This window comes from Hippopotamus amphibius, chromosome 9 (assembly GCF_030028045.1).
Source record: "Hippopotamus amphibius kiboko isolate mHipAmp2 chromosome 9, mHipAmp2.hap2, whole genome shotgun sequence".
NCBI classification, from domain to species: domain Eukaryota; kingdom Metazoa; phylum Chordata; class Mammalia; order Artiodactyla; family Hippopotamidae; genus Hippopotamus; species Hippopotamus amphibius.
The window spans coordinates 103746892-103853253 of NC_080194.1; the positions used below are offsets into that span (position 1 = coordinate 103746892).

The following is a 106362-nucleotide window of genomic DNA, read 5'->3' on the forward strand; positions in this document are numbered from 1 at the left end:
ACTCAATATCAACAAAACAAGCAAACTAGGCAGAAGATTGTTTGTTAAATAATGGGCAGAAGACCTGAATAGACATATTTCCAAAGAAGACATACATTGGCCAATAGGCACATGAAAAGATGCTCAACATAGCTAATCAGAGAAATGCAGAAAATGAGATATCACCTCATACCTGTCAGAATGGCTATCATCAAAAAGTCTAACAAATGTTGGTGAGGATGTGGAGAAAAAGGAACCCTCCTACACTGCTAGTGGGAATGTAAATTGGTGCAGCCACTATGGAAAACAGCATGGAGGTTCCTCAGAAAACAAAAATAGAACTACCATATGATCCAGCAATCCCACCCCGGGCATATACCTGAAGAAAATGAAAACACTTGTTTGAAGATACATGCATCCCAATGTTCATAGCAGCATTATTTACAATAGCCAAGATATGGAAGCAACCTAAGTGTTCATCAACCAATTAATGAATAAAGACGTGATATATATATAGAGAGAGAGCACGCATGCGTGCTGAGTAATATTCTGTGGTTTATAGGTATATATCTATATAGATACCAGATCTACATATATACCATATATAGCTAGATAGATACTACAGAATATTACTCAGCTATAAAAAAGAATGAAATTTTGCCATTTGCAACAACGTGGGTGGAAATAGAGGGTAATATGCTTAGTGAAATAAGTCAGAGAAAGACAAATACTATATGTTAGCACTTATATGAGGAATCTAAAAAAAAATAAGTAAAACGAATGAATATAACAAAACAGAAACAAATTCACATATATAGAGAACAAACTAGTGGTTACCAGTGGGGAGAGGGAAAGGGGGTGCAAGATAGGGGTAAAGAATTGAAAGATCCAAACTATTATGTATAAAATAAATGAGCAAAAAGGATATTATACACCACAGGGAAGTATAGCCATTATTTTGTAATAAACTTAAATGGAGTATAATCTATAAAAATATTGAATCACTACTGTACAAATAAAACTAATAACTTTATAAATCAACTTCAATTTAAAAAGTTTAATAAAAATATAAACAAACATAAAGGGAGAAATTGACAGTAATGTAATAATAGTAGGGGACTTTAACACTACACTTACATCAATGGACTGATTATCCAGGCAGAAAATCAAGAAGGAAACACTGGCCTTAAAGGACACATTAGACCAAATGGAATGAATACATAAGAACATTTCATCCAAAGCAGCAGAATACACATTTTTTTCAAATGCATATGGAACATTCTCCAGGATATATAGACCACAAAAGAAGTCTCGACACATTTAAGAAGATTGAAATCATATCAAGCATCTTTTATGAACACAAGGGTATGAAACTAGAAATCGACTACAAGAAAATACCACAAAAAACAAACACATGGAGGCTAAATAATAGGCTATAAAACAATAGGTCACTGATGATATCAAAGAGCAAAAAAAAAAAAATACCTGGAGACAAATAAAAATGGAAACACAGCAATCCAAAATACACAGGATATGGGACTTCCTAGGTGGCGCAGTGGTTAAGAATCTGCCCGCCAATGCAGGGGACACAGGTTCAATCCCTGGTCCAAGAAGATCCCACATGCCATGGAGCAACTAAGCCCGTGAGCCACAACTATTGAGTCTATGTGCCACAACTACTGAAGCTTGTGTGCCTAGAGCCTGTGCTCCGCAACAAGACAAGCCACTGCAATGAGGAGCCCATGCACCACAATGAAGAGCAGCCCCCACTCACTGCAACTAGAGAAAGCCCGTGTGCAGCAATGAAGACCCAATGCAGCCCATAAATAAATAAATAAATAAATAAATAAATAAATAAATAAATAAATAATACACAGGACACAGCAAAAGCACTCCTAAGAGGGAAGTTTATAGCAATACAACCCTACCTCAGAAAACAAGAAAAAGCTCAAATAAACAATTTAACCTTACACCTGAAGGAATTAGAAAAAGAAAAATATCAAAACTCAAAGTTAGTAGAATAAAAGAAATAAGATCAGAGCAGAAGTAAATGAAATTGAGACTAAAAAAATTTAAAAAGGGGATTTCCCTGGTGACACATCCGTTAAGAATCCGCCTGCCAATGCAAGGAACACAGTTTCAATCCCTGGTCTGGGAAGATTCCCCGTGCTGCAGGGCAACTAAGCCCATGCACCACAACTTCTGAACTCACGTGCTGCAACTACTGAAGCCCATGTGCCTAGAGCCCGTACTGCGCAACAAGAGAAGCCACCACAATGAGAAGCCCATGCACCGCAATGAAGAGTAGCCCCGGCTCTCCACAACTAGAGCGAGCTCGTGCACAGCAATGAAGATCCAACACATTAAAAAAAATTTTTTTAAATAAGAAAAAGAATTTTAAAGATCAATGAAACCAAGAGCTGGTTCTCTGAAAAGATAAAAAATCGATAAGCCATTAGCCAGACTCATAAGGGAAAAAGAGGGTTCAAATAAATAAAATTGTAAATAAAAGAGAAGTTACAACTAACACCACAGAAATACAAAGGATAATAAAAAGAGATTATTATGAACAATTTATGTCAATAAAATGGACTACCTAGAGGAAATGGATAAATTCATAGAAAGTATAGTCTCCCAAGACTGAATCAGGAAGAAATAGAAAACATGAACAGATTACCAGTAATGAAAGTGAATAAGTAATAAAAGCAAAAAAACCCTCCCAACAAACACAAGTCCAGGACAGACAGCTTCACAGGTGGATTCTACCAAACATTTAGGAAGAGTTAAAACCTATCTTTCTCAAACTATTCCAAAAAATTGAAGAAGAAATGCTTCTGAACTCATTCTAGAAGCCCAGCATTACCCTGATACCAAAACCAGACAAATGAACCACAAAAAAGAAAATTCCAGGACAATGTCCCTGATGAACATAGATGCAAGGTCTTCAAAATATTAGCAAACTAAATACAACAATACAGTAAAAGGATCATACACAAAAATCAAGTCGGATTTATTCCAGGGATGTAAGGATGATTCAATATCAGCAAATCAGTGTGTTACACCACAATTAACAAATTGAAAATAAAAATCATATGATCACCTCAATAGATGCAGGGAAATCTTTTGACAAAATTCAACATTCATTTATGATAAAAAGTCTCCACAGAGTGAGTACAGAGGGAATATACCTCAACATAATAAAGGCCATATATGACAAACCCACAGCCAGCTTTATGCTCAACGGTGAAAAGCTAAAAGCATTTCCTCTAAGATCAGAAACAAGACGACTATGCCCACTCTTACCAATTTTTTCCAACATGGTATATTGGAAATCCTGGCCATGGTAGTCAGTGAAAAAACCCCCAAAAATTCAAATTGGAAAGGAAATAGTAAAACTGTCACTCTTTTCAGATAATATGATACTATATACAGAAAACCCTAAAGATGATAGCAAAAAAAAAAAAACCCACTAGAATTAAAAAATGAATTCAGCAAAGTGCAGTATACAAAATTAATATAAAGAAATATGTAGCATTTCTATATACTAAAAATGAACTATCAGAAAAATACATGAAAACAGTCCTATTTACAACTGCATTGAAAAGAATAAAGTAGCTAGGGATAAATCTAACCAAAGAGGTAAAAAACTTGTACTCTTAAAACTATAAGACACTGATGAAAGATGACACAAAATGTAAAGATATACTGTGCTCACAGAATGGAAGAATTAATAGTTAAAATGACCATACTACCCAAGGCAAATCCACACATCAAAATACCCAGGACACCTTTCACAGAACTAGAACAAATAAGTCTAATATTTGTATGGAAACACAAAAGACCCCGAATAGCCAAAGCAATCTTGAGTAAGAACAAAGCTGGAGGCATCACACTCCCTGATTTCAAACTGTACTACAAAGCTACAGTAACCAGTATGGTACTGGCACAAAAACAGATATCTAGATCAATGGAACAGAATAGAGACCACAAAATGAACCCACACTTATATGGGCAATAAATCTATAACAAGGGAGGCAAGGCTATACAATGGGGAAAAGACAGCCTCTTCAATAAATGGTATTGGGAACACTGGACAGCAACATGCTAAAGAATCAAACTGGACTTCTTTCTCACACCACATACAAAAATAAACACAAAGTGGATTAGAGGCTTAAATCTAAGACCTGAAACCATAAAACTTCTAGAAGAAAACATAGGCAGTAGACTCTTTGACATCAGTCTTAGCAATATTTTTTTTGATCTGTCTCCTCAGGCAAAGGAAGCAAAAGTAAAAAATAAACAAATGGGACTACATTGAACTAAAAAATTTTTCACAGTGGGTGAAGGAAAAATCAACAAAACAAAAAGATCTACTGAATGGGGAGAGGATAATTGCAAATGACACATCTGATAAGGGGTTAATAACCAAAAAACAAAGAACTCATGCAACTCAACATCAAATCAAACAACCCAATTAAAAAAATTTTTTGATGGGCAGGAGACCTGAAGAGACACTTTTGCAAAGAAGGCCTCCAGACACATGGGAAAATGTTCAATATCACTAATGCTCAGGGAAATGCAAATCAAAACCACAATGAAATAACATCTAACATCTGCCAGAATGGCTGTCAGCAAGAAGACAAAAAACAAAAAGTGTTGGCAAAGATGTGGAGAAAAGGGAACTCTCACACTGTTGGTGAGAATGTAATATAGTGCAGCCACTATGAAAAACAGTGCAGAGGTTCCTCAAAATATTAAAACTAAAACTGGATATGACACAGCAATTTCACTTCTGGGTATTTATCTGAGGAAAAGAAAAACACTAATTGGAAACGATGTCTGCACCCCTATATTCACTGCAGCATTATTTACAGTAGCCAAGATACAGAAGCAACCTAAGTGCCCATCAATAGATGAATGGATAAAGAGGATGTGGTATATTTAAACAATGGGATATTAAGCCATAACAAAATGAAATCTTGCCATCTGTGGCAACATGGCTGCATGGAGAGGATATAAAGCTAAGTGAAATAAGTCAGAGAAAGACTAATACTACATGAACTCAACTATATGTGGAATCTAAAAAACACAACAAAATGAAAGACTCATCGATACAAACAACAAATTGGTGGTTACCAGAGAAGAGAAGGTTGGGGTTGGGGCAAAATAGGTGAAGGGGATTAAGAGGTACAAACCTCCAGTTATAAAACAAGTCATGGGCATGTAATATACAGCAGCAGTCCCCAACCTTTTTGGCACCAGGAACCAGTTTCATGCAAGACAATTTTTCCTCGGCCGGGAGGTGGCGGGGGGGGGGGGGGGGGGCGGGGGGGGGGTGGAGGGGAGATGGTTCAGGCGGTAATGCCAGCAATGTGGAACAGCATATGAAGCTTCCCCCGCCCCCCACCTGCCACTCACCTCCCGCTGCGTGGCCAGGGTTCCTAACAGGCCAAGGACCATTACTGGTCCGCAGCCCTGGGGGTTGGGGACCCCTGCTATACAGCAAAAAGAATATGTCAGTAACATTGTAATAATTTTGTATGGAGATAGATGGTTACTAGTCTTATGGTGATCATTTCATAATGTATGCAAATGTCAAATAGTTATGTAGTATACCTGAAACTAATGTCAGTTATATTTCAATAAAAAATAATTAAAAATTAAAGTGTATGAGAAGGTTGTGTAGGTTATATGCAAATACTATGCCATTTTATATAAGGGACTTGAGCATCATGGGATTTTTGTATTCACAGGGGGTCCTGGAACCAACCCCCTCCACAGATACTAAGGGACCGTATATTCAATTGATTTTCAACAAAGGTGCCAAGGTAATTAAATAAGTTAAGAATAGTCTTTTTAACAAGTGGTGCTGAAACAACTGTGCAACAATAAAAATGAAATTTGACCCACACTTTCCATTATATATTTTAAAAACTTAAGGTAGATTATAGACAGTATGAACACTTGGACTATTAAACTTTAAGAGGGAAAAATAGAAAATCTTTGTGACCTTGAATTAAGCAAAGATTTCTTAGATTCTACACCAAAACCATGATCCATAAAAGAAAAACATTGATAAACTGGACTTTATCAAAATTAACAACTTGTACTTTTCAAAGGACACCATTAAGAAAATAAAAAGATCACCTACAGACTGGAGAAAATACTTGTAAAACACAATCTGATAGTGAACTTGTAACACAGCATGTAAAGACATCTCAATGCTCAATAATAAAAATCCCAAGTTTTAAAAATTGGAAAAAGATTTGAACCGGTTTCATTAAAGAAGAGATACAGATGACAAATAATCACATCAAACGAAGTTCAAAATTATGAGTCATTAGGAAAATGCAGAATAAAACCACAATGAGATACGACTACAGTACCAAGAATTGGTGAGGATGCAGAGCAACTAAAACTCACACTTTGCTGATGGGGATGAAAAATGGCACAACCAGTTTGAAAAACATTTTGACAATTTCTCACAAACGTGAAAATATATGACCCAATAATCCCAGTGCTAGATATCTACCCCAGGAACTGAAAACATGTTCTCATGCAAATCTGTACACCAATGTCCACAGCAACTTCATTTATAATCACCCAAAATAGAGGGAAGAAATTGTCCCTCAACTGATCAACTGGTGAGCGGGTCAACACATCATGGTATGTCCCTACGGTGAATACGACTCAGCAGTAAAAAGGAATCAACTACCAACACACGTGATGATGTGGACACACCTCAAAAGTACTTTGCTAAGTGAAAGAAGCCAAACTCAAAAGGCTACAAACTGTGTAATTCCATTCATATGACATTCTGGAAAAGGCAAAAGTATAGGGACAGAATTCAGAGGTCCTTGCCAAAGGCTAGAAACAGGAGGAGAGGACTGACTACAAAGGGGCATGCAAGAACTCGGGGTAGTGGAATAGTCTTTGTCTTGACTGTGATGGTGTCTACAGAATACTTTTTAAAAGCTCATTCAGGGACTTCCCTGGTGGTGCAGTGGTTAAGAATCCACCTGCCAATGCAGGGGACACAGGTTCGATCCCTGCTCCAGGAAGATACCACATGCCACGGAGCAACTAAGCCCGTGCGCCACAACTATTGAGCCTGTGCTTTAGAGCCCGTGAGCCACAACTATTGAGCCCATGTGCTGCAACTACTGAAGCCCACGTGACTAGAGCTTGTGCTCCACAACAAGAGAAGCCACGGCAATGAGGAGCCCGCGCACTACAACGAAGAGTAGCCCCCACTCACCGCAACTAAAAAGAAAGTCCATGCACAGCAAAAAAGACCCAACACAGCCAATAAAATAAATTAATTAATTAAAAGAAAAACCCCAACAGGTTTTGTCAAGGAAATTGGCAAGCAGATTCTAAAAAGGAAATGGAAGAACAAAACAGCTAGACTAAGTGAGATTTTGAAGAACCAAAATTAGATGAGGGTCTCACATACCAGGCCTCACATATTGATACTTATTAAAAAGTTATTGAAATTAAGACAATGTGGCTTTGGCACAAATAGAGCAATGAGAAAGAGAGCCTAGAAATGGAAACTCTGTATATTAGAGAGATGGCATTACAATTCTATGGGGAAGGATGGCCAAGACAATTGGCTATCCATCTGGAAAAAAAATTCCAACTTCACACTTTACACAAAAATCAATTCTAACTGGATGAAACAAAATATGAAAAGCAAACTTTTAGTCTTTAACAGAAAATACAGGAAGCTGTCTTTATGACCTTAAAAAGTAGGTCAAGATTTCTTAAAAAGACACACAGAGATTGATGAATCTGAGATTAGGTTTAAATTTCTATATTTCAAAAGTACAAGTGAAATAACAGCCACTGACAGAGGACATTTGTAACATATGATTGACAAAGAATTAGAATTCCAAATATCTCATGAACGGCAAACCAATTTAGAATAGGAAAATATGTTACTGTACCAGGTTTGTTCGCTGCACAGGCAACAGGCCAAACAATGAGATGCCGAGGTTTACAGCAGAGAAAAAGGGGATTCACAAGGCAGCCAAGCCAGGAGAGGAGAGAATGGATCTCAACTCTGCCTCCCAGAAGGGGAGGGGCTCAGAATATGGATGGGATAAAGTTGAGGCATGGGGAGCACAGGGAAAGGTGATTGGAGAGAAGAAAAGGGTGAGGTGATTGTCCTTCTGCACAGGTGCAACTAAGCTAGGGCTTCTTCACGGGACACGTGTTCAGAAAATGATGGTGTTACCATGCTCTGAGGGTGGAATTTTGGGCCCTTTGGCATCTAAAGGCCCCTGGGTGGATACTCGCTTATGCCTAGTTGGAGGGTCAGTGGTCTTAACAGTCTTAACTGGCTCAAGCTTGAACTGGACACAGCTGACTCCAAGGTACTAAAATATACCAACTTGGGCAAACATCTTCATCGTTTAGGCTAACGTGAAGCTTGGAGGACATGCAAACCTTCGGTACTCACAGTTAAAGTGTGCTTGATCAGTGAGGACAGGTTACAGGTGTAAATGATCTAACTAATGATTATCTTCAGTTTCCAATATACTCAAGATAAATACCAAGAGGCATTCACAGAAGAGAAAACCAAAATTGGCGAAAACATGAGACATGCTCTTCTCCAGCAATCAAGGACATGCCAATGAAAACAGCCATTTTCACACACATCAGATTGGTAAAAATTTAAATGTCTGACTCATCAAATGTTGGAGGCAATGTGAACAGTGGTGGGAGCATGTCTTGGTACCGCTTGGAGAACAATTAAACATAATTTCCAAAAGTTCAAGTGCACATACTCTGTGATCCAGAAATTCCACTTTTAGGTATATACACTAGAGAAACTCTTGCACACGTACCCAAAGACACACGTGAAAAATGTTTACTGCAGAATTATTTACAATAGTCAAAGACTGAGAATAACCTAAATGTCCATCAACAGGAGAATGAATAAGTGAGTCATGGTAAACATTCACACTGAAATATTTAGCGGCATTTAAAATGAAACTCTGGCTCATCTATCAACATTGGATAAACCTCTCAAAATCATAAAGTTAAAAAGGGTTCTGACTCCAGTTCCAATGAGTGTGGTGTGGGGGTTTTCGCCACCCACCGAGCGAGGCTCAGACACCAGCTGGATGTCCTACGATATCACTCAATTCTGACACTATCTACCTGGAGGCAGGATCAGATTCCACAGGGTAAGGGCTCAGTCCTACAAGACTACTCCTCCCACCTCACCTGGATGTTAGATGCCAATCACAAGTTCAGGTTGTCCCCTGGGCTCCCCACCCATCAGCTATAGTTCAGAGGTTCTAATATCCTCAGGTTTGATTAACTTGCTAGATTGGCTCACAGAACTCAGAGAAACATTTTACTTCCCAGGTCACCAGTTTATTCCAAAAGGATATGTAACTCAGGAACAGCCAGATGGAGAAGATGCTAGGGCAAAGTATGGGAAAGGGCACGTATCTTCCCTGCTCTCCTGGAGCACTCCTCCAGCCACCTGTTCACTAACCCAGAAGCCCTACAAACCCCACCCTTCTGGGGTTTAATGGCGCATTCATTACATAGGTATGATTCATTAAATTATTGGTTATAGCTGATTAATTTGACCTCCAGTCCCTCTGCCTGCCACAGAAATCAGGGGGTGCAATTATGGTTGGTTCCCCTGGCAACCAGCTCCCATCCTCAGGTGCTTTCTAAAAGTCACCGCATTAATATAAACCCAGCTGTGGTGAATAATTGGATGCCCATTTCACCTTTATGGCTCTGAAACAATTTCAGGACAATTTTTTATAATATTCGGTCAGGATGAGACCAAATATTATAAAAAAAGATGCTCCTATTGCTCTTATGGCCCAGGAAATTCCAAGGGTTTTGGGAGCTGTGAGTCAGGAACTATGGATGAAGACCAAATATATATAGAAATATGTTTTGGTCATCTGCATGACCAAATATATATTTCTTATCAATCACAATATTGCAAGAGTAAAGGACAAGTTGCAAATGAATGTATCCTGGAAGATACCTTGCATCAATCATCCAATCTCTGGGGGCCCAAAGGTAAAGCCTGGGCTTTAACCAGCCTCCAAATCCCTGGTGACAAGAGACAAAGCCAGGCCAGAGCAGGATGAAGATCAGACAAGACCTCTGCATAAAGCCAGGACCCCAGAATCACTGACCCTCAGACAGTGAGGCAAAAGAAAAGAAGTGCCATGAAGGGGGAGGTAGTGGAGATTGATTGTTCAGCCATAGCTTTAGAGAAAAGAATGAAAAATATCTTTCAGAGCATCCCTAACCCTCACCCACACTCTCGAGGGTTTAGGCAAGAATTCACAATGCCTGTGAGGCTTGAAAAACACAAAGCTGCAATTTTCATTTAAAGTGACCCTTGATGGGTAGTATAACAGCACCCAGCAGATGTAAACACAGAAGAAGGCACTTACACCAAGGTCTCAAAGAATTCCCACAGATTAAGTTCCAAGTGAGATAAAATATCAATTTAAAAACCATCAAACACAACAAAACAACTGATCATGAGCAAAAGAACTACAGAAACAACAGCGGAGTTAGACCTTCAGAGACTGCTGATATTAGTATTATCTGACACTGTTCATAAATCAATAGGTGTAAGAAAATAAAAGAAGATATTCGAAGTATGATGAAACAAGAGAATGTAAAACTGACCAGGCAGATTTAGGGGAAAAAAACATAAATAGAAACTCTACAAATATAAAATATAAAAATTGAAATAAAAGAGTAAATGGATAAGTTAATGTCAATTATATCTCAATAAAAGTCCTAAAAAAAAACAACTACAATGAGGTACCAGCTCACACTGGTCAGAATGGCCCTCATTAAAAATTCTACAAATAAGTCCCCAGCGGTTCAGTGGTTAGGACTCTGTGCTTTCACTGCCGAGGGCATGGGTTCGATCTCTGGTGGAGGAACTAAGATCCTGCAAGCCGCACAGTGTGGTGGGGGCGGAAAATGGCTACAAATAGCAAATGCTAGAGAGGGAGTGGAGAAAACGGAAGGCTCCTACACTGTTGGAGGGAATATAAGTTGGTGCAGCCATTATGGAGAACAGTATGGAGGTACCTCAAAAAACTAAAAATAGAACTACCATATGATCCAGCAATCCCACTCTTGGGCATATATCCGGAGAAAACTCTAATTCAAAGATACATGCAGGAACTTCCCTGGTGGCGCAGTGGTTAAGAATCCGCCTGCTAATGCAGGGGACATGAGTTTGAGCTCTGGTCTGGGAGGATCCCACATGCCATGGAGCAACTAAGCCCGTGCACCACAACTATGAAGCCTGTGCCCTAGAGCCCACGAGCCACAACTACTGAGCCCACATGCCACAACTACTGAGCCCATGCACCACAACTACTGAAGCCTATGTGCCTAGAGCCTGTGCTCTGCAACAAGAGAAGCCACTGCACTGAAAAGCCTGTGCACCACAATGAAGAGTAGCCCCCGCTCACCACAGCTAGAGAAAGCCTGGGCGCAGCAATGAAGACCCAACGCAGACAAAAAAAACCCATACATGCTCACCTATGTTCATAGCAGCACTGTTTACAATAGCCAAGACATGGAATCAACCTAAATGTCCATCAACAGATGAATGGATAAAGAAGATATGGTACATATATACAACAGAATAATACTCAGCTATAAAAAAGAATGAAAGGTTCCCATTTGCAGCAACATGGATGGGCCTAGAGATGATCATACTAAGTGAAGTAAGTCAGACAGAGAAAGACAAATACCATATGATATCACTTACATATGGACTCTAAAATATGACACAAATGAACTTATCTGTGAAACAGAAACAGACTCACAGACACAGAGAACAGACTTGTGGTTGCAAAGGTGGAGGGGGATGGGGGAGGGATGGATTGGGAGTTTGGGATTAGCAGATGCAAACTGGTACATATAGGATGGATAAAAAACGTCCTACTGTACAGCACAGGGAACTATATTCCATATCCTGTGATGAACCATGATGGAAAAGAATATAAAAAGAAGAACAATGTATATATACGTATAACTGAAGCACTTTGCTGTACAGCAGTAATTAACATTGTAAATGAACTATACTTCAATAAAATTTTAAAAAATAAAAAATAAAAAGCTGAGATTGGCCTTGAAAACTCCCTGAGCAGACAAAAGCGTTTAGTCACACAAGCAAGGCTTAATTTAGCTTATTTTGAGAGACTAACCTGACCTGGGTCATTTCTTGCTTATGCTTCTGGAAAGCATAAGCTAAAGTTAAACTTTAGGCTGATATGAGGTAACCACTGACCAATTCCCTACCATTTAAGAAAATTCTAATATTATAACCAATCGCTGTGAAGAATAAACAGTCACTGCCCTCATGCTGTGTAAGCTGCTTTATAACAGCACACCCCTTGGTCTCATTCCATGTGTTGGTTTGAGTGCTCTGTGTTCACAAACTGTCTTTTTGGTTCATGCACAATAAACCTTCACTAATTACTATTGAAAAAAAAGAGTAAATGGATAAGTTAAACAGCACATTAAATACAGCTGGAGATAAAATTAGTGGGTTAAGATAGGTCCAAAAACACTGTCAGAATGCAGCATGGATACACAGAGAGGGAAAATACGAAGGAAAAAAAAGTCAAATGTAAAAGAGTAAAAAAGTCTGATGTGTCTAACTATCGTATAGCACAGAGAACTCTACTCAATACTCTGCAATGGCCTATGCGGGAAAAGAATCTAAAAAAAGAGTGGATATATGTATATGTATGACTGATTCACTTAGCTCTACACCTGAAACTAATACAACATTGTAAATCAACTATACTCCAATAAAATGTTTTTAAAACTCTGATGTGTCTAATAATACGACTTCAGAAAGAGAGATTAGAGAAAGTAGGAAATAAGCAGTATTTGACGAGACAGTGAATTTTCAGGAAGCCCAATAAATCCCAAGCATAATCAATAAAAAGAAGTCTACAACCAGAAACATTCTAGTCTAACTGTAAAATACCAAAGACAAAGAGAAGCTTTTAAAGCAGGCAAAATGAAAAACCAATATCTACAGAATGAACCAGCTACCTCCTCACTGGAACCTAAAAGACAGGGCAATGTTATCTCTGAAGTGTTAAGAAAAAAAACAATGTCAACCTAGAATCATGTACCCAGATAAATTATTTTCAAGAACACTAGCAAAATAAAGACATTTCCAGACAAAATAAAAGTAACAGTAAGAAGTAAGGTCTGGGGACTTCCCTGGTGGTCCAGTGGCTAAGACTGAGCTCCCACTGCAGGGGACCCAGGTTCAGTCCCTAATCAGGGAGCTAGATCCCACATGCCACAACTAAAAGATCCCACATGAGGCAACAAAGATCCCGCATGCTGCAACTAAGGCCCGCCGCAGCCAAATAAAAAAATAAATATTAAAAAAAAAAAGTAAGGTCTGAAAGAATGGTGAAAAAAAAAGAAGCAAGCATGCAGGTAAATCAAAAGTAATACTAGTATTATAAAAGAGTAACAACGATGCCTAATTCGTGGGATTGAAAATATCAAGGTAGGAGTCCCAGGTCTGGTAAAGATGAATAAACACTCTCCACCCAATCTCTCCCCCACTGATTACAACTAGCACCCTGGACAGAATACATGAACCTACTACTGGAGGACCCTGAAAAGTAAGGAATGGCAGACAGATTGGAGACAGAAATTAAAACTCATGGAGAGGTAATGGCAGCGCGTTTATGGCTAGGTTTTGTTTTGTTTTGTTTTGCTTAGCTTTGCTTTGTTTTGTTTTTTCTCCCATGTCTCTCAGCCCATCTCAGATCATCCTGAATCCCAGAACTGCACTGCAGGCACAGGAAGAAAACGCTCCAATAAAATCCCTCCTTTTCTGATCAGAGGACTACTATAGAGAGAGTAGGAGGAAAACTCTGGTTTTATTTGTAATACAACCCAACCCTGCCCTGAGGTAAGACCCAAAGAGGCACTCTCACTGCAGTAGTGACAACCCAGCTGCAGCAGCAGCCATGCCTACCCTGACAGAAACTAGGAGAGAGAGAAAAAGTCCTTCTCCCTGACCACAGAAACTAGGAAAGGGAGCCCTTGTGGTTGAAAGAGCCTGGGAGGCACCCCCCTTGATTTTCTTTCTCTCCTTCCTCTCACTGATTCCCCGAAAGGCAGATGCAGTCACAGGAAGTGCGTGCAGGAAGCCACAAGGAAACTAATCTGAGTTTTCTATTTTTAAGAGGAGGAAGCTTGAAAGAGGGGTTCCATCAGCTGCATACAGAGCCCACATCCAAGATACACATACATGGAACTGATCCTAAAAACATACTAAAGGCTTTGAGAACTAAACTGAGATGTACATACCCACTCCATCCCAAGGTGGCCCATGGGCACTGGAGGGCAGTGGGAGAAGTAGAGGAAGGAGGTGGGATGCACACACAGGACAGATCCAAACTCCGCAGCCGAGTTTTTGAAAATGGAAATGGCTTTGGAACCACAGCCCACAGAAGGCATGTTGGGACTTGTGCTCTGAAGTTAGCTCCACTCACTACCAAAACAGAGAAATCAACACTCTCCAAAAGATTTTAACAGGACCCAGCACCTCATAGAATAATAGTTAAAATGTCCAGGATGTAATTCAAAATAGCTTGACATAGAAAGAAAGAGGAAAATCTCAACAACCCACAAGGCAAAAGAAACCAACCTCTGGGGCTTCCCTGGTGGTCCAGTGGATAAGACTCCGTGCTCCCAATGCAGGGGGCCCTGGTTAGGTAACTAGATCCCACATGCATGCCGCAACTAAGAGTTTACATGCCACAACTAAGAAGCCTGCATGCCACAACTAAAAGTCTGTATGCTGCAGCTAAAAGATCCCACATGCCACAACTGAGACCCAGTGCAGCTAGGTCTCAGTTTTTGTTTTTTTAAACTGCTGAACGAAAAGCACTATCAACCCAGATTCTACATCCAGCAAAAACATCCTTTATTAATGAAGACAAAATAGATACTCTCAAATGAATGGACTCACAGCCAGCAAACTTGCTCGAAAAGAGATGCTAAAGGAAGTTCTTCCCAGGGAAGAGAAATGGTACCACAGAGAAACTTGGAACTTCAGGGATGCAGGATGAGCAACAGAAATGGTAATTATTCAGGTGAAGAGAAGAGGTTACTTTCTCCTCTTATTTCTTTCAAATATATATGACTATGGAAAGCAAAAATTATAACATTATTGGTGGGATTTTAGGTGATTATAGATTTAATACATATGATAATTACAGCATAAAATGAAGGGTAAAGAGAACTCTATAGTTGAAAGGTTTCTTCATGTCACTTGAAGTGGTAAAATACTAATTTCAACTTGATTGAAAAATTAAGTATGTATATTAAAATTCCCAGAGAAACCACTAAAAAGCCGCACAAGTTTTCTTCAATAAATGGTGCTGGGAGAACTGGATATCTACATGCAAAAGAAAGACGTTTTTGTCTAGGGTAATGGAAAAGTTTTGTCAATAGATAGTGGTGATGGTTGTACAACATTGTTAAGTGTAAGTAATGCCACTAAAAAAGAAAAAAGCTAAAATGGAAAATTTCACATTGTGTATATTTTACCACAAGTTTTAAAAATTAAAAATGTAGTATACCAAAACCATAGAATTATACACTCACACTACTATATATAAAATAGATAACTAATAAGAACCTACTGCACAGGGAACTCTACTCAATACTCTGTAATGACCTATATGGGAATAGAATCCAAAAAAGAGTGGATATATGTACATGTATAACTGATTCACTTTGCGGTACACCTGAAACTAACACAACATTGTAAATCAACTACACTCTAATAAAAATTAAGAAAAAATAAAGACAGCAGGCATACTTGAATGACAAAAATTATTTTTTTACATAAGTAAAAAATAAATGAGTGAACTGCATGGTATGTGACTCATAGCTCAATAAGGCTGATTTTTTTAATGGGGCCAAAAAATCTTAGCTACACATACTGGGAAATGAAGAGACACACTCTTTAACTCTTGGATCAAAAGGAAATTAAAAGGGAAATAACATACCTCTTAGGAAGCAGTAAGAAGGAAAACACATCACCAAAACCTTGGACACAGCAAGAGTTCATGCAGAGGAAATTGTCCTGTCTTAAAGGCATTTGTGATTAAAGAAGAAAGATGAAAAATGACATAAGTAAAGGAGAAGAATAAAATGTGAGGATGTGGCAGAGACTCAAGGTCTAGATCCCTTTCCTACCAGACACACAGAAGTGTTGGCCCCTATGTACATGCTTTCATGTATTTTTAATGGATAATTTTTAACAGAATGCTAAAGAGTTGAAAAAAATATTGACAAATTGAAAAAGTTCTATTAAAACATGCAACACTATTTTAAGTTTAAAGATTTTATTTACACCAAAACCAGAATTTATTATAATTTTACCTTCCTGGTTTTAATGGAAGCAAACATCAACAAGACACTCAAACCCACTGAGTTTTTTTGGTTTTTTTCTAATATTATTATTTATTTATTTATTGGCTGTGTTGGGTCTTCGTTGCTGCACATGGGCCCTCTGTAGCTGCCGCGAGGCAAGGGTGGTTGCTACTTTTCATTGCGGTCTGCAGGCTCCTCATTGCGGTGGCTTCTCTTGCTGCAGCGTGCGGGCTTCAGTAGTTGTGGCACACAGGCTCAATAGTTGCGGTGCCTGGGCTTAGTTGCTCCGTAGCATTTGGGATCCTCCTGGGGCAGAGATCGAACCCATGTCCTCTGCATTGGCAGGCAGATTCTTAACCACTGTGTGACCTAGGAAGTCCCCACAATGAGATTTTTGGCATCCCCTGAAACCTTCAATCCGAGGTGAGTGCCTCACTTGCCTCACCCGAATCCTGTTCCACATCGAGACACGTGTCCTAGCCTCTCATACAGACAGGTGGGGGTCAGCCAACTGATTTCTGGCCAATACAGTGTGGAAGGAAGTGAAGTATGTAATCTCCACAGGAAGTGCTGTAAAACCTCTTGTGCAATCCTCCAAGCTCCGTCTCTAAGCAACCAGAGGAGGTGAAGCTGTGAGACAGAAGGAGCCTGGGTCCCTGAATCACCCATTGGAGGCGAGATGCCAAGGGAGCCTCTGACCAGGAACATCTGCACTGGGATGTTACAGGATCCAGGGCGGAACTTTCATTGGGCTCAACCACCAGCATCTTGGGCTGTTTGTTGCACAGTCGTACAAATTTACTTTACCCCCTGCACTTCAGGTCCAAGAATAAAGAATACAGTTGCCATTTCTTTGGTTGGCTGTAGAACCCTTTCCTTCCAGTCCACATTTTCCAATCTACATTGTGGGTCTGCTCTCGCACAGCGGGGGGTTTCAGCAAAAAATAGGACAAAAATCTGCTGATCACATCTCCCTTTCTAACTAGCACACATTTGCCAACAGTGAATTCAGACTCGGGCATGAAGTGGGGTGGGTCCTGGCTGGAAATAGGTGGCTCTCTCCGATAAAGGCAGTTGGAAGAGAGCTGAAGAAAGGGATGTTTAGAGAGGAAGGGATGGGCAGGGTGTAGGAACACACTAATAGACAGGATGATAGCCCAGGGCCAGTTCAGCAAGTCAGCCCTTATACCTGCAGTCCTGGGGGGCGCCGCAGGGGCAGGGGAAGAGAATGTGTGAATGTGCGTGCCGTGTGTGAGGGCTGCTTCATTCCAGCAAGAGGGATCCTACCCTGGCCCCAGGCTCTAGAACGTCTTGAACATAAACACACAAGTGAAGGACTTCCCTGGTGGTCCAGTGCTCCCAAAGCAGGGGGCCCAGGTTCGATCCCTGCTCAGGGAACTAGGTTCTGCGTACCGCAACTAAGGTTCCATGTGCCACGACTAAAGATCCCATGGGCCACAACTAAGACTCCACATGGCCAAATAAATAATTTTTTAAAAAAATAAACAAACACACGAGTGAATTCATAGAAGACACGTGAACATCTGGGTCGCCCAGAATCCAGCCCCCACTGCTGGCCCAGGCCAACCTGTGAGCTGTGAAGAGGGAACTCATGACTAACACTCTTCTCCCCACAGCTTGCCCATGTCCTGCCGCGAAGGGGACAGGTAACTAGAAGGAAATTGATTTTTGCATAACAAGTAATTGGCCTCCCAGTTGTGCTAAACACCCACTTCCCACCTTCTTCTTTTCATGCTCCAATTCATGCTTCCAGAGATGCTCACAGACTAGCATAACAGTTGTACATGGCACTGAAGAACTTAAAACAATTGCTATTATACATCTGTATACATGCCTGGGTGTGAATATAGATACAGTATGAATATATATATATACAGTATATGCGTATATTATAGGGGTTTGACACATCATGCATGAAACAAGCTACCAAAGTTGCTTTTAAAAGTGACTAAAATCATGGCATAATTGATAACAATTTAGATCATGAAATAAAAACATTTTGTAATATTTTCTGTAACAGAAAAAGTAATAACTTCTGATATGTGACTGTACCGCACCACATGAACATGTTGTGTAAAATGCGTGACATTTCCAAATCTAAGTGTTCCTTTAAGAAAAGTATTGATGGGCTTCCCTGGTGGCACAGTGGTTAAGAATTCGCCTGCCAATGCAGGGGACACGGGTTCGATCCCTGAGCTGGGAAGATCCCACATACCTCAGAGCAACTAGGCCTGTGCGCCACAACAACTGAGCCTGCGCTCTAGAGCCTGCGAGCCACAACTACTGAGCCCACGTGCCACAACTACGGAAGCCTGAATGCCTAGAGCCCGTCTCCTCAACAAAAGAAGCCACTGCAATGAGAAACCCACACACCGCAACGAAGAGTAGCCCCTGCGTGACACAACTACAGAAAGCCTGTGTGCAGCAACAAAGACCCAACACAGCCAAAAAAATAAAATAAATAAATAACAAAATAAATCTTAAAAAACAAAAAAGAAATAGAAAAGTATTGATGATCCTAGTTGGGGCTGCCTCAACAGAGAGAAGTTTCTCTAAACAGAAATGAATAAAACAAAACTACCTTCAAACTACAATGGTTCAAGAAAGGTTGTCTAATTTGGCATTATTGTCAATAGAAAACAAAGTATGTGAAAATATCGATTGTTACAACATACTTAGTGATTTTACTGGGAAAAGGAAAAATACAAATTTCACAAAGTAAATAACGTAATAATTTAAGAATTCCGTATGTCTTTAAAAGTCTTGCAAATATCACCAGCCCACTAATAGAACCTCCAGGCTTGTGCAATAATAATTAAATACAGTTGTGTCTGTTTTGCTAACTTTCATTGGTATAAAGACATATTTCTCAGTTTTGTATTAAGAAGGTCTCCTTCTTGAAGCGAGAGAGTAGCACAGACATATATATACTACCAACTGTAAAATAGATAGTCAGTGGGAAGTTGTTGTATAACAAAGGGAATCCAACTCGAGGATGGAAGATGCCTTAGAGGACTGGGGCGGGGAGGGTGGGGGGGACTTGAGGCGGGGGGAGTCAAGGAATATGGGGATATGTGTATAAAGACAGATGATTGATCTTGCTGTACCCCCAAAAAAATAATAAATTAATTAATTAAAAAAAAAAAAAAAAGAAGGTCTACTTCTCAGGGCAGAGATAGAACGCATCTCTCACTAAGCAGCTTATGAGCAGATTCTTAAATATGTTGACATAAGGCATGTGAGCCTCCAACTGTGCTTGGCCCAGGGACCCAAAACTGGTAGGAACAAGCCTACAGTCCACAAGATGATCAGCCCACAGTGAACCTGACCACACCCTGGGGGCCACGCCCACAAAGGGCCAGGAGACACCCGCTCCACAAACTCACTGTCCTCCCTCCCTCTGATCAGGATCCTGTGATTGTTCCCATTGTCTGAGAACAACGGGGCAACAGTCCATCAACCCCTGAGTAAGGGCAAGGGTGGCAAGTACGCCGGGTGGGTGCAAGAGGGAAAAGGGGAGACATCTGGTACATCGCTGCAGCCCTATCATCCGAGGCCCAACAGGGAGACTTTACCCTATTTGGCTACAGAAAGCACAGCTGAGTAATGCCTCGAGATTTGGTAACTTCTCCACCTTTAGAAACAAAATTCACCAATTTGTACTGAAGAACATTGCTTTCTGTTTGTACCTAATTAATTTTCTACAGAGATCACAGTTTAATAATGTCCTGTGACAGACTGGTCTGGGGACAAGCAATGCGGGTGTAGTCGGATATCATCCCCGGACTTCAGAGAAGCCTTTCTCTCCTCTGATCCTTGGTGTTGCCACCCTCACTCACTAGAGCCACTGATCCAGTTTTGTGAACCAGGAATGTAATGAAGCCTAATCGTAACACCAAAAAATAGACGTGGGAGGTAGAGATTGAAGCCAAGCATCTACAAGCCAAGGAATGCTGAGGGCTGCAGGGAGCACCAGCAGCTGAAAGAGGCAGGGAAGCATCCTCCCCGGAGCCTCCAGAGGGCATATGACCCTGCTGATATCGTGATTGTGGATTCTGGCCTCCAGAATTGTGACAGAATAAATTTCTGTTGTCTTAAACCAAGAACAGATAAGTACCAGGGGCCAGTGACATGCAATGACATGAAGTTTTGTGGGCTGAGATGAACTGCATCCAGTGTTCAGAATCTTGTCAGAGATCCATTTGCCAATTCAGGCCTTGTAAGCAAATGCTCAGCTTTTCAGAGTGAGAGTTTACTGAAAATATATCATAAAGAAACGGGGGCGGGGGGGGAGAGAAAGAAAAAGGAGGATTTATATATCAATCATAATTCATCATAAATTTGAATTCTGTGAAATGCACATAAATAAAATCATTCCGTGGCTTTTTATCCTAAATTTGCTGAGAAACCTGAGGATCGCTGGGGGGACCCCCATAGAAAGGCATGTGTTGGAGCTGATTGTTAAATTTGGGGGAATGTTGCAAGCCAGTTGTTAAACACAGCCATTATTAAACAATTAAATAATAGGTGTATAACAGTGTGCATGTACTTAATGCCAGTGAACTGTACACTTAAATGGTTAAAATGCTAAATTTTATGTTATGTATATTTTACCACAATAAAAACATCTTAATCAGGAAAAATTAAATAATATAAACTTGCAATTAAATTATATTAAAAATGAGGGAAGCTCATCACTTCCTACTTACTTCACCACGTTTCACTACTATCTATGCTCTCAAGGTTATTGCATATTCGCAAGGGAAGATAGAGTAGGAAGACTCTACAATGACACACACTGCACATTTCCTCCTGATTCACAATCAGTGATTTCACATCGGTAGTCATACTATCTCCTCAGGCTGCCAGCGCAAAATACCACAGACAGGGTGGCTGAAAAACAGAAATGTATCTCTCACAGTTCTGGAGGGTGCAAAGCCCAAGATCCAGGTGCTGACATGGTAGGTTTCACTCTGAGGCCTCTTCCCCTTGGTTTCTAGGCGGCCGCCTTCTTGCCATGTGCTCACATGGCCTTTGAGCTCAGACACGTGGAGGAGGCAGAGGGGGGTGCTCTGGGGTCACTTTTTTTTTTTTTAATTTTTTTTTCTGGCCCTGCTGCATGGCATGTGGGATCTTAGTTCCCCAAACAGGGATCAAACCCTTGCCTCCTGCAGGGGTAGCACAGAGCCCTAACCACTGGGATGCCAGGAAGACCTCTGACGAGGACATTAATCCTATTGGGCCAGGGCCCCCTCCTCATGGCCTCATTCAACCTTAGGTATTTCCTTAGGGGACCCATCTCCAAATACAGCCACATTGTGGGGGGGGAGGGGTTGGCGTGGGGGGAGGGGTTAGGGCTTCAAAGTATGAATTTGGGGTGAGGGGGGAACATAAACATTCAGTGCATACAACAGTTAACTTGACGTTGTGGGAGTATTTACACAAGGAAACTGGAAAAGCCTACAAACCAGGACTCCTTTCCTGGAGACTGTTGGGTGAACAATCACCAGCACACTGCTCTGAGGGGAAGTGCAGACAACCATCTCCTGGCCCCATTCTTCTGAGCATCTTTTACTTCTCCTAGCCTGGGAGCTCAGCAAGGTCAGGGGTCAGCCTTTGCTCCCCAGCTCTCAGCCCTCTGCTCTCATCTCCTGGAAGCCAAATCAGCATTTGTAGGATTGATCAGGAGCTGAAATGCAACCTCATGGCATGAAAAGGAGGCTGACAAGTGAGAAAGTCTCAGTCCCAAAGATGAAGCTTGTGAATATGACAGAGGCAGGAACTACAGATGCAGGCTCTGGAGTCACCTGTGGGGTGGATGACTTCCTTTCCCTGAGCCTTGGGTTTCTCATCTGTACAGTGTGGGTAGTAACAGTACCTCCCTTGGAAGGTCCCAGTGAGGACAGGATGAGGCCACGCAGAGGACCCTGCACATGGCCTGGAAAACTGCAGGCATCATCACACTGATACCCAGACTTTAAAGATCTCTCCTTCTTCCATAAACATTCGGTCAGCACTGACTGCCCTGTTCATTATGCCAGGTGACAAGGACCCAAAGCTCCCTGAGCCAGTGTCCCAGTCAGTCCTCAAGCATCTCCCTGTGTAGCAGGAAGACAACACAGAAAAGGGAAGTGTTGGTTGTTAATGTGACCAGAGGGCTGGTGACCTTTGTCACTGCATGAAGAAGTGGTTGGGACCATGGGCTCTGGGCTCAGACCCAAGGCCACAGCAGACATTTACATGCACTGTGACTTCAGTTGAATCTCATAATCTCACTTGGGACCTGAGTTTCTTCCTGCATAAAAATGAGGATCAAAATAGACCCTGCCTAGCCCCTGGAGTTGTTGGGACAGTTAAGAGCTATTTTAAAATATCACCCGGATTTGTTATAATCAGGTATGGTAAGACACATACACAAATGACTGTTATGAAGGAAGCAGTTTCTACTCACAGACCCATAAAAACAAGACTCCCAGCACTCCATGCAGGGTCATGCAGGGAGGCACCAGGGTCAGACAGGAGGCAAAGGGAGCGAGAGGGAAACGTGGGCAGGAGCCTTTCTTGCAGGTTCTGTGAGAAAGACAAGGCAAGGGAGAGCAGGCTGGTTTAGGATCGGCTGCAGGCCCTGGGGATTAGGAGCTCTCCCTAGTCACCTGGTACCTGGCCTTGGAGTGAATACGGCAGAAGAACATGGGCCTCCTGGAGCATAAAAGTCAGATGGAGGCGGTGGTGGGGAGTGTGGGCTCTGGACTGGTTGGTTTGCATGTAACAGGCAAGCTCCTGGACATGTCCATTCTCTTCTAAGGACTGGCTGCCCTGGGAGGGGCCATCTCTCCCTGGTCAGTGAGGCCCCAGATGTCAGAGCATCAAATATATGGCAAATAAGAAAACATAGTCAACACGAGTACAAAGCACCCGGCACACAGGAAGTGGGAGATGTCATCCCCACCTGTTTCAACATCAGCTTTGTGGGGCCTGGTTCTCCCTCTACTTGCTTGACATGGTGAGTCTTCCCTTCCCAGCAGGACTCTAGTTCTGGAGGGCTCACTGCACACCTGCACCCAACCAGGGCAGGACAAGCCTTCTCTGGGCCCCTCCCCATCTGGAAAACAAGAGGAAGTAAACAGAGTGCTGATGTCAGCAGAGCCCCGCGGACAGTCCATGGGAGAGAGCGGAGACCAAGACCTTGCCCCTCGTCTCTCCTCCTTCCCTGTCCTTCAGAGAACCCCCTGTCATCTTTCTGTGCCTTGTGTGTCCTGCCTCGCCTGGGGGGCCACGCTCACATCCCTCCTGCCTTTGTTTCCCCAGACGCTGAGAAGTGGCCAGCTGAATGTAGCACAATGAATGACCCCCTCGAGGAGGGGCTGTGGGAGGAAGGGGAAGTGAGGGAGGTTAAAGGGTGTGGTTGGTGGGGGAGGGGCAATCTTGGGTAAGCTCCAAGCTTAAAAGGCAGGCAGACCTGAGTGTGGTCCAAATCCAGACCTGGAGGGAACTAGAGTAAGTGAGGTGACCTCTCTGAGCCTCAGTGTCGTCCTCTGTCAGGTGGGAATCAAATTCCTTTATCTCACAGGATTGCTGTGAAAAGAAAAGGTAACACACAAGGCAGGTTCCCACAGTCATTGTCCTTGCCCCAGGGCAGTGGTTCTCAAACTTCAGCAGGTCGGGCTGGGGCCTGAGAATTGGCATTTCCCGCAAGTCCCAGGTTGATGCTGCTGGTCAACTCTGTGATACCTGTGAGTGGTATGACTAGGTCACATGGTAGGGCTATGTTCAACTTTCTAAGGAACGGCCAGAGTAGTTGTACCGTTTCACATTCCCACCAGCTGAGTATGAGAGCTCTGGTTGCTCCGTGCCCTTGCCAAAGGTTAGCAGGGTCGGTCTATTAATTTTAGCCATTTAACAGATGTATGATGGTATCTCATTGCAGTTTTCATTTGCATTTCCCTAATGACTGATGATGTCACACATCTTTTCATGTGCTTATTTGTTACCTATATATCTTCCTTGATGAAGTATCTCTTCACATCTTCAGCTCATGTTTTTAATTGGAATTCTGTTCTCTTATTAAACTTTGAGAGTTCATTGTATATTCTGGATACAGTCCGTTGTCAGTTACATGATTTGCAAATATTTTCTCCCTGTCTATATCTTGTCTTTCATTTCCTTGGTAGTGTTTTTTGAAGAAGAGAAGTTGTTAATTTTGATGAACTCCAATTTTTCAATATTTTCTTTTATGGGTCATGCTTTTGGTGCTGAATCTAAGAAATCTTTGCCTAACCCAAGGTCACAAAGGCTTTTTCCTATGATTTTTTCTTGAGTTATATAATTTGAGGACTTATTTTTAGGCCTACGATTCATTTTGAGTTCATTTTTTAATATAGCACAAGTTCTGGGGGGGGTTTTGTATATAAATGTCAAATTGTTCTAGTACCATTTGTTTACAAGACTATCATTTCTTCACTGAATTGCCTTTGCATCTTTGTTGGAAATTAATTGATCATAAATGTGTGGGTCTATTTACGTACCCTCTGTTCTGTTCCATTGACCTATTTGTCTTCCTTGATGCCAATATATCTTGATTATAGTAGCTTTGTAATAATAAGTCTAGAAGTCAGGTAGTATAAATCCTCCCAATTTGTTCTTCAATTGCAAAGTTTTTTTGGCTGTTCTAGGTACTTAATTTTCTATAGAAATTTTAGAATTGGCTTGTCAATTTCTACAAAAAAAAAAAAAACCCAAAACCTACTGAGATTTTGACTGAGATTGTGTTAAATCTACATGGTATCTGGGGAGAACTGATATATAACAGTATTGAGCCTTCTCATGTGTGATATCTTCATTTATTTGTCTTCTTTAATTTCTCTCAGCAATACTTTGTAGTTTTCACTGTCCAGATTTTACACATTTTCTGTCGTATTTATTCCTAAATATTTTATATTGTTGATAATATTGTGTATAGCATCGTTTTCATTTCAATTTCCTATTCTTTGTTGTTAGTATATAGAAATAAAATTGATTTCTGTCTATTGATCTTGTACCCTGCAACCTTGCTTAACTCACTAATGGTTCTGGTAGCTTTTTTGTAGATTCCATTGGATCTTCTACATAAACAACCAAGTCATCTGTGAATAAAGACAGTTTTTACTTCTTCCTTTTCAATCTGGATGCCTTTTGTCTCAGTTATTATACCTTGCAGGATTTTAATTTATAGAGGTGACTGACTGACGACTCTGAGAGATTAATGCCATGGAAAGAAGATTTTTATTACTTATATTTCCCAAGGGGAGGAGGTACACCACTCCTTATAGGTGGGAAAGCACCAGAGTCATTCACCAGGCAGAAACAAGAATGAGGATAAAGACAACACAGTCTTTATTATGTTTTCTGCAGGAAAAACAATGCAGGACAAGGAAACAGTTTAGGATTGGCTAGTTTGAATAATTTTGGCAGGTGTTGGGCTATAGGTGCTGTCCTTAGTTGTCTGGCACCTGGCCCTTGGTTGATTTAGGGCAGGGGAAATATTGGGTTGCTGTGTGAGAGTTAGATAAAGGAGGTGGTTTAGAGTATGGGGCCGGGAGTGGATAGTTTGTATATAAAAGGCATGCTCCCAAGAAAGGCCTTTGCTATCTATCTCTAAGAATTAGCTAGACTTGGAAGGAGCAGTAACTCCCTGGTCCATGAGGCCCCAGATGTCAGAGCATCAAGAATACAGAAAATAAGAAAACAGAATTAGAACAATTGGCCCTGTGGTGAATGCATGCCAAACAGATCAATACAGAATCTAAGAAAATACAGCTAGAGGGACTTCCTAGGTGGCGCAGTGGGTAAGAATCCGCCTGCCAATGCAAGGGACATGGGTTCGACCCCTGCCCCAGGAAGATACCACATGCTGTAGAGCAACTAAGCCTGTGCGCCACAACTATTGAGCCTGCACTCTAGAGCCCATGAGCCACAACTATTGAGCCCATGTGCCGCAACTAGTGAAGCCCACGCGCCTATAGCCTGTGCTCTGCAACAAGAGGCCACTGCAATGAGAAGCCTGCACACCACAACAAAGAGTAGCCCCCGCACAACTAGAGAAAGCCCGTGTGCAGCAACGAAGACCCAACACAGTCAATAAAGTAAATAAATAAATAATAATAATAATAACAATAATAATAAAAGAAAATACAGCTAGAAAAATTTTACTTCTGCTTCTTGTCTTCATGTATGGGCTAGAAACTTCCAGCCCAACGAATGGAGGTAGTGAGAACGCACATCTCTGCCTTATCCCTAATCCTGGGGGGGAAGCAGGAGCAGGGTGAGCTGCCATGGAAGGGGAAAAGGCTGGGGCAGTGATGGACATGGCCAATGCGGGAGAGGATGGATGCTTGGGAGGAAGTGGGGAAGGTCTAAGGCAGTGGTTCTCACCATGTGGTCCATGGCTCACAGCCCTCATCTGTCCCTGCTGCTGGTCACACAGCTTCTGACCTCTCCCGCATGGCCTCCCGCTGGGCTAAAGGGCTGCATTTAGGCTCTGCCCATCTTTGAATCACAGAACTCCAGGCCCCCCTCCTCCCACAAGCCTCCTCTGTGAGTAGAGCCACAGCACCAGGCTGATTCCCAGGCCCTCTCAGGCCTGTTGGGGGAAGGGAGGATGAACAACCCAGGAGATCACATGCCATCCCTGAGCAGGAATCACACCTCACAGATCCTAGCCTCACGGGGACCAAGCTGGGTCCAAGGACCTGAACTTGACGTGAAATGTGCAACACGCATCTAAGGAGACCTTATGTGGAAGCAGTGGGGCCGAAGGGCACCTGGACAACAGGTGCTCTGTGAAAGTTCCCCAGAGGCTGTTTTGTAAAAGTTCTGTGCTGCCCGAAAGAATGGGCAGTGGTGCCCCTGGTGGGGTCCAGCCCCCTCCTCTGGAGGCCAGGTAAGGAAGAGAGATTCTAGGTTCCAAGCTAGTGGGCTGAGGCAGAAATGGAACCCAAGTGTCTCCCCAAACACAGGGAAGGTACCCTCTGAAGGCACTGCCAAGAAGCCAGTGGATCCTTTTTCCTCTCATCTGCCCTCCTTTCCAGCTGTTACCAATTCAGCCCAAGCAGCTTGCACAGCCCAGAGGACTCCATGATACTAAGACTCTGTGCCTCAGTTTCCCCCTGGTAAAATGGAGATAGGAATATATCCACCACAGAATGCTGTAAAACTGAAAAAGAGAAAATGTATGTTCAAGGTCTGACTCAGAAAGAGGGTTCCATGAAAATGCAGAAACACTCTTCTCGGGCCTGGGAGGAGGGGTAAGAAAAATAGATACAGAGAGAGGGTGGAGGCTGCTTGGCTGGCCGTGGGAAAATAACGGAAAAAACTATTAGAATTGGGGAAAAACTGAGAAAAGGAGAAAGGAAATTGGTCTGCTCCTTTCCACTTCCAGAGAACCAAGGCCACTTCCTAATGAAATCATGTCTTGCCCCACCCTCTGTTTACCCAGTACCAATGCCAGCCTCAGCCTAGGGAGGGGGTGAGCAGAGCCGCCTGCCCAGGCAGCCCTGCGGGTCACCCCTGGGAGTCCCAGCCCCCAATCTCTCACCCCATCCACCACCAGTCACAGGCGGGCAGCGCCTCCAACAGAGACGGTCCCAGGGACTGTCACCAGGATGGCTCCTGACTGCTCTGACCTTCACCCCCTCTGTCCAGGGAAGGCTCTGGTTGAGCCGGGGCCTCACAGCTGTGGCTGGAACCCCCTGAGCAGTGTTATTAAATACAGCCTCCTGGGGGTCACCCCCCCCCCCCCAGCCCAGAGCTCTGCATCCAGAGGGCGAGGCCCAGAGACTCTGAGGTGCAGCCAGGAGGAAGCTTCCAGAGGAGCAGCAGGCTCTGTGGGCTCAGCAGGACTGGAGCTCAAGTCCTGGACCCACCACCTCAGAGTCCTGGACGTGCGGCAGGGCGTGTCTGAGACCCCGGTGTCCTCCCTGGAGAGTGTGAGGACAGAGGGCCCTGCAGATCCAGGCTTGCATCTGCGGGTGGGGGCGTGACCTCCTGAAGGCCCACCCTCTGGGTAGGTGGGAACCTGAGCCCACCCTCACCTCCTCACCTCAGGGAGGGTGTGAGACTGCACACCCAGAGCAGAGCAGGGCGGGAGGGGCCTGGTGGGCCTCAGTTCTGCCTGGGGACTGTGGGGGGCAGAGGGGGTGGGGGACTGCAGGGGAGCCCCTGCCTGGAGGGAGAGGGACCAAGAGCAGGCTGGGTGGCCCTGGTGCCCGGGCTGGGGGCTGAGGCTTGACCACCAGTGGCTCCCTCCTCCTCCTCTCTAAGGGGCTGTGGCTGGGCAGGGACTCAGGGCCGCCAACCTCTCCCCAAAAGAGCCTGAGCTGGTCCTGCTGCCGCCCCTTCCCCTGGGAGGAGAGAGACACTCAGAGAAACAGAGAAAAAGAGAGACACAGACACTGACTCCCAAGGAGACGCCGAAGGGGTGGCAGAGGCAGGGAGCTGAGAGAGAGAAGAGGGGCCCCAGCTGGCCCAGGTCAGGACCAGCCCCTCCGCATGCAGATGGGGGTGGGGAGCCCCGATCACAGCTCCCTGTACACTGACCACAGGGAGGGCCTTTTGCAATATGGGAAGCGAAGAAGCCAGACTGATAAAGGAAGTGCCTGTCACTGCAGGGTGGATGGGTCTGGGGAAGGCCCCCGCCCTCCTCAGTCCTCTGAAGGAGCCTGGTCCTCGCTCTCCTGCTGCTGAGACTCCCCCAGCAGCCCCTCCACGGGCCTCCCCTCCGGCCTTGAGGGCTCTGCTTGTCTTCTCCTCCCGGGACGAGGGCAAGGCCATGGGTCTGCCCCTGCTGCTGCCCCTGCTGCCCCTGCTGCTGCCGCCGGCGTCTCCGCAGCCTGGTGAGTGGCTGGGTCTGTCCTGCTCTGCCCCGGGCCCCAGGGAGCCCCTGGGGAGGGGCTGTGGCGGGTGTCTGTAGGAGGGTCCCCTGGGGTGGCTGGCCAGGCCTCCTACCCCCAAAAGACAAAGAGCCGGTCCCACAGCGCTGGGTCCCCCGACCCCTCACCCTCCGCCCTGCCCCAAGCCCGGAGAGGGGCTCTCCCAGGCCAGAGGGCCAGTCCTACCACCTATCACACATCCCCCCGTAGGTGAGGGTGCCCAATGGTTTGGGGTCACCTTCAAAGTCTCTCCCTCTCCCTCCCTTCCTCCTCTAGGTTACTGGGCAGAACCCAGTCCAAAGTATGGCTATGGGATGAAACAGCCAAGCAACCTCTCAGCCCCCGAGGGTGGCTCCATCCACATCCCCTTCTCCTTCTATCATCCCTGGAAATTAGCCAAGAATCCCAATGTGAGAATATCCTGGAGATGGAAACAGTTCCATGGGGAGTTCATCTACAAAACAGCCCCGCGCTTCATCCATAAGGATTTCAAGGACCGGCTCTTCCTGAACTGGTCAGAGGGTAGGAAGAATGGTTACCTCCAGATCTCAAACCTGCGGAGGGAGGATGAGTCCACATACTTCTGCCGGGTGGAGCTGCGCACAGAGAGAGGCAAAGAGGAAATGTGGCAGTCCATTGAGGGGACCAAACTCACCATCACCCACAGTAAGTCCAGCTGTCCTGCCTGCCTGAGGCTCTCGAAGGCCACTGGTGCCTTGTCCCCCAGGCCTGGCTCAGGCCCCTTCTTCCGGACTCTTCTCTCAAACTCCCCTCCTTGATCCCCTCCACTCCTCCCCAGGGCTCTGGCAACCCCTTTTCACCTTTATCTTCCCCAAACCTGGGCTGCCTCCCTTGCCCATCCCCCTCTCTGCCCTTCAGACCCAGCCCCTCCCCCATCCCCAGGCAGCCTGTTCCAGGCTCCCAGCTGTGCTCCCTTCCTGCTCCAAGCTGAGGCTCCACCCTGCCCCTCCCCCTGCCCTCGCCCATGTCCTCCAGGTGACCTGACATCTTTAGGATGTGGCTGCCTTCCCTTTGTCATGTGGCTATGTGTGGAAGCTCAGCTACCCCATATCTCTCTCCCCACAGCCATGAGCTCAGCCCGCACACACCGTAGGTACCAAGGGTGGCCCGAGGGGCCCTGTGTCCCCATCACCTGTTTTCCCATCTCCCCCTCCCTTCTCCTGCTCTGCTCCCCAGAACATGGCCCTCAACGCTCCCACCCCCATCCCATCTCTTTCCTCTCTTTCCCATCTCCTCTTCCCCCGCCTCCATCCTCTTTGCCTCCTTGCCTCCCCACCCCCAACCTCTCTCTGTGTGGTTCTAGTCACCCTGTCCCCGTTGTCCACCCTGATCTTGCTCCTCTGTCCTGCTCCTGACGAGGCAGCAGCAGCAGCAGTAACAGCAGCTCCCGCTGACTGGGCCCTGCATCCCTGCTGGACACCTTGGCAGCATCATCCCAGCTAACCTTCCCCACGACCCCAGTAACAGTCGGTCCTGCTGTCACCCTCCTGTTACAGGAAGGGAAACCGAGGCTCACACGGCAAACACCTGCCCAAAGTCACTCCTGGTACAGGTGGGGTTTGACCCCAGTTTAACCCCAGAGCCTCCCTTCTTAACCATGAACTCCTTGGCCTCAGCTACTGACCTGATCATCTTGTTGTTCTATTTTTCACCTAATAATGGATGTGCAGCAACAACAGATCTCCCTCTGTCACTCAGTGGAGCGTTGAACTTGAAGCGCAGTGTACCTGTCTCCAGGGCAGAGGGGAGGGGTTCTCTCACAGGCACAGGCAATAACAGGGGGTGTTGTTTGTAGGTTATTTTTTTGAAAACTGAAAATCATCTAAGTTCATTTGCTTTTTATAATCACTTGTGCTGTCAGTTCTAAGCAGCGTCAGTGATGAATTTCTGCTCCTGGCTGGGATGGACACTCCCCATGTTTTCCCCCTGGAAAACCACTGCCCGTCTTGACCACTCTGCTGGTTTTAAAGCAAACAGTGAATCACAACCTGAGTTAAGCAAGACAGCCTTGGGTTGATATTTCCTGACCCTCCTCCATATTCCCTTTCTTAAGGGACTTTAGCTCTCCTTAAATCCCTCTTCTCTCTTTCCTAATTCTTCCTTCTTTTTCCCATTTCTCTGTTTCAGTCACATTTACTATGAGTTTTTTCATCAATAAATTAATTTTTTCAATTAATTCAATTAATTGGATGGTCATGCTCATTACTTTTTAAAAGACACAGGAAAGTAATAAAAAGAAATGTTTTTAATCCAAGTGACGTACCACCATGCAAACACATCACGCCAAAGGAATATCTGTAGCAAACATAACTCATAAGTTTGAGAATGGCTTATCAATTTTTTTTACAAAGTTGTTTTATTTTTTGTAGCCAGATCTAACTCTATGCTCATTTGTAGTTTTTCACTTTTATTTCTAATCCCCAAACTGCACATCTCACTAGGGGTGAAAATGTTTCTTTCCTAATTTTTATAAGACTTGCATTTTCACAACAAAACTCTTCAACATAGAATTTATTTTCATATATGGTATCAGATAAAGAACTAAGTTGATCTTTATACCAAGAAACAAATCAACTGTCCTTACTTCATTTACTGAATATTTCTTCTTTTGTCCATTGATTCATAGGCCTAGCTTTTAAGTTCTTCAGTAGAATAGCATCCATTTCTGGTCTGTCTATTCTGTTTCACTAGCCTGCATTTTCTTATATCAATACCACACTGTTATAGTTAATATAACTTTATCATGTTTCAATGACTGTTAAGACTTTTTCCATCACAACCACACGACTTCTTCCTCAAAAACTTTATTATTATTGCCTGCCTATTCTTCAACATAAATGTTAGAATGCTTGCCAAGTTCCTAAAAAAACACTTGTTGATTTTTTATATCAGAATTGCATTAAACCTATAAAGCAATTGACAGAAACTGAAATCAGTATAATGCACAATCTTCTCACTGAAGGACGGGTCCTATTTTATATCCCTCAGGAAACCTTTGTAGTGTTCTTCCAAAGATCATGTAAGTGTCTCACAAGACTTTTTCATATTCTTTATTTTTATAATTAATGTGCAATATTTTAAAGAATGTGTACTTGCTATAATTTTCATTCTAAAAGTAATGCGTAAATTCTAGCCAAGATGCTGGGTTATATGCACACATTTACCTCCACTCCCTCCCAAAACCTACTAAAATGGCAGCAAAGGGAATTTTTTAAGACAGAAACCCACAAGGAAGAAATATCTGCAAGCTAGGTGAACAAAAACAAAACGTGGGATGGTGGAAACAGAAAGACTAATGTAACTGGCTCAGGAGACCAGAAGAGTTAAACCTTAAACCAGCAGTGGGGACACGCAGAAGGAAGGCGATTTACACTGCAAACCCCCTTAAAGGGTCAGGAATGGCAACTCCTAGTACATTACCCATGAAACTGGGCATGGAAGGTGGTCTGAAAACTAGAGGACTAGCTGAAATGTATTTAAGAAGCAGAAAAATCCCCGTCCCCCCAACGCCCCCCCCCCCCCCACCTCCAGCAAAAGAGTGGAGATTTGCTTTCTAGAAACGATAATCCACAAGGAGTCTGGAGGGAGAACCCCAGAGCATAGCTGGGGACAAGGGTTCAGTTCTTAAAGCTGGAGACTTGGTGAACTGATGAGACCTTAAATACCTTGACCCCTGTAGAGGCCTCCTAGGATGCAGGCAGCCAGGCTGGTAACTCACCCATCCACCAAGGACAGAAAAATATCAAGAGACTCTTCTCCAGGATATCTATCTGATGTGCCTGAAAAGATCTAGAAAGCTAACAGATCACTCTACAGCCCACTAACTGGCACACATTTTCTACTATAACACACAAACAGCTTCCTGCATGCTGGCAGCCAAGGGCTCAATGTGACTGGGGTCTCAGCCTTGCACCAGATCCCCTGCACTGAGGGCCCTACCCTCACCTCAGCTGTGCCCAGGATGCCTGAGGCTAGAGATGATGTTTTAAAAATGATTGAACTGGCAGTTAGAGCCAGGGGTCCCGCACATTGGACATCTACCCAAAGGCAGCATCCAGCTTGAGCTCTAGAGTCAGGAAAATGTCCCCAAGATGCTGGCAGTGGTTGTCATTCTGTTTGCCCTTTTATGGATGCCCTACAGTACTCTTGTGGTTGTCAACTCATTTCTCTCCAGCCCTTTCCAAGAAAATTGGTTCCTGCTCTTTTGCAGAATTTGCATTTATCTCAACAGCGCCATCAACCCAGTGATTTACAATCTCATGTCCCAGAAATTCCGTGCAGCCTTCAGAAAGCTCTGTAACTGTAAGCAGAAACCAGCGGAGAAACCGGCTAACTACAGCGTGGCCCTAAATTACAGTGTTATCAAGGAGTCAGATCATTTCAGCACAGAGCTTGATGATATCACTGTCACTGACACTTGTCCGCCACGAAAGTGTCTTTTGATGACACCTGCTTGGCTTCTGAAATAACCATTAGCCAAAGTTGATTCATGGAGTAGAACAAAATGGATGATAAAGAAAATGAGAATCTGTGCAGTTATCAATCCAAGAGAGGAAACGGCCAATACTCGTATATGACGACAGAGCAGATAAATTCTTCACCGACGCTCTAACAAATCCTGGCCCAAGATACTTTAACCCATAAGAATGATTCACAGTTTCTTTCCCTTGTTAAAAATACATATTATAAAAAAAATGAGCAGATCTGTGAAAGATCCAAAAGGTGGAAACTTTCCGTTTAATTTGAGATTGTTTTTTCTGGGGCTGTGAAGTTTAGATAAAATCTAGACATCAGTTTACCTTATTCAAAATAACTTTATCAAATGTATTTTTCTCATCCCCCACCAGATTATTTATACACTTGGTAATTTGGCAATATCAAAAATTTTAATGTTTTCATTTAGCATTTCATTTTAATGAAGTACAGTGCTATTTTCATGAATATTTGAAACTGCTGGGAAAATTAAAAAAAAATTTTGTTGAGTAAAAATGTGATTTCAGACAAATATATTCAGTATATGAAAAAAAAGTCATCATGTTTATAAAATCTGAGTTGATTTTTATATCTTACAAAGTATAGATGGTAACCATTCAACTTTAATGTATATAGCCAAACCTCAAAATAGCCAAAATTACTAATTGAGAAGACATGTAGATTTGATATTTAGAAAAATCCAGCTCTGTACTCTTCAAACCTTAGAAATGATGGGTGAGACAGGAGAAATATCAAGATTAAATAACTGTGAAGATACATACTAACATATAACTAATATTGAAAAGTATAGCCAAGACAAGACCAAGTATTCAAAATAAGGTTTTATTTTTTCCTCTGAAACTTTTAAGGAAGAAAATCCTATTTGAGCATTCTGTGTATAAACTACTGAGCCATGTCAAGCAAATCCTTCTAGCTGAATCTAGCTAAACGTCTGAACACTCTCAGAAGCTTAGATGCTATTCTAAGTCAGCCAAAGGCTGACTATCACACTTCAGGATGAAGACTCCCCACTGAGCATTGTAGTCTGTGGATTTTAACTTGTCTGCAGTTGTCTTTCCTTCCTGCCTGCTTGTCATTTGTAGGTGTTTTTTTTTTTCTTCAAATGCTTGTGATATTTTGTTTACAGATTCTATATCAAAGCAATGCAAAAAAAAAATGATTGAACTAAACATTTAAGGGATGCTTCTCCCATGGAATGCAGAGAGCAGAACAATTCGGGGGAGAAGGGAACCTGGAAGAATCCAAAACAATGGAAGGAGATTAAAATTTTCAAATAACTATCATCCTCTGAAAGTTAAGGAATTTCATGTATATAACATAAAAGTGTGCTTTACAAAAGAGCTTTCGAAACAAAGAGGTCCTAGAAATTAGAGGTATACTAGCAAAGATGGGAAACTCAATAAATGATGGAAAGATGAAGTTTGTGGAAATATCTCAGAAGGTAGGATAAAATTCAAAGATTTGGATATTGTAGTGGATTGAACAGCGGCCCCCGTAAAGAGTCATGTCTGCATCCTAATCCCCAGAACCTGTGAATAATACCTTATATGTTTGCAGCTGTGATTTGGTTGAGGAATTTGAGATGAGGAGGTTATCTGGGATTATCTGGGTGGGCTCTCAATACTAATAAAAGCGTCCTTATAAGAGAGGGGCAGTGGGGATTTGACACAGACGGAAGAGAAGGCAGTGTGACCACAGAGGCAGAGACTGCAGTGAAGCAGCCACCAGAAGCTGGAAGAAGGAAGGAACAGATTCTCCCCCAGAGCCTCCTAAGTGAGTGCAGCCCGGCTGACACCTTGATTTCTGACTTCTGGCCTCCAGAACTGTGAGAGAGTAAACTCCTGCTGTTTAGAGTCACCCAGTTTGTGGCAATGTCATAGCAGCCATAGAAATATAATATGGAAATTATAAGGAAGGATAAGAAATATTGAAAATTGGTCCAAGAGTTCTAACCCCTGAATAATAGGAGTTTTAAAGACACAGAAAAAAAAGGCCATGAGGAAGAAAATATCAACACAATCACTCTAGAAATTTTCCAGAATGAAAGAACCCAGCAAACTGGGTTAAAAGACCAACCCTGCGGCACTACAAAATGAAATTTCAAAACACCGGGGATAAAGGAAGATCCAACACATTTCCAAGGAGGAAAGAAACTGGCCATGCAAAGAGATTCAGGAATCAGAGTGGCTTGACTATCTCAACAGCAACAGAAGAAGCTGGAAGACAATGGTTGAATGTCGTGAAATTCCAAGGGAAAATTATTTTGTTTATTTATTTAACAAATGAAATAACAAATACTGTTTGAGTGCCTATTTGTCAGGTCCTAATCTGGGCACTGGGATAAAGCAGTTAAGACAAAACAAAACAAAAACGTGTTTAACATTGGAACTTACACTTGAGTGTGGAAAGAATACCACAAAAAAAGCAAGCAAATTAATTCTGTCTGTGTGTCACGTGGTGGTGAAAAGAGAAAAGGGGGAAAAGGAAGCAGAATCTGTGGACAGAGGTGCTGGGGTGCTGCTTTATGCAGATGGGACCGGGAAGGCCGCTGGGACATTAGTCAGAGTCCCAGCAGGAGGCAGCTGCTCAAACAAGGTAACTGAGGAGAGTTTTGAGGAGGGTACAGGGTAGGGAAACCAGCCAGGGACAGTGAGACACCTGAGACCAGCCACAGGCCTAAGGAGCAGGGGAGGAAGTGGGTGCTGGGACCCAGAGAGGAGCTGTGGCCTCTGGCGAGAGAGTCCACATGCCCATGATGGTTAGATTTGTTCCTACTGGACTGGGCTAAGGGACACCGGATAGCTGCTAAGACATTATTTCTGAGTGTGTCTGTGAAAGTGTGTCTGGAAGAGATTAGCAGTGGGTGGGCACCACCCAATCCCTTGATGGCCTGAGTGGAACAAAAAAGTAGAGGAAGGACAAACTTGCTCCCCACTTGAGCTGGGACATCCATGTCCTCCTGTCCCCAGACATCAGAACTCTTGGTTCTCAGGCTTTTGGAATCAGACTGGGTCTTATAACACTGACCCCGTAGTTCTCAGGCCTTTGGGTTTGGACTGGAATGACACCACCAGCTTTCTGCATCTTGCCCCTTGCAGATGGCACATCATGGGATTTCTCAGCCATCATAATTAAGAGCCAATCCCTCATATGAAAACTCTCTCTCTATATATATCCTATTGGTTCTTGTTTCTCTGGGGAATCCTGACTGAGGCAATGCCCATCAGGGAGGGATCCAAGGGCTATGCCCTGACTCACTCCCCTCTCTCCCTGCACCTCCTGCTGGTGACTCCCACTGGCCACTGAATAGGAACCAGCGGGCAAGAGAGCCCACAGCTGGAGTCCACCAAGACCAGCCTCCAAAGACACCAAGTAGGGTAGAGAAGAGCTGGGGAGGGATCTGGAGGAGCCAGCATAAAAATCCAGCCTAGGCACAGATGTGCAGGAAGTGAGGGAGAGGTCTGGAGAAGAAGGTTCCGGTCAAGGGGGAGCAGCAAGGGCACAGGCCGTGAGGTGGGACAAGTGTGCCTGCAGCAGAGGAACAGGCTGAGGGTGGCAGGAGGGGAGGGCAGAGCGGGCAGGTCCTGTGTGGCTTTGAAAGTCAAGGAGAGAGCTCTGCCTCCAAGAGCGAAGGGAGCAAGTGAGGGCTTCCTGCAGAGGAGCCCCGTGACCAGATTTACATTGTAAATGTGTCCCTCTAGCTGTCGTGTGGAGAATAAGACTACACAGCTGACCAAGGTCAAAGCGGGGAGACCAGAGACATAAGGTGCGGCTTGATTAGGGTGACGGCCATGGTGGGTGAGAAGTTGCCAGATGCTGGTTATATTCTGAAGACAGAGCAGACAGGATTTGCACATGATGGGAGAAAAGAAAGAAAGAAGCAAGGATGACTCTAAGGCCTTTGGCCTGAGCATCCTGAAAGATGAGGTTTCATTTACTGAGCGGGGAAATTGGGAGAGGGACAGGTTTGGGAAGAAATAAAGAGCTCTGTTTTGAACATCCTAAACTTGAGATGTTACCAGACAAACAAGAGGAGGTGTGACGAGGCAGTGAGATATGTGAGTCCGTGTGCAGGGGCAGGGTTAGCTGGATGTGTAAGTAGAGGAGTTTTCTGCGCATGGCTTTTGGTTAATCCCATAGGGCGGGATGAGATTATCTGGGAAGTGAGGGTAGAGAGAGGAGGTCCCAGGACTGAACCCTGATGGTTACAGGTAGGAAGACAAGGAGAAATCAACAAAGAAGACTGAGACGGAGCTGCTGGTGAGGCAGGAGAAGAACCAAGAGAGACGGTGTCCCAGCTGCCACGTGAAGAAACCCTTTCATGAATGTCAAACGCTGAGACGTTGAGTAAGATGAAGAAAAGGGGGTGTTAGAGATCTAAATCCTCAGTTTCACTAGTAGGAAGGACTAGACACTACCTAAAACAACAAGATCAAACAACAGCAGTAAAATCCTGTGGTTTAGAAATATGAGGTTAATACCAAAAATAGCTAAAGGTGTTGAAAATAGTTCCATCTGGGGAGTGGGAAAGAAGTGAGGAGGCTTATGCAGGGGTTGTTGTTTTTATAACCTGTCGGGAATTTGTTGATTCTTTAATTTATGTGCCTAGACAACTTATATAAAAATGTTACGTTTTAAAAATAATAAAAGTACTGGTAATACATACTTGCATAGTTTAAAAAAACGGTCAAACACAGAGGAAATGAAATGAAAAACGCATTCCTCTCTCCACTTTATCTCTCAGCCACTACCTCTTTCTGCAGAAATGTTCTCGCTACAGATATAGATACAGATACAGATACACAGAGATGGAACACAATCGAATCCAACTGCATACTTTTCCACTCTTCAACTTGCTATTTTTACTTCATGGACCTCATGTATCTTTCCACTTCAGCACATATACATCTACACCTTTCTTTTTTTCGGTGGGATCTTCCCAGAGCAGGACTCGAACCCATGTCCCCTGCGTTGGCAGGCGGATTCTTAACCACTGCGCCACCTAGGAAGTCCCTTACACCTTTCTTTTTAAATGGCTGCATGGTCTCCCACTGCAGCAATGGATTATCAACTTAATCAGTCTCATATTTAAAGACATTGAGGTTGTTGTCATAACACAAACAAAGGCACAGAGAGTACCATTAAACACAGGCCTTTGAATACTTGTACCAGCATTTTCATAGGATAATTTCCTAGTACAGATATCACTGGGTCTAAGGGCATGCACAGATATTTTACATTTTGATAGATATTCCCAAATCATTCCCAAAGGTTGTGCCAACTTGTACTCCCGTTGTGTTAATACTGGGTATTTGCCCCCACTCAGGTCAGTTAAAAACAAAAAGAGCCTTTTATTCTTTTAATCTACATTTCTAAAAGTTATAAATGTATATTAGCATCAGGGTTATGCTATCACTTTATGAAATGAATTACAATTGCATAGTTTTCCATATTTTTCTGTCCTAGAATCTTGTATCTGGGCATTATCTATTCCTTAAATTTTCTCAAGAATTTTTTCCATTAAACCTCCTGAGCTTGAAATCTTTATGAAAGTTTCTGTAATAGTGTTCTCAATTTCTTCTTTGTCTACCCATTAAAGTTTATTTCTTAAATCTATTTTTTAAAATTATTATTTGACTCAGAAAATCATCTATTTCACAGAGGTTTTTAGAATTATCAACCTATAATTAGCACACACTCAACTCATGATTTCAAGACTCTTTGCTGTTGTTAGATTTGCAAGAGTCTTGCCTGTTTTATTGTTTGTTTTTTCTCTAACCACTTCCTGCATTTATTATTCCTTCTGCTGTTCTGTTTCTTAAAAACATTTATTCCTGCATAGGTTTTCATTACTTTCAAACTATGACTGTCCTTAGAGCCAGCCCCTCTCTGTTCAGTAATTTTTTTCTTTGGAAATGGACTATTTCACTCATTTTTTAAGTTTCTTCCCATTTTAAATAATTATAGCATTTAATACTATGAATTTAGCTTAGAGTGTGGTTTTAGTCATATTCCAGGAGTTTTTTTTTAATATATATTGCTCATTTTTATTTTCTAAATAGCATGTCATTATATATATTTCTTTGACTCAGAATTTAAAATTTTTTATCTCAATAATTTCTACTAAGTGAACAGAGAATTCAGTCCACACTAATCTGAAGATTTTATTGGAGTTGGATTTTCTGTATGTGGCTTAGTATTATGTCAATTTTTTAATGGTGCCTTAAACATCTACAAAGATACAATCTGTTGGTAGGAACTAAGGTTCAACACATATTAATTTAAACTTAATAATATATTTCCAATATACACTAGGTGTTTTACAGATGTCTTCTCACTTATTAAGACAATCATGTAAAATCACAAATACTGTTTGAATCCACTTCTATGAGGTACATAGAGCCGTCAAATGCTTAGGGTCAGAAAGTAGAATGGTGAGTTCCAGGGGCTGGGGGAAGGGGGAATGGAGAGTTAGTATTTAACGGGGACAGAGTTCCAGTTTGGAAAGATGAAAAAGTTCGGAAGATGGATGGTGGTGATGGTTGCACGATAATGTGAATGCACTTGACGTCACTGAACTATACACTTAAATATGGTTAAAATGGTAAATTTGTGTTACATATATTTTACAATAAAAAAAAATTTTTAATCCTGTGATTTAGTTATCCCTATCTATAGGTAATGAAATGAGATTCTGAGATCACAGCACTGATCAGTAGTAGAGTCAGGATTTAAACAGTGTGATGAGGATTCAGAGCTTCTAGCATCTCCCCTTGTTACTCCCCTCCCCGTGGGAGAGCTTCAGAGATTTGCTCCCCACTCCCCACATTCCTCAAACTAGGGAACAAGATTTGACAGCTTCACCCAGATACATCCAGTCCTTTAGTGAAGGTATTTCTTATGTCTTCCTAGCCACCAAGACAACAACCTGGCCCCCCACCCCCCCCCCCCCCCCACCACCACCACCACCACCACCACCACCACCACAGCTGAGGTCTCAAAGGACAAAAAGAGTTCATGGTCTTGGCCTCTGAGTACAGAAGCTGCAGTCGGCTTGGGACTGGCTATCGCTGTGCTCGTAACTGCAATTTTGGGACTGATTGTGTACCTCAGGTGGAAGAGAAGCAAAGGTAAGTGGTCCAGGACCCCCAACCTCTCCCCAAGATTCCCAGTTGGGTGTTTCTCAGAACCCTCCTGCATGAGAATGACCATAGGTTCCCATTAAAAACACAGATCCCTACTGGGCCTGAGGTCTGGGCTTGGGAATCTGCATTTTTAATGATCTCAGGTGGTATTTGTGTGTCATCAAGTTTGGGAACCACCTCTCAAGACCAATCTCTCTCCACAAATCTGATCATTTCCAGTTCTTTTCGTTTGGCTTCACCATTTCTCATTAGTCCTAACCTTTTGGTTCATGGTGAGGGAGGGTCTGCCCTGGGAAATGTAAGGAGAAAGCAGAAGGGACAGGAAGGTGGCTCCACTCAGCAAACACTGGTTGGACACCCGTTTTCCAGGGTCTGGCTTATAACCGGAGATGCAAAAGTAAATAAAGCACAGGCCCTGCTTTCAAGGAACTGGGGGATAGGAGGATATGGGAAGGACTGTTGCCTCAAGGCCTAATGGCCTTATTTGGAAAGAGCTATGGTAGGTTGGGAGGAAGGAGGGGTAATCGAGGAGGACTTCCCAGAGGAAGTGACACCTGCAAAAAGGTCTCTAAGAATGAAAAAGAATTAGCCAGGTGATGAGGGTGGTATAGAGATCACTGTGCTTCCAGGGGAAGGAAACCACTCTGAGAACTGTAAGAAGCTCAGGCTGTGGAGGAGGCGGGAGATGAGAGAAGACGACCTTGGAAATCATACCCTACAGCCTCTGATCCCAGAGGCAATGTGAAGCAGCGAAGTGGCAACCTCAGCTTGGCCCTGCAGATACACAGTCTATGGTGGAGGGGACAGAGGTGGGCCAGGCTGGGGTCAGTCTAAAATTGTTATTTTAGTTCTGCAGAGCAAAAACCACAGTGGTTGTGTCCTGAGGGTGAGGATGAGGGTCAGAGATGAAAAGAAAATGTGACGTAGTCACTGAGGAAATGCAAGATGGTATTTGAGGATCAACTCAGATGAGAAGCCATAAATCTGTACAAGCATCACTGCACAGGACTGTGGGGTTTTTTCAGCAGCATTCAACAATGCATGTTTAGAAATCTTTAGGAATTGCTGATTAAAAGTTGTGTTCAGGGAATTCCCTGGTGGTCCAGTTAGGACTCTGTGCTTTCACTGCCAAGGACCTGGGTTCAATCCCTAATTAGGGAACTAAGATCCCGCAAGCCGCACGTGGTTAAAAAAAAAAAAAAAAAAAAGTTGTGTTCAGCTGCTAGCATCACAGAAGTAACAGTGGGTTAAATAACACAGAGAGTTTTTTTTTCCCACCTCATCTGAAAGGATCTGGAGTCAGAAGCTGAGGACATAGTCCTTAGACACTCAGGCTCGAATCTTTCTGCTAACTCTCCTGGATACTGGCTTCTACCCAAAAGGCTGCCTCATGGTCCAAGACAGCTGCTAGGACTCCAGGCATTATTTGTGAATCTAAACAAGAAACAGGATGTAGGAGGAAAGGACAAAAAGACTATGACCCAGCTCTCTATCCTCCTTTTAAAGAGACTTCCTGAGAGTCCCACCCACAACTCCTCCTTATACCTCATTGGCTATATTTAGTCAAAGGCCCCACATCTAGCTGTAGGGGGGGCACACTGCCACTCCAAATAAAATCAAGGTTCTGTAACTGAATAAGAAAAGGCAAATGGATATGGGGTAAGCAAATAGCATTCCATACCACAGGACACATCCAGGATTGGAGATGTGTCAGCAAGTGTGGCAGAGGGACAGGGGAACCCAGGAGATCAAGGAGCCAGTGAGAGGGCACAGATGGAGAGTAGAGGGCTCAGCAGGGAGCTTGGATAACCTGAAAGAAAGTGGATCGTCAAGGGACGAGAGTTCAGTGAGGTCACGCACAGGTACAGGGGGGTGATGACAAAAGAGAGCTGGAAGGAAAGACAGCTGAAGCATAAAAATGATACTAGATTTGCTGTGTCAGAGTTCTCAGTCCCAGTGATTAAAACAACAGCAAAAGCAAGCCCAGAGTGTGGAGTGGATCGAAGGTCACCAGAGTTGAGGGGGGCAATCAAGTCCAGTGTGTTCAGAGGGTTGTCCCTGTGGGGGATGAGACCTTCCAGGGTGGCGTTGGCTGGTGGAGAGGTTGTGTGTGAACCAAGGGGCAAATCCTTGGGAAATGCAGCAGAGAGACTTGAGGAAGCTATGGAGGGGGAGGGCTGCGGGGAGACAGCACAGGTTTCAGTGGAAGAGGGTGGAAGGGAATGGGCTATGAAGGCAACATGGACTTCAGCCACGAGGGTCATGAAGTGGGAGAGAAAGAGCCGCCACTCAGAAGGGCAGCCCAAGAAGCTGGCTTGTCTGGGCACGAGGGAGCAGTGGTACCTGTGACAAGGGGTGGAAAGAGCACGTTGTGGAGGGGAGAGGAAGTGGTACCTGTGACTCAGCAGTGGAAAGAGCACGTTGAGGAGGGGAGAGGAAGAAGAGGGAAAGGTTGGGAGAGAGCGAAGGGGCACAGGGTGCAGGGAAGAGCTGCTCTCCTGATAGGTGTTGAGGACAAAGCAGGACGGGTGTGGGCAGCCTCAGGCTGCCAGCTGGGGCCCGGCTCTGCGTCCCAGGTCCCTCCCAGGCAGGTTTCAGCCAAGCTGTGTCGCTGCTCTAGTCTCTTCAAGGATGATCTCAGAGTGGGACAGAGCAGAGAAGGCAGGGAGGAGACAGGCCTCCATGGACGTGGACGGCACACTAACGCACTGTTGGTCCCCCTACAGGTCTGCAGACTAAAGCCAGAACCCCAGCCAGGTGAGCGCTTCTCCTCAAAGGGGGATGTGGGGGCTACTGGTTTTGGAAACAGGAAGTTTCCTTCTGAGAACAGCCGCTCCCCTCCTGGACTCTCTGTCCACATTCTCCCAAGTCCCCTAAGAGGCCAGGCTCTTCACGTCCAGGCTCCAGCTCCTTAAAAAATTGACAACAGTGCACCAGCACTTTCTCTGATTCTTTCCCAGAACATCTCCCTTTGTGTTTCTCTGGCTCCCCCTTTCCTCCTTCATCCCCGTTTCTAAGCTTTTCCTCTGTTCATCCTGGTTTCTCTCCACCTTGAACATCATCCATCCTGAACACACCGACCTCCTCCACGTTCGGTCCCCTTTCTTGCTCCTCATCCAATCTGTCCTTTTGTCCTGTGACACGGGGCCTCCCGCTGCTCTGCCCTCTCTCTTTTCTCAGAGCAACTTCCCTCCAGGCTCCCAGCCCTGCTCCCTCTCCTCTGGCCCAGCCTCTCTTCCTTTCCTGAGCTCTCCCCCTCCTCACTGCCCACCTCTTTCCTTTCTCCATCCTTTCCTTCCACTTCCAGGCTTTTCCTTCTCACAGCCCCTCCTTCATCTCTCCCTCTCCTGATTCTTGACAGATGCCCTCCTTGGACCCCTCCCTGGATGGTGCCTCCTCGGGGACCAAGGCCTGAGCACCACCCAGAGGACCTGAGATTACCTTCTTGGTTCTCGTGCTCCAGTTTTAACCCAGGTGCTGCAGCAGAGAGGACACGAGCTCCCCCTCCTGCTTCTCCTCCCTGTGCCCCTGCAGTAAAGCTGCTTCTCTAGAACAATCCACCTCAGTCAGCACTCAGGGACGGGGCTACACTGCAAGTGACCCCTCAACCCCGTCCAGGTAGCCTCCTTCTGAGAGCCTCAAACCTCTGCCTTCATCTTCCAAGTGTGGCCAAGCAGGTCACAGAGCCTCCATCAAGAGAACCAGCCCCATGCAGGTGTAACTCTTTTCTGCCCAGCCTCTGACACATCGCTCCCCTCCTGTTCCCACACAGGGGATCCTTCCAAAACCCAGAGGAGAAATACGAGAACTCTGGGAATAAAGGTAAGTCCTGCCGCCATCATCCCTGCTCTCCACCTGGGCCTTCCTTCTTCCCCACGTACACCCACCCCACACATGTGCCCTCAGCATCCTCCTCTCTCACCTGCCTCACCCACCCTCCCCCGAGACCCTGGTCCTGACCTAGAGATGACCTTGCTACTGGGGCCCCTGCACACTTCTCTACCCTGGCTGCAAGACCACCTGACCCCAGAACATCTTGATTTTTTTCTAGGACAACCTACAGAATCCCAGCTGGACGCCAAGGTAAGCAGCTCAGATTAGGGCCTGAAAGGATTAAAGGGAAGTTTGGAGAAGATGGGGTGGAAGAACAGAGGGACTGTGGTGTCAGTGGGGCATCAGCATGGGATCACGGCTCTGAGATGGGACAGCTCCCCTCTGCTGTCTAAGCCCCTCCCCTTTCCATTCTCCCCCAGGATGATGGCATCTTCTATGCCTCCCTCGCCCTCTCCAGCTTGACCTCACCAGCAGCGCCTCCCCACCCCGCTCCACATGGGGGCCCCCAGGAAGAGACCTTATACTCTGTCTTAAAGACCTAAAGGGTGGGACTGAGTGAGGACCTCCTTAGAGTTGGCTGCGCACAAGGATCTCAGTTTCCCACAATCACTCCGGCCAGACACAGACGACTCAGAAGCCAGCAGGTGTTGAGGGCACCAAGGACCTGAGAGACACAGCCACCTGATCCAGTTCCCTCTTCAACTTCCTAGCCCTTGACCACGAAAATAGAAGTACCTGTACAATTTGCCTGAATGCATCAGAGGAGAAAGCTGATGTCACCTTCAACTTCTGTCCTTTTGTCCAAAAGTTAACCATAATACACAGCTCACACCAAGATCCCTCCCCTAGTACTTTGTTCAGTAACTGCCTCAGGCCAGGGACCAATAAATCCCCAAAGGCTGGTAGCCAGTCCAAAACCGAAGGTCTGTCTCCTAATGTAACCGTTCTCCTCTCCTTAGGATAATAACTGGCACGTATTGTATTAGTGCTTCACATGCATGACCTCATTTCAGCATCATCAACCACCCTATATGGCACTGGAGGTACCACTTGAGGCAGGATAACAAGACCCAGAATGGTCACAGTGCTTTTCCCAAGACCGTGTTGCTAGTAAGTGGCTGAGGCAGGATTTGAGCCCAGACCTGCCCTTCTCGACGTCCTTCTCCCAGGACTCAGGTGTCATCACCTTCCCAGATCCCTATACCGACAGGCCTCCCACCAGAAAGCACGATGTGCCGCAGTGACACGGAGGAGGAGAAAAAAAAAAGCCAAAAGAAAGTACGTGGTTGAGAATAAACCAGGTTACTGGTTTATTAACATAAACTGCACAACTCTGACTTTAGCCAACTAACCAGTGAACAACCCCAAACTTATCAGCTTCTCAGGGATCCTCTGAGAGGCTCTCCCTCCTGCTCCCAGAGAAGGGGTGAGAGAGCAGGAAGGAGGTGCCAGCCCACAGCTATTCCTCACAGAAGGCCACGGCGAGCTCCCCTGCGTCGTATCTGTGCTGCGGCTCCTCCCTCTGCTCCAGCTCTTCTCCAACATCCTCCATGAGTTGGTCCAGGTCCAGGTCACTGGCGTCTCCATCGTCAGAAGGGACACTTCCAGCCTCCTGAGGCCGTAGCTCTTGGGGTCCAGGCCCTTCTTTCCCTCCCACAGGACAGACTCTGCGAGGAGCTGGTGGGGTCAGGACCTCCGGCACTATTCTAGCTTCCTTTTCCTCAGACAAGTTGTTTACTGGGGTCTTGCTTTGGGGAGCTTTAAATTTTTTCTTAAGGCCTAAATGAAAAAGTGACAAAACTGAGAGTCTTACTGGGTGATCTATCCTCGCCTTTTACAAGTCAAACTCCTAAATTTCTATTTCCAAAACCATGTCTGGAAAAGATGAGCTTTCTCGATAGGAAGAAAATGGGGTTTGGAGTCAGAAAGACTTGGATCCATAGGCTAGACGTGGATCTTGAGCAAACTTTAAACCCTTTGAACCTCAGTCTCCTTATCTTTAAAATGGCAAATATCCAGTCATAGAGATACTGAAAGAATTAAAGGGAACAAGTATGGAAGTATCCATCTAGCCAGCCCAGGGAAATATCAGTAAGTGTTAGTTCCCACCTCCTTAGCATTCTCCTATCCCTGAATCAAATCAAATAATAACCATCAAATGTTTCTACAGTGTGTGTTGTTTCTACAATTTGGATGACACCTTTTTGGCCAAATTTTGAGGGTTTTTTTTTTTTTTTTAAGTAATGAAAAGATGTGAAATTGTTAAGAAATGACTGAAGGAGGGAAAATGTAGACATGAACCTCATTTCCTCACAGTTTTTCCCAAGTCTTGGGCCTTACCTGGCTGCTCAGGTTCTGAATTCCCATGCCCTTTTTTCCTTCCTGTTATGGGTACAGGTGGAGTTGCAGATTCATTTCCCAGAGATCTCTTCATTGTCTTCCTTTGAGGGGTCCCCTCTCGTCCATCTGCTCCACCTGCATCAGCCCCAACCATGAAGGACACTGTTTTACTTCTCACTGAGTGACAGTGTGGCTAGGGTCCATAGACTCCCCACATTCAGTCTCCGCCCTGCATCTTCTGCTCATTTTCAATCTAGTGAGTCCTCTTAGTTCCTTTCTTTTCCCCAAATATTTCCTTTATTCCCCTCTAGGATTTCTTCTCTTTATAGTTCACCTCAGCGCCTGCCTTTTCCAAGAAGTCATCCTTCTTAGCTAAGAATTTAAAACATTCATTCTACCTTTAACCTAAGATTTTATAATTCAAGTCACAGAAGTGAGAAGGCAATAGCTTCCCTGATGACATTAGCATGAGCCTTGCCTGTTTTCTCAGGTTCAGGAGCTGAAACATCAGTAAGACCCAGCCACCTGGAGACCCTCCCACTCTCTGCTTCTGCCCTGCCTTAACTGTAGTACATGTCTCATTTCCAACTGTCTTGCTTACCTCTTGCCTTGGGTTTTTTTGTCTGAATTTTGGCTGGCTTAGGACTAGGCAAAGTTGGATCCTGAGAAAAATAAGGAGAGCAAAATAAGAAAATATAAATGAAGTCACATAATTGTGATTTAATAGAGTAGGATGCTACAGAAATGATGGGTGCACTTAAGGGAATTCAAATTAGGTTCTATGAGTCTGATACAATTTAAATCAATGACAACAAAGATAAAAATGTCCACCCTTCCCATTCTATTTGTTATTAGTCAACACAAGGCTGTATGCACAAGAGGAGGAAATAAAGTTAGGCCACAAACAAGATAAAAACTGGTAAATTAAAAATTAAAAGAGAAAGTGAAAAATCTACATTTCAGAATTTCTGGTTTCCAGTTCTACACCTAAAAAGCTTGGAAGTCGTAACTGTGTTCTAACAACAACTAAAAAGCTGAACAGACAGAAATACCAACAACTCTGCTTAGATCCATAATAACAGTGAGGACACACAGAAAACCTCTGCCCTTAAAAATGAAGATACACAGGCAAATACAGGGAGTCATGGCTTATCAGAACATACACTCACAAGCAGAAACCACCAAAAGAACTAGTGCCAGCACAGGAAAACCTCAACAGGAATAAATGAATTGCTGTGTGGACAAGTCTGAGAGTTAAAAACTCCAGGGATACCCAGTCATGGGGGCTTCTCATGACTTTTGTGAGTTTTACCTCCAGGAGCCCAACCAAATTCTCATAGAAAAATGTCAGAGAAAAATTCCTTCATTCTTCCAGCAGGGAGAGAGGAAAAAGAACCATTTTGAAATATACCAGGACATTCTGTTCTTAACAAGACCTGCCTTCAGGAGAAACCAGTTAACCAGAGCCTAACCTACTGGGTTGTTAACAGAGCCTAACTGTCCTGGGGGTAGGAAAACACCCAACTCCAGCCCACTCTAACCACCCTGTCCCACCTAAGGGGGTGGGAAAAAACTAAGAAATACTGTGAAGTTTACAGTGCAGAGGCATAAGGTCATTAATAGATTTAGACTAATCACAGGATATGGAACACTTCCCCTCCCTTTACACCTTACCACCACATTACTAAAGGTAAATTTACACATTACTAAAGGTATACTTTTTACCTGGTAAATCATGTCTAGCAATCAAGAAAAAAGCTACATGGCATATTAAAAGGCAAGAAACACAACCTGAAGAGACAGAGCAAGTATCAAAACCAAACATGGTATAGAATTATCAGATTGGAGGGCTTCCTAGGTGGCGCAGTGGTTAAGAATCTGCCTGCCAGTGCAGGGGACACGGGTTCGATCCCTGCTCCAGGAAGATCCCACATGCCGCAGAGCAACTAAGCCTGTGCGCCACAACTATTGAGTCTGTGCTCTAGAGCCCATGAGCCACAACTATTAAGCCCATGTGCTGCAACTACTGAAGCCCATGTGCCTAGAGCCTGTGCTCCACAACAAGAGAAGCCACGGCAATGAGGAGCCCGCACACCCAAACGAAGATTAGCCCCCACTCACCACAACTAAAAGAAAGCCCGTGCACAGCAAAAAAAAGACCCAACACAGCCAATTAAATAAATTAATTAATTAAAAAAAAAGGAATTATCAGATTGGAAATTTAAAGCAAATATGATTAATATACAAAGGGCTGTAAAGGATAAAGTAGACAGCATGCAAGAACAGATGAGCAGATAGGATTAAGATGGAGGAGTAGGAGGACGTGCACTCACTCCCTCTTGCAAAAGCACCGGAATTACAACTAAATGCTGAACAATCATCGACAGAAAGACACTGGAACTCACCAAAAAAGACATCCCACATCAAGAGACTAAGGAGAAGCTGCAATGAGACGATAGGAGGGGCGCAATCGCATTAAAATCAAATCCCATAAATGCTAGGTAGGTGACTCACAAACTGGAGAACAGTTATACTGCAGAAGTCCACCCACTAAAGTGAGGGTTCTGAGCCCCACGTCTGGCTTCCCAACCTGGGAGTCCAGCAACAGGAGGAGGAATCCCCAGATAATCAGACTTTGAAAGCCAGCCAGATTTGATTGCAGGACCTCCACAGGACTGGGGGAAACAGAGACTCCACTCTTGGAGGGCACACAAAGAAGTGTGCTCACCAGGACCCGGGGGAAGGAGCAGTGACCCCATAGGAGACTGAACCAGACCTACCTGCTGGTGTTGGAGGGTTGCCTGCAGAGGTGGGGGGCAGCTGTGGCTCAATGAGGAGACAGGCACTGGCAGCAGGGGTTCTGGGAAGTGTTCATTGGCGTGAACCCTCCCAGAGTCCACCATTAGCCCCACCAAAGAGCCTGTAAGCTCCAGTGCTAAGTAGCCTCAGGCCAAACAACCAACAAGGTGTGAACACAGCCCCACCCATTAGCAGACAAGCAGATTAAAGTTTTATTGAGCTCTGCCCACCAAATTGGATTAAAGTCTTACTCTGCTCCACCCACCCAGCCCTACCCACCATCAGTCCCTCCCATCAGGAAGCACGCATGAGCCTCCTAGATAGCTTCCTCCACAAGAGAGCAGACAGCAGTATCAAGCAGTATCAGCAGTATTTCGTCTTGTGGAACTGAAAACCACAGCCACAGAAAGATAGAGAAAATGAAAAAGCAGAGGACTTTGTACCACATGAAGGGACAGGATAAAACACCAGAAAAACAACTAAATGAAGAGGAGATAGGCACCCTTACAGAAAAAGAATTCAGAATAATGATGGTGAAGTTGATCCAGGACTTTGAAAAAAGACTGGATGCAAAGATCAAAAAGTTTACCAAAGACCTAGAAGAATTAAAGACCAAACAAACAGAGATATGTAACACAATAACTGAAATGAAAAATACACTAGAAGGAACCAATAGCAGATTAACTGAGGCAGAAGGGCGAATAAGTGAGCTGGAAGACAGAATGGTGATAATCACTGATGTGGAAAAGAATAAGGAAAAAAGAGTGAAAAGAACTGAAGACAGCCTAAGAGACCTCTGGGACAATGTTAAACGCACCAACATTCGCATTATAGGGGTCCCAGAAGGAGAAGAGAGAGAGAAAGGACCTGAGAAAATATTGGAAGAGATTATAGTTGAAAACTTCCCTAACATGAGAAAGGAAATAGCTTCCCAAGTCCAGGAAGTGCAGAGAGTCCCAGGCAGGATAAACCCAAGGAGAAACACACCAAGACATATAGTAGTCAAATGGACAAAAATTAAAGACAGAGAAAAGTTATTAAAAACAACAAGGGAAAAACGACAAATAACATACAAGGGAACTCCCATAAGGGTAACAGGTGATTTCTCAGCAGAAACTCTGCAAGCCAGAAGGGAGTGGCATGATATATTTCAAGTGATGAAAGGGAAGAATCTACAGCCAAGAATACTCTACCCAGCAAGGATCTCATTCAGATTCGACAGAGAAATCAAAAGCTTTACAGACAAGCAACAGCTAAGAGAATTCAGCACCACCAAACCAGCCCTACAACAAATGCTAAAGGAACTTCTCTAAGTGGGAAACATAAGAGAAGAAGAGGACCTACAAAAACAAAAACAAAACAATTAAGAAAATGGTAATAGGAACATACATATCAATAATTACCTTGAATGTAAATGGACTAAATGCCCCAATCAAAAGACACAGACTGGCTGAATGGATACAAAAACAAGACCCATATATATGCTGTCTACAAGAGACCCACTTCAGACCTAGGGACACATACAGACGGAAAGTGAGGGGATGGAAAAAGATATTCCATGCAAATGAAAATCAAGAGAAAGCTGGAGTAGCAATAGTCATATCAGATAAAATAGACTTTACAATAAAAAATGTTACAAGAGACAAGAAGGGACATTACATAAAGATCGAGGGATCCATCCAAGAAGAGGAGATAACAATTATAAATACATATGCACCCAATACAGGAGCACCTCAATATGTAAGGCAAATGCTAACAACTATGAAAGAGGAAATGCAAGGCAGAAATAGAGACACAGATGTAGAGAACAAACACATGGACACCAAGTGGGGAAAGCGGGGAGGGTTGGGGGGGGATGAACTGGGAGATTGGGATACCAAATTGTACACTCTAAATACAAGCTGTTTATTGTCTGTTAACTGTATCTCAATAAAAGTTCTTAAAAAAAAATAAAAAACAGATGAGCAGGACTTCCCTGGTTGCACAGTGGTTAAGAATCCGCCTGCTATTGCAGGGGACAAAGGTTCAAGCCCTGCTTGTGGAAGATCCCACATGCCTCAGAGCAACTAAGCCCGTGTGCCACAACTACTGAGCCTGTGCTCCAGAGCCCGCAAGCCATAACTATTGAGCCGGTGTGCTGCAGCTACTGAAGCCCATGCACCTAGAGCCCATGCACCGCAACAAGAGAAGCCACCACACTGAGAAGCCCGTGCACCACAATGAAGAGTAGCCCCACTTACCACAACTAGAGAAAGCCCATGAGCAGCAACGAAGACCCCCAAAAAGATAATAACAAAATAAAATAAATTAAATTTAAAAAAAAAACAGATGAGCAGTGTAAGCAAAGAGAAGGAAATCCTAAGAACAAATCAAAAGGAAATGCTAGGGATCAAAAACACTGTAACTAAAACGAAGAATGCCTTTGATGGGCTTATTAGTAGGCTGGTCACAGTTGGGGAAAGAATCTCTGAACTTTAGAATATCTCAAAAGAAACCTTCAAAACTGAAAATCAAAGAGAACAAAGACTGGGAAAAAAAAAAAACACAATATCCAGGGGTTGCAGGACAACAACAGAATGTATAAATATGTGTAACAGGAATATCAGAGGAGAAGAAAAAGGGAAATATTGAAAACAATAATGACTGAGAATTTCCCAAATTAATCTCAGACACCAAACCAGAGATCCAGGAAGCTCAGAGAACACTAAGAAGGTTAAATGCCAAACAACCACACCAAGGCATATTATTTTCAAACTGCAGAAAATTGAAGATAAAGTCCTGAAAGAAGCCAAAGGAAAAAAAACTTACCTGATATCCTAAGGAAGGGGAGAAAATGGAATCATATAAAATGCTCAAGCAAAACTACAAAAGGCAGAAAAAGAATGGAAGACAAAAATAGGAAGAAAGAACAAGGGCAACGAGTAGAAAATAGTAACTAATATTGTAAATAATCTAACTGTATTAATAATTACATTGCAAATCAACAGTCTAAATGACTGTCTAAAATGACCAATTAAAAGACTGTCTGAATGGATCACACTGTAAAACTCCTAGAGGAAAACGTAGGAAGAACACTCTTCGACGTAAATAACAGCAAGATCTTTTTTGATCCACCCCCTAGAGTAATGGAAATAAAAACAAAAATAAATAAGCGGGACCTAATGAAACGTCAAAGCTTCTGCACAGTGAAGGAAACTATAAGCAAGATGAAAAGACAACCCTCAGAATGGGAGAAAATATTTGCAAATGAATCAACAGACAAAGGATTAATCCCCAAAATATATAAACAGTTCATCCAGCTCAATATCAAAAAAACAAACAACCCAATCAAAAAATGGGCAGAAGACCTAAATAGGCATTTCTCCAAAGAAGACATACGGATGGCCAAGGGGAACATGAAAAGCTGCTAAACACCACTAATTATTAGAGAAATGCAAATCAAAACTACAATGAGGTATCACCTCACACTGGTGAGAATGGGCATCATCAGAAAATCTACTAACAGTAAATGCTGGAGAGGGTGTGGAGAAAAGGGAACGCTCTTGCACTGTTGGTGGGAATGTAGATTGATACAGCCACTATGGAGAACAGTATGGATGTTCCTTGCAAAACTAAAAATAGAACTACCATATGACCCAGCAATCCCACTGCTGGGCATATACCCAGAGAACACCACAATTCAAAAAGACACATGCACTCCAATGTTCATTGCAGCACTATTTACAACAGCCAGGACATGGAAGCAACCTAAATGTCCATCAACAGATGAATGGATAAAAAAGATGTGGTATATATATACAATGGAATATTACTCAGCTGTAAAAAGCAATGAAACTGGGACATTTTTAGAGACATGGATGGACCTAGAGACTGTCATACAGAGTGAAGTGTGTCAGAAAGAGAAAAACAAATATTGTATATTAACACATATATGTGGCCTATATAAAAATGGTACAAATCAACCAGTTTGCAAGGCAGAAATAGAGACACAGATGTAGAGAACAAACATATGGACACCAAATGGGGAAAGTGGGGAGGGTTGGGGGGGAATGAATTGGGAGACTGGGATACCAAATAGTACACTCTAAATATATGCAGTTTATTGTATGTTAACTGTATCTCAATAAAAGTTCTTAAAGAATAAAAAAAAAAAAAGATTGTCTGAATGGATCAAAAAACAAGACCCAACTATACATTGCCTACAAGAAACCCACTTTAAATATAAAGACACATAGAGATTATAAAAGTAAATGGATGGAGAAAAATATACCATGTTAACACTAATCAAAAGAAAGCAGGAGTAGCTATATATTAATTTCAGACAGGGCAAACTTCAAAGCAAGTAAAGTTATCAGGGATAAAGAAGGGGCATTACATAATGATAAATGGGTTAATTCTCCAATAACACATAACAATCCTTAAAGTGTATGCACCTAACAAGAGAACACCAAACTACAAGAGGCAAAAACTGACAGAAATGCAAAGAGAAATAACTGATTCCACTATCACAGTTGGAGATTTCAACAACCCTCTATCAGAGATGGACAGGTTCAGCAGCCAGAAAATCAGTGAGGACATAGTTGAACTCAATAATACCATCAATCAACTGGATATAACTGACATCTATAGACTACTTCATCCAACAACAGTAGAATACACATTCTTCTCAAACTCACATGGAGCACTCACCAAGACTGACCACATTCTGGGCCATAAAATACAACTTTAAAAGAATAGAAATCATACTATGTTCTCATACCACAACGGAATTAACAGAAAGGTAACTGGAAAAATCCCAAAATATGTGGATATTAAACAACACACTTCTAAATAACACAGGTCAAAGAAAAAAATCTCAAGAGAAATTTTTTAACATACTGAACTAAATGAAATGAAAACACAACTTATCAAAATTTGTGGGATGCAGTGAAAGCAGTGCTTAGTGGGAAATTTATAGCATTGAATGATATGTTAAAAAAGAAGAAAGAGCTAAAATCAATAATCTAGGTTTCAACCTTAGGAAACTAGAAAAACTAGAAAAAACTAGAAAAACTAGAAAAAGAGCAAGTTAAATCCAAAGTAAGCAGAAGAAAAAAATATAATTAGACCATAAATCAATGAAATTGAAAACAGGAAATCCACAGAGAAAAATCAACAAAAACTAAAAGTTGGTTCTTTGAAAAGATCAATAAAATTGATAAGCCTCTAGCTAGGCTAAGAGAAAAGAGAGAGGAAACGAATTAACATCAAAAATTAAAGAGGCAACATCACTATAGACCCCATGGACATTAAAGGACTAATAAAAGAATACTACAAAGAATGCTATGCCCACAGATTTGATAACCAAGATGAAATGGACCACTTCCTTAAAAGACACAATCTGCCAAAACTTACACAAGAAGAAATAGACAACTTGAATAGGCCTGTATCTAATAAAGAAATTGAATCAATAATTAATATCCTTCCAAAACAGAAAGCACCAGGCCTGGATGGGTTCACTGTGAATTTTACCAAACATTTAGGAAACAAACTATACCAATTTATAATCTCTTTCAGAGGATAGAAGCAGAAAGAATATTTCCTGACTGATTCTATGAGGCCAGCATTAACCTAATACTGAAACCAGACAAAGACATTACAAGAAAACTATAGACCAATATCTCTTATGAAGAGATATAAAAATCCTCAACAACACATTTGCAAATCAAATCCAACAACGTATAAAAAAAATTATACACCATGAACAAGTGGGCTTTATCCAAGGCATGCAAAGCTGGTTCAACATTTCAAAACTAATTCATATAATCCATCACATCAACAGGCTAAAAAAGAAAAATCATGTGATCACATCAATAGATACGGGAAAAGTATTTGACAAAATCCAACACCCATTCATGATAAAAATTCTCAGTAAATAAGGAATAGAGAGTAACTTCAACTTGATAAAGAATATATACACAAAACCTATAACTAACATCATACTTAATGGTGAGAAACTAGAAGCTTTCCCACTAAGATCAAGAACAAGGCAAGGAATTGGGAGATTGGGATGCCAAATTGTACACCGTAAATATATGCAGTTTACTGTATGTTAACTGTATCTCAATAAAAGTTCTTAAAAAAAAAAAAAAGAACAAGGCAAGGATGTCCCCTCTCACCACTTCTTTTCAACATCATACTGGAAGTTCTAGCTCATGCAATAAGACAAAGGAGATAAAAGGTATAGAGACTGAGAAGGAAGAAATGAAATTGTGTTTGCAGGTGACATGACTGTCTATGCAGAAAATCCAAAAGTATCAACTAAAAACTCCAGGAACTAATAAGTGATTGCAGCAAGGCTGTAGGACATAAGATTAATATACAAAAGTTCATCACTTTTCTACATACCAGCAATGAGCAAGTGGAATTTGATATTAAAAAACACATTTATAAACCATGTATACTAGCACCAAAAAAATTAAATACTTAGGTGTAAATCTCACAAAATATGTACAACATCTGTATGAGGAAAACTACAAAACTCTGATGAATGAAATAAGAAAAACTAAGTAAATGGAGAAATGGTCCATGTTTGTAGATAGGAAGACTCAATATTGTCAAGATGTTGGTTTTTCCCAGCTTGATCTATAGAATCAATGCAACTTCAATCAAAACTCCAGCAAGTTATCTTGTGGATATCAACAAACTAATTCTAAAGATATATGGAAAAACAAAAGACCTAGAATAGCCAATACATTATTGAAGGAGAAGGACAAAATTGGGGGACTGATTCTATTCAACTTCAAGATTTAGTGTAAAGCTACCGTAATCAAGACAGGATGATACTGGTAAAAGAACAGACAAATAGATCAATGGAACAGACTAGAGAGCCCAGAAATAGACTCAGATAAATACAGTCAGCTGACCTTTGATAAAGAAGCAAAGGCAATACAATGGAGCGAAGACAATCTTTTCAACAAATAGTGCTGGAACTACAAAAAAATTAATCTAGGCACAGATCATACACCCCTCATAAAAATTAATTCAAAATGTATTATAGATCTCAGTGTAAAAGATAAGACTATAAAACTCCTAGAAGAGAACACAGGAGAAAATCTGGATGACCTTGGGTATGGCAATGAGTTTTTATATACAACACCAAAGGCACAATCCATAAAAGAAATAATTGATAGGCTGGACTCCATTAAAATTAAAAACTTCTGCTCTGTGAATGACAATGTCAAGGGATTGAGAAGACAAGCCACGACTGAGAGAAAGACAAGACCAAACTGAGAGAAAAAAGACACATGATAAAGGACTACTACTTAAAATATACAAAGACAGATGAACTTATTTACAAAACAGAAATAGACCCACAGATATACAAGGGTGAGTCAAAAATTATCCGCACTCTGGTTATATTAAAACTTCTATAAATTCTACAGCCAGAGTGCAGATAATTTTTGACTCATCCTAGGAAACAAACATGGTTACCAAAGGGGAAAGGGGGGAAGGATAAATTAAGAGGTTGGGATTAATATATATATACACTACTATATAGATAGATAACCAACAAGGACCTACTGTACAACACAATATTTTGTAATAACCTAAAAGGAAAAAGAATCTGAAAAAGAATATATATGTGTATGTATGTGTGTGTGTATAGACATATATATATATATATGGCACTGAATCACTGTGCTATACATATGAAACTAACAAGACATTGTAAATCAACTATACTTCAATAAAATAAAAAATAAAATAAAATATACAAAGAACTCATAAAACTTAACAATAAGAAAATAACTTAATTTAAAAATGGGCCATAGCTGAGCTGTGGCAGACGGGAAAGAGGGAGAAACACATGGAGGGTCCGCACCATGGCTCAGCATGCCCGGACTGAGACATTGATTCACAGCTGAACAGAGGGTCTGGGAGCTGGGACGTGGGAACTGGAGAACAGTTTCAGGGTGAGAACATTGTTGGCAGTGGGGAGAAGGACTGAGAGGACAGGAGGGAAGAAATCTGCAGTGGAGAGTGCCTACCGCGGAAAGCGGTGTGGCCATAGTGGCACCTGGATACTGCTGACTCACAAGCAGGGGGGAGGAGCCGCGGGTGTAGCCTCTCTCTCAGCGCCTGCGGTAGACAAAGGAAGGAGCCTTGTGGGCCTAGCTAACGCACTCAGGGATAACAAAGGTCCCCAGGCTGGGCTGGCCTAGGGTGCCTGCAGCCGAGAGCCAAAAGCCCGCAGAGTGGCCTAACTCTGGAGACATTCTGTTTACACCTGAGCCGCCGGCATCCCTCTGCAACAGGCACCGCCATGGCCGACTGAGCCGCCATGATGGAGGCAGGGCGCAATGGCGGAGTCATAGCAGGGGGGAAGAGCCACGGTTGGAGTCGCCCTCTTGGGCTGAGCCGCCCAAGCAGCCATGACCCAGGCAGGGCGCCACTGCTCACTCACTCCCAGGGGAAGGAGCCACTATTGTACCCTCTCTCTCCCCACACACCAGCACTCACAGACAAACAATAAAGGAAGCTCTGCTGGTCGCAGAATAATACAAAAAGCCCAAGGCGGGTAGGAGGACACTTACAGCTGAGACCCTGAGGAAACAAAAGTATTATTATTAATTCTATTGATCTGACCCATTCTGGGGTCAGTTCTAGTTTTTGTTTTTGGGTTTTTTTTTTTAATTACGATCTTAGTCCTAAGGGATCTACACATTTTATATTTTTTATTCTATTTTTTATTCTATTTTTATTTTTAGCCTTTTTATATATTTCTATTTCTAGCTAAGTTTTTTGTAGTGCTGACTATATCTCTCCTACCTTCTTTTCATCTCTATCTTTTATACATTTCTTTTTCTTTCTTTTTCTTTTCATATTTCCAGTCACACTACGCTCTTCTGTTGCCCTGTCTTCTATCCTTTTTTAGTTTATTTTATCTTAATATACTTATAAGCAATATTATCAGTCTGCTCTGTTTCCTTGCTTTATTCTCCAGATAACACACTGCTTTGGTATTTATTATTAGGTTTTGTCTTTATCTTAGTTCTAAGTATAACTGTCTGATTTCATTCTGAAAATCTTCAGTCTGTCTGGTGGTACTCTTGCTCTTTATTATATTTGATCTTAGCTTTCAAAATCTCCCTGGATTTGTGTTTGTGTGTGTGTGGTGTTTTTTTATTTCTTTGTTTGTTTTTGCTTTTGTTTTTGTTTTCTTCTGTTTTGGTTTTGAATTTCTGTTGGCTTTCTCTTTGACTGTCTGATAGCATACTGGGGTTCTACTGTCAGGTCTTTCTAGTGCCTTATGTTCTATTGGATTCAGTATTTGTGTGTCTTATACATGTATGTGTTTCCTTGACTTGGTATTTGTTTGACTCAACACTCTGCCATTAGTCTGGGGCTTGGACAGTCTTCTTTAAACCCCTTTATTGCCGGGACAAGCAACCTCTGAAGTTTGGACTACTATGAGAAAACAAAGAAACACCATGCAGGCAAAGCAGCAGGAGAAAAAACCCACAAGACCAAATAAATGAAGAGGAAATAGGAAAACTGCCTGAAAAAGAATTCAGAGTAATGATAGTAAAGATAGTACAAAATTTCAATAACAAAATACAGAAAATACAAGAAACAGTTAATAAAGACTCAGAAGAACTAAAGAGCAAACAAACAGTAACGGACAACAAAATAACTGAAATTAAAAATACTCTAGATGGTATAAACAGCAGAATAACTGAGGCAGAAGAACAAATAAGTGAGTTGGAAGATAGAATGGGGGAAATAGCTGCCACAGAGCAGGAAAGAGAAAAAAGAATAAAAAGAATGGAAGATAGTCTCAGAGACCTTGGTGACAACATCAAGTGCACCAATATTCAAATCATAGGCATCCCAGAAGAAGAAGAAAAAAAGAAAGGGTCTGAGAAAATATTTGAAGAGGTTATAGTGGAAAGCTTCCCCAACATGGGAAAGGAAATAATTAACCAAGTCCAAGAAGCACAGAGAGTCCCATACAGAATAAAACCAAGGAGAAATACACCAAGGCACATATTAATCAAACTAATGACAATTAAACACAAAGAAAAAATATTAAAAGCAGCAAGAGAAAAGCAACAAGTAACATATAAGGGAAAACCCATAAGGATAACAGCTGATCTTTCTGAAGAAACCCTGCAGGCCAGAAGGGAATGGCAGGATATACTGAAAGTCCTGAAAGAGAAAAACCTACAGCCAAGAATACTCTACCCAGCAAGAATCTCATTCAGATTTGACAGAGAAATCAAAAGCTTTACAGACAAGCATAAGTTAAGAGAATTCAGCACCACCAAACCAGCCTTACAACAAGTGCTAAAGGAACTTCTCTAACTAGGAAACACAAGAGAAGGAAAAGACCTACAAAAACAAACCCAAAACAATTAAGAAAAAGGTAATAGGAACACACATGTCAATAATCACCTTAAATGGAAATGGATTAAATGCTCCAACCAAAAGACACAGACTGGCTGAATGGATACAAAAACAAGACCCTTCTATATGCTGCCTACAAGAAACCCACTGCAGACCAAGGGATACATATAGACTGAAAGTAAAGGGATGGAAAAAGATATTCCATGCAAATAGAAGTCAAAAGAAAGCTGGAGTAGCAATACTCATATCAGACAAATTAGACTTTAAAATAAAGACTATTGCAAAAGACAAGGAAGGACACTCCACAATGATCAAGGGATCCATCCAAGAAGAACATATCACAATGGTAAATATCTATGCACCCAACATAGGAGCACCTCAATACATAAGGCAAATGCTAACAGCCATGAAAGGGGACATTGACAGGAACACAATAATAGTAGGAGACTTTAACACCCCACTTACATCAGCGGACAGATCATCCAAGCAGAAAATAAATAAGGACACACAAGCTTTAAATGACACATTAGACCATCTCCACTAAATTGATATTTATAGGACATTCCATCCAAAAATGACAGAATACACTTTCTTCTCAAGTGCACATGGAACATTCTCCAGGATAGATCACATCTTGGGTCACAAATCAAGCCTCGTTAAATTCAAGAAAATTGAAATTATATCAAGCATCTTCTCTGACCACAACGCCATGAAACTAGATATCAATTACAGGAAAAAAACTGTAAAAAATACAAACACATGGAGGCTAAACAATACATTATTAAACAACCAAGAAATCACTAAAGAAATCAAAGAGGAAATCGAAAAATATCTAGAAACAAATGACAATGAAAACACAACAACCCAAAACCTATGTGATGCAGTAAAAGCAGTTCTAAGAGGGACGTTTACAGCAATACAGTCCTACCTTAAGAAACAAGAAAAATATCGAATAAACAACCTAACCTTACACCTAAAACAATTAGAGAAAGAAGAACAAAGAAACCCCAAAGTGAGCAGAAGGAAAGAAATCATAAAGATCAGATCAGAAATAAATGAAAAAGAAAGGAAGGAAACAATAGCAAAGATTAATGAAACTAAAAGCTGGTTCTTTGAGAAGATAAAACTGATAAACCATTAGCCACACACATCAGGAAAAAAAGGGAGACGATGCAAATCAACAGAATTAGAAATGAAAAAGGAGAAGTAACAACTGACAACACAGAAATACAAAAGATCATGAGAGACTACTACAAGCAACTATATGCCAATAAATTAGATAACCTGGAAGAAATGGAAAAATTCTTAGAAAAGTACAATCTTCAAAGATGGAACAAGGAAGAAATAGAAAATAGGAACAGACCAATCACAAGTACGGAAATTGAGGCAGTGATTAAAAATCTCCCAACAAACAAAAGCCCAGGGCCAGATGGCTTTACAGGCAAATTCTATCAAACATTTAGAGAAGAGCTAACACCTATCCTTCTCAAACTCTTCCAAAATACGGCAGAAGGAGGAACACTCCCAAGCTCATTCTACGAGGCCACCTGATATCAAAACCAGGCAAAGATGTCACAAATAAAGAACATTACAGGCCAATATCACTGATGAATATAGATGCAAAAATCCTCAACAAAATACTAGCCAACAGAATCCAACAGCACATTAAAAAGATCATACACCATGATCAAGTGGGGTTTATCCCTGGGATGCAAGGATTCTTCAATATACGCAAATCAATCAACGTGATACATCATATCAACAAATTGAAGGATAAAAACCATATGATCATCTCAATAGATGCAGAAAAAGCTTTTCACAAAATTCAACATCCATTTATAATAAAAACTCTCCAGAAAATGGGCATAGAAGGAAATTACCTCAACATAATAAAAGCCATATATGAGAAACCAAAAGCCAACATCGTTCTAAATGGGGAAAAACTGAAAGAATTCCCTCTAAGAACAGGAACAAGACAAAGGTGTCCACTCTCACCATTATTATTCAACATAGTTTTGGAAGTGTTAGCCACAGCAATCAGAGAAGAAAATGAAATAAAAGGAATCCAAATTGGAAAAGAAGAAGTAAAATTGTCACTTTTTGCAGATGACATAATATTATACATAGAAAACCCTAAAGATGCTACCAGAAAACGGCTAGCACTAATTGATGAATTTAGTAAAGTAGAGGGATACAAAATTAAAGCACAGAAATCTCTTGCATTCCTATACACTAACAACAAAAAAGCAGAAAGAGAAATTAAGGAAACTCCCATTTACCATTGCAACAAAAAGAATAAAATACCTAGGAATAAACCTGCCTAAGGAGGCAAAAGACCTGTATGCAGAAAACTATAAGACACTGATGAAAGAAATCAAAGATGATACAAACAGGTGGAGAGACATACCATGTTCTTGATTTGGAAGAATCAACATTGTGAAAATGACTGTACTACCCAAAGCAATTTACAGATTCAACGCAATCCCTATCAAATTACCAATGGCATTTTTCACAGAACTAGAACAAGAAATCTTACGATTTGTATGGAAATGCAAAAGACGCCGAATAGCCAAAGCAATCTTGAGAAGGAAAGACGGAGTTGGTGGAATTAGGCTTCCTGACTTCAAACTATACTACAAGGCCACAGTGGTCAAGACAGTATGGTACTGACACAAAAACAGAAAGGAAGATCAATGAAACAGAATAGAGAACCCAGAGGTAAACCCAAGCACATATGGACACCTTATCTTTGACAAAGGAGGCAAGAATATACAATGGAAAAAAAGCCTCTTCAATAAGTGGTGCTGGGAAAATTGGACAGCTACATGTAAAAGAATGAAATTAGAACACTTCCTAACACCATACACAAAAATAAACTCAAAATGGATTAAAGACCTAAATGCAAGGCCAGACACTATAAAACTCCTAGAGGAAAACATAGTCAGAACACTCTATGACATCCATCAAAGCAAGATCCTTTTGGACCCACCTCCTAGAATCATGGAAATAAAATCAAGAATAAACAAATGGGACCTCATGAAACTTAAAAGCTTTTGCACAGCGAAAGAAACCATAAACAAGACAAGAAGGCAACCCTCAGAATGGGAGAAAATAGTTGCCAACGAAGCAACGGACAAAGGATTAATCTCCACAATATACAAGCAGCTCATGCAACTTAATACCGAAAAAGCAAATAACCCAATCCACAAATGGGCGGAAGACCTAAATAGACATTTCTCCAAAGAAGACATACAGATGGGCAACAAACACATGAAAAGATGCTCAACATCACTAATCATTAGAAAAATGCAAGTCAAAGCCACAATGAGGTATCATCTCACACCAGTCAGAATGGCCATCATCACAAAATCTAGAAACAACAAATGTTGGAGAGAGTGTGGAAAAAAAGGAACTCTCCTGCACTGTTGGTGGGAATGTAAGCTGGTACAGCCACTATGGAAAACAGTTTGGAGGTTCCTTAAAAAACTAAAAATAGAACTACCATATGATCCAGTAATCCCACTACTGGGCATATACCCAGAGAAAACCATAATCCCAAAAGATACATGTACCATAATGTTTATTGCAGCACCATTTACAATAGCCAGGACATGGAAGCAACCTAAATGCCCATCAACAAATGAATGGATAAAGAAGATATGGCATATATATATATACAATGGAATATTACTCAGCTATAAAAAGGAATGAAATGGAGCTATATGTAATGAGATGGATAGACCTAGAGTCTGTCATACAGAGTGAAGTAAGCCAGAAAGAGAAAAACAAATATTGTATGCTAACTCATATATACAGAACCAAAAAAAAAAATGGTACTGATGAACTCAGTGACAGGGCTAGAATAAGGATGCAGATGCACAGAATGGACTGGAGGACATGGGGTTGGGGGGCAGGGGGTGAAGGGGAAGCTGGGACGAAGTGAGAGAGTAGCATAGACATATATATACTACCAACTGTAAAACAGATAGCTAGTGGGAGGTTGCTGTATAACAAAGGGAAATCAACTCGATGATGGGTGATGCCTTAGAGGGCCAGGATGGGGAGGGTGGGGGGAGTCACAGGAGGGAGGGGATATGGGGATATGTGTATAAATACAGCTGATTTACTTTGGTGTACCTCATAAGCTGGTACAAGAATGTAAAGCAATTATATTCCAATAAAGAGCTAAAAAATAAAAATAAAATAAAAAATTAAAAAATTAAAATGGGCCATACACCTTAATGGACACCTCACCAAAGGAGATGTACAGATGGCCAATAAGAATATAAAAAGATGCTCCACATCATACATCATCAGGGAAATGCAACTTAAAACAACAAGATACCACTACACACCTATTAAAATGGCCAAAATCCAGAATACTGACAACATCAAATGCTGGCAAGGATGTGGAGCAATAGGAACTCTATCATTCATTGCTGGTGGGAATGTAAAATGGTACAGCCACTTTGGAAGACAGTTTGATGGTTTCTTACAAAACTAAACATACTCTTACCATACAATCTAGCAATTAAGCTCCCTGATATTTACCCAAAAGAGTTAAAAACTTATGTTCTGGGACTTCCTAGGTGGTGCAGTGGTTAAGAATCCTCCTGCCAATGCAGGGGACACAGGTTCGATCCCTGCCCCAGGAAGATACCATGTGCTACAGAGCAACTAAGCCTGTGCACCACAACTATTGAGCCTATGCTCTAGAGCCCGTGAGCCACAACTACTGAGCCCATGTGTCGCAACTACTGAAGCCCATGCGCCTAGAGCCCGTGCTCCGCAACAAGAGAGGCCACAACAATGAGGAGCCCATGCACCACAACAAAGAGTAGGCCCTGCTTTCTGCAACTAGAGAAAGCCCAGTGCAGCAACGAAGACCCAACACAACCAATAAAATAATCAAATAAATAAATTTATAAAAAACAAACAGAAATATAAACAAACAAATAAATAAATTCAAGAGCTTTCTCTTTAAAAAAAAAGCAACCTTATGTTCCGGTGATGACTTAGAGGGGTGGGATAGGGAGAGTGGGAAGGAGTTGCAGGAGGGAGGGGATATGGGGATATATGTATAAATACAGCTGATTCACTTTGTTGCACAGCAGAAACTGGCACAACAGTGTAAAGCAATTATACTCCAAAAAAGAGCTTAAAAAAAATAAAATAAATGTACTTCTTTAATGAAAAAAAAAAAACTTATGTTCCCACAAAACCATAGTTATAGTGGCTTTATCCATAACTGCTCAAACTTGGAAGCAACCAAGATGTCCTTCCATAGGTGAATGGGTAAATAAACTGTCATACATCCAGAAAAATACAATATTATTCAGCCAAAAAAATAATAATAAATGAGCTATCAAGCCATAAAAATACATGGAGGAAACTTAAATGCATAGTTGTAAGTGAAAGAAGTTAGTCTGAAAAGCCTACACATACTATATGATTCCCACCATATGGTATTTCAGAGACGGCAACATTATGGAGACAGTGAAAAAAGAAATCAGTGGTTGTCAGTGGTTGAGGGGTATGGGGGAAATCATGAGTAAATGGAACACGCAAGATTTTTAAGGCGGTAAAAATACTCTGTATGATACCATAATGATGGACATGTGTCAATATATGTTTGTCCAAGCTCATAGAACATACAACACCATGACTGAATCCTAATGTAAACTATGGACTTTGTATGGTTATGATGTGTCAATGTAGGTTCATCATTTGTAAGGAAATGCACCACTCTGGTGAGGGATGTTGATAACGGGGAGCCTACACATGTGTGGAGGCAGGAGGCACATGGGAACTCTCTGTATCTTCCTTTAAATTTTCCTGTGAACCTAAAACTGCTCTTAAAAAGTCTTTAAATATGAAAAATACCTGTATTTTATATGCCTGAAAATAGACTAAGGAAATAATGAATATCCTAAGTGTCCACACAGGGAAGAAAGGAGAGTGAAGAGAGGCAACCTGCTATTTTCTGAAATTTTTCCAGTAAGAACCAAAGAACTACACTAGGAACTGGGATTATAATAAAAAAATAAGTTCCTAGAGATATGAGATATTACAATAACTGAGGAAAGAGGTGACTCTCCTTCCCTGAAGACCCCTAAGAGATAAAACCAGCCAATCAGAGCTACCCTGATGCAGGGACAGGACGGTTCCTTAGAAAATATACAACGGTGAGTCAAAAAATTATCTGCACTCTGGCTGTAGAATTTATAGAAGTTTTAATGTAACTGGAGTGTGGATAATTTCTGACTCACCCTCGTAAACCCATGCAAACCAGCTGCTCTATAGCAATCTGATAAAAGGAATCCCCGAGATCAATCTTACTTTTTTCTCTTGCTCTTCCTCCTCCTCCTCCTCCTCCTCCAACTTTGGCTCTTCCTCTTCTTTCTCCAAGCAGGAATCTAAGCTGTTAGCCCCAGAGAACATTAAGTCTAGAAAAGGAATAGGAAGGAAAAAATTTATTTGATAAAATAGGTGATGAGTTAGTGGAGCTGTTCCCAGAGAATGTCTTCTAATTCTGCCTTTCATGTCCAAGTCATATTTTCTCCACAAAATCTGATCCTAGATTATCATGGTTCCACCCTTTTCAAAGTCCTATCACTATTTGACATGCACCCTCCCTCCCTACCCCCTTTTTTTCTCCATTCCTCTCTCTACCCAACTGTCCATCCATCCATCCTGCACACTTGGTCAACGGCATTCATAGAAAGCCTCCTATTATAGAATCCAGAACTAGGTTGATGACATTGGATATAAAATAAAAACTTCAGTAGCTGCCCTCATGAAGGAATCCCTTCCCTCTCTCTCTAGTCTTTAACCTCTACTTATCCTACCTTTTCCTTCCCCACCACTGTCAGATCCACTGTATCGGCTCCAGAAACCAAACAAGTTAACCCGCTCCTGAGGGAACCAAGAAACAAAAGCATCAACCACTACTCTCTCAGGGGCTATTTTTGCCCTCTGTCTTCGAGCTTTTTAGTTATAGAATTTATATTCATATTCCATACCATTTTCACTTGAAATTTCATATTAGATTTATCTAGATTTTTGTAGAGCTTACCTATTATAATGTTATAATATTATAATATATATTATTATTATAACTTCTTTTTCCAGTTAGTTTATAATTCAGTTAATAACTGGGAAGAGGAAATTCACTGTCATTCTCTACCCCACCCAAAGGCAGAATCTGAGGGTAAAAACTGACTCCACATAAAAGAGAGGATAAGGTACACACACCTGAGACTTTAAGTTACATAGGGTGGTGGGATTCCCCCTACCACAAACTGTCTCTGTTTAGACTGAGAAAAGATCCCATTGGTCCAAGGGTAGGGAAAAGAATGGGTGATTTAAGGAGTCAAGGGACTCTAGCCTGGGAAGAAAAAACTAGTTCTAGGACTAAGACTATGTAATGGGGAAGAACAGCTGGTTTTCTACAGTAGGGAATGTATGACTCGCTTTGTGTCCCAAGTCCCAAAGAGAAGCAGGTATGTGATCTAAACTTTCCCACCTGAATGTTGATCTGCTCTGCCTCTTGAGCCATCATCAGGGCTGCCCCCAGTTTCTGGCTACAGTCCTTATTCCTGCACTTTTTCTGAAATAAGATAAGATTAGAGTCAATGATAAACATTAGAGAAGTGACTCCAACATACTGCTACTCACCAGACATTATCTTTACATTTATTTCCAGTTTCTGGTATTGATATGATACTCTTATTCTTAACCTTTTGAGCTCAAGAGACACATTCCCCTCTTATACACAAACAAACCTTTCATCAATTTCTAGCAGTATTTTCAACCAACATTTTGGTGTCTTCTCCAAAGTAAAGCTCATGGAAATTTGTAAAGGTAAAATTAAAGTTCAGATGACTGCATTTTTAAGCTTCTCACAAATTTCTTTAGATCCAGCTGCTTGATTTATACTCACTGACTGATTTTCTAAGGTCCCTGAGCTCCTAGGCCTCTGATCATTTGTAAGGCGCATCGAACCCAAAGTGATGATAGGGAGGAAATATCATTTTGTTAATTCAGTGGTTCTCAACCAGGGGAGATTCCCCAACCCCCGCCCCCCGCCAGAAGATATCTGGCAATGTCTAGAGACAATTCTTTAGTTGTCACAACTAGGGTGAAGGGTCCTACGGGCTAAATGCCATTAGAGCTCAGGGATTCTGCTAAACATCCTTCAATGCCTAGGAAGCCACTACAACAAAAAATTATCTGTCCCAAAATGTCAAGTGTCGAGACTGAGAAACCCTGAGTTAACCGGTGCCTTCATTTCTATCACACCTGCTTTGGCTAAACTGTAGAAAACCATGGTCTTCAGGGAAGCCCTCTATCTGCAGACAGGAAAAGAGACTAAGAAAAATCATTATCTTGCTGCAATCCTGGTAGAAAGAAGTGTCCCTCATGAATAACCCCACCTTTGCATACTTAGTCAGATATGCAACTTTCTCCTGACACAGCTTTCCGTGGGAGAAACCAGGTTTAATAAAGGGAAGATTTAGTTTGTCAAGTTCCCTATATCACAACTGACCCCTGAGGGTTGCTCACCACTCCAGCTAGCTCCAGGGACAGCTCCTGGAAGTTCTTTAGCATGTTGACTGGGATCCAAGCACGAGAGACTGTTTCTCCAAAAAATGTCACATGGTACTTAGACTGTAATAAAAGATGGTTCTGTTATAGCCTCTTGTCCTTGTTCTTGCTTTGGCCCTCCAGCCAGAAAAGGCAGGAGAAGAACTGAGGATTCACAAGGAAGGAAGTGCTGGGCCTTTTCTGTTCCTTAATCTATCTATCCCACCTCATTCTACTGTTCTTCCATCCTGACCTCAGGAGTCCTAACCAAAGCATATTTATGAAAACATAAATGTCCTAGTAAATGAATAAATATTTAATTAGATATAAGTTTGCTTCTATATCTGTTTGTCACTCTAGCTAAACATCTGTTTCTGCTTGTGTCTGCCAGCTATGTCTATATTTCTAACTCTGTAAATCTGCTAGAATGGGTTTGTTCATTACTTTGGCCTGAGCACCTACCCACCCTGAACCAGGAAAACTCACCGGCAGGGAATCAAGATGAGAAGCAAAAAGAAAATACTCCCCGAGGTCAGGATCAGATTCTACCATGCCTGGCCACCTGGAGAAGACAGATGCACGTAGGGGATGGAAGAGAAGGGGTTAGATGAACAAAACACAAACTCATCAATATACATGTACTTAAAAGGGCAATATGTTTTGCAAATAAAGGATCCCCCAAATAGACTCCTCTGTCAACACTCCACAGTGATCACTATCAAATGATTGAAGTGACTTCCATCAATGTACAAAAAAGCTCAGAATCTTCCTAGCAAAAATATCTCATCCTTCTAGGCCTTCTGGCAACCCTAAGAACAAAATCTTCTGACTAGGGACATCTCCAAAGAAGAAACTACTCCACCCTTCCTTGTTCTCTTTCCTTTATATATCTCTCATTTCCCAATGTCTAAAAAAGTATCTTAGAACCACTCTTCTCTTTCTACCCATCCAGGTTAGAACTGTCTGACTCTTTTTTCCAGGGAGATACCACCTTCACCATGAAACCTCCAGAAAACAGGCTCTTTCAAAGCCTCCAAGCATAGTATTTTATATTCTCCCTCACCCATGCTCTTTCTAAGGCAAGTACCATTTCCATTATAAATCCCTTCCATTTCCTTCCCTTCCTGCTTGAATCTACCATTTCCAAGCTCATGAAGGATGCTCTGTCTCTGCCATGGCGCCCTACCAGGGGTAACCATATTGCTTGGCCCAGATGATGGATCCTGGGATGTAGGAGGCATAGGCCACTTCACTCTCATGTCCTGTCCAGGTCTCCTCAGGGATATCACAGCGGTTATACTCCAAATCTGCCAAAAAAGAGAAGGAATGAAGGGATGGAAAGAGCCTCATAAGGTGAAAATCTGGATGAGGGCAGAGGAGAGGACAAGAAGAAATTGGTATATGCAGCAGGTGGGACCAAAAGGACACCTGGGAGACAGGCATGGAGGAATAATAAAGACCCATGAAGGAAATGCAGCTAGAGCCAGGAGAAGTAGAAGTGTTGCCTCCTTACACTCTGTAGAAAGAGATTCCAAACTTCTACCTACATCCCATGTGTCTGACCCTACTTCCATCAGTGTAACATCATGAAGGTAATATTTCTCCGATATTCTGTTTTTTCGTCTGAAAAATAGTTGGGCTAGAATAGATCTTCATAATCTATTTCAAGTAGTTGCAAACATTCTAGAATTCTAAGCCACTGAGTCTCTCTCACTGGCTTTCCCCCATATATCCCATCCTATCCACCAACACAATACCAACAATCTAATCAGATTGACAGGGTCAAACCAATGCTGAAGAAGATGGAATTCACTCAGAATATACGTTTAGATTCCAGGACCCTCCCCACAACATAACTCTTCAGGCTGTCTTCCTCTAGCCCATTAGGCCAGATTCATCTTGATATGACAGCAAGATCCCTTCCCCTCCCCAAACACTAACTACAAGGACCCCTGGAGTTATAACTATACTTTTGTCATATTTCATCAAAAGGATGAAAGCAGGGAAAGAAAGGCAGGAACAATAAAAACTGAAAAAAACATTTCCACTCCATTCTACCTGTATTCTGGTCACAGGACCAATTATCTGGGAGAACTGAAGGGTCAATGTTCCCACGTAGCCGCCTCCATTTCTCACAGTTTGGGGAAGAACACTGGACCCAGACTAGACATTGACCTGTCACAGGAAAAAAGCCTGAAATAAGAGACTCAAAAATACGTTCTTCCTTCTTCAACTTAACTAAAATCAACATACTCCCTGCCACCATCCCCTCTGCCAGAATCACATAGCCTTAGAGATCAACTCATCCAATTCCTGACTTATAAATGGTAAAACCAAAAGCTCAGAGGAGATAACTGACTGCTAAAGATCAGTCTGAATTGGTGGCAAAGCTGAACTTAGAACCCAGGTCTCACATCTCAATCTTTCTTCTGTACCATGCTATCACATCTCCTCCCCCAGGGCAGAAAGGAGTGTTTCCTGTATTGACAATTCTTAAGAAGGTTATCTGATATATTTCTGGCTAGTGCCTCATTTCTCTGCTGGCATGTCACTAGTAAAAAGTTTTTCTGAAGGACTAACCAGCATCTCTTTTGTGCACAGCATCCAGAGTTCCTATTTCAACCTCAACAAATTAACCTGTCACCAAATCACCAAAATGCAGCCTTTGGGATCGACAGCCCTGAGTTCACCCTTCTCCAAAAAGACAGGTTTAAGTCTACCATTCCTCAATCAACTATTTACTTCAGGCCCTGCTCAAAGGCCAAACATTCCTTTTATCCATTACTTTCCAAACTCTCATCCCCACCTTTCTCTATCCCTACATCTTCTAAGATGACCCAATGCCCCACACAGCCTCTCCTCTCTCCCTCCCAAACTCTTCTGCTATATTCTTTGGAATTTCAGACAAAAGCAACAAAACTCCACATATCTTCAACCTCTTCTCTGAAGCTCTGCATCCTTTTTGAAATCTGGTGATGCACTAATGACACTGCCCCAACCCAACCCCACCCCACTGCTGCAGCCCTCTAAGTAGAGCCTGTCCTTCTCACATACCCCAGGCCAGAAAGTGGGGTATCCGCATCATACTTACTCCCCATTGACACTTGAAGACCATTACTATCCTCCCTCGAGGTCCATGCCATGGGACTACACTGCCCTCTCATCTCCCTTGTAACAATGCTGCCATCTGGTTCAGTCTTTTCCTCTCCACCTCCTGCCCTCGTAGATGACCACTATACCCACAGGGCTATCTCACAAGGCACCCAATACCTTCTCCTCCACGCCACCTCAGTAACCCCTTCACCTCAGGAACCTACTCCCCTCCTGCATGCCCCACCCAGTCATCTGCAGGGACCGCACACTTCCCTGAACCACTTATTTAAACCCTTCTCTCATAAAAATGCCCCATCCTTCCACCTTACTTGCTCCAAGACCCCTATGGCAAATTTCACTTTATCTAGATCTCCAATCCACTGGCCCTCAGTCGAGTAGCAACCTCTTTTCTTCACTCTGTGCTTAGCACACAGGTTTGATTTCCTTAGATTCTCTTGCAGACATCACCTACTCCCTGTCCCTCTGTCTTTCCTCCCACCAAGCTGGCAAACACAACTCTGAATGAATCCACTCTACTTTTTTCTGGGCCCACACTCATTTGACTGAGCATTGCTAGAGAAAAATCACTGACCAGACACATATATACTCACAGTTAACAATAGCAACCAATATGTTTCTCTAGTAAGTTCACTCTCCCACTGTCAAATTTTACCTTGAATGCTGAAACATAAAGGATGCCCTCCATCCCATCAAAATCATCCCTCAGAAAAATAGGTGATTTACATTTGGGTCCTTTCAAAATATCTCATATTATGGATCACTTTCTCAATTACTTTATTTTGGAGAATGAAGTACTGATTGGAAATGATATATTAGTCTGAAAAGACAGTTGCCAACGATAGTTTTGGATGTTTACAGAGGTGACCAAACAAGACTAGAAAAAAAATTGGGGGAAATGGCCAGGGACCATAAAAGTGAACAGAGATCAATAAAATAAATGGTGGTTGTAAAAATAATGAATATTCATGAGGAAATGAGTGGGGGGGAAAATCATCCTAATGCTATAAAACTAGGTATTTATGGTTTAGAATGAAATTTCCAATGACAGTTTTTAAAGACATATAATTCATTAGAGTTTCCTTTCAAACAACTTAGAAGAGAAGTCGTATTTGAAAACTGTTTGAGGCTCAAGATGTGGCTCTATGATATTGAAGGCTGATGTCACAGACACATGTCAAGAGTGTTTCAGGTGACCACTCATTCTTGAAATACTAGCTTCCTTGGGTTCTGTGATCCTTCATTCTCCCGCTTCCCAGTCCCATCTTTCTGGCAACTCCTCAGTGTCCTTTACTGGGTTCTCCTCGTTCTCTGTCCAGTCTCTGAATCTCTGAGCTGTAGTTCCAAAGCCTAGTCATGGGTCTTCACTCCCCATGTTGCACTTTCTCCTGAGGCCAGCTCCCCCATTCCCTCAGTTTGAAATCCACTTTCACATCTGACAACACACAGCCTCTGTTCTGAGCTCCTGGTTCCTATAGCCACCTTGCTCTTTGACATCTCTATTTGGATGTCTCACCACAATCTCAAACCCAATGGGACAAACCCAAATGCTTGATCTTATCCTACAAAATTGCTTTTTCCCTCCTCCTTTCACATAACTGTTCAAGCCAGAAGCCAATCATCTCTGAAAACCCTCTCTTCTCTCTCACCTCCCAGTATCCAGTTCATTACCAAGTTCTGACAATTTTGCTTCTAAAACATATCTTAAAACCATTCACTTCTCATCTCCTTCATCATCCTAATCCAAGCCACCAAAATATTTAATCCTAGAATTAACTTCCTAACTGGTCTCCCCATACTCCATTCACTGATCAATCACCAAAGGGATCCTTTTGAAACATCAATTTGATGATGTCACTTCCCTGGTTAAAACCTACCAGGGGCTTCTCACTACATTTAAGATAAAATTCTCACTTTGTAACATGGTCTTTGATCTAGCCACTGGTTACCTCCTCACATTTATCCAGAGCCACTTTCCAGCCTTGCTTCCCTTGCTCCCCTTGCTCTCTGCATCCCAATTATACCAGCCTTCTTTTAGTACCTGGAGTAAGCCAAACTTCACCTTACCTAAAACTTTCTCCTACGCTTCACTTAGCTAACTTCTACTCTTGCTCCAGGCTTCAGCTTAAATGTTATTTCCTTACAAATGCATTCCCTGACTGACCCAATCTTAATTAGGTCTCCACCATTTCCTCTCATGACATGCTTTTCCTTCCCTTCACAGAACTTAATGCAAATTTTATTTATTGGATACTCCCTTCCTACTTCCTACTCCAGGAGCACCCACCTCTCCTTGGCAGCTGTAAAAAACAGGAAGAGTGGTTCATTGATAGCAAGAGGCTTACACTTTCACCACAATCGCAGTTGAACTCATGAGCACTGCCAAAGGAGTAAACTTCCACCTCCCAGTCTAAAATCTAACGCTCGCCCTAATATTGAGAGTTACAGGAGATGGAACACTACTACCCAGACCACCCGACTGCCCACATTAGACTTATACCCCCAGCTCTTTATATTGATTGCTGTGTCATTACAACATGAGGAGTGGTTTACTGCCCTGGGCTACCTTGTTTGGTACTTACAGTCTTCCTCGAGTTTTCTTTCAAGTATGTACAAACCATATAATTCTTCTATAATCAAAATTATATACATACACATGCCTATTAGACACCAGCTGACTGTTTAGTCCACTGTTCCTTAGTCTTCGGGTTCTGGTTTTTTTCTTTTTTGGTGCAAGCCTGTTTTCCCCCAGATTAAGTCTACTTATTTTCAAAATTTTAAACATACTAATATATTGTATGATCTATTTTATTTCTCATACTAAAATTTCCCAATATTACCAAGGTTATTTCACACAATGTATTTGTTATCTATCTAGCACACTAAAACTGTTTATATGAAGGCAAGAATTATCTATTTTGTTCACTACTATATTTCTAGTACCCAGCACAATGCCGGGCACATAAAATAAGGCATTAAAAACTATTGTTAAAATAAATAAATCTATATGCATCCTTATTTTCCACCATCCAATCTAAATGGCTAAGGTGTCCTTTCTGACTAAAAATAACCCCTCTGGTTCTCTTCTCATTCTCTTTAATCTCCCCTCTCTATAAACAATTTTCCCTCAGCATAAAAATACGCTGATAATAAACAGATCAAGTGTCTTCTTTTATAAGAAAGCTAAAAAAAAAGAAACAAAGAAAAATCTTCCATCTATTTTATACCCACTCCCCTTTATTTACCATTTTTTCCTAGTTTTCACATATAAACTAATCGAAAAAAGTATCCATTCTTCAACCAGCTATACCTTTCCATTCACCCTAACCAATCCCTAATCAACCCTAATGACTTCCTAATTGTGATATCTGTTGACCATTTTCAAATCTTTATTCTTTTTGATGTCTCTGTAATAGCATTTAACATGGATAAACACTCCCTTTTCTTGACATTCTCTGCTCCCCTGGTTTCTGCGATACCACACTCTCCTAGTTTTCCTCCCACCTTTATGAGCTTTCTCTTAGTTCTTCTTAGCTTTCTCCCTGGGCAGCTCTCCCTCTGCTCAACCCTAAACATTATGTTCCCCCAGGGCTTTTTATCCAATGCTCCCTTTTCACTTTACACCCTCTTCTTGGAAAATTTCATCTATTCCTATTGATGCAGATGACTCCCGAATCTGTATCTCCAGCCCAGATCCCTTTCCTGAGCTCTAAATCTCATCACAGACTCCCTAACTCGTCCAAAGCTCAGTTCATCATCGTCAACTTGCTCTTTCTTCTATATTCTCCATTTCAGATCATGATTCTTCAGCCACTCAGTCACTCCTGACAGAAAACAGGACCATCCTAGAGGCCTCACTCTTCCTCAGCTCTCATATCAAGCTAGCAATCATATCATATTGATCTTGCCTCCTAAAGACCTCAATTTTGTCTCTTCCTCTTCACTGCTACTGTCTGCCTTCCTTGCTTGGATAATTATTTCTATGGGTCTAGTCTTGCTCCTCCCAATCCATCTTCCATGCTAGTGCCAGAGCAAGCTTTCTAAAATGCAAATCTTATCAAGTTTTTCCTGCTTAATGTCAAAGGTTTCTCTTTACCTTTAAAATAAAATCCAAATTCCTTAGCCTGACTTGTAAGGCCCTTTATGATCTGGTCCTTACTTTCCTCTAGCCTTATCTCCCCCATGCCTACAACCTCCTACCCGCCAACACACCCAAAGCTATGACCTTTAGCTCCCCTCCATTACTCTGCCAGTAGTTATCACTCTGACCCCCATTCCCACCTTAGTTCACCTGACTAAATTATACTTCAAGGTCTGGCTCAAGTGATATCTTTTCCTTAGAAACTTTTCCAAGTCTACTCCCAAATTGTAGCTTTCTTGGTGGCCTTCTTCACAAGCCTCTCTTTCTTGCGACAGGCTTGTATTCGCTTCCTCTGCATTTACTCAGCACCTCCCAAAATACCTGGAATTTAGTAAGCACCCAACACTTATGGATTATATAACTGAATAACAATGAATGAAACAGTTCTCTCTCTTCCTCAACACCATATCCTCTAACAAGTAGCTATGAGGGATAAATTATAGTCTTTGCAGAGTTTCCTCTAACACCCTAACCCTCACCTCTCTCCTCCACCTCCAATTTTTAAGCCCAAGTAGGTTTTTCAAACCATGGCTCAACTCACCAAAACCACTTCCCTCTCCTTTTTGTTGGTCCCTCATCTGAGAATGATCCTGAACCATTTTCTTCAGCTGGTATTTCTGTCTGTGCTCATGTCCACTTTGGGCTTTGTCCATTTTCTCATCTTCTGGGAAGAAAAAAGAAAACATTGTAGAGTAGGGAGATGAAGAAGAGAATCTTTGTAGACAATAAAGGCCAGTGAAAGAAAGAAGAAGAATCATAGCTCATTAGTTTCAAGTCTTAGGCTGAAACTTCTCAGTGTGCCCACTGTCCCATTCCCTAATTACATGCAGTAAGCACTTGAGTCAGATGTCAAAGTATATCTGACTATACTTACGAGCGTCCTTCTTTCTTTTGCTTAAGCAGAGTTTATTGAATTTCTTCTCAGAGGGTGCAGGATCTGGCTGGCCTGGCTTAGATGTCTTTATCTCAGGAATTACTCCACTTTCCTGAGAGGCTGAAATCTCTAGAATATGAGGTACCACTACCCTCTCTCTGCAAATAAGATTTTTAATTAAGCGTTATAAAGGGGCAATTTGTAGTACCCATCCTTTGAAAAAACCCAAGGATAAAAGTTAGGAGGAAAGAAGAATTGTAAGCTCTCTGTGGCCTCCTGAGGTCATTTTATCCATCTACTGGCCTATTTTTCCCAACGCAACTCAAGTATCTTTCCTGAGATGAGAGAAATCTATAGAGATATGAAAAATGACTAGATAGACAGATAGATGGATAACCATTTAAGTCTATCCTGCGATCAGCTCACCTCACTGGGGTAAACTTACCTATCAGCATTATTATTATCAGTAGTAGAAGAAGCAATTCCTGGTTCCTTGTCTAACTGGGTACATCTTGTAGGCTGGGCACAGGAAGTCTCTGCAAAATCAAGGCTAGATTCCATCCCTCCCAAAATAAAATACTATAAGCAGAGAAGCAATTAAAGAAAATAACTACTCCATTATTTCCAAACTGTAAACTTTCATTAAAATAGCTCCCATCAGTTGCCTGGAAGAGCTGACATCTGGACTTCTGCCATACCATAGAACTTTCAAGTTTTTTTAATTCTCAGGAAAAACTATCAATACAAATCTATATCCTCTGCAAGCCAGATATAGATTTGATTTGCCTATTCAGGATAGCCAGGTAGTGTTAATGTTGCTTTGTGTACACAGCAGAAATTTTATGTACCATGTTTTTTATCATTTGTTCCTCAAACTTTCTCTGGGAGTGGAAGTATACCCAAGAATAGCTGAAAACCTTAGCCTCATAACCTTATGGAGAAGCCCTCAGGGCCTATGCTATAGAGTTGCTTATTCTAAAAATCAAATTCCTGAGCATATGTTAAAGCAGTACTGGAAACAAATATATAGGGGTAGATGAAGACTAAGTTCTTCAAATCTGGGAAAAATAATCTTTTCTATGAAGTTTGTAGACATATAGAAATAACTTTAAATTACATTTTAAAAATCTAGTTAGGACTATATTTATATTCTGAAGTCAATGTAATTTACTTTTCTAAAAGTCTGTACCCTCTGTCTAAGGTGGTTTGGCTATAGTCCTGTTGATAGAAGATGAAGGATCTAAAAAAATTTCAAAGTCTCATCTAATATTTCCTTACTTCGAAAGATGAAGGGAAGGAGAGAAGCTATCAACTTACTCTACTCCTCAGATAATAGTTTCTTTGCCTAACTGAAACTCTTTTTCTCTCACTATAAGCCATACCCAAGCACTCCTGGAGGGACTTCCGTAGCACAATCTGGACAATCTCCTCAAATTCTGCGTTAGTAAGAGTTGATTTTTCCTGCAGAGAGAAGGGTAGGGGAGAAAAACTGCTCATCTTTCCTCAGTCCTCCTCTCTGACTAGTCAAGGAAGCCTCCTTTAGATCAGGCAGTAAGTTCACAAGACTGAGAGCATGAAGTCAACCAAAGGGTTCCATTAATTCTATCCCAGATCTCCTGGGAGTAAAGGAGTCAAAGAAAAGGAAAAAGTTTATAAAGTCTCTGTCTACTTCTACTCTTACCTCCATCCCACCTCAGCCCCTACCTGCCCGGTATTCCCTGCTAAATGCTTTCATCAAAGCATTTTTTTATCTCTTTGAGAAGAAAACAGAAGCCCCAAAAAGAAATCAAAAACTGAAACTACAGGAGGAATTTCCCCTGCGGCATTTACCACATTCAAATTTATGTTATAAATATTTAAATATCTCCTGAAATGAAAAGATTCTGTTTGCCCAAGCTGGGAGACTAGGAGAAACTCTCCCACTAGAGCCCGTTCTTGTGATTTTTACCTTTTCTTTCTTCTCTGCTTTCTTGTTGTCTAGAGCCTTTCCTTTTATCTCCTGGCCACTGCCTGGACCAGTCTCTGTGATTGTTTTCTCCTTCTTCTTCTCTAACCCAGCCTTTAGCAGGCTTGGCCTAGCCTCTGCCTCTGGGGAACTGATCCCCAGTATCTTCTCCTTTGATGAGTTAGGGTTATACGGCATCAGGCTATGCAATTTTTGTGTAGGTGGGGCAAAGGTTTTCTTCGGTCCCTTCCCACATTCTAAAAAAAATTTGATCATCAAATGGAATTTATGAAACATGGAATCTAACACAGAAATTGCCAAACACTGCCCACTGATTGACCATATCAGAATTATCTGGAGAGAGCTTTCAACAAATTCAGATTCCTAGGCCTCTCCTTACCCAACCCTCCCAGCCCCCCACCTCTCATCCCTGCCCTAAGATTCTGAAGAAGTAGTTTGAAGTGAGGTCTAAGAATCTGTAATTTTACAAGGCTGTCTAGATGATTTTGATGCACTTCCAGGTTTAGGAACCACTGAGGAATGCAAAGGTGATAAATATAAGTATATAGGAAACTGAATTATTCAAATGTGAATTTTTTTTTAATTTGCTTGTTTTAACTTTGCATAAAATTTTACGGGAAATTAGAAAAATTTTTAAAAACCTAGTCAAAATCTACAAACAATGCAAAGAAAATTGTACTGATCCTCCCAGGTATAAGTAATGTATCTTCTGAGCTTTCATGATACTTTGTACCTGTCCTGTGGCATTTACCACATTCAAATTTATGTTATAAATATTTAAATGTCTCTTCTCTCTCTAGAAGTTCATACATTTCTTGAACAAGACTGTTTCTAAGTCAAATATATTTCACACAAAGTATCTAGAAAAAGCAGTAATTTTAACAAAGTGGACACGAAATACAAGTGAACTGATCTTCCTTTGGTGGGAAATGTATCCAGATGACCAAGGGCTGAGAAAGAAGATGAAAATGACTCGACTCACCTTCTTTACTCTGCAAGGTTGTCATCATTCAGCTCAGAAGCTACACTTTCTTTATGCCTCTGTTAGAAAAAAGAAATGAACTGTTACGACTCTGATTGAACATGATTTTTTATTTTATTGAAGCATAGTGATTTACAGTGTTGTGTTAATTTCTGCTGTACAGCAAAGTGATTCAGTTAAACATATATATATTCTTTTTCATATTCTTTTCTATTATGGTTTATTACAGGATATTGAATACAGTTGCCTGTGCTACACAGTACTGATTAAACATGATTTTAAACTTTCTCCTCTCCCTGTCTTCTTGGGTTCAGTGTCTCTTTGCCTGGGACAACTGAACTGCATTTTCTGCCTTCTTGACTACAACTGTACTCCTCAGCAGCCAATTACATGCTGGAGGAAATGAGAGATGCTGTTTTAAAGAGCAGCCACAATCCTTTGTGGTTTAAGTGCCTAGAACTATGTCCAACATGAGGTAGGCCCTTGTAAGTAGCAGAAAATGATGTGGTAGTGATTTGTTAAAAAAACAAAATTCAACTAGGTAAATTTTAAGGAGCTTATTGCCTTTATTCAACAATTCACGAGTTGGGCAGCATCCAATCTACCAGATAGGTAGGCGCTCCAAGGAGCTATACAAAATTTAAGACTTTTACAGGCAGAAGGGAGCAGGTACAAGGAAGTAATACTAGGTAAAAAAAAAAAAAAGAAAAAGAGAAGATTGGTTATATAAGGTTACTTTCCTTTAGGGGATTACTGGGGTCTATCAGGCAGATTACCCAACTAGTGCTGATCAGGCAATTCCTGATTGACTGGTTTAAGTTTCCATTTCTGGAAAAGCCAAAATTGTAATTAAGTTGTCTTGGTTTAGTGACATGGAGCTTAGCATAAGCAACCCCATTTGGTGCCTCATTAAAACAAGACATGTTTTTAACAGCCAGAAATATAAACAATAGTAAAGTAGCGGTAGTAGGGTGTGCACAGTCGTGGGAGTTAAACTGTGAGAGTTGTCTTCAGAGGCATAACCTCATTTCACAAGGTTCTCCTAAATACAAGGGTGAGTCAAAAATTATTCACACTCTAGTTACATTAAAACTTCTGTTGGCTGCACTGTCTTATCAGCGCTTCCCGTTCAAGGCTTCTGTCTCCCCAGTCACTGTTGTGCAGGTATGAACGTGCTACATCAGTTCATTTGTAACTGCGGTGCAAGCAAAAATGGATGCCCCACTTGTGATTTGCACGAAAGAAGAGCAGTGTGCAGTGGTTCATTTTTTGTGGTCTGAGGGTGTACCTGATGCAGTTATTTATCAAAGACTGTGCGTGCAGTATGGAGAAAATGTTTTGTCGAGAAGAAGTGTGTATGAATGCATAGAGAAGTTAAAGGAAGGTCACACTAGTGTTAGCCATCAAGAAGGAGCCGGATTCACTTCTGATGAAGAAGTGAAGACAGCGGTGCACTCGTGGCTCACAGCTCAGCCTAAAACATTTTTTTAATGAGGGAATACGAAAGCTTGTTGACAGATGGACAAAGTGTATTGAAAAGCAAGGAGATTATGTCGAAAAATGATGTATTTGTCTTTTCTAAAAGTTAATTAAGATAAATTCTACAGCCAGTGTGGATAATTTTTGACTCATCCTTGTACTTAAAACACAAACTGTAAATTCTCTTACCTAATTCAGACATCCCTATGCATAGAGAACCCCCTTTTCTAATATCATAATATATATCTTCCCTTTACTTAGATCTTCTAATCCAATAAATTTCCCAATGTGCTGGATTCTCACAATTTCTAGTCATGGCTCAGAAATATTCAGTAATCCAACAGAGGTCCCCAGAGAAGCCAGTAATAAGAATCTAGCACATTCACTCTATACCCATAGTTTATCTGTAGCTATCTACTCACAGGTGTTCTACACGACATCAGTATGCTTCATTATTTCTACCAAAATTGTTACTAATGATAACATTTATTGAGCACTGACTATAATCTTCGAATATGTCATCTCAATTCTCCCAATAAATCTATAAGACTGATACCATTTTACACTTGGGGAAATTGAGGCTTAGAGGGATTTAGAAATATTAAGTAATTGATAAGTGGTAAAATCAGGATTCGAACCTGTCTAATTTATAAGTGTGTGTTATGAACTGCACTACAGTACATCCCAATAGTCTAGTTCAGTAGTTCAGTACTTCACAATCATTTTAATATCACAGCACACATGTACAGCATACAGTAAAAGTATACATTGGAACACACAGAAAATATTTCTAGGTACTCTAGGGTAAAAGGACCAGGCTGCTTACAGCCATATACAACTAACGGATGGGAGTGGGGGGCCTCCAGCCACACCAAAGGCTGAAGAGGTTAATGTCTCTACACAGCTATAAGTCATATATGACCCAGTGCAGTGCCAAGATTCATCCTGTGATGTTCCAAGAACTTATACATTTTTCCAGTTTTCAGTTTCCACTACTGATATTATTTCTACCCAGCTGTAGTTTGCCCAGAACCTCAGTGTTAATACATGGTAGAGCCACGATGAACCCGTCTTTGGCTTCTCAATTCTAATAACATGTCTATTCTTCTCAGTGACCTTATTTGTGGCTGTTGATTTTGAGTATTTTGAAGGCCCTGGACCTGAAACTCAGTCTTCCAACTCTGCTATCTCCCACTATGAAGAGATCCAAAAGCAGCATAAAGTGGATCTTTGAGTTCATATATTCTTCCCTCTAAAGGGGCTGAAAAATTTTATGACCCTCAAATGGCCAAGCTAAACACTCAGCTGTTCAGGGTGTAGAATTCCTCCTACTAGATCCCAAGATGAATTCAAAAAGGTATTGGGGACTTGACTTAGTGTGGCTACAGCATGGCTGAATATAAAGTATTTTTATTTCTTAATTTTTTTGGTATTTTTCTGTTCCTTTGCTTAATTCTATAAATGCAAATAATTGATATGTGCTGTTCTGCAGTAACTACTTTTCCTTTATATTAAGGAGCACATTTTATCATTGTTTCCATCTTAACTTTTCACCACCAACCCCCAAACTTGGAAGTTGACTCCCAAATTTGACACTGGAAAAAAAAGCAGGTGGGAAATTGGGGGAGAATCACTGCAGCAAACTGGTCTCCTTCTTTATGATAATCCTAAATAGAAGCTAGAAACTGGATAAAATTAGGCTGCAAAAGGAATAATAATAAATGACAAACATATCTTCTCCCAGACTCTAGAATTCCAAAAATGGTCACAAGAAGTCCCTATGAAGACAATCAGAATTACAAAACCATCCTAAATGAGAAAAACTAAATGAAAATTAGTGCACTTGAGATGACAGAATTTGATTTTTTAAAATGTTCATTAATATAATATGGTTGTGTATCCATAAACTATCTCTGGAAGAAAACACACGAAACTGACAAGTGTCTCAGCAGAGTGAAAATGGGTGACTGGGGATGGAAACAAGCTCTCTACTGTACCCTCTTGCGTAACTCTAACATTTTATACACATACCACCATTTCAAAGTGATTTTTTTAAATTCTATTTTTAAAAAAAGAGAGTAGTTTGATCAATCTAAAAAGGCAAAATTTTTTGAATAGTTAGGTTCAAATCATTATCTAAACCTATACTGACCTCTCTAGGCCAAAGTGTGTTACTGGAACCCCAACCAACTAGATAAAATTGTGGATCATTGTTGAGTTAACAAGACGTAGTAAATATATAAGCAGCAATGAATACTGGTTTCCCTTAACCTAGAGTGAGGGTGTGAAAAACATTACTTTTAAAGGAAATCTCTAACCTGATCAGTAGAGAAGGGAAAGTCTGGAAGTCATTGTCTGACAAGTCAAGTCTCTGCTCCTCTGTTTCGTCTGAAAATACTCAGACGAAGTATTTGCTTCCACAATAACGAATACTGAAATCTACTTCAGAGAGAGAAAAACAATTTTAAAGACAGTTAATAAATATACAAAATACCACTAACTTTCACCTGGCCAGCTATAAAATGACCAGGGGCTCTAGACCCAGGAATAACATTTGAGGTTTTAGTTTCTCTTTTCTTACCTCAGATGAAAAAGAGAGAGGGAAAAAATATCCAATAAAGCTTTAAGTGTTAAAGTAAAAGAAAGTTCCATAACTAGATCCTAACTACTCGACTGACATAAGAAAGAAGGGTGAATAAGGAGGGGAAAGTAACTTAGAAATAATAAAAGGAACCAAGGGAAGGTGAATGAAGTTCCAAAAAATAGTTTTCTTTCATTCAGAACACTAAAAATCATCACACTGATTATGAGATCACCTAGCTCAGCAGATCTCAAAGTGTGATCCAAAGACCCATGAGGACCCCCTCCTTTTTCCAACTACTTATCTGTGTTAGGCTGGGTTTTCTCATATTCTTCAACCAAAACAAGATACCATAACAGATTAAATTCAGAAACAGATGAAAATCCAGCTGTTTTCTATTAAGCCAGACATGAAAGAGATTTGCAGAAATGTAAAACAACACCCTTCTTCATACTAAATCTTCTTTCATTTAGGAAAATATATTTTTCATTAAAATGTTATCTACATTAACAACATATAACAGGTTTATTATCATTATCTTAAAATTAATAAATGTTTAATTTTTCTCAGTTTAATTTCCAATATACTACTGACAGATGAATGGATAAAGAAGATGTGGCACATATATACAACGGAATATTACTCAGCCATAAAAAGGAATGAAATTGAGCTATTTGTAGTGAGGTGGATGGACTTAAAGTCTGTCATACAGAATGAAGTAAGCCAGAAAGAGAAAAACAAATACCATATGCTAACACACATATTCAGAGTCTAGAAAAATGGTACTGATGAACCTAGTGGCAGGGTAGGAATAGAGATGCAGACATAGAGAACAGACCTGAGGATACCAGGGGGAGGGGAAGATGGGAGGTAGTGAGAGAGTAGCATCGACATACACACACTGCCAAATGTAAAGCAGATGGCTAGTGGGAAGCTGCTAAAGAGCACAGGGAGATCAGCTTGATGCTTTGTGAAGACTTAAAGGGGTGAGATAGGGAGGCTGGGGGGTAGGCTGAAGAGGGAGGGGATATGGAGATATAGGCATACATGCGGCTCTTTCACTTTGTTGTACAGCTGAAACTGACACAATACTGTAAAGCAATTATACTCCAACAAAGATTTAAAAAAATAGATACATAAATAAATATAAACCAATCACTGGAGTTCTTCACAATTTTTAAGAGTATAAAAGGATTCTGAGACCAAAATATTTGAGAATTGATCTAGCTAAATAACAATTCAATCTTGTCAATATTTTTCAAAAAGCATTAATCTTCCTCTCTCCTCCCCCCATTTAGAATATGCTCACAAATTTCTCCCCTCTTAAGTATGTAATTATTCCCTCTTTATATTGTCCCTGGAATCCTTGTTCTAAGAGAACAAAAGTAAACCCTTTAGAATTGTCCTCTAAGGACTTCCTGGTGGCACAGTGGTTAAGAATCTGCCTGCCAATGCAGGGGACATGGGTCCGATGCCTCAGAGCAACTAAGCCCACGTGCCTAGAACCCATGCTCCGCAACAAGAGAAGCCACTGCAATGAGAAGTCCACGCACCAAAACAAAGAGTAGCCTCCACTCTCCACAACTAGAGAAAGCCCGAATGCAGCAACCAAGACCCAATGCAGCCAAAAAATAAATGAAAAAAAAAGAATTGTCCTCTAACAGACCCTGTGAGCCTCAAAAAACTGTATTTAATGATTACATTTTGAGCAGAGAACAAGAAAGATCAAGTTTCTGTTCTCACTGAGCTGACATTCTAGTAGGAGTAGTTAGACAGCAAACAAAAATAAGAAATATATATTGTAAATTAAATAAAGACTATTTTGGGAACAGCTTTCTCAGCGTAATTTCAAGTCCTCAGTGTGTCCACAAAACTCTCAAAAATAAATAAATAAATAAACTAATAAATAAAGACTATACTTTAAATCTCCTTTAAGCTGGAGTTTGATTTCATTTTGTCTTAATGTCTAATGATATGTAGATCCCTGCTCATTTTCATGCCTCCATCAATAAGTTTTTTTCTTCCTTCCTTCCTGTCTTCCTTCTTTCTCTCATGTGCGCTCAGCAAGCATGATTTAAACATTTAAGAAGACACAAGGAAAAAATGATCCCAGCTACGCTTACTACCCACACTAGACTACCTAACAAGACATTCACTGTCCTAACTACTTGAACTAAACCTTTTTACAGAATCTTATAAATTAGTGGTGACTAAAGCTTCTCGGTTCAGAGTGCGAGGAAGCACAGAGATTCGGGCACTTATCACCGAAACAGACTCTTTCTTTAGGACCCTGATCTTGGTTCAGATCCTTGCTGTCTAACTCCCGAAAAGCTTCCACACGTGCCCCTAACTGCTGCTGACGTCAAACGAGCCTTTTTGTGTTGTTTTCGCTTAAAGGGGGCGTGCCCATGAACTCTCAGACCCCTGCACCATTTCCCCTCATCGAGTGCCAAGGCTGGGAACAATAAAAGGCCTAATTCCACTTTCAAAACCTGAGGGAAGAACTTTGAGGGACCCACATCTTCCCTCACCAATTCTCTCTTAAGCACAGCAATTAAGACCGAGGTACCAGAGAGCCAAAAGCCCTTGACTCTCCTCGAAGGGTAAAACAGTGGCTTTCTAGGCCTCTCTTCCCCATCAACAGCCCCCCACCCCACCCCACCCCACGAGAGAATTTCCCCTCGGCTCCCCCTCCCACAACCCCACCCTGCGGAGGCACCAAGATCCTCATTCTTGCTCAGCCCCGTCGTCGCCCGCTGTGATATTGAGTTACTCCTGTTTGTTGGGAGTGACTGAGGAGAGGGGTAACGCTTGGTCGCTTGGTCGGCACCCTGAAGAGAAAACTTCTCAGGAGACAGGTGCCAGGACTGGCCACGGCTAGTACCTTCAGCTGCAAGCGGAGAAGCACCAACTACCTTCTGGAGCGAGGAGGACCTGAGGGCGAAGAGCAGAGCGGGATAATGCTGCGACTCCGCAAGCTCTTCGAACCTCGACCCAGTTTTCCCGCCACCAAGGAAAAGCGCGAGGCCTCGCACAAGCTCCACCTCCACCCCCACCTGCGGCGTGCTCGCAGGGCTAGAGCGCATGCGCAACTGCAAGCCGCTTCTGCGTCTGCGCAGCTGATTTATTGCCGCCATCTTCCAACCGAACGCCCTGCAAAACTACAAATCCCATAATCCTCGTTGGCCTCACTTTTTTTAGGTGGCAGCAATAGCGCCTGATCGTTCAAGATGCACATCTTCCTTTTACTAATTTTTCTCTCTGCCCCAAACTGCCTTTTCCTTACTCTTTTCGTGCCCCGATTTCCATTCTTCCTCTTAGTCTCCTTCACGCCCTTATTTCGATATTTTATTCGACACTGTCCTTAACCCCACTCTCGCCTCTTCCTCCCACTTCTCAACCACAGGACCTGCACTGTCGGCAAGGAGAACAAGCCACCTAACACCCTCCGGAAAGGCCGTCGGGTAGCTTCTTCCCCATTGGCTGAGGCAGGGGCCCCCAAAGCAGGCCGAAACCTTCTCCCCGCCCACATTTGTTTTATATAAGGCGGCGCGAAGCCGCAGCGTGTGCTCGGGGAGGCCTGCGTGCGAGGGGGCGGCGGTGGTGGGTGTATTGCTATTGGTGAATGTGGTGGGCGTCGGGGTCGCTGTCCGCGCGCTGGGGGGCTCGTGCGCAGGCGTCGGGTAGTAGGCGAAGGCGTTGGTGGAGGGGTGGTGGGTGTGGAGGCGGAGAGGAGGGCGTGGTGTCCCCAGGTGATCGCGATTGGGGGAAGGCAGAGGAGTGAGAGAACGACTCGGCAGTCTCGGGGGAAGAGGAAGTTGGACAACATCGCCTGTTTTAGTGCCTTTTTTTTTTTTCCCAGTTCAGCAGAGAATATTTTCGAGGGGAGTGAGTTAAAATGACCTATCGTATTATACTGAGAACAGTTCGTAGGAAGACGGTCAGTACGCTGCGCTCCGTCCCCTCCCCTACTTTTAGGTTCACCCCTCCGCTCCCTCGGAAGCCCTTCTAAATAGGTAGGCACTGGGGGCAACCAGGTCATGAATAATTCATGAGGGCCGCACTATTCCTTAGCCACTCCCCTCCGAATCGTGCTGACGCACGTTGCGTGTACCAAACCTGAGGAAGCTACGTAACAGTCCCCGCCCCTAGGACGGAGGGCGGGGCGTCACCTCCAGCACGTGCTGCATCTACCCGCGCAAGCCCAAAAGGGTGTGCGCAGGCGCTGCCCACCAGGGGGAGGAAGGAGGCGGGGTAGGGAGGTTGCTGGGTTTAGAGCCGGGCGGAGACCGCGGAGACTCATTCCTCAGGAACAAGGGTCGGGTGTCAAGGAGACCTTTTCACACCAGCTCCCCGTCCCCCGCCTACGGTGGGTGGGATCGCGCGGCAGAGACAAAGGATATCAGTAGGGACGGACATAGCTGCGAAGGGAAGTAGGGTGTCAGTTTGGGGTGGTGGGCTTTTGGGGGGGCTGAGGGGCTATATTTAAACTCCCGGAGCCGTTAAGTTGGTTCGTACTCCGATGCGCGCGCAACCAGGGTGGTGGCGGAGTGCGCATGCGTGATTCCAGGGGGAGAGGAACGCGCCCCAGCAGTGCGCGTTCGCGGCGAAGCGGTAGTGGTAGAGGAGAAAGGGGTCGGCGCACGCGCGGTTGATTCTTCGAGTTGTTCGGGTCTCGCGGGCATCTTGTTTTGGTCTCGCGGGCGAGTGGGGAGCGCTTCGGGGGAGGCGCTTGGGCGCGAGACTAGGGGAGAAGAGCAGAACTGCGCGCGCACTCGGGGAAGGGGGGGAAGGGAGCGGGGGTCTAGGAAGAGGGGTTAAGCCCCCGGCCCCCCCTGGTTGCCCTCGACTGGGACGGAATAAGGGGAGGAAATGATCGAGATGGCGGCGGAGAAGGAGCCGTTTCTTGTGCCGGCCCCGCCGCCGCCGCTCAAAGATGAGTCGGGCGGAGGGGGCGGCCCCACGGTGCAACCGCACCGAGAAGCCGCCTCCGGGGAGCTCCGCGGCGGGACGCAGCGTGGGCTGGGCACGCGCGCACACTCGGCGGGATCCCCGGCTTCGGGGGCGGGCAAGGAGAGCCCCGGGGCTGCATCCACCCCTCGGGGCGGTCAGTCGCAGCAGCAACGAGGGGTCGGCCCCCAAGCGCAGTTGCACGGGGAGGCCCGCTCGTCGGATCCCCATGGGCGAGCCGCTCCCCCGGACGTGGGGGAGGAGCGACGGGGAGGGGGCGGAACAGAACTGGGCCCCCCTGCTCCTCCTCGACCCCGTAATGGCTATCAGCCCCACCGGCCCCCTGGGGGAGGTGGGGGTAAGAGGAGAAATAGCTGTAATGTAGGGGGAGGTGGTGGAGGCTTCAAACATCCGGCCTTCAAGAGGCGCAGGCGAGTTAATTCGGACTGTGACTCTGTCTTACCCTCCAACTTCCTCCTGGGGGGCAATATCTTTGATCCACTGAACCTGAATAGTCTCCTGGATGAGGAAGTGAGCCGCGCACTCAATGCGGAGACCCCTAAATCATCCCCACTTCCCGCCAAGGGGCGAGATCCAGTGGAGATCCTTATCCCCAAAGATATTACAGACCCTCTCAGTCTCAATACTTGCACTGACGAGGCCCAAGTAGTCCTTGCTTCGCCACTCAAGACTGGGCGGAAGAGGCATAGACACCGGGGACAGCACCACCACCAGCAACAGCAGCAGGCAACTGGAGGGAATGATAGCCACTCCGTGCTGCCCACAGCCCCCCTCACTTCCTCACTCCATGGGGAGGGCACCACACAGCAGCAGCGGCACAGGGGCCAGAACCGGGACGCCCCCCAACCCTATGAACTCAACACAGCCATCAACTGCAGGGATGAGGTCGTGTCTCCCCTTCCATCTGCCCTACAGGGTCCCTCAGGCTCCCTTTCAGCCCCTCCAGCTGCCTCAGTTACCTCTGCACCTTCGTCTTCCTCCTCACGACATCGCAAACGTCGCAGGACTTCCAGCAAGTCAGAGGCAGGGGCTAGGGGTGGAGGCCAGGGTCCCAAGGAAAAGGGACGAGGGAGTGGGGGAGGCCGCCACCACCTCCACCCGCTACCTGTTGCAGGCTTCAAAAAGCAACAGTGCAAGTTCCAGTACGGGAATTTTTGCAAGTACTATGGGTACCGCAATCCTTCCTGTGAGGATGGGCGCCTTCGGGTGTTGAAGCCTGAGTGGTTTCGGGGTCGGGACGTGCTAGATCTGGGCTGCAATGTGGGCCATTTGACCCTGAGTATTGCCCGTAAGTGGGGCCCATCCCGCATGGTGGGCCTGGATATCGATGCCCAGCTCATCCACTCGGCCCGCCAAAACATCCGACACTACTTGTCCGAAGAGCTGCGTCTGCCACCCCAGACTTCTGAAGGGGGCCCAGGAGCAGAGAGTGAGGAAGGGACCGCAACCATCCGGAAGAGGAGCTACTTCCCAGCCTCACTGACAGCCAGCCGGGGTCCCATTGCTGCACCCCAAGTGCCCTTGGATGGAGCAGACACATCCGTCTTCCCCAACAATGTTGTCTTCGTCACGGTAAGAGGGTCCACAGGCTCTTGGGATAGAGGCCAGGAATGAAAATGAGATTAAATGGGAACATGGCAGGGGAAGATTATGACCCAGAGGGCTTCTGTGCATGCACCCCTCCCTGGGAAAACCAAATCCTCAAGAGAAGGGTCTGAATCTGCAATTGATTTCACTGGGTGTGTCTCCCCTCCTATAATCTGGGGGCGGTGCTCTATTTGGAGTCCTTTCTCATGACTACAAGCCCCAGGATAGGGGCAGACTTCTTTTGCCCTGCTCCTGGCCAGTACTGTAATCCAGCCCTGTCCACCTTCCCCTGTTAGGGGATATGGTCCAGATGAAAGCTTGTTCTCCAACCTACTGAATGTGTGTGAAGGGATGGGTGTCAGACATGGAATGTCTTGGGGCGGGGGCGGGGGGGGGGGGTTAGGCTGACCAGTTACAGTTTTTGTCCTTTGATAGGGACCTCATTTGCATTAGATGCAGAGCTGGTAGTCAATGGCCAGGAACCTAAGCAGCTTGGGCTTAGATCATCTCCACACTGACCCTAGATGGTGGGGTGGGGAAGCGTCAGAAAGTCTTCTGCAGGAGAGAGTACCATGTCTTCAGTGTCCCCTGACTGCACGTGGATCCCCCTAAAATGCTCCAGTTTGGCCACCTACAGGAATAGTTGGCAATGTGTTGGGTTACACCTAGAAGAATGGACTTTGTAGAGAGTGGTAATGAGCTTATCATCTAGAAAAGGATTCCTGAGGGATGGGGTTCTTCACTTCTCTGGGAGGAAAAGAATAGGCCTGAAACTTTGCCAGTCCCAACTACAGAGAAGGAACCCACAGGTCTCCCTTTCAAACCTGGGTTGGGGCCCTTTGTATAATGTTGAATCTCTCAGCTTACTGACTGTGGGGTGGGAATAAGTACTGGACAGGGTCTTGGAAGAACCCTAGCATTCTTCTCTGCAATTTAACCCCAGCTTTGGCAATCTCATGGATCATTTGTTCAATTTAAAATTACGCAGGCTCCCTTTTTATGTTTGATTGGCTTACCACCAATAGGAGGCAAGAAAATGAGACTCAAAGAGGGCACCATTTGGGAGTTATTTTGAGGAGTGTCAGAGAGGATTGTGGCCAAGGACTAAAGTGAGGCTGCAGAGTGGCTTGTGAGGAGGCAGTGGTTCTTTTATGCCCCTGCTGACCTCACCCCCAATTCTTGCCCTCAGGGTAACTATGTGCTGGATCGAGATGAGCTGGTGGAGGCCCAAAAACCCGAATATGATGTGGTGCTCTGCCTCAGCCTCACCAAGTGGGTGCACCTCAACTGGGGAGACGAGGGGCTGAAGCGCATGTTTCGCCGGATCTACCGGCACCTACATCCTGGGGGCATCCTGGTCCTGGAGCCCCAGCCTTGGTCATCCTACAGCAGGAGAAAGACTCTTACGGTGAGTTGGGGTTTCTGTGGAAATTGGGCCTGTCCTTCCTTTAGTTGAGACAAAGAAGGCCTCAACAAAGCAGAAAGAGGACTTTCTGAACAAGGTGAAAAGGTCCCCTGGGTGGGCATCATCCTCCACCAGCGGAGAAGACAGCCGAGCTGAAGCGGTCCCTTGCCCTCCTCCCTAGGAAACAATCTACAAGAACTACTTTCGAATTCAGCTGAAGCCGGAGCAGTTCACTTCCTACCTGACATCCCCAGAGGTGGGCTTCTCCAGCTATGAGCTTGTGGCCACACCCCACAACACCTCCAAAGGTAAGGCTAGCTTATTTAGTTGGGGGAGGAAGGGAGGCCAGTCCTGGTGTAGGGTGCAGACCCTGTGGAGTCTTAAGGTCCTGCCAACCCCTCCTCATTGCACACTCTTCCCTCAGGCTTCCAGCGTCCTGTGTACCTATTCCACAAGGCCCGTTCCCCCAGCCACTAAGTGGCCCCCTGAACAGAAAGTGTGAAGAAGCTGCCCGCTGCTCCAAAGGACCTGGGGGGAGAGGAAAGTATCCCAAGGTCTTTTCTTTCTGGCTTGAAAAATAGTTTCCTCTCCTGGATCTGCAGAGAAAGCTTTTCCTGTGTTGCTGCCCCAGCCTCTTCCCTACACCTCTGGCACCTAAGCAGCAAGCCCAGATGTGCTGGAGTGTACCATCATCTTCCTCTCCCCCAGCCCACTGGGCTGGATGGCATGGACTGTTTGCTGACCTCTCTTCTCCTAGGGCATGGGAGGTGGGGGGGTATCAAGTTCTCTAGCCTCTTCCTCCTGTTCTCCCAAGGAGAGGTTCCCATTTCTCCTCAGCCCTTATCCCTAGCTGCGTTTCAGTGGACCACGGATAGATGGACTGAGGGTTAAGAGGGGGACATTGTGGGGAGGCCCGCAGGTACTGTGAAAATCCTTCCCTCTGCTGTCCCCCACTGGGAGAGGGGGTTGGGTTTGGAATGTGAGAACAGCACAATAAACCTTGATGTTTAGGGAAGTGGCCCCCACACCTGTGTCTGCCATTCTAGTGGGGGGGTGGGGAGGTGGGAATGGTGCTTTCCAGTAGAACCTGTGCTTCCTCTCTGCCCAAACTATAGTCTTAAGGAATAGGACAGGTTTTTCAGTGCTTGGGAAGATTGTTGAATGCTAGTGAGACCTACACACAAGTATACAGAACCCTAGGCCAGGAAAAGGGGGTGTAATGTGAATTTTAATGTGAAACTTGGAAGAATCCATCTACCCTCCCCAAAAAACCCACTGACAAAAATGTTCTGTGGAAGCTTTGGGCACAAGGCTAACTTTGGAAGAGTTAACCATGGAGTCGAAGTGGAACTAGAAAAGGACACTTTTAGGACCAGACCACCTGCCTGCTCTACTTATCACTACCAAGTTTCTTTAAAAGGGGGCCAAAACCTTGACTTTCTGGCAGCTTCCAACCTGAGGCTTGGCCTCATCTCAAGGCTCCCAAGAAGAGTCCCATGTGTTAGCAAAACCACTTTATTCTCATAGTTTTAACACAAAAAAATATGAACCACGCAATCCAGGGAGCCTCCAGGTCTAAGCTTCCCATCGCCTCAGTGTCCGATGCATAAGGAAGGTATCCTCTGAAGGGCGGGGCCGGGGTTGAAGCCGGAGTGGGGGCAGCCCTTCCAGGGTCAGGTGTGGAGATTCATAAAATAATGTCTCTGGATCACACAAAACGGTCATGTCTGGCCCTGGCCCAGCTGGCTCCTGTTGGAATTGGAGCACACGGCAAGGTTACCCTTGGGGAGGGGACAGAAAACCTGGCAGCTCGGGAGGAACGGGGACGGGGTTAGGGGAGACCCGAGCCCAGGTCCCTCACCTTTGGAGGCGGGGCTCGGGCCTGCGGCGGCAGGAGCGCCAGTTTCTCCCTCAGTGCGGCGTTCAGAACCTGTTCCTCGGGCACCTGCAGGCTCACCAGGTCTCGGAAGAGCCGCTTGGAGCGCGGCACGTTCAGCCCTGAGACCGTAGGAGGAGCGGAGGTGAGCGGCGCCTCGCACCCCCGTTCCCGCGCCCTGCCGGCCGCCCGCCCCCCTCACCCTCGGCCACGCTCTCCTCCAGGCCGCAGCGGGTCTGGAACGACTTTTTCAGCTGTTCTTCCACGGCCTTCGCGGCATCGAACTGGCCCCCGGCTGCGGCCCGCGCGGCCTGCAGCTCCAGGCTCAGGGCCAGGCTGCTCTGCTGCGCGGGCGTCCCCAGGTCCTGCGGCGCCGCGGGCTTCTCGCTCGGTGCGGCGGCAGCCGGCGGCGGCTCGGACCGGACCGGGGAGGGTGGTGGCAGGCGGAAGCGGACCTGGAAGCAGAGAGCGGGGCGGTGAAGAGGCGGGCGCGGGGTCTTCGGCGGGCTGGCGGCCAGGCCTTCCCCCAGCTCACCTGCCGCCCCTTGCGGGCCCCGCCCCGCCGGCCCGCCCGCCCCTTCCGCCGGCCCGGGCTGCTGCTGGGCCGCCCGGGGCTCTCGGACCGCGGGCTCAGGCTCAGGTCCAGGCCGGGCTCCGGGACTGGGGCTCTGGGCTCGGGGGCGCGGGGTTCTGGGGGTGGCCCTGGGGCCGCCACGGCCTCCCCTCCTTCCACTGACTCCAGCTCTGAGTCCTCAAAGCCCAACATCTTGGGGTGTCTGCAGGGCTGTGGGGTTGCTAGGAGCCAAGAGTCACTGGACACGGACTGGGGACCTCCTTTCCCCCGCCCTTCTCAGACGCTGCTACCGAAAACCGTTAGCCCCTACCCGTGGGGGCGGGGAGACCAGCCCCCGCCCCGCCCCGCCCCGCCCCATTGGTGTGCCTAAGCGTCATTTCCGTTGCCCCGCCGCCCCGCCTCTCGGCGGGTTTCCTCCTGCTTCCCTCTCGCCCCACCCCAGGCCGGGGTTTTATAGCGGAATCCCTTGGAAGCCCTACGGGTCCTCATTAGGACCATTTCCATTTCGAAAATTGCGCTACGACGTCTTTGCCCCGTCCAATCGTCACCACCTGGCCTCTGCTGGAATCCGAAGTGTATCAGTCCCCTATCGGAGCACCAAGTGGGACACCTTTAATTAACGGCCCAGCGTCCCCGCACTGGGACTACCTCCTCCGTGCCTTCACAGCATCTCCAGGTGTTCCGTCGCCTCCGAACTCGAACCGGAGCTTCCCAGTTTGAGGGCGTGGCTCGCTGACCCCAGCCCTGGGCTCCTTCCTAGGCGATCGTGGTTCCCTGGACGACTACTACATCATTCATCCTGGCCTTTTGTGACTTTTTCCCCTTAGAAGGTCCACTAAAATATTCATCTACATAAAAAATAAATATCTGTATGCTGAGCACAGTTTTAAAAAAAACAAAAAAGTCTCTGGATTTATTCTGGACCCCTGGACTGCAGGACAGGACACGGGAGCTCTCGTCTCGTTCCCTAAAGTTCCTCTCAGTTCTGTGAGCCTGTTCCTTCCTGTGTTAAGTTGGATTTAAGACTTCTGAGGCTTTCCCGAAATGGGTTAAGAGTCAACAGACATGTTTGTGTGCCACTCACGTCCTTTATCTTCCCAAGAAATGCTGTGGAAGGTCAGATAGCGTTACCCATATGTATTTTTTTAAACACTTTTCTTCTTCTTTTAATATTTATTTAGGCTGTGCCACGTCTTAGTTGCAGCATGCACACAGGATATAGTTCCCCGACCATGGATCGAACCCAGACCTCCTGCATTGGGAGCACAGAGTCTTACCCACTGGACCACCAGGGAAGTCCCAGCATTACTAGTCCGAAAAAAGTTTTTGAGGGTCTCAATGGTGAAACTAGAGGCTTTTCCTACTAAAGTCAGGAATAATAAAGTATGCCCATTCCCTCTACTGCAGATCTTCCTCCACTTATGAATGGGGGTCATACTGAGATAAGTATATCATAAGTCGAAAATGCATTTAATACACCTAACCTACTGACCATCACACCTTAGCCTAGCCTACCTTAAATGTGCTCAGAACACTTAATTTAGCCTATAGTTAGGCAGAATCATCTAACACAAAGCCTATTTTATAATAAAGTGTTGAATATCTCGTGTAATTTATTGAATACTGTGCTGAAAGTACAGTATTGGGTTTAAGTGTATCAGGTTGTTAACCCTCGTGATCACAAGGCTGACTGGTAGCTGCAGCTCAGTGCCTCTGCCCAGCATCGCAAGAGAGCGTTGTACCACAAACTGCAAGCCTGGGGAAAAGATCAAAATTCAAAATTTGAAGTACGGTTTCTACTGAATGCTTATTGCTTTCACACCATCATAAAGTTGAAAAATTGTAAGTCAAACCATCATAAGTTGGGGACCATCTGTATACTTTGTTTTGTATATTTGACTTTGGAAACCTATGATAAAAACTAATTTTAAAAAATCATTCCCTAGAAGTTGAAAGTAAAATGAAACAGAAACAAATAAACCAAAATGTATATCTAGTTTGGTGGTCTCACTACACAGAGGGAACTCCTTTTTTTTTTTGTCTGCGGCTCTCAGGCTTCTCTCTATTTGTGGCACACGGGTTTTCTCTTCTCTAGTTGTGGTGTGCAGACTCCAGGGCATGTGGCCTCTGTAGTTTGCGGCACACAGGCTCTCTAGTTGAGGCGCATGAGCTCAGTAGTTGTGACGCATGGGCTTAGTTGCCCCTCGGCATGTGGGAATCTTAGTTCCCTGACTGGGGATTGAACCCCAACCCTGCACTGGAAAGCAGATTCTTTACCAGTGGACCACAAGGGAAATCCTAGGAACTCTTCTGAATGACTTGAAAAACAGAGTAATTTAGCTATACATGCCAAAAATCTACCCTAAAGACAAAATTAATTGTTAAAAAAATTTTAAACTGCCATAAAATCTTTTTTTTTTTTTTTTTTTGGCTGCATTGGGTCTTCATTGTTGTGCACAGGCTTTCTCTAGTTGTGACGGGTGGGGGCTACTCTTAGTTGCAGTGGCTTCTCTTGTTGTGGAGCAGTGGGCTTTAGTAGTTGCAGCACGTGCACTCAGTAGTTGCAGCATGCAGACTCTAGAGCGTGTGGGCTTCACTAGTTGCGGTGAGTGGGCTCAGTAGTTGTGGCACACAGGCTTAGCTGCTCCGTGGCATGTGAGATCTTCCTGGACCAGGGATCGAACCCGTGTCCCCTGCATTGGCAAGCAGATTCTTAACCACTGTGCCACCAGAGAAGTCCCATAAAATCTAAAGTTGTATTCAGTAGTCATATTGTTGGGAATAGGTGAAAATGGGTAGGATAGAGCATAATAATGTTGTTATCAGAACTGGAATTTTGGCATAGGAGAAAAGAAGTACAAATATAAAATCAATGATAGTATGCAAATTCCCTGTAGTCTTAAATTTAGGAAGTATCTTATGAGCCCATGGAGTGTTTTAGCTTAAATTTAAAAGTATATACTAATTCTGTCCACTGAAAAGCCCTTAGAAACAATGATGGACCCAGTAAGCACCCCTGGCCCCCAGAATGTGAGAGCTAATTCCATATCCCTGGGCATTTCAAAACCTATACACAAATGTTCATAGCAGTTTTATTCACAATAGACAAAAACTGAAAACACTTCAATGTCCTTCAACAGGTAAGGAGTTAAGCTATGGTTCATTTATGCCATAGAATACTACTCAGCAATCAAAAAGGTGCATACTACTGATACACATGACAGCTTGGATGAATTGGTAGGTTATTTTGCTGAGCCAAAAAAAAAGCCAACTCAAAAAAATTAGATGCTATATAGTTCCATTTAAATAATATTTTGGAAATGACAAAAATTTAGAAATGGAAGACAGATTCCGTGGTTGTCATGTGTTAGGGACAAAGTGGAAGAGGTGGAGGTGGTGGAAAGGCGGTGGGTGTGGTCATAAGAGGTATAACCCCTGACTTCTTCTTTGGTGTTAGAACTGTTTCCTTTACTATGGTGGTGGATACAGGAACCTACACAGGTGATAAAACTATACAGAACTTCAAAGAAAGATCAGAAAGAGAAATTAAGGAAACAATCCCATTTTCCATCGCATAAAAAAGAGTAAAATACCTAGGAATAAACCTACCTATGAATGCAAAAGACCCGTACTCTGAAAACTATAAGATACTGATGAAAGAAAATGAAGATGACACAAACAGATGCAAAGATACACCACGTTCTTGGATTGGAACAATCAATACTGTCAAAACGAATATACTATCCAAGGTATCTACAGATTCAATGCAATCCCTAGCAAATTAACAATGGCGTTTTTCACAGAATTAGAACCAAAAAAATTTTAATTTGTATGGAAACACAAAAGACCCCGAATAGCCAAAGCAATTCTGAGAAAGAAAAATGGAGCTAGAGAAATCAGGCTCCCTGAGTTCAAACTATACCACAAAGCTACAGTAATCAAAACAGCATGGTACTGGTACATAAAACAGAAATATAGATCAATGGAACAGGATAGAAACCCCAGAAATAAATCCACACACCTAGGTTAATTAATCTATAACAAAAGAGGCAAGGATATACAATGGAGAAAAGACAGTCTCTTCAGTAAGTGGTGCTGAGAAAACTGGACAGCTACATATAAAAGAATGAAATCAGAACATTCTCTAATACCATACACAAAAATAAACATAAAATGGATTAAAGGCCTAAATGTAAGACCAGATACTATAAAACTCTTAGAGGAAAACACAGGCAAAACACTCTTTGACATAAATCACAGCAATATCTTTTTGGATCTACCTCCTAGAGTAATGAAAATGAAAACAAAAATAAATAAATGGGACCTAATTAAATTTAAAAGCTTTTGCACAGCAAAAGAAACCATAAACAAATGAAAAGACAACCCACAGAATGGGAGAAAATATTTGCAAATGAAGTCACCGACAAGGGATTAATCTACAAAATATACAGCTTAATATCAAAAAAACAAACAACCCAATCAAAAAATGGGCAGAAGATCTAAACAGACATTACACCAAAGGCAACATACAGATGGCCAAAAAGCACGTGAAAAGATGCTCAACATCGCTAATTATTAGAGAAATGCAAATCAAAACTACAATGAGGTACCACCCCACACCAGTCAGAATGGCCATCGTCAAAAAGTCTACAAACAGTAAATACTGGAGATGGTGTGGAGAAAAAGGAACCCTCCTACACTGTTGGTGGGAATGTAAACTGGTGTAGCCACTATGGAGAACAGTATGGAGGTTCCTTAAAAAAATAAAAATAGAACTAGCATATGATCCAGCAATCCCACTCCTGGGCATATATCTGGAGAAAACCATAATTCAAAAAGATTCATGCATCCCAATGTTCATAGCAGCACTATTTACAATAGCCAGGATGTGGAAGCAACCTAAGTGTCCATCAACAGATGAATGGATAAAGATGATGTTGTACATATACACAATGGAATATTACTCAGCCATGAAAAAGAAGAAAATAATGCCACTTGCAGCAGCATGGTTGGACTTAAAGATTATCATACTAAGTGAAGTAAGTTAGACAGAGAAAGACAATTATATATCAATTATATGTGGACTCTAAAAAAAAGTGATACAAATGCACTTATTTACAAAACAGAAATAGAAACATAGAAAACAAACTTACAGTTATCAAAGGGGAAGGGGGAATAAATTATGAGTTTGGGATTAAAATATACACACTACTATATATAAAATAGAAAACTGGAACTTCCCTGGTGGTGCAGTGGTTAAGACTCTGCACTCCCAATGCAGGGGGCCCAGGTTCAATTCCTGGTCAGAGAACTAGATCCCACATGCATGCCACAACTAAGAGTTCGAGTGCCACAACTAAGGAGCTCGCCTGCTGCAACTAAGACCCAGTGCAACCAAATAAATTAAAAATAATAAATAAATAAATAAATAAATAAATAAATAAAATATATAACCAACAAGGACACACAGACTACACTTAATATCTTGTAATAACCTATAATGGAAAAGAATGTAAAAAAGAACATATCTATTTATACATATATAGAGAGAGTATATATATGTATAACTGAATCACTTTGCTGTATACCTGAAACTAACACAACATTGTAAATCAAGTATATTTCAATAAAGTTAATTAATTATTTTTTTAAAATAAGTAACTCTTTTTTAAAAATTTATTTTTGGCTGTTTTGGGTCCTCATTGCTGTCACAGGCTTTCTCTAGTTGCGGTGAGTGGGGTCTATTCTTTGTTGCAGTGTGTGGGCTTCTCATTGCGGTGGCTTCTCTTGTTGCAGAGCACTGGCTCTAGCAGCACAGGCTTCAGTAATTGTGGCACTCAGGCTCAGTAGTTGTGGCTCAAGGGCTTAGTTACTCCTCAGCATGTGGGATCTTCCCGGACCAGGGCTCAAACTTGTGTCCCCTGCATTGGCAGGCAGATTCTTAACCACTGCACCACCAGGGAAATCCCTAATTAATTAATTTTTAAAATAACTATAAAACATTAAAAAAAAATCTAACCTCTTCCTAGGCCTGGACACAGAGATAAAAACAAGCCATTTGCCAGCTTATGCTATGGGCCTCCAGGAAGTGGAAAGTTCACTGAACAATTTTAAAGAAACAGTATGACTATAAGGATGCGTGGGTGGAGGTGAGGGAATGAGGGGGACTTTTGTGGCTGAAATTGCTTTTCCTCTTAAAAAAAAAAAAATCCCCCATTTAAGACAGTACTTATAAGCGAGGAAGTTTCCTTCTCTATCCTTAACTTTTTTTTTTTTTAATACTTATTTATTTGGCTGCACCGGGTGTTAGATGCAGCATGTGAGATCTTTTTTAGTTGCAGCATGCAGACTCCTAGTTGCAGCATGCCAGCTCTGTTGTGGCACGCAGGCTCTAGTTCCCTGACCAGGGATCAAACCTGGGCCCCCTGCATTGGGAGCTCGAAGTCTTAATCACTGGACCGCCAGGGAAGTCCCTCTATCCTTAACTTGAGAGTATCCTCAAAGTGGCATGTTCTCTTCTGCAAAGATGGATTCCAGTTACACACCACACCAAACCAAGCCCTGACCAGGGGCATTAGAAGGTGTGAAGAGGGAACCCAGGAGGAGGGAGTGAGGAGAGAAATTGTAAATATGGTCAGGAACTGACCCCCTTCCCCCACTCAAAGCAAAGGAGGGGAGAAACAGAGAAGCTTCCCTGACCCCATAACCTGAGATTGCCAAGTAAGGGGGCCCTGCCTGAGCCCCCATCAGCTAGCCCCTCCCGCCACTCTCCAGGCTGGGGAGGCCCCACCTCTGCATCACCTCCCATCCAGGGAAGGATGGGAAAGGAGAGAAGAGGCAATTCTGAAGGAACAAGAAAAGAAGCACAAGAAGACCCCCCCAGTAAAATGTCATGCTTCGGGCTCTTGGGTTTTGTCTGGTTGGGTTAGACTCACCAGGTAGTGGTGTTCCCTTTAGTTGTCTAGGACAAGTAATGCCAGACATGGATCCTGGTTTAGGAAAGAGAAGGCTAGGTGCTGGAAGGGGTTATTCAGGGTCATCCCTGAGGTTCTGCTGGGCCAGACTCTATGCGTGGGCTAAGGTGGGACAGGAGACAGGACAGGGTCAGAAGTCCTTCAACGGACCGTGCTGTGAGCAGCACTAGCATGCATCCAGCACAGTGAGCCGTGGTATGGCTGGGACCACGGCAGCAGGCAGCTAGGAAGACCACCAGGGCTGAGGAGGCAGGGGAAGAGCCAGGGTTCCATCTAGGAAGGCGCCCTCCAATAGGGCCAAGACATGTCAAAGAGCTGAAGCAGCAACCCTCCACCACCCCCCTCTGCAAACCCCATGTGCAGAGACCCCTCCCTCCCCATCTCCCGTTTCCAAATTGGCTGCTGCCTAGGGGTCAACCCAGAGACACCTCCACACTGTGTCCCTGTCACACAGAGGCTGCTGGAGGATGGGAGCGGCTGACCTTGCACTTCAACAGCTATAACCCACCCCCAGCAGAAAGTCAGGCCTGAGCCCTCCACCCCTTGCTCCCAACCCAGAAGTAACAAACCAAGATCCGGAGGGGAGGGCACAGATCCGGCTGCCTGCCAATGCACTGACTCTGAGCCCCTCGGCCTGGCCCCTCCAGCAGCAGGGAAAGGAATAAGAGGGCCAGGATGACACCCCTTATGTTTGAGTCTCCAGGGATATGGGATGAGACTGGCTTCTGGGATGAAGCAGAGTTGAGGGTAGAGAATAAGGTCTCGTTCAGAAGTTGTCCACAGTCTGGGTGGGGTAGAGAAGGAAGAAGGGGCAAGTGATGAAGCTAGGAAAACAGAAAGAAACAGACTTTTAGGGTTGGTGGTATGGAGAATTCAGTGGAGCTGGGCTTAGCAAGAAGACCCAGGAAGAGGTCACCCTTCAGGCTCTTGAGTTTTGTCTAAATAGGTTAGTATTGCATTGAGAGCCAATCCTTGCTGGGGAGGGATGTCAACATAGGGAACAGAAGTTGATGCCCACTGGTTAGGGCCTAAAAGAACCTGGGGAGAGGCTGGTCAAAAACCACTGGAGCGGGGCTTCCTAGGTGGTGCACTGGTTAAGAATCCGCCTGCCAATGCAGGGGACATGGGTTCGATACCTGCTCCAGGAAGATCCTACATGCTGCAGAGCAACTAAGCCCGTGCACCACAACTATTGAGCCTGCACTTTAGAGCCTGTGAGCCACAACTGTTGAGCACACTGAGCCCATGTGCTGCAACTACTGAAGCCCATGCACCTAGAGCCTGTGCTCCGCAACAGGAGAAGCCATGGCAATGAGGAGCCCGCGCACCACAACGAAGAGTAGCCCCCACTCACCGCAACTAAAAGAAAGCCTGCGCACAGCAAAAGACCCAACACAGCCAATAAAATAAATAAATAAATAAATAAATAATAAATTTAAAAACAAAAACAAAAAACACTGGAGCTACAAGAAAGGGGACAGAGGCCTTCAGCAAGGTGGGTGAGGTTACAGCCATAAACCTGTGGCCATAAACCAGGATGATGGGGCCACGGGCAGGGGAAATTTAACTATGCAGAGGGAAACGTGGTAAACTGCGGGCCTTACCCTGGGATACAGGTCCTAACAGATCTCTGCCTGGCTGGGAGTTGGCACCACAAAAACATGGGATGGGGGCAGTCTGTTACTCAATGATCGGGGGCACTCAGGATCTGCTGCGGGATCCTTAGGGTGAAGGATGATTCCGTGGAAACCTCTAGATCAGACAGGGAGATGCTGGTGTGAGGTCTCTGCACAGCCTGAGGCTGGCTCATGGAAGAGAAGGACCGGAGTCCCTCTGACCCCACGCTCTGCAGTGGCCCCAGATCCATCTGCCAAATGCCAACCCAACAGGAAAAGTCAGGGTGGGGGCAGGGGAAGGAGAAGAGGAGGAATGCTGGACAGGATGGGAAACGGAGAGAGAGAAAGTTGCCAGGTAGGGGTGAGAGGTGGTCTAGGTGAAGAGGAGAGATGGAGGTTAAGGGGGGACAAGACAAGGTATTGGAGGCTGGGACATCATGAAGTGACCAAGAGGTGCGGCGCCATGGTTCCCAGCAATAACCTCAGCTTGGGCAGCTGTGCAGAAATTTGAGGAGGGACCAGGGCCAGGGGTAAAAGGGAGAAGGCCTGAGAGGGAACTGAAGCTCTGAGGTCCTGCCTTGGTCCTGAGGCTGCAGGAGGGTCCAAGATGATGGAGAAGGAACTGTGGCCCAGAGCCCACTGGTGTCCACTGTTGCCGAGGCTATGGGAAGCTCGGGTGGGGTAACAGGACTCTCATCCCCTAACCTACTGGGACAGGGGGGTCCCAGCCTCCACAGACCACCACCCTCCCTTGCCCAAAGCCTGAGCCAGCTCCCCAAACCCTTCCCCTTTATCTCAGCCTGTGTCTCTGCCCCCACACTCTCCCCACCTCCCCTAAGCTGCCCCCAAGAGGTGGTGTCCAGGCACAGACTGAGCCCTCTCCCAGGACCTGCAATGCAGAGGGAATCTTAGAGTTTATGAGAAAACAAGACCCAGGGCCACCAGCTGGTAAGTGCAGAGCTAGGGCCTGAGCCCAGGGCACCCTCCTCTGTGTGGCGCCCACCCTTCCTCTCCCCACACCCCTCCTACCATTTATGCTCAGGCAAAGGGGTGGCCATGTTCCCCAGAGCCCAGCGCAGGCCCACCACAGAGAGAATATAAATATTTGTCAAATAAGAAAAAATTACTCTTTTCAGGTTTTTTACACACGATCCCTGATTCTGACAATTTAGGATTTGACTAATATAATGATCTTTTTTTTTAATTGGCCAAAAATTCTTTGACATTCCTTCCATTGAGAGATGGGGTCTATGTCCCCTCCCCTTGAATCTGACTCAGGTGAGCCTTCGCTGAAACACCTCTGTTTCCCACAAGCCAACCACTTCACTAGCTGGGAACTGGAGCAGGAGAGAGCGCAGGTGAGAGGGCCAGCCTGGGCATAGCCCTGCTGAGGGTCCCCCAAGGAGCCCAGTGGTCTCCCTTCGTTATGTAAATTAAGCAGCTCTCTTGGTAACCATCACCTTTCCTCCTTTCCTCCCTTTTAGGGAGCTCAATGCTAAAGTTTGAGCCAGACTGCAGTAACTGAGCTTGGCCTAGGTTTCTAGCATGTTAAGCTCCCTCTAGACTTTGAAAAGTGAGTGTAATACCTACATCACAGGATTGCAGGGAGGATTACAAGAAGACATTTAACATCTTTCAGAACCCATTATACGCTAGGGGTTATGCTACCTGCTTGAAACAAAACCCTGTGCAGTGTTATCATTCCCATTTTGCAGATGGGGAAATACATCCGCATACAAACAAGCCAAGTGATCTGCTCAAAGTCACACAGCATGTAGGTATAGGAAATGGGACTGCACACTTAGGCTCTTTTCATAGATCTAAAAGATAATGCATGTGTGAAAGCACCTGAGTTCACAACGGTCTGACCATCCCTCAGCTGGGGCATTTCTCACCCTGCACTGAGACTGTCAATTTACCTTCTCTCGATTGTGTACTGGACTGGAGTGAATCACCTTAAAACTGCCCCAGGCACGACCTAGCACTCAATAAATATTTGTTGAGTGAATGAAAACCACACCACTCGTATTCCATGACTCATTTTAAAGCTCTTTCATTCATCCCACAAATACATACTGAGTACCTACTGTGAAAATCTAGGGCTGCAGTAAGTCCTCTATGGACATAGCTTTGTTTAATCCTACCAATCACTGTGCGTTTGCTGTGGGTGCTGTCATGCATATTTTTGAGGAGTCTAAGACAGTGATTCTCAAACTCCAGCGTGCATCAGAATCTCCTCGAGGTCTTGTTGAACCACAGAGTTTCTGATTCAGTACATCTGGAGTGGGGCCCTAGAAACTGCGTTTCTAATAAACTCCCAGGAGATACTGATGCTGCTGGCCCCTGGTCCACACTTTGAGAACCACAGCTTGTAAGAGGTGAGGCCTCTGTCTACACCCAGGTCTGCCTGACCGCCCAGACTCTTACCCACAATCCCTAGTGTTTCCTAACCTGAGAGCAGGGCAGATGGCATGAAGGAGGCCTTTAGGCAAGTTCTGTTTGCACAACCTGGGGAGAAATGCAGTCGCCCCTCTGGTCTTTCCTGCCCCTCATCCCCACCCCCCAGGTGAGCCTACCTAAAAGCTACTGAGAGTGTGGCCTAGAGCTGTCCCTGGGACCTCTCCTCCTACTTCTCAACTCCCTTCCTGGCTGATTCTCACGACTTGCAGACTAAGTGATCAACACTTATGTGTATTTGGGGGAAGGCTGGTGTAACAACTGACCTCTCAAAGATGTCAGGTTCAATCCCAAGTACGCTTAAAAGAGGGAGGCAGCACGACACTTCATGTGGAAGAAAAAGAGACAATGTGACCAAGGCAGAGATCGGAGTGACGCACCCACTGGAAGCTGGATGAGACAAGGAATGGATTCTCCTCTAGAGCCTCTGGAGGGAGCACAGCTCTGCTCACACCTTGATTTCAGCTCAGTGAAACTGATTTTCAACTTCTGGCCTCCAGAACCCTGAGAGAATGAATTTCTGTTGTCTTAGGCCACTGAGTTGGTGGCAATTCGTTATTGCAGCCCCAGAAAACTAATGCAGCTGAAGGAAAGGTCTGAGCTGCACCTCAGGCTCAGGCCACCACATCCCCCAGGATCTCACCCACACCTTCACCTCGGCAGCATCCCCATCCTTGGGGGGCTGAGATTGGAGGCCCCGTGGTGGGAAGGATTTGGCCATGAAGGACCACCCTTCCTTTGAGGGCTTCTCCAGGCTCCAGAGAGTTGCCAAGGGAAACCAGGGCGAAGGCAGGAGAAAGGGTGGGTGG

The 106362-nt window shown here is 43.5% G+C and overlaps 4 protein-coding genes across 14 annotated transcripts; 2 read left to right on the forward strand and 2 right to left on the reverse strand.

Moving 5' to 3' along the window:
- Window positions 1–29238: 29238 nt before the first annotated feature.
- Window positions 29239–45489, forward strand: PILRA (paired immunoglobin like type 2 receptor alpha). The gene is made up of 7 exons (XM_057748565.1): window positions 29239–29315; window positions 29628–30017; window positions 40787–40996; window positions 43738–43768; window positions 44784–44833; window positions 45063–45094; window positions 45265–45489. Exons 1-7 carry the CDS (start codon window positions 29252–29254, stop codon window positions 45385–45387), a joined length of 900 nt encoding a protein of 299 aa, XP_057604548.1. The 5' UTR covers window positions 29239–29251; the 3' UTR covers window positions 45388–45489.
- Window positions 45490–45671: 182 nt separating this feature from the next.
- Window positions 45672–87450, reverse strand: ZCWPW1 (zinc finger CW-type and PWWP domain containing 1). 11 transcript variants are annotated; one of them, XM_057748555.1, is made up of 19 exons: window positions 87286–87351; window positions 86978–87027; window positions 83831–83951; window positions 80034–80092; window positions 79034–79287; window positions 78468–78546; window positions 77531–77621; window positions 77086–77243; window positions 76753–76875; window positions 71018–71134; window positions 70146–70266; window positions 69446–69521; window positions 68939–69043; window positions 67899–67982; window positions 67222–67288; window positions 66713–66819; window positions 47787–47847; window positions 47186–47320; window positions 45672–46624 (listed from the first exon to the last, which is right to left on the reverse strand). In XM_057748555.1, the coding sequence occupies exons 4-19, from the start codon at window positions 80059–80061 to the stop codon at window positions 46305–46307; spliced, it is 1926 nt and encodes a 641-aa protein (XP_057604538.1). In that variant the 5' UTR covers window positions 80062–80092; window positions 83831–83951; window positions 86978–87027; window positions 87286–87351; the 3' UTR covers window positions 45672–46304. The 11 variants fall into 11 exon arrangements, with proteins under 11 accessions (XP_057604538.1, XP_057604541.1, XP_057604537.1 ...); XM_057748558.1 differs by lacking the exons at window positions 83831–83951; window positions 87286–87351 and adding an exon at window positions 87380–87450; XM_057748554.1 differs by lacking the exon at window positions 87286–87351 and having other exon boundaries at window positions 83831–83954; window positions 87009–87135.
- On the forward strand, window positions 87442–93081 carry MEPCE (methylphosphate capping enzyme). The gene is made up of 4 exons (XM_057748552.1): window positions 87442–90636; window positions 91841–92059; window positions 92238–92364; window positions 92481–93081. The coding sequence occupies exons 1-4, from the start codon at window positions 88966–88968 to the stop codon at window positions 92531–92533; spliced, it is 2070 nt and encodes a 689-aa protein (XP_057604535.1). The 5' UTR covers window positions 87442–88965; the 3' UTR covers window positions 92534–93081.
- A 474-nt stretch (window positions 93082–93555) lies between these two features.
- PPP1R35 (protein phosphatase 1 regulatory subunit 35) lies at window positions 93556–94813 on the reverse strand. The gene is made up of 4 exons (XM_057748564.1): window positions 94468–94813; window positions 94135–94387; window positions 93918–94054; window positions 93556–93805 (listed from the first exon to the last, which is right to left on the reverse strand). Exons 1-4 carry the CDS (start codon window positions 94696–94698, stop codon window positions 93632–93634), a joined length of 795 nt encoding a protein of 264 aa, XP_057604547.1. The 5' UTR covers window positions 94699–94813; the 3' UTR covers window positions 93556–93631.
- Window positions 94814–106362: the final 11549 nt, after the last annotated feature.

Excerpts from the sequence above, each read along its gene's own strand:
- PILRA (XM_057748565.1), top strand. The coding sequence starts at position 29,252 with ATGGGTCTGCCCCTGCTGCTGCCCCTGCTGCCCCTGCTGCTGCCGCCG. Across the intron at positions 40,997-43,737 it reads CAGGTGGAAGAGAAGCAAAG|GTCTGCAGACTAAAGCCAGA; the intron begins GTAAGTGGTCCA and ends GTCCCCCTACAG. Across the intron at positions 43,769-44,783 it reads AAAGCCAGAACCCCAGCCAG|GGGATCCTTCCAAAACCCAG; the intron begins GTGAGCGCTTCT and ends GTTCCCACACAG.
- ZCWPW1 (XM_057748558.1), bottom strand. The coding sequence starts at position 80,061 with ATGATGACAACCTTGCAGAGTAAAGAAG. Across the intron at positions 79,288-80,033 it reads AACCTTGCAGAGTAAAGAAG|AATGTGGGAAGGGACCGAAG; the intron begins GTGAGTCGAGTC and ends AATTTTTTTTAG. Across the intron at positions 67,289-67,898 it reads CAGAGCAGATCAACATTCAG|GAGCGGGTTAACTTGTTTGG; the intron begins GTGGGAAAGTTT and ends TGGTTCCCTCAG.
- MEPCE (XM_057748552.1), top strand. The coding sequence starts at position 88,966 with ATGATCGAGATGGCGGCGGAGAAGGAGCCGTTTCTTGTGCCGGCCCCG. Across the intron at positions 92,060-92,237 it reads GCAGGAGAAAGACTCTTACG|GAAACAATCTACAAGAACTA; the intron begins GTGAGTTGGGGT and ends CCTCCTCCCTAG. Across the intron at positions 92,365-92,480 it reads ACCCCACAACACCTCCAAAG|GCTTCCAGCGTCCTGTGTAC; the intron begins GTAAGGCTAGCT and ends CTCTTCCCTCAG.
- PPP1R35 (XM_057748564.1), bottom strand. The coding sequence starts at position 94,698 with ATGTTGGGCTTTGAGGACTCAGAGCTGGAGTCAGTGGAAGGAGGGGAG. Across the intron at positions 94,388-94,467 it reads GGGCCCGCAAGGGGCGGCAG|GTCCGCTTCCGCCTGCCACC; the intron begins GTGAGCTGGGGG and ends CTCTGCTTCCAG. Across the intron at positions 93,806-93,917 it reads CCCGAGCCCCGCCTCCAAAG|GAGCCAGCTGGGCCAGGGCC; the intron begins GTGAGGGACCTG and ends CAATTCCAACAG.